Below are 121896 nucleotides of genomic sequence, written 5' to 3' on the forward strand. Positions count from 1 at the left end.
GGGTGACGACGGGCGCGGACGGCGGGAGCGGTTGGCAGGTGCTCGTCAACAAGCCCGGGAAAGAGGAGGAAGACAACCAAGAGGAAGATACTCACCTTTAATCCCGGGAAACAACCAGCAAAACGGCATGGGAAAGCAGCATCGCATTAAAGACTATGAAGGCACTAAACATTTTCAAGCTTTTTCGAAACATCTGCTGTATAAAATGTGATGTCTTTTGGCGTGTATGATGTTTTTCTTTATCTGCATTACTTAATTCAGACGGACTAAACTAACTAAAGTGCTTTAAAATGCGAGTTGTATATGATTATGGGACAATTTTTAGTGCAGGAGCTAATCATTAGTATTTATTCAAATCGAATGTGTCAAACAATCAGTAGGGCATTTTAGGGTTTAAAGTTGTTAGAAAATTGTTTCTTGCACTGTTGAAGCAATAGTTCACCCCAAAAATATGAAATATGTCGTTTTAATCTACCACATGTTGTTCCAAACTTTACTATTTTTCTGTGAGAATTTTTTTTTAAAGGGCACCTATTATGACATTTAAAATGTTCCTAATGTGGTTGTGGGATTCCCCAACAACAGTTTTACATGCATGCAATGACAAAAAACACTTTTGTTTTCGTATAATATGCATTTATTTTTACCTGATTTGCTCACCGACTCCCAAATGATTCGTTCAACGACTCGTTTTTCCAAACCCCTCCTCTGCGCGACGCTAATCTGCGTTGATTGGTCAGATGACCCAGCAGTGTTTACAGAGATAATACTTATTTTTAACACGGAGTACAATGATGCTTTTATCAATTAAATCGTGTTATAATAATGATTATAGTCCACTGCTTTGTAGTTTGTAGTAAAAAAAACTAAAAATAAGATAAAGAATTTAATGTTATGTTAGCGAGCATAGCCCAGAGTTCATATTGTAAAAGCACAATCAGTCTTTGTTTGCGTTAGCCCGATGCATAAACATAACGTTTATACAAAATAAAAATGCAGTTACGTTACTACGAGGTATTATTCTATTCTTTAAGACAACTCCGAAAACAACGACAAACACTTCACATATCTAAATACAATTGCCATTGAAGCAGGGGCGTAGAATTTAGTAGGGACGCTAGGGACGTGTCCCTACCAATATCGAGTGACACTGATATATCCCTAGCAATAATTTCGATCAAAACTAAAAATATATGTCTCCGTCCCCACCAATTTCAAAATCAAACCTATGCCACTGCATTGAAGACCTAGAAGCTAAACGGTGCGTACACAACAAACAAAATAATAATTAAGCATGCTACATAAAACATAAAAGCAATAATTATTAATAACACTTACAGGTTGTGATACGGAGGAGGAAGCTGATGCAAATACACTTCCTTCAATATCATCCGGCTCGCGAATCCAAGTTTGATTGCATTTAAAAAGCAATCTTCTTCAAAATGGCGCGAACAAAGCACAAGGCTCGGACTATACTTCTGTGGTATAGTTGTATATATGAATTGTAACCACTTAGTCTTCAAATGCTCCTCCTTGGGCAGATTAAAAAAGTTGGCTTTTGAGTCGCACTTCAGAACACAGCGTCTCGTCGCCATGATGTTTTCCTTGGCCTTGGAGCGCAATAAGTGGGCGTATCGTATTCAAATAACTTGACAAATTGACGTCATCTAGTCAGAGAAAAAGCTTCGGTCTTCTAACGATTCATAAAAATGACTCAGTCGACTCTTACTTTTGAAAGACAATAACTTTATATACGGTGCACTTTCATATTTCAAACTTTGCAAGATGTTTTTGTTCACTTAGATCTATGTTACACACTACATGAAAGGTACATTTCAAAATTCCATAATAGGTGCCCTTTAATTTAGAAGGAACTTCACAAGTTAATTTCCACACAACAACGGACGTTAAGTTCCAAAAAAAGTAGAATATATTGGCTTGTGTTGTGTGCTGTACAAGACATCTGAAGTAATTCTATTGAACTTCCGTTTTTGTGTTAGCTCTGTATATTTCTATGGTATTTCTATGCTGTCAAAGAGTAATAAGAGTTAATGGTAGAAAGCTGGTAGAGTTAATGAAAGTTATCTTGAGCATTGTAATGTGAAGCAAATGTCTTAAATGTCAGTAGACCGGGAACATTTCATTCATAAATTTGTAAGATCTTACCTTCATGCTGTGGAAATACAAACCGAAGACAAAACAAGCGCGGGGCTACAGAAGGTCAATAGCTTTGTACAAGTTTTTGTAAGGTAGCCTACTCCGATGATGACCAATGGCAATCTCTAAAAGTTTTACGGAAATAACTTCTTAAAGATTCTTCAGAAGTTATTTCGTAGAAAAACGTCACACGCGGGTTTGAAACGACATGAAAGTGATTAAATGATTTTTCATTTTTGGGTGAATTACAGAAAAAAAAAACGTGTACTTGAAGACAGAGAAAGAGATTGTACCAAGGATTTTTGTTGTTTTCTTGAATATGTAGACAGTGTATCTCTAATAATACACTATAATCATTCACTTATTTTAATGCAAGTATCTACAGTTAAGCAGGCTGCATATTGTGTTTCTACATGCTGAATGCTGGATGGACGCCTACCTGCCTTGCTCTTTTATTGCGCATCGATCGGAATGGCTGCTCCGTACTGGATAAATGTCGCTCTTTGTCAAGGTTTTTTATATTGCACCTTTAACGTTGCTCGGCACCAACGGCATCCAAAGCAGAACGAGATTCTTCTTACAAAAGAATCTTTAACATAGAAATGTGTCCAATGGCGCTAGGCAATGATTTCTTTGTTTTCTACATGTTTTTAAAAGCAAAATGGTGATAAGTGTAAAAAGTGTTAAACTAGCTATCTTCATGGTGGTTATATTGTTTATGGTACAGTCTGTTTGTCAAAGAACAATCTTATTTGTCACAATCGATAAAAGTCAATTCTTTACTCATTTTAAGTGCATGAAACATTGTAGTACATAATAGTCTATGCACATGTCAGGGGTCAAACTGATTGTACACAATTTAGCAAACGTGAACAGTTAATGTTAAACAGATTTAAATGGTTAGTACTCCAGAACGCTCTATATATAAAACGTACATGCATTTTTTTGGTTCTTTAATACGCCTTGACGTAGGACAGTTTGACGCCAGTGTTGAACGCTTCTGTTTTGTACCGTTCTGTCCTGGTACGAGAGCTATTAGCAAATTTGCACTTTTTCCATTTTGATTTTGTACCTCAAACTGCTTAATGTATCTGATTGTACGGAGACTCGGATCTCGCTGTTTTCTGGTAATTTTATGTTGTCCCACCTCTTAAAAAGGCAAAAAAATAAATGTTTTGAGAAGGCTTGTCTGGTACTTTGTAAACGCACCAGAAAGTTTGACCAGTCACTGCTGCCCCCTACTGAGTGGTGAAGGACTTGCCATGTAAAATTAGCTTCAGTTGAGTTTGAATACATTTTATTTCCCCTAAAATTTACAAAGCAATACAACATTTTAACATTGCATTGGCATGCTTGTAAAACCCTGTGAAAGATGACAAAGTTTGACTTCAAAACGATGGCACTAGAAGATGCATAGGCCCAATATATATATATATATTTAATATGACTTCTGAATTGGATAAAACTGCTTTGATACATTCCATCATGATGATTCTAGAGCACTTCACGTCTACATCCAGAATCTACAATCAAGAGCGACATTAAAAGCATGAACTTTAAAACATCTCGGCATTCTTAACATCAAGTTTTGGCAAACTGTATGAGAAAAGAAATAATTAAAAAATAAATTTCTTGCCATGATGAATATGAAGAGTAATTACTTAAAACACTTAATCAAAGTAGTAATTTTGTAGGAAGATGCTGTCCAGGCCATTGAAGAAGGGCTGATAGTTGTAAATCAAGGCGTTTTTCTCTTCTATTTGCGATGAAAAATGATGATGGTTTTTCATTGCTGAAACGGACAATAAGCACATCATCAATACATACATTTATGACTCTATGCCGCTTAAAATCTCTTGAATGTTGACGGTTTTTGGAACAAACAAGTTATCACCAAGTTAAGTCCAATTAAAATGGTTAAAAAGAAGGCCAAGATGAGATATTTCCAAATTAATAATATTGCAACTTCCATTTTTATAGATGACCCACCTTCAGACACAAAGAACTGGGCAGTGTAGAAACTGGCTTTGACGGCTGAGGAGGTGTGCACCATGCCGGATTTATCAATCCACTCGAACGGGCTTTTCTCTGGGTGCCACTGCACCGCGTAGAAGGGATAATGAGACGCTACAGGATATAGATGTAGTAAAATTATTCACTAGCTAAAAAAATATCTACATGTATACTTCTAAATATAAAACCAACTAGTTAGGGTTTATGAGTAGAAATCAGTTTAATAAGAATCAGCCGACTGTGAGACTGTTTCTGATGGGTTCACACACACACACACACACACACACACACATTGATGTACAGAGACATTCATACCCTCCATGGTGGAAATGAACTCTATCTTGCCGTCTGTATTTGTGGTCAGGACCCTATAAAAACGCTTCAGCTCGGCATTGGCACTGTAATTCTGGAAGAGCAAACCATTTTTATACAGTGAACACACAGTGACTGATCAGTATGCATAAAGCAGTATGGGAAATGCAGAAGTCAACGTTGCTGGTTTTAATGGCAATGTTGGTTTTATGGTTCCATTTTATGCCTTGTGAAATGACTTCAGACAAAAATCCTCATATGCATTGAACGGCTGGACTGGTACCTGCATGGACAAGCTCCAGCTGTGGAAATTAGACGTGATGTTTTCTTCCGCCAGAGACTGAAGAACATCCTTTGGGAATTTTTTGAACAACCTGCTGGTTTTGGCTCCTGTAAAATCACATTAATGAGCAAATGCATGAAACTGGTAAACCAGACATCACAAACCGTGGTTAGCAATTTCCGTCATTTATATATTCGGCCATGTTTATATACAATAGAAGTATGCATTGTTATGTTTCCACCCATTGATTGTCACTTGTAATCGTTGTAATGTGCAACAGTGGTGAGAATGTGATGCATTTGTTGGATACCAACCCTTGCTGAAGGTCAACGGCAGGGTGACCTCTTTGGTGTCGGTCAGGGTCAACAGGTTCTTGTTGCTGGTCAGAACCGTGAGCTGCTGGAAACCTTGACAAGTTCCCCAGATCGGAAAATGATCCGAATCATTATTCGCCTGTCGTAGATCATAAAGACGACGAATCAAAGTACACAGTTTCACTTTATTTTGGTAGTCCCTTTAACACACTCTGTTGATGCTGCACCTACATGTCTACTAACTCTCATTAGAGTATTAATAGAGTATTAGTAGAGTTTGGGTTAGAATAAGTTGGCATAGTTGTAAAGATACTTCTACTCAGGAAAATGTCTGTTGTTTGAGGAGCATCACAATAAAGAGTTAGCAGATATTTAGCAGACGGTCTACTAATACTCGAGTGAAAGTTAGTTTAGTTTGTTACTTTTCAGTAACTTATGTTCAAAAGAATGTGTTGCAGTAAGAACGAATGATGCAAGAATGTTGCAATAAATGGAAGTTCAAAAGGGACCATCAATTTGTTTCACAACAAAGTTTCCATTTTCACATATTTCACATTTTTTTTAAACATACCTTCACATATGACGATTTTTTTTAAACATACCTTCATTGCAAGGTCATAGAAAATCCTCGACACTTTGGCAAACTGAGACTTTTCAATGTCCACATTTCCTCCAGGTAGCAACAAACTAACCAGGTAAAACACAGTTAACAATCAGCAGAATAAAGGTATAAAAAAAACATCCCTTTTGGAAAAGCCAAAAACATGTTTTTTAAACATGGTGTGTCTGTTCTCTAGTTTCCATGTTACAAACACATCTTTATTTTAATGTATCCATTATTTAACCAAGAACATCTCATTGAGTAGATAACACACTCTTCTTCCAGAGAGTCCTGATTTAAGACGGGCGCACATAAAGTTTTACATAAAAGACAAGTACAGGTTTTCCTTTACCTTTAAAACTTGCTCAAAGGAGGAACTGCATTTATCAATTACATTTTGCAATTCGCTCCATGCCCAGGGAGCATTAAAAAAAAGAAGACATTTTTACCAAATGCTGAATGCCTATGAACTTTAAAGCAAATTGGAGTTGTATATCCGGTGCAATAGCGGTTTATGTGATCGGATAAAAGATTAAAAATGTTAAAGGTAGTTTACCCAAAATAGTTGTGTAAACACACGTAGAACAGATCACCATAATCCAACACGGATAGAAAAGTACTTTGCACTATTGTCTTTCTCCACATGGAAAACACCAGCTTATGTCAAACTATTCAGAAACTCACCCATTTATTGCATTGAATAGTTTTTCATACTCCTCCCGTGTCCGATTTATGCTGCAAACAAACATATTTATCTGTGTGTATTCTTTATTTAAAGCTTTTTATATGTATGGCTTATGTTTAACATACCGGATCGGTACAACCCTGGCACCAGCTGACTCCAAGTATTTCACATATGATGCAGCTATATAAGTTCCATTGGGATGAGGGTCGTCCTCCAATTTTTCCTGGGCTAAAATTCCTGAAACACAATAGAAGAAAGGGGATTTCAGTAGTGAAAACATCAGGCTATAGGGGTTTAGCTTGTCAGTCATGCTGGCATCACAACCACGAGAATCACAACCACGAGAGAAACATCCAACCAGACTAGTTTTAACAAGCTAGAGGACCTTTATGCATTATTATTTTTTTGTCAGCAAGGTTAGCCTACGTGGTCTTCCTACCATATGTTTAAACCCATTTACGTGTGGCAGTGACATTGAGGAGTTAATAAATCATTTAGAAGAAACTAGAACGTTCCACCAACGGAGCCCCAGAAAAAGATGCTCCGATAAAAAAGAAAAAAAGACAAAAAGAAAGAAACGCGTGACATTGCAAAAAATATTAGATGTAATATCATAACAGCAGACATCATACACTACTTTAAACGGAATAGCACATTAAAAAATAGCGAAATCGATTTAAATCTCAAATGTTATTCTTACCGATGATTGGTCTGTAATTTAACGGTAAATTACGAGCGCATGATGCTGGAAACCCGCATTGAATAGCGGCGAAGACCGCGAGCACGAGCACCTGGCGATACATCCACCTCAGGTAACACACCAAAGGACGAAATAAATGAAAGCTCCTTGATGCTATCAATAAAGAAGACAATATGTCAGCTCCACTGGCGATGTCAGGCTTTATAACCAAGCTGCACCCGGATCCGCTAATCAACAGTCGTCAGGTTAACCAAACAGCGTTTGACACGCGCGTGAATTATTGAGGCGTGCGTTCTTTCGCGAGGATCAGCTTTGAAGATGAATGAAAGCGAAAAGTCACGGCTGGCCCCGCCCACTTGATTCATCACAATCGCATTACGTTCCTTCATTTAAAATGTTCCCGTTAGGATAGATTATTCTCAATTATGTTTTGTTGTCTAATGACAGCTAATCTAACGTTGTGTTCTCCTCTGTAGAAGATACTTAGAAAAAATAGCATGTAATTGTAAAAAATTAAAAATTAAACACTTAAAATCTTGCTCACACGCCAACAGCAATATTAATAATTTATGAACAGGGAACTCCCCTTTTATATTTTGCAAGCCTTTAATTGTGTTGAATAAGTCTACAGGAGAAATAATGACACGTGGCATAATAAAATTCAGACAAATATGTATTTTGCGTTTAATTTTTTTAAAGGTAGCCTACACTGACAATTACTTTTGCATTTAAAAAGGTGACACATTAAGAAAAGAATAATGTTAACCATGTTGAATATGTGAAGTGAGGGCCAACCCAGACAGCAAGCCAACATTGAATAAATATTAATTTTCCATCTGAATCATCATTATGGTTGATATTAAAACTTCAATGGAAAACAAATGTTGAATCACCATTAATGTATCGATGAAACCTGACGTTATTAATGTTGATGGCAACAACATTGGAACAACATTGATCTATAGTTATCTTTATGATTGATTAAGCATTGATATTTGTTTTACCGGCCGATTGCCAATGTGTTGAAAAGTCATTGATTTAGAGTTGACCGGGAACCCAGCAAACACATTTACGTTGTGGCAACGTCTCTGGCACGTTGCATTTCTGCTATGGCAACGTCGCTGTCTACGTGCTCACAACATTGTAACAACGTAGAATTGTAAGGCCCTGTCCCAAATGGCACACTCCGGACTTGTGGACTTCCTCAGAGTCCACACTTTGGTGACGTCATGTAGTGCAGACCTATAGGGCCCTTAGTGCGAGTCCACGAGGGCGCATTGAGAGGTATTTTTGGGACAGACTCGATCGCCACGCCGGAAATAGGAAGATGGTCCGGTTGTTGTTTAAATATTATATTTCTACATTTACATATGACTCAGTAAAGCCCTGACATTCGGTTATATTTATTTAATGAATCATAATGCGATCGTAGCCTATTATTCAGTGCGCTATTTATGTTTATATAAAATATAAATATATATTTATATTTATGTTTGAGACATCAACCACTGGTTGATGACCATAATGTTTGTATAAACTGTAGGTAATAACTGGTAAAATGTACACATAGGTTATAAAAATAATGATATTTACACTTAAATATTTTCTTCTCATCCATGTTAACGTGAGCGAAAGCTCCTCCCATTTGTTGTCTGATTGGCCTTTTGCAAATTCGCAAGGATTCCTGGGTAGTTAAAGTGCGTGAAGCCTGCATCCATGTGGGCTTCGCGGAAGACCGCTTCAAGGGTACAAAGGGGGCGCTGCTGAGCACACTTCAGAGCGTTAAAATGATGAATGGGACTCGTAGACTCAGCAAGTACGCGCAATTTAAGTCCACGAGACCGAAAGTCCACATCAAGTGCGCCATTTGGGACAGGGCCTAAGACGCGACAGCAACGTTGTTACGTGACATTCAGCAACTGAGAGACTACGTTCTGACAATTTTTTTATATGCTGCTAATAATTTGCCTATAGATATCCCCCATTTAGCATTTTATTAGATAATTATATACTTTTTAAATATTGTTTTTCCTTATAGAGGGTTTTCAGTTTTCACCAACGTCACGTTCTGGGCGGTAACCCGGATGCGCGGCCATTATGGAGGTACTCGGATGTAAACAATAGCATGGATTGCACTGTGTATGTACGACTGAACACATTGTTGCGTGAAATTTTGACAATTAAACTAAAGTTAATATGTGGTAAAGATCTGACCGAGTTAGCTTCTCTAGCCCTTACTGCAATTCTTCCTTCTATTTCTTATCTTGACATAGGCTACATTCAGATTGTCAGTCCAAAAAAGCACACGAAATCCGTTTCAAGCTACATCCATATACCGGCGCAGACAAGAGCGCGGAAAAAAGCTGTAACTTACATACCAGCCTCCTACAGTTCTGCCGCAGGCTCAAGACGCAGTAGTCCAGCGCGGTGGCTACACATTTCCATGTTGTAAAATTTAAATAAGACAACATCTCTATTGCAAATGCAAACCCCTCCATCAACGCAACGTCATTGCCATATTGCCAAAGAGCTGCATGGACACACAGATCGGCTCTGAACTGTTGGGATACACAGCGTGGACATAATTTTAGATCAGATTCCAATCGTATATATAAAGATAATCGGATTTGGACTGACAGTGTGAATGTAGCCGTTGTCAACGTTGTTTCAATATTAAAACATGGTGCAAAATTATGTAGAATCAACGTCAGAGTTCGATGTTGATTCAATGACTTTACGTTGATAACGGAATGTTGATTTAACATATATTTTTTAATGACTGTTTGCTATCTGGGAAGACAGTATGTATTGTGTTGATCATGTGAGTGTACATCATATTTGGCAGTTGTGGCCTAAAGGGAATCAGACTTGTAACCCGAAAGTTGTGGACTCGTCTATACCGGCAGGAAAGTCGTGAAAAAGTGTGTGTGTGTGTGTTAACTACTCACTGCTTGCCGTTTTTCTCGATTGCTTAAACACATTTCTTGAAACTATGCCTCGTATTCTCAAAACAGTGAACACAAATCCATAACGTCTCACCCAATTCCCCAAACATCCTATTTTCAGGTCAAAATGAAGCTCTACACTCAAAAGCATTCACTCTTGCTGAAAAACAAAACTTTGCCCTCAGACTGGACACACAAGCCATAAAAATCACACACACTACAACATAGTCTTACACACTGGTGCAATAAATTCAAAACAACATTTTAAAAACTGGTAAGTTGCTTGTGGTTCCCCCCTCACAAACCTTTTCACTTGATGAACACAAAAGACACAACCAATGGATACATTGGTACATTTTTATACATTCATATACTACAGAATACAACACACACACACACACACACACACACACACACACACACAAAATTTTTTTCACTGTTTTACTCTTTTTTTTTTTCTTTTTTTTACTCTCTCCTCTAAATTTTTTTTTATATTTACTTACGTAAGATGTGTGTGACCATCCATCATATTACAGTGAAAGAGCACACACAAACCTTATTCTAATATGGAATTGTTTTGGAATGGTAAAGAGTGTTGGTCGTGACAGGAGGGCCTCCACTAAAGGATAAAATATAATGAACAAGTCTAAGAATGTTCCACGTATGGTTGAAATACCATCACTGACCTAGAAAGATAACATTCTGGGAGTCAAGTCTATAAAGGAGGAAGGATCTCCCTTCACTGTCACACTCTGCAGACACTCTGTGTGACTGTACGACTGCTGACCTTTTCTTGCAAGAAAAAATCCTCATCAAAGACAATTGGAAATGTTTGTCTCTTATTCAGTGATAGAGTTTTGTTTGCCAGCACACCTCCCTGAAGCTTCTGATGATGGAGGCGACGGTGAAGTGACTCAAATTTGTCTGTACTCGTTGCCCAGACTCCCTCATAATCATACCATTGACAAAGACATGGTCAACTAAAGTGGTTTGAATTTCATCCGAGACCACTTGTCTTCTTGCCCTTCCTCCTTCTCTTTCTTCTCCTATCCCTCCTCGACCTCTTCCTTCATGACTTTCTGGATCCATTGTTCCAAAACTCAACAAACTGATTCGGGCCCTTTTATCTATCTATTGAAGGATCTGATTGATGTGTATTAAATTTTGACACTTGTGTTTTCACCTGGGCAATTGTGTGCTAACTGAGCTGAAGCTGTGCTGACTTGAGTGAACAATATTGAATACTAGTGCTTTCTAAATGATCACATGGTGTAGGCAATGAGAAATAAAGGGATTTGTCTGTACAGTTTTGCCGTGACAGTTCAACAAATCTGACTCGTGTGTCAAAACCAGGGAATAGTGTTTATAGTTTAGTGAAATGGGTGTGCTTTTTGATAAATGGCATTATGGTTTTGAAATTTTAGTTCAAAAGCCTGGTTATAGTGTTTAAGCAATCGAGAAAAACTGTAAGCTAAATATACCTCACGAATGCTGCTAGCATAGGCTAATTTATAGATTGTTGCAACAGGTCTTATGTAAGATTTACACATTGTGGTGTACTTAAATAACGAGGCAAAGCACGCGTTAAACTGCTTTATATCAAATATCGGGGCATCACATACAAAACTCCACATGTGGGTAACAGGTTCCAAACTCGTTATGACATGCGCAGAATCCACACTAGCCAAACTACGGCAAGCCTTTAGGACAACATTAATGCACATATTAAATAGTACTAAATACACCACACACATGTAATTTTTTTTGTAACTTTTATGAAAGATAAAGGATTCTGTATTGTAATGAGAGAGAGAGAGAGAGAGAGAGAGAGAGAGAGAGAGAGAGAGAGAGAGAGAGAGAGAGAGAGAGAGAGAGAGATTAGGCCTGCTAGCGAACTTAAACAAAACAAAGCAATCATCTTAAAACCTAATACAGCTGACTTTTAAACAAGCTAATAAATAACAGACATGCTTGGAAAACCGGATAATAGACCAGGTAAAAAAGTAAATCCAGCCCTGTCTGCTGGTGTCAGGGAGAGACACGGATTCAGTTGCAGGTTCAACAGAAATATACATTTTAGTCTCAAAAATCATATTTAAATAAAAGAGGGTATTTCAAAGTTACACTTCGTTTGGTTTGCCAACTGCGTCCCATCTTCCTCCCTGTTTAGTTGTATTGTTCGTCTTGTGAAAAACTGTAAATAATGTGTGCGCTTATCTTGTTTTTGCATCACCATTATTACACATTACTTATCTGCACTCATTACATGTACCCGTTTGTCTCGGCGTGTGGTTCTTTGTACAGTACACTTGTATGCATTTCTTTTTAATGTCAATTTTATACCCCTAGATTATGTGTGAGGTCACAACACTGAACTGTACTTCATCTTGTATGGGGAAGTCATAATACATGAGAAAATACAGGGCCAATATTCAAATATTAATTCACTTTGGTAATGACACATTCTGTTATTTTTCTTCTGGCAGTTCTCTTAAGCTTTCACTGCAGCAAAAGTGTTGTTGCTGATATCATGTGTTTAAATTATTTCTGCCATTTGATTATCATCTCCTAATCTTCATCAGAGAAGTATATCGCTCTGCAACTCTTCACGCGTCACACGATTGGCTGCTCACTGCAAACGTCACATTTTGATTGGCAAGTGCTCAAGAATGTATAGCCTGATGATCAAAGCTTGATTGGACCGGGACATTTTAAAGCCTGTGTCGTGGCACCAAGTGTTAATATTTTTTTTCTTAGGCTTTTGATAATTCTTATATAAGATTGCCCTTGTGTAACTTCTTTTTGTTATGTTATGTGCACATCATGGACACACCTAGACAAAACAAGAACTAGGTCTAGACACACTTATACACTCACACGCAAGCGGAAACTCAAGTCATGTACTACATTTGAACATTTAACCGCTCGCTATTATATTTCTTAATATGCTATATATGGTAGGGTTGATCTTTGAGGATGATTGGATGGCCTGGACATCATGGATGATTCTGCTTTATCTTGCTATCTGGGTAGACAGTATGTATTGTGTTGGTCATGTGAGTGTACATCATATTTCGCAGTTGTGGCCTAAAGGTTATCAGACTTGTAACCCGAAAGTTGTGGACTCGTCTATACCGGCAGGAAAGTCGTGAAAGTTTTTCTCGATTGCTTAAACACATTTCTTGAAACTATGCCTCGTATTCTCAGAACAGTGAACACAAATCCATAACGTCTCACCCAATTCCCCAAACATCCTATTTTCAGGTCAAAATGAAGCTCTACACTCAAAAGCATTCACTCTTGCTGAAAAACCAAACTTTGCCCTCAGACTGGACACACAAGCCATAAAAATCACACACACTACAACATAGTCTTACACACTGGTGTAATACATTCAAAACAACATTTCCAAAACGGGTAAGTAATGTTGCTTGTGGATTGTGCGCTAACTGAGCTGAATCTGTGCTGACTTGAGTGAACAATATTGAATACTAGTGCTTTCTAACCACATGGTGTAGGCAATGAGAAATGAAGGGATTTGTGTTTAGTTTAGTTTAGTGAAATGGGTGTGCTTTTTGATAAATGGCATTATGGTTTTGAAATTTTAGTTCAAAAGCCTGGTTATAGTGTTTAAAGGGGGGGTACAATGGTGTTTCATGTATTCAGAGTTGTTTACAGTGTTAAAGAGATGGATTCTCATGCTAATAATGGCCAAAGTTTGAAAAGTTATTTTGAACGAATAACAAAGAATTTCTGTGCTGAAAATCATACTTCCGGGTTGCAACACGTTTCGGCTGGTTTTTTTCATAGACAGTATATAAACTGGACACAGCGACCCCAGAGGTTTCAACGGAGAGAAGTGAAGTCAATTAGAAGCACTTACTTCCTGATCGCAAGGCGAACTGCGCAGGCTCAAACTGAGCTTGACGACGTAGATGTGACGTGAGCAACCTGTAGGTCTTCTAGTAGCTGTGCCGAGAGAAATCTGAATCATTCCCTTCCGAATCTCGCAGAGACGGAGAGCGTGGGTATTTGCTGTCCATGAGCTAGCAACGGGAGCAACTTTATCACTCTCTATGGGCTTCTCCCTTGACTTTATGCCTCCACGTCCTCCCGATTGCTTGCGAGCTTCTCTGCCTGTCCATACGGTAATTTTTCGACTTGTGCGACAGAGTCGCGCGGGTATGACGCAATCGTTAGCCTGTTTTTACAAAAACTGCTTCTACGGGGCCATAACGTAAGATACAAGGTAATGGAGCCTTTTATACATTTTCGTGTTTCTTTAGAAATAAACAATGGACAAACGGTGTCTTTAAACGCCTCAGATGTAAAGTTATTCGCTGTCAAAGTGACGCCAAAATGAATGGGAGTCAATGGAATGCTAACAGCAGGTGGGGGTCCGCTAGCCAATGGCGGCGCCCAGGTCGGCTTCAATATCTTTCGGAAAACTGCCCCCCTGGTTTTTTTCTATCGTAGATCTAATGACGTAGACCAGAGTGGAACTCCTTATATGAGCATTGCTCTCGGAAAAGCGCGTTCACGCACACGTCGACCAGAGGAGAGAAAGACCGCGCTCATCGACGCGCTACTACCGGAAATCATCATCAGCAGCGCTAAATAGGAATGGTTGATGTCAAGAATGTCTCCAAAAAAGTGTGTTTTGGGATGTGAGGGAAAGTTTACCTTGTTCAGCTTCCCAAAGAACCCAGTGTTACTGGAACAGTGGATGCAGTTTGTATGTTGTGGATGCTCCCGCTTGACTCTATAGCTCCGCCCACGCCCAGAATCAAGGACCTCGGCTTTTTCCGGATAGAATCGGAAAGCTGTATTTTTATTTTATAAATATGATGAAACTAAAGACTTTTTGGAGATATGAAGGACGCACTATTACTCTATAGGTACTCAAGATTAACATGAGATTGACTGAAACTAAGTATTTTACCCCCCCTTTAAGCAATCGAGAAAAACTGTAATATGCACTAACTTGGATGGGTTATATGCAGAGGACAAATTCTGAGTATGCGTTACCATACTTCCCAGATAGCAAACAGTCATTGAAACCATATGTTAAATCAACATATCATTGTCATTGAATCAACACCGAACTCTGATGTTGATTCTACATAATTTTGCACCCTGTTTTAATATTGAAACAACGTTGAAATCCCGTCCATAGATCAACGTAATTTCAATGGTATTCAGTTATCAGGAATATTGAAACAATGTTGAAATTTCAACTGAACTAAAGATCAATGTGATTTCAATGGAATTTCAATCGTTATTAAGCCATAAAAAAAAGTATTGCTAGGCATACAAAAATAATGCCCTAAATTAAATAGCCTATAATAAATATCCTGCTTTATCTACAACCAGGATGTTAAAAAGTGATGAAACATTTGAAAGCTGCCCATAGCCTAGCCTATAAAACACTGACCACACCACAACACTTAAGGTAAAAACGAATTAATTTTATTAGCCTTATTTCATTATTTGTCCTCTTTAGCCAATTTACAGGTCATGGTCCTCTGACGTCTGAATGGTGTCGTCCAGTCCCTCCTGCCCGGTCTTGCGCAGCACACACTCTAAAAAATGCTGGGTTGTTTCAACCCAATTTTGGGTAAAATATGGACAAACCCAAATGTTGGGTTAAAAATGTAATGTAACATTTTTTTGGGGTTTGTCCATATTTTACCCAAAATTGGGTTGAAACAACCCAGCATTTTTTAGTGCAGTCACTTTTGCACAGCCAGTAAATTGGGTGATGCCAGCTGTCCCCATATGCCGTAAGAGCGTCTAAAACAGAAAATACAAGCACAATGCAAAAAAAATTCAAGGGGGGGGGGGGGCTGCTTGGTTAGAAATAAAAAAAATCTGATTACTCACGATAAAAACCTTATGTTTTTTATATTTTTTATAATGTCATAATCTCCAAATTAATGTAGAAACAACAAAGACAGTATATTTTAAATATTTGTCTAAAAGGTAGGAAATATACAGAAATTTAATAAAGTTATCACACAGTTTGCACTGCATAAATGTTAAATTGTACATAGATGAATCCGTATTAAAGCTATAAAAATTATTTTGTCAAGAGCAGTGAGTGTTTTTCTCTGTTCCCTATGTTCTTTGATTAACTTTACTGACTGAAAGCTTTTTTTTGGCTACTGTGTCTTTAAGAGCAGCCGCCGCTGAGAGAGACGCGGATCTCACACGCGCCTCATTCTCTCTCACAACTCTTCTGTTCATTTAAAACTATTTAACTCATTTAAGAGTGCTCAGTCTGCTCTTATGAGGATACTCGACAAAACGGAAATTTTTGTCAGAATTCCGTGTTAGTTCGGTGACGGTCAACTTCAAGCCGAAAGAGAAATCGATTTTGGCGCTCAATTTGTCTTTGCGTGAATGGTTTAAAAGCATTTGCAAGAATAAAAGCGCATCATATAATGTAACGCCAGCCAAAGGACGACAGAAAAAACGGATGCTGCGTTAATTACGTGAAATATTTACCACGGAGTCTTCTCCTCCCATTTCTACCAGTGATCGCTTTATTCAATTTCCAACGTCGATCTGCGCACGTCAACTGCACTACTGAGTTGTAGGTTGCCAGGTTGAGCTCACAAATGCGTTGAAATGTATATGATGTGTTGATTGCGCGAGTAGGATGGGTTTCATACAAGATCTGGCAACTGGGCAACCTTGGAATAATATATTGATGTGAGTGATTATTCATATAACGACGTTTGGGAACACAAATTACGGGAGTTTCACGGGAGAAAGGACAAAACGGGAGGGGGGCGGGAGATGGGTGTGAAATACGGGAGACTCCCGGTGAAAACGGGAGTGTTGACAGGTATGAACAGTAGGCCATTTGATTTGGTACAATACCGAACAATAAGCAAGCTTACCTGATCGTATCGGTCCCAAGGGTCCAGAAATGAGCGGTGTCCGGAGCACCCGTTAATCTCCCGGTCAACCAAAAATCGATGGATTTTCAATCATATTTCCCGGTCAACGATATGTCAATGACTTTTCAACACATTGGCAATTGCCCGGTAAACCAAATATCAATGCTTAATCAATCAAAAAGATAACTATAGATCAATGTTGTTCCAATGTTGTTGCCATCAACATTAAAGGTCCTGTTCTTCGTGATCCCATTTTTTAAACTTTAGCTAGTGTGTAATGTTGCTGTTAGAGCATAAATAATACCTGTAAAATTATAAAGCTCAGAGTTCAATGCCAAGCGAGATATTTTATTTAACAGAAGTCCCCTTTCAAGGCCTACAGCGAACGGCCGGTTTGGACTACATCCTCTACTTCCTGCTTTAATGACGTCACTAGAACAGTTTTTTGACTAACCTCCGCACACGGGAATACACAAAAAAGGGGCGTGGTCTTGTTGCGCTCCTACAGAGAAGAGGAAGAGTTGCGTTTGTAGAGTGTGTTTATCGCCATGTCGTCGAGACGCTGTTATTTTCATCCCGGAGTCAAATCACCTTACAATAACACTGAGCGCATGCATCTCCACGGTACGGTAAGAGACGTGACCTTTCCGGGCAACGTGCGCTAAGCTGCTGTCCAATCACAACACAGGAACCGCTGGCACAATCAGAACTCGTTACGTATTTCTGAAGGAGGGACTTCATAGAACAAGGAAGTCATCAGCCCGTTTTTAGGTATACAGATAAGTACATTTTGTGTAAAATACTGTGTTTTTTTACACGTGAAACATGAGCACATGTTATATTGCACACTGTAAACACAATCAAAGCTTCAAAAACACAGGAAAAACGGGACCTTTAATAACGTCAGGTTTCAACTATATATTAATGGTGAATCAACATTTATTTTGCATTGAAATTTCAATATCAACCATTTGGCGCTTTTCCACTGCATGGTACGGTACGGTTCGGCACGCTTTGGCGCTTTTCCACTGCATGGTACAGTACGGCTCGGTTCGGTACGGCTCACTTATGGCGCATTTCCACTGCACGGTACGGTACGGTACGGCTCGCTTCGGCTCGCTTTAAATAGTACCACCTCTGTTGAGGTTCCAAGCGTACCGTTCCGATACTATAATGTGACGTGAAAACACTGCAGATCACTGATTGGTCAGACAGAATCGTCACTTCAGCGTCATTGTATTTGCGACACGAGACACTAAACCCGCTAGATTTAAATAGCCAGACAACAGCCAACGCGGTAGCACCTGTTTTTAGAGTATTTACTTGACAAAAAAAGTAAAAAAATAAAATCACACAAGATTTGCTGAATCGTGGTCAGTGGACGAGGTGCAGACGTTCCTCTCGCTGGTTGCTGAGGAGCGGAAGTAGCACAGCTCTTAGCCGCACACGGCTACCACCGGACCTACAACTATTAACGATCAGTCCCACCCACTTTGAAGCGGTACTAACTGCAGTGGAAAAGCAACCGAGCTAAAGCGAACCGAACCGTGCCGTACCGAGTCGAGTCGTACCACGCAGTGGAAAAGCGAAGTGAGCCGAACCGTTCCGCGCCGAGTCGAACCGTACCGAGCCGAACCGAGCCGTACCATGCAGTGGAAAAGCCCCAATTGTAAAAAAGGCCCCCTGGTGGTCGCTAAGCATCAGACACTTTACTGTGACTTTCTCTCTCCTACTGGATGAGAATATATTACCGATATATTTTTCCTCGGAGGAGCAAGAGATAATCATTCAGAATTACAATAAATTTAAATATGTATTACAAGCTCGAAACAATACGGTCTCTGCTGCCAAAGCAAGAGAAGACTGTTGAAAGATTGCTGATTGCGTTAATGTGTTAGCTAAACAAATACGTTCTATATTAATGTCAAATTATGTATGTAGGCTATGAATGTATGTGTGTGTGAAATAGCCTATAGCCTATATTTTTATAATATATAAAAATGTGCATGTATCAAGCTACTAATAAAGATTAATATTCATTGATTTTTAGATGCAACTCCAAACGTTCTTGGCAGCTGATAAAGACAAAATATTAAAATATAATTCAAAGTAGTAAGTTACACATAACCTTTTATTATTTTTGTAAACATTTGATCACAAACACTTCTAGTTCTGAAAAGAGAAAAAGAGTGAAATTCAGAAAACCAGTGGAGGGCCACTCCTTGACTCACTTGGCTCTGATAGGCATAAGGGACGTCCGATTATAGATGGGATTAAATGTGCTGTACAATCTGACCCTGTGCTGGCTCCTCTAAGCAAGTAACACTGGGTACGTGTGCGAGACATTACTATTTTAAGTTTTAAATATGGCTGACTGTAGAGGGAAATGCAGTGTCCCTGTTGAAGCCAGCACACACACACAGACAAAAAGTGAAATTGAAGATGTTCCTTGGGGGTGTCGAGTGAAGTTTTCTACATGCACTGCATGCTGTATTAAGTCAGGCTTAAAACGGACTATTTGTATTCTTATCAAATCTGTTCATTGCAGAATCTCTGGCTCTCTATCGACATCTAATGGTTAGAGTATAACATTGAAGTTACTGGTGGAGGAACTATTCATTAAAAAAATGGCTCATTGACATTTTTAATCATTGTTAAAAAAGCTTGTTTTTTATAGATTTTGTTTTAAAAAATATATCATGCACAAACAACAAGGTAACAATAATACATCATTGCAATACAATAGTAAGATCAGGTGCAAAAATGGATTACAAGGAAAACTAAAATAAAGAAATAATAATAATAATAAATGAATGAATGCATTAATTAATTGAACTAAAGAGCTAGGGTTTATTTTCCAATAATATTTTTTATTATAGCAAAACTTGCATTTGCATTTTTACTTTTCATAGTTTTAAGGGCATTTGTGTAGAAAAGAAATACAAAAATCTTTGTCGCTGCTCATAACAAGTCCAAGGAAAATGTCCTTTTGAGAGAAGATTCCAAGATGAGGACACTTTGGGTAAAGCCACATATGAGTATGAAGCCATGAAGACTTCCGTAATAAAAGTGAAGTGAAACACCGTTGTTGTGTGATAGATGGCGATATAGGTCATGTCCCATTCCTCTCGTGCGATCGATAAGCGTGTAATCCTATCTCTGAACTACTCGAAGGAACGAAGGATGTTTAAATCACTCTTTTTTGTGTGTGTGGAAACAACTATCGTCAAGAATAGACACCAGTGGACTTCAGTACCAGACCGCTATCATGTTCGTGTCTCTTTTTAAGTCATTTTTAATCCTGTTCAGCAGTAAGTTCTCAATCTGAGCTGTGACGGGACCACTTTTCATGTTATTCTCTCAGATTTTTGGCTAGGCTATTCAACTCTACAGATGGAGAGCAAATGCATGTTTTTATTTGTATTACTGCACATAGACGGTAAGTTGTGGGCTAAACATTGTTTAAAGCACTTTCGGTTTCAATCGGTTACCTGTAGGCTACAGCTTTATTAAACTTTTTTCTTAAATACCACTGCAGGAAAGGCCAAAAAAAAAAAAAAAAAATCGAAGTGTGCATTTTTTCCAATAGGCTAATTGTTTTATTAAACGAATATGCTTTTGACCTTTGTAAGAATGTGTTAAGGCAAACACTTCACCATAAAGCGAAGACAGGGGGGACAACTCAAGAAGCAACTCTATGTTTTCTGACAGCAACACAACTAACCACGCCTCAGATATTTTGTTAAATCTGCTCCTCAGTCGCTACACATTTAGCCTACACGTTTACCAGAAAGCAAAATCAATTTACAATTTAATTAATCAACAATTTACACCGATCTTCCTGTCTAAAAGTTTAAATCCCTCAGGCTCTAATAGTGAATGTTTGCAGCTTGGACTAGCCAGTATTGTGTATGAGGGCGGTTTCTAGTGACGGATGCCTGTGCTCAGAGACTGTCTACTTAAAGGGATAGTTCACCCAAAAATGAAAACGGGCTTTTAATTTTTTATTCTTTAGTAGAAATGTTAAGAATTATAATTTTTTTTTAATCTAAAACCTTGATCCTTGGTGATTCATAGAATGCAAGTTAATGGCTACCGTGACTGAGAGTAAAAAAAAACATAGGCTATATGGCACCTGACGATTCACTAAGTTTGTAATATCATTGCGCTGCTGGTATGGCAGCAGTTCCTTGGTTATTACGCAGGAATGAGAGGATAGTTCCTAGTCATATTGGCCTAGAAAATCACAACTTTTAATTTTCTCTTAGTACAAGATGTAATGAGCCTATTTCCAAAAGCCAGTGTTCCTTTAAAGGAAATTTTCACTCAAAAAATGAACATCCTGTCATCATTTACTTGCCCTCATGTTGTTTCAAACCTGTGTGAGTTTCTTTATTCTGCTGAACACAAAGGAAGATATTTAGAAGAATGTTGGCAACCAGACAATTTACTTCCATAGTATTTCTTTACTATTGAAGTCGATCACCAACATTCTTCGAAATATCTTCTTTTGTGTTCAAGTTTAAGTACGTCAGGCATAATTGGGTTGAAGAAATTGTGCTGTTTGTGTGTTACAGTGTTTTATATCAGACTCTGGTCCAAAAAAAGGCTCTGTCCTTTACTGTTTATTGTGGTTTTCCTAACAAATCTGAATAAACGTTTCTGTTTGTTCTTCAGGTGTGTTTGGTGATAACGTGAAGTCAGTGCCAGTCACTGAGGGAGATTCAGTCTCTCTACACACTGATGAAACACCGAGCGGAGATCTGACAGTGTGGACCTTTGGACCTGACAATGTCGTCATTGTAATGAACTATGAAATTAAGCAATTTAAAGACAGATTGCTGGTGGACCGACAGTCTGTATCTCTTACCATCAAGAACATCACAGCTAATTTCTCTGGAATATATAAATGTAATATTTTCAGCAGGAGCTTCTACAAGACTTTTAATGTTACTGTCTATGGTGAGTAGCTCAAGTCTTTCAGTGCTATTATCTCTATCGAAAGTTTTGATGTGAAGAAATTAACACAAGTTTGCATTAAAATAAATATTACTTTATCTAAAATTTGGCAAAGGAATAGGAACTTATTGAAGGTCTATGATGTTACTCGAGTCATTGGCCCATGAACTGTTGTACACTAAGCAAACATTCTAGACAACTTTACAACTCAAATAAGGTATAATTAGTTAAGTAATTCATATTGCTTTAACTTAACAAATTGCTATAAGTGCATTATTTCAAAGGTTAAATAAACACTTAATAAACTGAGTGACGAGTCAATTCTTTTCTGCTATAGACAATATTGATGGAACTTAAGAATTTAAGGAATAACTTTTATTATAGAATACATTTTATCTAAATCAGTTTTATAACTTTTCTAAGCAATTCTAGATAATAAAAACTAAATAAAGCACCTACAACCCAGAGAAAAAGTTCTATATAAAATTCAACAAAATTGATTAAAAAAAATGTGGCGCCAATAGATTTCCCACATCAAATGCCAATATATTTGTGAACATGTCAAACTACTGCTTTAAGGTGTCTTTCAGATCTAATTCCTTCCAGATGAACGTGGTGATTTACCAATAAAGGTTGATTTATCTGTAAATAATCTTCTGCCTTTATTATTCTGTCATGTTTTCCAGCCCATCTGCCCGTTCCTGTCATCGGCACAAACTGTTCTTCATCATCATCTTCATCATGTTCATTACTGTGTTCAGTGGTGAATGTGAGTCATGTGACTCTCTCCTGGTACGCAGGAATCAGTGTATTGTCCAGCATCAGTGTGTGTGATCTCAGCATCAGTCTCTCTCTACCTCTGGAGGTGGAATATCAGGATAAAAACACCTACAGCTGTGTGCTGAACAATCCCATCAGCAACCAGACCACACATCTGGACATCCACACACTCTGCCACACATGTGCAGGTATATCTTTAACCAGGCTAACATAACCATGTATACATACACTATTTGGTTTTAAAAGTGAAAACAAAAAACAAGGTGGTGCTAAATAGTCTCGCAGCTTCAACAGATCACGAACAGGTGTTGTTAGATACATTAGATCAGTGGTTCCCAACCTTTTTTTGTCTGAGACCCCCTTTTTCCCAAGAAAATATTTTAGGGCCCCCCTTCACATTTAATGATATTATCGCTCTTGTAAGCTTGCAGCAAGGATGACAAAATATGTTGTTTTCAAACAAATGGTATATGTTTACTATAACCAGATATGTTTATGCACAAATAATAGCCTATAATATTGAAAATACAATAACAAAAACATCAGTAGGCCCTTTGTCGTTTAAAAACGTAAGTTGTAGCTTGTAAATTGGCCCTATTTGAAATGGTAAAAAAAAAGAAAGAGGTTATTAGGCTATCACTAAATGACTTCTGTCTGGGGTCTCAATACTTGCATGTTATTTGTGAGGCTTTATTTTTTATGCTTTTGGCGCTATAGCGAGCGATAATAAACTTGCGTTTATTAAAGTCGGCATGAAATCAAAATTGACCCTATTTACTTTGTTAGCGGATATTACTAGTCTTGTGGTGAACAATTAATCCGTGCAAGTTAATAAACGGAAAAAAATTGTTTGCCGAAGTTATCTTTAATCAAAGTCTGAAAAGTTACTTCCGGGTCTGGAATGGTTCTTTTTTCTGATGACGTAGGCATGAGAACTTGGGTTGTTTAAACGCTTAGCCACTCCCTCAAACTGTTACTCTGCTATGGGCGAGAGATGGAGAGGAGGAGCGCTGAAGTAAAACCCTGCCCTCTGTTCAATATTCCCTTTCACTCGGAAATGCGTCACAACACTTGAGAAAAGTTCTTTGCAACTTCCGGTTCACGCGGACTTTAACAGAATAATGCGTCTTTCGGAAGAACATTGTAGCCGGAACTACTTCTCTCTGTGTACGTCTATGACGAGTCACGCAGGTCCTGGGCTACTCCGCAGCGGCAGCGATCCGAACCAGTGTAAAATAGTCCAAATATTACTTATTATAGGAGTACCATAGTGGTTCAGAATAAGATAAAAACACGGATTGGAAATGGATTCATGATGAACTCGCTCATTATATACATTTTGTACATTTTGAACAGAAAAAAGTTAAGGACTTTTATTTAATGCTCATTGCTCAAAATATGACGCGACCCCCCACAGAGCTCGCTGAGGCCCCCTTGTGGGCTGCGACCCCCCTGTTGGGAACCGATGCATTAGATAGTTACTGGTCGTATACCTTCTCTATTACAGCAGAAGGACTGTCTGTTGGCGCTATAGTGGGCATATGTGTTGGTGTCCTCCTGCTGGCAGCTGTGCTGGCTGTTGCTGCTGTTTACTTTTACAAGAAATCTGCAAAAGCAAAAGAAACGGGTAAGTGTTACATACAGCTGATACAATGAGAAAAATGTGTAACCACAAAACTTTGTAACCAAAATAAAAAAAAATGTGTAACCACAAAACTTTGTAACCAAAATAAAAAAAAATCTGCTAGATTGTGGTAGAAATTGATTGTTATGCTACTTGCTTCACTGTATAAATTATTTTATTATTTTAACAGAGCAGACTACTGAGGAACCGGAGGAAGCTATTCCTCTAAACAGTAGTAAGATATTACTTTATATGTATAACTGTATGTACTGCCAAGTTCTTTTAAAGACATAAATGTCTTTAGACTGTTGATATTTTGAGATTTTCCTCAAAATTGACCTCGCTGATCATTTTAAAGATTTTTTTTAGTAAAGAATGTGAAAAGAACAATAACTAATTTTTGAAAATTTGCTCATTGTGACTCATTTTGATCATCCCCACATAAAATCCCCACATAAAATAGTTATCCCCACATAACTATTTTCTAGTAAACATTAAACAGTAACAGTAAACAGTAACAGTAAACATTAAACAGTAACATTAAACAGTAACATTAAACAGTAACATTAAACAGTAACAGTAAACAGTAACATTAAACAGTAACATTAAACAGTAACAGTAAACAGTAACAGTAAACAGTAACAGTAAACATCAAACAGTAACATTAAACAGTAACATTAAACAGTAACATTAAACAGTAACAGTAAACAGTAACGTTAAACAGTAACGTTAAACAGTAACATTAAACAGTAACAGTAAACAGTAACAGTAAACAGTAACAGTAAACATTAAACAGTAACATTAAACAGTAACATTAAACAGTAACATTAAACAGTAACAGTAACAGTAAACATTAAACAGTAACATTAAACAGTAACATTAAACAGTAACATTAAACAGTAACATTAAACAGTAACAGTAAACAGTAACGTTAAACAGTAACAGTAAACAGTAACAGTAAACATTAAACAGTAACATTAAACAGTAACATTAAACAGTAACGTTAAACAGTAACATTAAACAGTAACAGTAACAGTAAACATTAAACAGTAACATTAAACAGTAACATTAAACAGTAACAGTAAACAGTAACGTTAAACAGTAACAGTAAACAGTAACAGTAAACATTAAACAGTAACATTAAACAGTAACATTAAACAGTAACGTTAAACAGTAACATTAAACAGTAACAGTAACAGTAAACATTAAACAGTAACATTAAACAGTAACATTAAACAGTAACATTAAACAGTAACAGTAAACAGTAACGTTAAACAGTAACGTTAAACAGTAACATTAAACAGTAACAGTAAACAGTAACAGTAAACAGTAACAGTAAACAGTAACAGTAAACATTAAACAGTAACATTAAACAGTAACATTAAACAGTAACATTAAACGGTAACAGTAAACAGTAACAGTAAACAGTAACAGTAAACAGTAACAGTAAACAGTAACAGTAACAGTAACAGTAACAGTAAACAGTAACAGTAAACAGTAACAGTAAACAGTAACATTAAACAGTAACAGTAAACAGTAACAGTAAACATTAAACAGTAACATTAAACAGTAACATTAAACAGTAACATTAAACGGTAACAGTAAACAGTAACAGTAACAGTAAACAGTAACAGTAACAGTAAACAGTAACAGTAAACAGTAACAGTAAACAGTAACATTAAACAGTAACATTAAACAGTAACAGTAACATTAAACAGTAACAGTAAACATTAAACAGTAACATTAAACAGTAACATTAAACAGTAACATTAAACAGTAACATTAAACAGTAAACATTAAACAGTAACATTAAACAGTAACATTAAACAGTAACATTAAACAGTAACATTAAACAGTAACAGTAAACAGTAACGTTAAACAGTAACATTAAACAGTAACATTAAACAGTAACAGTAAACAGTAACGTTAAACAGTAACAGTAAACAGTAACAGTAAACATTAAACAGTAACATTAAACAGTAACATTAAACAGTAACGTTAAACAGTAACATTAAACAGTAACAGTAACAGTAAACAGTAACAGTAAACAGTAACAGTAAACAGTAACATTAAACAGTAACATTAAACAGTAACAGTAACATTAAACAGTAACAGTAAACATTAAACAGTAACATTAAACAGTAACATTAAACAGTAACATTAAACAGTAACATTAAACAGTAACAGTAAACAGTAACGTTAAACAGTAACATTAAACAGTAACATTAAACAGTAACAGTAAACAGTAACGTTAAACAGTAACAGTAAACAGTAACAGTAAACATTAAACAGTAACATTAAACAGTAACATTAAACAGTAACGTTAAACAGTAACATTAAACAGTAACAGTAACAGTAAACATTAAACAGTAACATTAAACAGTAACATTAAACAGTAACAGTAAACAGTAACGTTAAACAGTAACGTTAAACAGTAACATTAAACAGTAACAGTAAACAGTAACAGTAAACAGTAACAGTAAACAGTAACAGTAAACATTAAACAGTAACATTAAACAGTAACAGTAAACAGTAACGTTAAACAGTAACATTAAACAGTAACAGTAAACAGTAACAGTAAACAGTAACAGTAAACAGTAACAGTAAACATTAAACAGTAACATTAAACAGTAACAGTAAACAGTAACGTTAAACAGTAACAGTAAACAGTAACAGTAAACATTAAACAGTAACATTAAACAGTAACATTAAACAGTAACGTTAAACAGTAACATTAAACAGTAACAGTAACAGTAAACATTAAACAGTAACATTAAACAGTAACATTAAACAGTAACAGTAAACAGTAACGTTAAACAGTAACGTTAAACAGTAACATTAAACAGTAACAGTAAACAGTAACAGTAAACAGTAACAGTAAACAGTAACAGTAAACATTAAACAGTAACATTAAACAGTAACAGTAAACAGTAACGTTAAACAGTAACATTAAACAGTAACAGTAAACAGTAACAGTAAACAGTAACAGTAAACAGTAACAGTAAACATTAAACAGTAACATTAAACAGTAACAGTAAACAGTAACGTTAAACAGTAACAGTAAACAGTAACAGTAAACATTAAACAGTAACATTAAACAGTAACATTAAACAGTAACGTTAAACAGTAACATTAAACAGTAACAGTAAACATTAAACAGTAACATTAAACAGTAACATTAAACAGTAACAGTAAACAGTAACGTTAAACAGTAACGTTAAACAGTAACATTAAACAGTAACAGTAAACAGTAAACAGTAAACAGTAACAGTAAACAGTAACAGTAAACAGTAACAGTAAACAGTAACAGTAAACATTAAACAGTAACATTAAACAGTAACATTAAACGGTAACAGTAAACATTAAACAGTAACATTAAACAGTAACATTAAACAGTAACATTAAACGGTAACAGTAAACAGTAACAGTAAACAGTAACAGTAAACAGTAACAGTAACATTAAACAGTAACATTAAACAGTAACAGTAACAGTAAACAGTAACATTAAACAGTAACAGTAACATTAAACAGTAACAGTAACAGTAACATTAAACAGTAACAGTAACATTAAACAGTAACAGTAACAGTAAACAGTAACAGTAAACAGTAACAGTAAACAGTAACATTAAACAGTAACATTAAACAGTAACAGTAACAGTAACATTAAACAGTAACAGTAAACAGTAACAGTAAACAGTAACAGTAAACAGTAAACAGTAAACAGTAACAGTAAACAGTAAACAGTAACAGTAACAGTAAACAGTAACAGTAACAGTAAACAGTAACAGTAAACAGTAACAGTAAACAGTAACAGTAACAGTAACAGTAAACAGTAACAGTAACAGTAAACAGTAACAGTAAACAGTAACAGTAAACAGTAACATTAAACAGTAACAGTAAACAGTAACATTAAACAGTAACATTAAACAGTAACAGTAACAGTAAACAGTAACAGTAACATTAAACAGTAACAGTAACATTAAACAGTAACAGTAACAGTAAACAGTAACAGTAAACAGTAACATTAAACAGTAACATTAAACAGTAACAGTAACAGTTACATTAAACAGTAACAGTAAACAGTAACAGTAAACAGTAACAGTAAACAGTAACAGTAACAGTAACAGTAAACAGTAACAGTAACAGTAAACAGTAACAGTAAACAGTAACAGTAAACAGTAACAGTAAACAGTAACAGTAACAGTAACAGTAAACAGTAACAGTAACAGTAAACAGTAACAGTAAACAGTAAACAGTAACAGTAAACAGTAACATTAAACAGTAACATTAAACAGTAACAGTAACATTAAACAGTAACAGTAAACATTAAACAGTAACATTAAACAGTAACAGTAAACAGTAACAGTAACAGTAACAGTAACAGTAAACAGTAACAGTAAACAGTAACATTAAACAGTAACATTAAACAGTAACAGTAACAGTTACATTAAACAGTAACAGTAAACAGTAACAGTAAACAGTAACAGTAAACAGTAACAGTAACAGTAACAGTAACAGTAAACAGTAACAGTAAACAGTAACAGTAAACAGTAACAGTAAACAGTAACAGTAAACAGTAACAGTAAACAGTAACAGTAACAGTAAACAGTAACAGTAAACAGTAAACAGTAACAGTAAACAGTAACATTAAACAGTAACAGTAAACAGTAACATTAAACAGTAACATTAAACAGTAACAGTAACATTAAACAGTAACAGTAAACATTAAACAGTAACATTAAACAGTAACAGTAAACAGTAACAGTAACAGTAAACAGTAACAGTAAACAGTAACAGTAACAGTAACATTAAACAGTAACATTAAACAGTAACAGTAAACAGTAACAGTAAACAGTAACATTAAACAGTAACATTAAACAGTAACAGTAAACAGTAACAGGAACAGTAAACAGTAACAGTAAACAGTAACAGTAAACAGTAAACAGTAACAGTAACAGTAAACCGTAACATTAAACAGTAACAGTAAACAGTAACAGTAAACAGTAACATTAAACAGTAACAGTAACAGTAAACAGTAAACAGTAACAGTAACAGTAAACAGTAACAGTAAACAGTAACAGTAAACAGTAACAGTAACAGTAAACAGTAACAGTAAACAGTAACAGTAACAGTAAACAGTAACAGTAAACAGTAACAGTAACATTAAACTGTAACAGTAAACAGTAACAGTAAACAGTAACGTTAAACAGTAACAGTAACAGTAACAGTAACAGTAAACAGTAACAGTAACAGTAAACAGTAAACAGTAACAGTAAACCGTAACAGTAACATTAAACTGTAACAGTAAACAGTAACAGTAAACAGTAACGTTAAACAGTAACAGTAACATTAAACAGTAACAGTAAACAGTAACAGTAAACAGTAACATTAAACAGTAACAGTAACAGTAAACAGTAACAGTAACAGTAACAGTAACAGTAAACAGTAAACAGTAACAGTAACAGTAAACAGTAACAGTAAACAGTAACAGTAAACAGTAACGTTAAACAGTAACATTAAACAGTAACATTAAACAGTAACATTAAACAGTAACAGTAACATTAAACAGTAACATTAAACAGTAACAGTAAACAGTAACGTTAAACAGTAACAGTAACAGTAAACAATACCTACAACACTGCAAAAAGTGATTTTCTCACTGAAATGACATAAGATATCATGTCTTGTTTTATCATAAATTGATCAAACTTTTCATGCAAGTTTATTTTTCGGACCCCATGGCAGATTTTTTGTATCTGAGTAAATGTATCTTTATTTAAAAATGTTTTCATATAAAATGTTTTTTTGAGCAGTGAACTAAATTAATTTCACTTGGAGGACAACATGAATGAAAAACAACAACACACTACTCTGAAACCACAATCAAGAAGTTAACTATCAATTATTGTTTAAACAGATCCAGCTCTTGGAAATGATGTTGTTGGAGATGATGATGTTGACCATCCAAATAACGGTAAGATATTGAATTACTGTGAGCACCAACTGAATCTCTCTGTGTGTTGTCTGTCTGCAATTAGTCTGTAATGGCAATCTCAGCCATTTTCCCTTCTTCGCTATTTCCAAAAGAGTTTTGCACAAAGGATTTGATGCATTGATCTATAACTTGTCTTGAAAAGCTTTACTTTTTCTTTGTCTTGTTACATTATAAGGGAAATCAACTCAAAACTACTTTGCACGTATTCACGTTCCAAAGACAGCCTTTTTTTCTAGCCTTTTTCAAAAGACTGTCTAGCACCAACAAACCTTCTTCCTTCTTTTCCATGTGATACAGTACACATAACACAAGATATACATTTATCAAAAAACTTAATTTGATATAAGGGTAAATATTACACAATTATGAATGCAGTTATGGCTCTAACAGGCCCAAATCGGATTAAGATCTTTTGTCTTTAGCAGATGGGGAAATGCCTTATCAGCGGAGAGATTTACCAAACCGTAAGTTACTTTAAAACAATGTGCGCTTTCATTGTCCATTACAAGTAATCATCATTTTTTTAAATCCTGTGATTATTGTTTGAACAGGTCAGGAAGAATATGATCCACTTCATGGTAAGATCCCATGATAATTTCCAATATTGCAGAAACCTAAGGTTTGTTGAACAAGATATTAGTTGTACACCACCTCTACATGTTTAATTCCTGTTTTGAATTTTTTTCTTTCTCCAGATATGTATCCTGTTGTGATAGATCAAGTGAAGAAAAGAAAAGTGAAGCATGGAGAAACTATCACTCTAAACTCTGGTGTTGCTGACGTACAGGCAGATGATCTACTTCGTTGGAAATACGCTGATTCCAGAGTCTCTGACTCCACAACCTTATTTACTGTCATAGCTGTGTGCCATAATAGGAACCACAGGTTCACAGTGAAGGATGGTCCTGGTGGGAAATTTAAAGACAGACTGACACTGGATCATAAAACTGGAAATCTCACTATCAAGAACATGAGAGTCAAAGACACCGGGCATTTTAAACTTGAGATCGTCAACAACACAAATCGCTTTACCAAAACAATCAAAGTCCACGTCCGTGGTGAGAAACTTAAGCCAACCTCTATTTTCACTTTTTTTTTTTTTTTAACCCATGCAGTCAATTATTACATCATGTTATTAGTAATAATAATAATAATAATATGTTTCTGTCCACACTTCACAATAGTAGTGTTTTTAATAGCTTTCATTCTTAGTTTTTTTCTCCTAATAAATAATAAAAGGACCATATCTAAATGCATGTGTTACTGTGTTTAGAATCATAATTATACACTGTAAAAAATGACAACACAAGTTTTTACGTTGCTTTAACTCATCAAAATAAGTTAAGCAATTTGCATCTTTTTTTATAAGTTACACAAGATTCAACTATTTTCTTTAAGTCGGTTTAATGTAATTTATGTCGAAATTACTTAAACATTCAAGTTGATTGTACTTCTATTTAAATCAGCAACTTTTTTACAGTTGCAATCAGTTTAAGATAGTGTAAATCTGTGTTTACAGTCACATGATGCATTTTTTCTTATGACATCTATTTTAAAATGAATATTTAATTTGCTATACAGTGCAGTTGAACTCTGCGGCTTTCTCTCTTTTTACCTTCTGTGTTTCTTTGTTTTCTTACAGCTGCCACACACATATGTGGGGATGATCTAAATGAGACAAATTTGTCCTTGATTCCAGAAGAGGACCCCAACAACACTAGTACATATACTGTTGAGCCGACGGACACGTTATCCAATGAGGATGAGGAGGAGTCAGGTGGGGAACGGTGACACAGTTTCACATGACAATGCCAGTCGGCAGATGTAGTCTATACGGATTTACACACACGCATACTAATTTTTTTAGTGGTTAAGAAGTGATTCATGAAGTGCATGTAATGTGACTATGCAAAAACAGGTGCTTGTTATGTGTTGATAACTATATTTGATGAGAATATTTTTCTAAATATAGTGCTAAAGACATGCTTTTAATACACTAACATTTTCAATATGCTAATCTCTGGATTGTAAACATAAACAGTATCAGGGTATTTTGTATCTCATATAATAAATTGAGTGGCATATTTCCATTAACGTTTGTGTAAATATTTGTGAGCATATTGAGTTTTTAATATTCAGGCCAGTGTTTATTTACATACGGTACTGTGATATTTGAGATGCTCTTTGTAAATTTACTGTGAAAACATACACTCCGTATAAAATGTATAGACTAATACTCTGTATAGACAAATAAAACTTTATTGTAAAAATGCCAATTAATATATATATATTATATTTTAAAATGCTTATATTCTTGCTTAGGCTTATAAGAAAACATATTCTGCAAAAATATATTTGAAAAACCCCCAACAACATTAAATTATGGGTGATTGAATGGCTAATGTTGACTGGACTAATAAACACAAATCCAGCCAATATTTGATAGATAAATTTTTAAAAATGAACATAACTGCTTCAAAATGGGTGTGTAATTTACATATTAGAACAAAACGTCAAAGTATCGTCAAGTTATGTTTACCACAGGCTTTATTTTACTCATAAATAAAAAAATAAAAAAAATGGATCTACAAAAGTCCAGTTTTAGGTTTACACTATTTTCAGTTTGAAATAGTTCTAATGGTTACAAGAGCTTGTTTATTCAACAAACGTGTTTAAAATGTATTTTGCAGTTCTATTGCAAATGTAATGTTTGTCAACTGGAGCACATTATGCATGGGTTGTGATGAAATAAAGGCTAATGTGTGTTTTCATTTGTGTGTTTTTTTATGTGATTGTTAGACACCAGTTAATCATTTTGTGAACCTCAGTATAAAATGAATTATAAATAATATAATAACTAATGTTGCAGCAATTAGTTATGATTCCCAAATAATACATTTTGCACGAAAGAAGATATTTTGAAGAATGTTGGTAACTCCTCCCATTTTTTTCCTACTATGGAGGTCAATGGGGTCCATCAACTGTCTGGTTACCAAAATGCTTCAAAATATATTCTTTTGTGTTCAACAGAAGAAAGAAACTCATTCAGGTTTGGAACAACTTGAGGGTGATTAAAGGATCATTTTTTTTTTTTTTTTTTTTTTTGATGAACTGTTCCTTTAAGGGTTTCTTTAAAAACATAAAACGTCTTCCGTTTTAAATTTCCCTAAAATAGGTCGATATATTTTTTATTATGAGGGTTATCAGACATCATAATCTATATTCAACTTTGCAACGTCAATATGCAACGTCTTATGACGTCCTGGGGTCAGTCCATTATTCATCACACAACGTTGCAAGAAGAGAAACCATACTAACGCTTATCGATGTGATGATGAGTTGTGAGTTTGTATTCTTAACATCCCATTTTCCAGATATAATTTACTAGCCACTGATTTGATCCATAACTTTAGCTTGTTAACTGTTAAAAAAAGGCTTGCATATCTCTTGTAATTTGGCATCGTTTCGTCTGTGGATTGATTTAGCCATCATCACTGAAAGCTTTTTGAGTTGATTTGTTGATTTATTTAGTTTGCTCTTGAAAATGCTAGTTGTGAATTTAAGGTAAAATTGAACTAATGAAATGATCCGCAGCACATACTTACATAATATTATTTAAAAAAATAATAATTAATAAATAAGTCACCAGAACTGAACACTGTAAAAAAAAATTGCTGCGATTATTTATCACAACTTAAAATCCAACATTGTTTCAACTTTAAAAAGTAGTGACTTAAAATATTAAGTTCAGTTAACTTTAGTTTAGTTAAGTTGGATATTTAAGTTATCTCAACAAATTTTAAGTTGTTATAACTAATCGCAGCCACATTTTTTACAGTGAATGTTTTTGGTGTTTTTGCAAAAAATAAATAAATAATAATAATTCCCAGAGCCCCCAAGACATTTTAAGGTACTTTATTAAAATTTATGTTGGGCCTGTGCGCCTGTGATGATCAAACGCCCCTGATTCAAACAAAGGTGTGTGATGTGCACCAAAAGTTCAAAGGTTTAACACACTGAAGCTCAACTGAGAACACTTTCTGAACACTGTGGGTAACAACATTAAAGAGGCAATATCCTGACACTAAAGGGCAGGTTCTTCAGAAGTCACAAGTTTGCAAATCGAAACACTTCCCGCCAACGCTTACATGCTGACAGGCCACAAACAGGTCCGCTACCTACATTACCAGACCACAAACACACAAGAAGATGTTTACTAAGCACAGCGTAGATGAAAGAAAAGACCAATTTGTGTCAGAAATGGACATTAAGTAAAAATATTATGAGCTGCATGCCATGTGGTTTTAGAGTGCATTTATATAATTTTTAAAACTTTCCCCTCCCAATATTATGCTAAAATAAACACAAACAAGAGATTTTTTTGGTATTCTTGATATTCTTTTAAAATTCTTGTTATATTAGGCTAAATCAGTTTGAGGTTGATTTCTGAGCTCTTCTTTTCTGCTCAGCTCTTCTGGATGTGATGTCATAAACCAGAACAGCGACAGTAGCCACGCCCACCAGAGCAGAGAGGACCAATTGGATCACAGCTTTATTAGAATCACAACAGCAGACACATTCTGAAGGGGAAAAAAACAACAGAAAATATCAATATATACAATTACTTGATCGTATGCTGCTGATGTGCTGTTGAAGTGATGGTTTAATGCTACCTGCACATGTGTGGCAGAGTGTGTGGATGTCCAGATGTGTGGTCTGGTTGCTGATGGGATTGTTCAGCACACAGCTGTAGGTGTTTTTATCCTGATATTCCACCTCCAGAGGTAGAGAGAGACTGATGCTGAGATCACACACACTGATGCTGGACAATACACTGAGTCCTTTGTACCAGGAGAGAGTCGCATCACACACATTCACCACTGAACACAGCAGCACACATTTGGACACTGATGATCCTGATGATGATGATGGATTTTGAGGACAGTAACTAGCGATGACAGGAATGGGAAGATGAGCTGGAAAACATGAGAGAAATATAAATTAAGAGTTTGTTTCCTTTTTTTGAGAACCTCTACCTAATAAGTACTCACCGATGACAGTAACATTGAAAGTTTTCTTCGAAACTTTATGTCCAATCATCTGTGCTTTATAAAGCCCAGATTCTGTGGTTCTGATGTTCGTGATGGTCAGAGATCCAGTCTGATTATCCAGCTTCAGTCTGTCTCTGAATCTGTCATTATTTTCAGAGATGATTTGGGAAGATATGTTGAGTTTAGCGATGCAATAGTCTCCGCACATCCACATTACCAGATCGTCTTCTTGTATTTTATTCACACCAGTCTGTAGGGTGAGAGAATCTCCCTCCATCACTGACACCGACTCGATTTCTTCTGCCTCAACACCAAACACACCTGAAACATACAAGGGCACTTTCTCAATCAAAGTAACATACAAGGGCACTTTCTCAATCAAAGTAACTTTCTGTTAGATCCTTAGTTTCAGTTAAAATGCCTGAAATTAATAAAAGTCATTCTATTTTTTATGTAAGCTTGTTTTAGCCACAGAATTAAAATAAATAAAAAGTTAATTGCGACTTTATCTTTATAATACTTTATTTCTTGCAATTGTGAGTTCATAGCTTGCAATTCCGATCAAAACTCATCCAAATGCAGTTTTATTTAAGCAAACAACAATCCAAGCGCAGGGAGCAGAAGCCAGGGATCACAGGAGCATAACTGAGGACACCAACGACACATCCAACAACGGACAAGATCCGACCAAGAACACAGGAAACACTGGGGTTTATATTCACAAGGGGTGATAGATAAACAAGACTGTGGTCACACACACAAGATCGTGGTAGCCATCAACGGCAGTACAGGTGAGAGTGGTAGGACCTCCAGGACCACTGGACTTGGGACCACTGGACTTGGAAGAGCTGAGACCACTAGACTTGAAAGAGTTGAGACCACTGAACTTGGGACTGCCAGACTTGAGACTACTGGACTTGGAAGCACCGGACTTGAGACCACCGGATTCAGGACCACCTGACTCGTAAGTGCTGAAACTACTGGACTTGGGACCGCCAAACTTGAGGCCACCGGACTTGGAAGTGCTGAGACCACTGGACTTGGGACTGCCAGACTTGAGACTACTGGACTTGGGACTGCCAGACTTGAGACTACTGGACTTGGGACTGCCAGACTTGAGACTACTGGACTTGGAAGCACTGGACTTGAGACCACCGGATTCAGGACCACCTGACTCGTAAGTGCTGAAACTACTGGACTTGGGACCGCCAAACTTGAGGCCACTGGACTTGGAAGTGCTGAGACCACTGGACTTGGGACTGCCAGACTTGAGACTACTGGACTTGGAAGCACTGGACTTGAGACCACCTGATTCAGGACCACCTGACTCGTAAGTGCTGAGACTACTGGACTTGGGACCGCCAAACTTGAGACCAATGGACTTGGAAGTGCTGAGACCACTAGACTTGAAAGAGTTGAGACCACTGGACTTGGGACTGCCAGACTTGAGACTACTGGACTTGGAAGCACTGGACTTGAGACCACCTGATTCAGGACCACCTGACTCGTAAGTGCTGAGACTACTGGACTTGGGACCGCCAAACTTGAGACCAATGGACTCGTAAGTGCTGAAACTACTGGACTTGGGACCGCCAAACTTGAGACCAATGGACTCGTAAGTGCTGAAACTACTGGACTTGGGACCGCCAAACTTGAAGCCACCGGACTTGGAAGTGCTGAGACCACTGGACTTGAGAGCTGAGGCCATTGAACTCGGGACACTGGGCTTAGCTGGGCTTGGTAGCGGGCTTGTGTGCTTGTAGATTCATCCTGGAGGAGTTGAATTTAGGGGCTCATTTATCCCAAAATTAAAGCGGTCTTGAAAGCGGTTTCCTCTCAGTTCAGACAGTTAGCCAGTGCACAAAACTGAACTGTATATTCCTTTATAGCATGCTTACCTTGCCAGAGGAACAGACGTTTCTCTGCTGGAGCCATTGTGATTTATTCAGAGAGTATGATCCAAATGCAGTTTTATTTAAGCAAACAACAATCCAAGCACAAGGAGCAGAAACCAGGAATCACAGGAGCAGAACTGAGGACACCAACAACACATCCAACAACGGACAAGATCCGATCAAGAACACAGGAAACACTGGGGTTTATATTCACACAAGGGGTGATAGATAAACAAGACACGCTTGGGAACAGTCAGGGAACTAATAAACAAGAAAACTACAGACTGACTACAAAATGGCACTAGAAACAGAAAACAGGAAAATAACCGGGATACAACCTAAAAATCCAAGTAACAGAAAAACAAAACGGAGACCATGTAACATCCAGGTTTACTCGCAATTCTGACTTTATTTCTCATAATTAGTTTAGATATGAAGTCAGTATTCTGATAAATTCAGAATTGCCAGTTTTTTTATTCTGTGGCAGAAACAAGCTTCCATGAATTTGACACTAATTTAAAAGTTAAAAGATTTGAATTCAAGTCATTTGGATTGTACAGAAAGAGAAGTCAAAACCAAAAAAATTAATACAAAGCAACATTACACAAAGGAAGCAAAATGGACCTGATGTTTTAAAGTGTGTAGTTATGGAAGATGTTATAAATGGAAAGTTTAATAAAAATTTACTTATTTTCCTGGCAAAATTGTACTTATGTACTGGCAATGCTTTAAGTGGGGGAAAAGTGCTGGTACCCTCGCTTTGACTCTGATTGGCAAAGTACCGGTCTATGACCCACCAAATTATGTGACCCATATAGGCACTGTAGTGACAGTAGGGTTGTGATTATAGGATTGGGATCAGGTTGGATTAGCTCAATACAACGCCTAGGGTCACAGAATTCGGCACATCACCGACAAAATGTGAGAAGTGGCGTTACGCCAGAAAAAGTAAAGGTACGCTAAAGATTAAAATCTAGAAGTGCTGATACGGCATACCAACTTCGAGCATTGTCCCAAATCTCAAATGCAAATAAAGTCTCAAATACACACATACTGTAAATCACTGCACTGGTTTTAAACTGTCCCAGTAATACCACAGATTGATAAGATTGTAATTTAGGACAAAGCTAGAACTACTACCAAAAGCAAGAGCATCGCTAAAAACAACTAAGATGTTAATTTACATTCAGAAATAACATTTTGAAAACTTTAAGGGAAAGTTTTAGAGCATATTTTTTGTTAGCTGGGTAGCTGTGACGTAGCTGAATACCTTTAGACAAATGTTGTAAGGAAATACAAACCCTTTAGTAATTTTCAACAGTAGGCATTTTACACCATTACAAAACTGCATGAAGTGAAAAGCTAAAAACACATTTTAACTTACCAACGAGACGCCAGTAGCACAAACAAAAGAAAGCAAACCCGTGAAGCATTTTTATCAGCAGTTGGCTGTCTGTTCTGAGAAAACAACATTTGAGATGAGACCAAGTGTGAATCCACCCCCTTAACACTTTTCCACCTCCCTCCCCGTGCTCATGCACCCACTGTGATTGTGTTTGTTCTACTTGCATATGTTTAACTTATTCTATACTTATTAGGTATTTAGCTGTTGGTAAAAAATATGTAATTTTTCTTGATTAGTTATGATTAGTTGATTCCTGTAACTCAAACAGTAGAGCATTGGCGCTTGCAACGCCAAGGTCATGGGTTCGATTCCCAGGGAAAGCAAGAATTGATAAGTATGTAAATGTGTAGCTTGAAATGCAATGCTTTGGATAAAAGCGTTTGCCAAATATGTAAATGCATATGTCAAACTTGCTGATATTTCTATAGAAAGAAGAGACATTTCGCTATATTTTACATTATAAACTGTGACTAAATTGCAAGTTCTCATAACGGTTACATTTGTTTGTACAATAGTAAATGATCATTGGTAAATGGTGCTGATCATTTTAAATAGCCTATTATTGTTGATGGATTCACTACTTTAACAGTTAACCTGTATTGTGTAACAGGAAAACAGTCTGTGATGTTAGTTATCAGGACAGGAAGAAGCCCGTTCAACCACACAGGACATTCAATAGACACATGCACAACATATTTGTCCGCTCAACATAACAAAACCACATATCTCTTTGTTGATCCAAATAAATGAGACCACAGCAGGTTTCAATTTGACTCGCAGGTCAATAAAACACACAGGTCTTCTGTGAATCTTTTTATCTTCTAATGTGTTAAACTAAAACTACCGATACTATTTTTGTTGTTATTATAGCTACCATCAACAAATTCCAAAATAACACCTTATTTTTATTGGAACATGTCAGTTTGATTTGGGGTCAATTTGATTTCATGGTGCCAGTATGCAAGAACAAGTCTTAGTAACGCCACTGTTTCCCCAAGTGGTCACCAGGTGGAACTGCAGTACAGTAAAATAAATAAATCAAGGAGAGTCCAAACTCGGTCCTGCAGAGTTCAGCTCTAACTTGCATTAAACCCCTGCCTGGAAGTTTAGTAAGACCTTGATTAGCTGGTTCGGGTGTGTTTAATTGGGGTTGGAGCTGAACTCTGCAGGACAGTGGCCCTCCACGACTGGACACCCCTGTCCTATGCCTTTTGCTTTCTAAAGAAAATTACAGAAGAAATGTTGTTAATCTACATGTTTCTTTTGTTCTTATGTCAAAAGAACTTCTTATGCGCCTGTAGAAAAAATGACAGACGTTAGCTTCAGTAAAGTTACATTAATTGAGAGAAAAGGTATGGTAAGGTAAGGTAAGGACGTCACATGTTTGCCTTTTGGGTTTGTAGTCTTTGTAATTACGTATTTTCAGTCTTATACCTCAACAGTTTTACATCAAACTGCGACTTTCTTGACTTTAAAATGTATCTTTTATATTGACAAACATCATATGTGTAATTCAGGACACAATTCAAACGAGATCAAAACATTTGTTGTCTCTCGCCATTGACTACCATACAATATTTTTCCAAAATAAGGTCCCATGGTGGTCCACCAGAAGGGGAGGGACTTAGGCTCTCTATAGAGTGCAACAGTGACAGCAATTTTCCCCATTCATTTTCTCCATAAGGACTTCAGAAAAATCGCAGAGTTCTAAACCAGTTCCAAGATGAACCACAACATGTTTGAGATTCATCCGCTGGTCCTTTTTTTTGTGAACAATGTGTTACTAAAATCCTTCATATTATCTGATATTATCATTAATCATTGTTGTTTTTCTCTTTGTTTTATTATGTATTTGTGTGTAATTCCGTGACAATGTTCTTATGTTATTGAGCAAAAAAAAAAAAAAAAAATATTACTACGTTTACAAACTGTCAATATTCGGGCTATGGTCGGGTTAAGGTCACTATTTGGGTTTCTGAAACTTTCGGAATAACCCGTTTACATGCGTGAGCAGAGAGAGTTACTCCTGTAATCAATTGGCATCCCGATGTAAACGGCGACGCACGGTTAGCGTCTGGACGTACGGACAACCGACGCAATATGCGTAATTTCCGATTCTTCTTCCTGTATCCAAAGACAACAACAACAGCAGCAGCAGCACGTGGATAATGAATAGTTTGGGGCAGATAGAGATCGCCTTTGTTTGCGCTTTGGTGCTGGTACTGACCCACCAGCACTTGACACTACTGTGCTGCGTCTCATCCATAGGTCTCATCATGTTTACCTCTACTTCTTGTTTACTTCCGGTATACTGCACGCGGGTTTTTGTATGCCAGACGGCGCATAGGCCTACAAGAAGTTCCTCTAGCTACTCAAAAGACCAAGATTCCTTGCGAATAGAACATGCGCAGAACACAAATCAATGTTCCTTTTGATGAGGATATGCCGATGCGTGTTTACATGACCAAATATTCGTGTTAGAAAATTAACCCAGGGATCACATTCGTGTTTTTAAGAACCGGAATATGAGCATATTCGGGTTTTTGCCGGTGTTTACATGACCGTGCGCGACCGGGTTATTGCTAATATTCCGGTTTTAAACGGGCTATTGGCTGCTTGTAAACGTAGATGCACACAGACATACACAACACAGCATTTGAGACAGGGTTTCAAGAGTGACATAGTGTGTGGTTGGAGAAAGGGGGCGTCAGGAGGAAGTTAGCAAATAGTTAAGATTGTTAACAGCTTGTTCTCTACACAGACGCTCACAAGTTTTCGGACTCCACTGAAACTATTGAAGAAAATGTATCACACATTTGCTTTTTGCTGTTTGTGTTGTTGCTGTCTGGCTGGTAAGTTTGTTGCTTGTGCGACTGATAAACTGTGTTCTCCAGTGTTTGCTGATTCAGACGCAGTGAAGTCAGTGTCAGTGATGGAGGGAGATTCAGTCACTCTAGAATCTACTGTTCCTGAAATACAGAAAGAAGATATCATAATATGGAGGTTTGAACATCAAAAGTCTCCAATAGCTCGATTCGATAAAAATACTGAATTCTTCTCCACATCTGATGTTCTTGATGGGAGATTCAGAGACAGACTGAAGCTGGATCCTCAGACTGGATCTCTGACCATCACACACACCAGAACCACAGACTCTGGACTTTATGAAGTGATCATCATCAGCAGCAGAAGAGTGACCGCATACAGATTCACTGTTACTGTCTATGGTGAGTGGAGAATTACAGCTCACTCTGTTATATATTAGGTATTTTGTCATAATTATCCCTAATACTGTAAACTTGAAAACATTATTATTACAATTATATTATATTAATCCAAAGACATTGAAAACTGACCATGAGAAAAGCCCCTATCTTCTAGTGCATGAATAATTTGTCCCTGTCACACTTGTCATGTGAATATGTCATGCAAGCAATGGCCAGGTGCAGATATGAAACTTTTTATTTTTGCTTACTGAGAGTAGCCTACGTTTACATGACAACGATGTACTAAAAACGGAAACGTTTTTGCAACAAAAACTGGTTCTCTACTACCTCCACGTTAGTATTTTTCACACTTAACCCAGGTTATCTCGTGATATGTGAAGTAACAACATTTGAGCAGTAAAATTTTTAATTAATTTACATTAATTTTCATTATAACTTTACAAATATGTTTGTCCAGCCTCAGGCTGTTGGTGTCTCGTCAAAGGGTTTGGAGTAATTAAGATGTTTTTATGTTTCTGAAAGAGTCTCTTCTGCTCACCAAAGCTGCATAAAAAATACAGTGAAAATAGTGAAATATTATTTGAATTTAAAACAGCTGTTTTCTATGTAAATATAGTAAAGTATAATTTATTCCTGTGATCAAAGCTGAATTTTCAGCATCATTACTCCAGTCTTCAGTGTCACATGATCCTTCAGAAATCAGTATCTGGTAAAAACTGTTGCTGCTTCAGATTTTTGCTGAACCTGTCATGCATTTTATTTCTCTGAATTATTTGATGAATAGAAAGCATTTTTTTGTAAAAAAAAAAAAAAAAACTTTGCAAGATAATTTATGAATATTATGATTATGTAATGCATCCTTAATGAATAAAAGTACTAAAAAAATGAATGACCGCAATCTTTTGAATGGTAATGTATCACAGTTTCCACAAAAATATTAGGAAGTAAAAAGTTTAGGAAGTGAAAACGGTAGTGTGTGTGTGTGTGTGTGTGTGTGTGTGTGTTTGTGTGTGTGTGTGTGTGTGTGTGTGTGTGTGTGTGTGTGTGTGTGTGTGTCAAGGTTATATTTTAGGTTTGCATTTTTAAATTAGTTTTTATTTTAATATCATTTTCAAATTTCCTATAAATTTCAGTTTAGTTTTAGTTAGTTTCATTAATAGTTTTCTTATTTTTAGTTTAGTTTTTATTTTGTGAACACATTTCTATTTAGTTTTTATATATTTAGTTTGAGTTTTAGTAATTGTAGTTTAGCAGAATTAACAGAACACTTCCAGTTAAAGACATTTCACGAGTTCACACTTACAAATAAGTTAGATAGAATAAATGGTATGCATATTTGGCGTGCTGTCCAGGGAGAGGGCTCCGAGCTCGGATATTGGGCCCGAACCCAGAGTACTCCCTCCATATTGTAGCCTGGTTCTACCCATAGACAGTAAAATAAATGGACACAGCGACCCCATAGACTTCAACGGAGAAAAGTGAAGCCAATTTGAAGCACTCACTTCCTGATCTCCAGGCGAACTGCGCAGACTCAAACTGAGCTTGACGACATAGATGTGACGTGAGTCTGACAGCTGTCAGTCTTCTAGTAGCTGTGCCGACAGAAATCTGAATCATTCCCTTCCGAATCTCTCAGAGACGGAGAGCGTGAGCATTAGCTGTCCATGAGCTAGCAGCGGGAGCAACTTCATCACTCTCTATGGGCTTCTCCCTTCACTTTATCAGACTTTATACCTCCACGTCCCCCCGATTGCTTGCGAGCTTCTCCGCCGGTCTATACGGTAATTTCTCGACTGTGCGACAGAGAGTCGCGTGGTTATAACGCAATCGTTAGCCTATTTTTACAAAAACTGCTTCTACGGGGCCATAACGTAAGATACAAGGTAATGGAGCCTTTTATACACTGTCGTGTTTCTTTAGAAATAAATACTGGACAAACGACAAACGCCTCAGATGTAAAGTTATTCGCTGTCAAAGTGACGCCAAAACGAATGGGAGTCAATGTAATGCTAACAGCAGGAGATGCTCTGCTACAATGGCGGCTCCCGGGGAAGCTTTGGTTTCCGGCGGATGCTTGGTTCTACCAGACTCTACATTTCATTTGTACAGAGAGTCTGGCCTCTCTCCATTGACACGCGTTAACTTCCTTGTAGGTGGGTCCTCTGTTGAAGTTTAACACTATTGGATCTGCCCAGAGCTGCTCTGGATCTGCCGTAACCAATCGCTAAAGTTTGGTTAGGCTTGTTTGAGATGAGCAAAATCTGCGCACAACCGATTACCGGTGATCAGCGCGAGATGCATGCCGGTTAGAGATGTGTCCGAGTGCGGTCCGCCTTGCTCTGATATCATGCCGACGTATGTCAAAAAACTCTCGCGAGCGCAAGCCGCACGTGTCGGATTTTGCAGTTGCGCAGTTGCTCTCCACCGACTGCGCGGATCAAAAGCACAATGGGAAACGACTGGCTGACGACGACACAGCTTAATGCTCATTGGTTTAAACAATCGTGATGTTTGTTCTCTTTTAAAATGTTTGATTTTAAAACTGTGTTTTTATTTGTATAAATTATGAGTGAATATTCCCAAACTTTCTGACAGTGTGATCTTTATATGGGTTATGTGATGTCATTTTATTATATATATATATTATATATAAACATATGTCTGTATTAAAAGGAGCTGTATGTAAGAAATGTATTGAAATTAATCATAAAATGGCCCAGTAGACATTAAGCAATCATGTTAATTTCAAACACTTATATCACTGACAACAGTCCGGCCAGGATATTGTCATTTAAAAGTGAAGTTGCTGTCCTCAACTGATGTTGATGTTGTCATGTTGTGTTTTGGCCTGAAGCGCCACCCTCCACCTATCCACCAATCACGAAGTCAGTAGTGTTTCGGCATCCGGGTTGCCAGCTCTGCTCTAGTCTGATATAAAATGACTAACGTTAACGCCTATCTGGCAACCTCGAGTCAGGGGGGAGGGGGAGGGGATACACCGCTCTACAGTAATTTGAAAGTGATTGCAGTACCAGTTTTGGCCACAATCTTACATACGGTTCCTTTAAGTAAAAATGATTGATACACGTATTTGGAATGGAATTAAATAACAAGTTTGGGTGTTCATTTTATTTATTTTCATAAAAGCAACAGAACTTAAATTACATCCAGTTTTAGCAACACTGTGCACCAGCGTGAATCCCGCGTTATCCGTCTTTGGTCTCACACAGGTGTCTGATCCACTGCGAGAAGAGAGATCTGTCCGTCTTGCCTGCGCTTTTTTTCACTCCTCCCCTCACTGCAGCCGCCTAGTCTCGCATACACTTCAGGCGAGGCAAGGCCTTATTCTTTAAGGTTATTTATATGATTAATCCTTTCAAACATTATTCTTGTATTGATCCATTTATGCTTTTTGTCTATTGCATCGTTTAAAATCTACTCATAGTTATACTCATATTCAAATGTTCTATTCAGACCAGACATTTATACTTCTACTCTGACATTTATACTTCTACTCTGACAAATGTAGACTTTGTTTTTTCCGTTTTCTGCTCAGTGTGGTATCTTGTCTAATATCTGTGGTAGGCCTAACTTGTTTAGGCTAGCTTCACATGACATGAGATGGTTATCTTACTTGGAATTAAGGTACAGCTGAATTTGCACAAGGTATAGACATGATGGAAATACTTATTTAGCCATTTCTGCAGGATGAGAGCTTATTAATTAAGAAACCGATAATTTATTTTTGCTAATTATTATTTAGTTTTAGTTAGTTTTTCAGTAACTGTAGTTAGTTTCGTTTAATTTTAGTTTTTCAAAATGTTTAAATTTCTATTTTACGAAAATGTTTTTTGACCAATAGTTTTAGTCTTAGTTTCAGTTTTCGTTTACGAAAATTACCTTGGTGTGTGTGTGTATTTGTACAACTATCTTTGTGAGGACCAGTTTGAGTTTTAAACCATTGGAGTGAGGACAAAGAGAGTAAAGTGAGGACATTTTGGCCAGTCCTCACTTTCTGAGACCCCTTTAAAGGCCTGTTTGAGGGTCAAGACTTGGTTTTAGGGATAAGGTTATAATGAGGTTAAGGGGAGGTTTAGGGTAAGGGTTCGGGTTAGGCACTTAGTTGTGATGGGTAAGGTTAGGATAAACTGCTAGAGATTGCATTGTGTCAATGAATGTCCTCATAAAGATAGATGTACAAGACAAGAGTGTGTGAGTGAAGTGAGTGAGTGAGTGAATGTGTACGTGTGTGTGTTAGTTTGTCTTATATAGAGGTGTGTGAGTCTGATGTTTGTGCAGTGTTAAATGTAAACTCACTATATTTAATCAAGTGTGTGTGTGTTTCACAGTGTTGGTCACTTCTTCGGTCATGACTGTGACTATCCCACAGAAACAATATAAGATTGCCAGAGGTGATAATGTGACGATACCCTGCAGATTTACACCCCAGCCAGCGGGTCAGAACGTCAACATCAGGTGGAGAGCAGCTCCAGATGTGCCGGGAGATCCAGCGGTACTGAAACACACATCAGCTTTAACCAGCATCACTTATACTAGAGCTCATATTCATGTGTGTTCATGTACTGTTTTTTTCACAGATCAAAATCATCACTTACAACAATCCCACTTCAATTAAGGTGCAGACGGAATATAAAGGCAGGGCTTATCTATTACAAGATATCGCGGGTGGAAAAGCAGATCTGCAGCTCTTGAAAGTCACTAGCGCAGACACACGCGTTTACGAGTGTGCAGTTGAGAATCTGGATAATGATAAGGATGGTGTGTCTGCCATGACCAGTCTCGTAGTCTTGGGTAAGAAACACACACACACACACACACACACACACACACACACACACACACACACACACACACACACACACACACACACACACACACACACACACACACACACACACACACACACACACACACACACACACACACACACACACACACACAGGACACTTCAGAGATATGCTATATTTTGCTGTTTTAGCAAAACAGACTCTGACAGAGTGATCAGGACTCGACTATTTGCCACATAATAAATACCCAGAAAGCAATACTGCTTTTAAAAGACGTCTAATAGCGTCCAAACACAGCCCAGATGTCTAAACCAAGGCAAAATTTGGGCTGTCAGTGAAAGTTTAATAGACGTCTAATCGCCTCCGGAGATGACTACTCTATTCTTGGGCGATGGTTTAGACGTCTGGGCTGTGTTTGGACGCTATTAGATGTCTTTTAAAAAGCAGAATTGCTTGCTGGGATAAAAATTTATTTGAGTTTAAATATTTTATTAGCTTATTAAACGCAAAGCTTCCACGGAGAAAAACAGTTCCTTGGATTTGAGCCTAGACAAACAAACAAGTTCAAACAAGACCGACATTTATCAAGCGTAGCGTCAGTTCTGGCAGGTCACGTTAGTCAAGCTCGCATCAGCTGAGTAGACCAATCACAACAGACTGAGCCATCTGACCAATCAGAGCAGAGCAGACCAATCACAACAGACTGAACCATCTGACCAATCACAGCAGAGTAGACCAATCACAACAGACTGAACCATCTGACCAATCACAGCAGAGTAGACCAATCACAACAGACTGAGCTGTCTGACCAATCAGAGCAGAGTAGACCAATCACAACAGTCTAAGCCATCTGACCAATCAGAGCAGAGTTGGCTCACGGTAAGGGGTGGTTAAAGAGACAAACCGTTTCAAACCGTCAGTTTTTGAACAAACTGTTTTCCGCCTCTTTGAGAAATTATAATGTTCAATGTATATTATGAGAAAATTAAAGTGTTTTTGACATTGGATGCATGCAAATCTATTGTAGGAGACTCCAAAACTAAATTAGGAACCTTTAAAATAGCACTATAGGAGTATTTGTTAAATAAACAAATTTGTTGAGTATTTGTTTACTTATTTAAGCAACAAAATCTGCAGAATGACAGCACATTTAATTTCATGACATTTTTTATGTATTTTTACAGTATTGTGTTCTACAGCTCAAACTACAGAAGGCCTCATTTTCAGATATGGAATATGAATGTAGTTTCATCTGTTGGATGCGTGTGTGTGAGAAAGTGATTTACCACTGGACGTTTGTGGTTAATGTGCTTTTGTGTCTTGAGGCCTGAATAGCGTGAGTGTGTTCTTGTGAATCTTGTAGGGTTGAAAGGACTTCCACTCACGTTCATCACCCCTGCTGGGCACTATGAGTACAGGGTCATGCCCTTCAGTTTGTCCAACGCTCCCGTCATCTTTCAAGGTTTTATGAACGAGATTTTCAGAGATTACCTCCAGCGGTTCATCATCGTCTACATCTACGACATACTACTCGTCCAGTCTGTCTGAACACGTCCGCCATGTGAAGATGGTTCTTCAACTGCTACGCGATCATCAGTTGTTCCTCAAACTGGAGAAATGTGAATTTCATCAAGAGTCCATCCACTTCCTGGGGTATGAGATACATCAATACGGAATCTCCATGGACCAGAGGAAGGTGGAAGCCATTTCCAACTTGCCACTACCTACGAACATCAAAGAGCTTCAACGTTTCCTGGGGTTCGCCAACTTCTACAGAAGGTTTATTCAAGGTTTCAGCGAAATCAGCGCACCCATCACTTCTCTGTTAAAAAAAGGGGCCAAGTCTCTGTCCTGGACCACTGAAGCCACCAATGTTTTCGAAAAGCTCAAAGATTCCTTCTGCTTCGCTCCTACCGTCAGTCATCCTGATCCGGATCTTCCATTACTCATCAAGGTGGACACTTCTACCACGGGGATAGGAGACTGTTCTTTTGCAGCGGCAGGGGAAGCCTCCCAAAGCCTCCCATGTGCTTTCTCCAAAAAGCTGTCCCCAGCGGAGCAGAATTATGACATTGGCAACCGGGAACTACTGGCTATAAAACTGGCCTTGGAAGAATGGAGACACTGGCTGGAGGGAGCGTAACACCCATTTGAAGTCATCATAGATCATCGTAATCTGGAGTACATCCGAGATGCTAAGCGACTCAACACCCATCAAGCCCGCTGGTCACTTTTCTTCACTCGATTCAACTTCACAGTTTCCTATCGGTTGTATCAACCAGAATCCACCTCTTCGAATCCGGGACCTATCCTCCCTCCAGGCGTGATAGTTAGTCCCATTCTGTGGAGCCTGGATGACCATATCGCCGAAGCCACTCAAGCCGAACCTGCTCCGCCCGGAGGTCCTGAGGGACGGACCTATGTTCCATCTCGTCTGCGTCTGTCCCTCATGGACTCAGTACACACATCTCCGGGCTCTGGACACCCAGATAGCCAACAAACCCTCTCGCTCTTACAACAACGCTACTGGTGGCCCAATATGACCCAGGATACCTCCCGATACATGAGAAGCTGTCTGTGCCATGGCCAAAGTCCCTCGACGTCTTCCTGAAGGTAAACTGGTTCCACCCCCAATACTCACCAGACCTTGGTCAAACCTCGGGGTGGACTTCATTACCGATTTTCCTTCCTCAGACTCCCACACATGTAAAATCTGTAAGCTGATTCCTCTGCCTGGTTTACCCACAGCCTTTGAGACCGCTGAAACCCTCTTCAATCAAATCTTCAGACATTTCGGGATTCCCAAAGACATGGTTTCAGATCGAGGACCTCAATTAATTTCTCGTGTCTGGAAGTCCTTCTTCAATCTCCTTGGTGTTACTGTGAGTCTTATGTCGGGATATCATCCCCAGTCCAATGGCCAGACTGAAAGGAAAATTCAGGAAATCGGGAGGTACCTGCAGTCATATTGTCACGACCTACAGGACTGCTGGAGCCGATACCTACCCTGGGCAGAGTATGCACAAAACTCTCTCTGACAATCCACTACAGGTCTAACTCCGTTTCAGTGCATACTCGGGTATCAACCGCCCCTGTTTCCCTGGTTAGGTGAACCTTCTGATGTCCCAGCAGTCCATCACTGGTTCCAAGAGAGCAAGAGGGTCTGGGATTCAGCACACGTCCATCTACAGAGGGCTGTGCGGAGACACAAGGGCCAGGCCGACGCTCGAAGATCTGCGAATCCCACCTACCAACCTGGTCAAATGGTCTGGCTCTCTATCAGGGACATCCGTCTCCGACAGCCATGTCGCAAGCTGAGTCCCAGATACATTGGTCCGTTCGCAATACAGAGGCAGATCAACGAAGTCACCTACCGGTTATCACTCCCTGCACACTACCGCATTTCACCTTCTCTTCACGTATCCTTCCTTAAACTGTACATTAATCCTCTGGTTCCTTCTTCCTTCCCCAGGATCTGGTGCTGACGACGTACCTCCTCCCGTGGATCCGTCTGAAGACAACATTTATCAAGTCCAAGACATCCTTGACTCTCGACGACGGGGCGGCCGCCTGGAATACCTGGTCGGCTGGGAAGGCTTTGGCCCAGAAGAAAGGTGCTGGGTTCACCACGATGACATTCTAGACCCTCTCTCTCTTCTGCTCTTCTGCAAGACTTCTGCAAGACTTCCATGCGGGTCGTCCCAACCGTCCAGCACCGAGAGGTCGTGGTCGTCCCCATCGTCTGTCATTTCCACCCTCAGGAGCTGGTCGTGGAGGGGGGGATTATTCTGGTGAAGGCATTACACCTGGCTTCACCACCTGTTTGCACTCTGCACCCATGATCACAAGCACTACTTACGTTCAGCACTCCCTTCAGTTCACTCTCCGGTCTCGTCGATACCACACCGACTTACCCGACTCTCTAACCGCTACCTGAACCGAACACTACCAGCTTGTCTACCTACCTGCTCATCGTCTGATCCCCATCCAGTCTCTCCGGTTCCTCGTCTCGCCTGGTTCATCATCCTGTCTGGTCTTCACTCTGTCTCTCCAGTCCGCTGTCCTGTCTCTGCGGTTCATCATTCATTCTTGTCTTCAGATAAGAGACTCAGTCAGAATTCTATTTACCATCCGTTTTCAACCTATCTGCAATTCAGCTATTCACCTGCCATTGTCGATCCCATACTCTTTAATAAACCTTTGTGTATCTGTCTGTGTCCTGCCATTTCATGACACTAATCAGGGAATAAACAAAAGTGTGCAAACGGTCAAGTACACAGTAAAGTCAAGGGCTTTAAAGCTTAAGGCTGCAGTTTCCATCTGTGTGAAATCTGTTCTGTTTTAAATGTGTCATGAAACTCTCATGTTTTCCAGCTCGCCTGCCCGTTCCTGTCATCAGCAGAGACTGTTCTTCATCATCTTCATCTTCATCATCATGTTCATTGGTGTGTTCATCAGTGGTGAATGTGAGTCATATGACTCTCTCCTGGTACAAAGGACTCAGTGTATTGTCCAGCATCAGTGTGTCTGATCTCAGCATCAGTCTCTCTCTACCTCTGGAGGTGGAATATCAGGATAAACACAGCTACAGCTGTGTGCTGAACAATCCCATCAGCAACCAGACCACACATCTGGACATCCACACACTCTGCCACACATGTGCAGGTACGGCAGCGCTGATGATATTATCCACATTCATTCAACAATGGTTTAATTTTATTGAGACTTAGAAGCTCATTCATCATGTCTGGCATCTTAAGTTATGTCATCTCATGTTTTTAAAGGAGAACTTGGTAACTTTTTTAACTTAATAAAACTGTCTAGAAATCATTTGGATGGTTAAACCACCTGTTCTGGTGATATTGGTGACTTTCCCAGCTCCCCCCAGTGTTCCCAGGCGGAAAAACCAACCTTGCAACACAAAAACAAAATGTACATGTCAATGTTCTATGATAATGTGTATGATGTATTACCCACCTCGGTAGACATGCTCCACACGATAAAGTTGGCTTGCTCCGATCATAACAAATGCACATGAGCAGCGGTTGAAAGGGGGAGGAGGGTGCCGCAAGCGAGTTTTTTCACGACAGTGTTGTGAAATATACGCCCCACAGCTGTAGGGGGAGCTCGTGGGGAAAACATGCGACAACAAAAGTGAAAATCAGCGAAGAAATTACTAGAGTTGCCGAGTTCTGCTTTAAAACTGTTTTTAATTTTTATTTCTGAGCAGAACATTAGATATTTTTAAATTCATGAAAGACTTAAGTCAACTTGTTGAAAATCTTAATTTAATTTATCATTCGTTTCAATTAGGTTCCCCAGAAGGTCACGCCCCCTTTTGTGATTCAGTTGAAGCTGTGCTGCGATTGGTCGTCACTGCGCTGATGGGCGTGGCTTCTGCGGCTGCTGCTGTTCTTCTGGTCAATGACGTCAGAGCTACAAGAGCTAAAACGGAGAAAACAGAAGAGATATCATAAATATTGTGGCATATATTTTTAATTGTAAAGATTTGTGGTCTAATTGTTTAGTGATGGCAAAACGAAGCTTTGCTTACCTATTCTCTCAATCTGAGGCTAAAACTATGAATATAATTTAATATTTCATTTTATTCTTTAATGCTACTAATTTAAATTTTTTTGTTAATTACATTGTTTTATTTATTTCCTAATGTATGTTATGTTGCTATTTTAAATTTCCTTTCATACATGTATGCAGCAACTCCACAAATATTTGTCATACCAATAAATCACTGTAGAGTTTAACTGAATATTACCTACCGAACTGATATACAGCTATGATCATAAATATGCCTGTATTATAACTGAAGGGGAGTCATTGTAAGAATAAACTATGAATTCAGATTCAGGTTGAATGATGGTTGAATAAAAGCACATTTACAGCATTAAACAGTTTATTTTAAAAACACACAGTATAAAAGTACACATCGTAACACATGAGAGGAAATACAGAGTAAGAGACCATGTTTTCAGCAGACTTAATTCTGGATGTTTTTTTTGCTTCTTCTTTTTTCTTTCTCCATAAGGATTTCACTAAAATAGTTACCCATTAACCATCCAGTAACCATCAATATGAATCACAGCAGTACAGGTTTGGTCTAAAGCAAAAAAGAAAAAGAAATGTCACGACTGCTTGACGTATTTTTTCAATATTTACAGAGTATAATATTAGTAAATATCTCCGTGTCCCACATTGTCCTGCAAAATCACATCTACATGCAACAGAGCGATAACTAGAATTTTCATCAATGTTTCATTTAATTGCCATCCATTTTATATTTATTTGACAGTTACACAGTTTCTTATTTTCCGTTTCGTCGGTTTGCACATTGTAGCAATTCATAATGTAATAACTGCACATAATGTAGAATATACACATAATATAATAATTACATTATTATTGTAATAAAATGCTCATTATGTAATAATATTCTTAAAACGTAATAAAAATGTATTTAATGATTTAGTCTGACATGTCTATTGATATAGTTTTAATATCAAACATTTAAGGCAATTGTTAGGGTTGTTTGATTGTTATTGTTGTGTTTTCTTAATTTTTTGCTTAATTGTTTACTAAATCTCTTTAGTAACTTTATATATAGAGATAGAATGTAAAAATAAACCTGTTAAACATTTTTTTTTTTTTTTTTGCATTTGGAATATTTATTTTTTACCCCTTAACAGATCTTGTATTATAGATTTGATTAAAATGGGCAGTTCTTTTAAAATAACTATTTACATCACTATACTATTTACAACATCAGCTTTTTGCTCATTTTAGAAAACTGTTACAAACTAAACTAAAAAAAAATATTATCTGAAATGTTGTTTTTCCGCCATTTTTGTCCGACAAAGCAGTCAGGAGAGTTAGTATACTCTAAAAAATGCTGGGTTGTTTCAACCCAATGTTGGGTAAAATATGGACAAACCCAAACTTTGGGTTAAAAATGTAATGTAAAAATGTAACCCAACGGCTGGGTTTGTCCGTATTTTACCCAACATTGGGTTGAAACAACCCAGCATTTTTTAGAGTGTAGATTAACGTTAGAGGATTTGAACTTGAAAAGCAGAGTGACGTCTTTCCGAGGTTAAAACAACATTCCTTCTTATGTTCATTCATGTTTATTTGATGCTATAAACAGGGCTGGGACAAAAAATTGGCCCTGGCATTTTGACTCAGACTACATATGATCATAAACACCACCCATCTTTGCACGCCCCCTTGAATAGGTTTTTGTTCAACTCCTATTCATTAAAACTATTAATGCCATGTAATGAGTGAGTAGGAACGAGTGAAAGTTAACAGAAGAAATAAGTACAAAATTGTCATTTATTAATCCAATTGAACTATACTCCACAGTGATGCATCCAAAAAACAAGCTATACGCTGCATTGGCATGGCAATTTGGTAAAACTGTGGTGGGTGGACCTCTGTCCCTCTAGGGGGGATCGGGGGCCATTGGCTATCAAGCCATCACCTGCTGTTAGCATTCCATTGACTCCCATTCATTTTGGCGTCACTTTTGTCAGCGAACAACTTTACATCTGAGGCGTTTAGTCCATTGTTTATTTATAAAGAAACACGACAATATATAAAAGGCTCCATTACCTTGTATCTTACGTTATGGCCCCGTAGAAGTAGTTTTTGTAAAAATAGGCTAACGATTAACCACGCGACTGACCACGCGACTCTCTGTCGCACAGTGGAGAAATTACCGTATAGACCGGCGGTGCAATTGGGGGGACGTGGAGGCATAAAGTCTGATAAAGTCAAGGGAGAAGCCCATAGAGAGTGATAAAGTTGCTCCCGCTGCTAGCTCATGGACAGATAATGCTCACGCTCTCCGTCTCTGCGAGATTCAGAAGGGAATTATTCAGATTTCTCTCGGCACAGCGACTAGAAGACTGACAGCTGTCAGTCAGGCTCACGTCACATCTACGTCATCAAGCTCAGTTTGAGTATGTACATTATATCCATATAAGGCTCGATGTTTTAAGGCGGAGTCTCGAACGGCATCACCGGCGGCCATCTTGAGACAGGGAAGCTTTCTGGTGAGCTCTGTGGTATCTGATGTAAGATGAGTTATCTGCACGAACACAAATCCTCTTATCTTGCTGAAATCTTGACGGATTTACAAAAGTTTTTTTTCCCTTACAAACGTTATTAACGTGGCTATAATTCTGGATGCCTGAACATGTTGAAATCTATAATATTATAATTATTCATAAGTATTCAGTGTCATAACTACATCTCTGACGTTTATAACAAACCAACCCGTTTGAAAATCGGTAGATAATTTTGCAAGTTATGGTTCTTTAAAAAGGACATGCACCATTAAAACACAATGTTACGAGTGAGCGAGCTGACTGTGGCAAGATGGCCGCCGTGTGCGGACGTCGACCTCCATTGGCCAGCAGCGCGGACGAGACTTCGAGGCTGCGTTCCAGTCCAAAATTGGCATGCCCTTCACTCGCTAACTTCCCTCCGTCTCATTCACTCGGATGTACGTCATTGCTTACGTTGCATGAACTTCTGCACTTCTGGCGAAAACTGCAATGGGCCGAACTGGAACGTCCTAAGCCCTTGATCACTTGGAATCAGCTGGAGTTGATGTATAATGTATAAAGGTGCGTTTGGGTTGTTTTAAATAAAAAAATATATAATTAATATATCATAGATTTGTTTGTTGTGGTGGTGATTAGACGCGATCTGTGGTAACATCACAATCTGCATTGTGGGACATATAGGTGCCTGAAGTGTACATATGAAGTAGACTCGCTCCCTCTGTCAAAATTGAGGGAACAATGGTCTGTCTATATAAACTTCCCTCGTCCACTTCACGAAGTGGAACGCACTTCAAAATGGCGGCAGGGATTACCCGAGGGGAAGTGCTTAGGGAAGTTCGCAAGTGCGTGTCTAAACGTGGACTGGGACGCAGCCCTAGCCTTTATTATATGATATCTATGGGGAAAACGATCCAATTGGTTTCCATTGACTTTGCATGGCGAGAGAGGCTGCCTCCTCGTCATTTCTTGCTTCTAACAAAAGACAGAAAAATGCCTAAAAGCTGCTGTGTGCCAAGGTGTACAGAAAACAAGCTAAAAAACCCAGAAATAAGTTTTTATTAGTTGTCGACCCCAAAAAACGAGTGTTTAAGGACTTAAAAGTGGATACAGGCAGAGCATAACGCATCTCATTACTCTGAGAACTAACGGCCGCTGGAGGAGAACATAATCGGCAACACAGGATAGCTTATCTTACAGAAATATAATATATAAAACTTACATTTGGATATTTGACTCACCAGTGACCAAATGTTTATCTTACTGCACACGTAACTGTATATTTAGTGCATACTGAGAGTGTCAGGATCCCACAATTACCCATTCGTTTAAGCCTGTATCCACTTTTAAGTCCTTAAACGATAGTTTTTTTGGGGTCGCCAGCTTATAAAAACTTATTTCTGGGTTTCTTAGCTTGTTTGCTGTACTGTCACACAGCAGCTTTTAGGCATTTTTCTGTCTTTTGTTAGAAGCAAGAAATGACAAGGAGGCAGCCTCTCGCAATGCAAAGTCATTGGAGACGGTTGGATTGTTCCCAAGTATGAGGTCATGGGGCGTGGCGTGAGAGCGGAGATTGAATATCGCACCAATTTTTTGATTGGCTGTTATGTGGTGTGGGGCCAGGGTGGGCCAAGCTTCTGATTGGGTGGACCAGGGGCTGGGCCTGAGATCCATAGTAACTCCATACGTCATTGCAAAACGTCTACCATTAGTTGGATGAGGTATATCCCACGGGAGGAGGAACCCTATCATGTAATGTCTTACTTTACTCGAAGGCGGTAATACTGGATTCAGGGCGTCAGCATGATTCCCAAAGAGAATATAATCCTGTAATGATTCTTACTTAGTATAAAGTCTCTTTATTGTTGTTAAGTCGGTTAGATATAAAAATAAGGGTAACGTTAGGCTAACCGTAAACAAACTCAAGAACGCAAGAAGTCTTTATTAAATCGTGTTTGACTCACATAAACAACAAAATGAAGATCGCTGGTTTATTTTTATGCTTTATACTGAAAGGTAAGTCTTTAGCTTCGAGACTTTCACTTCCCTACGTCACGATTAAGTGTAGGCTAATGAAATAGCGATAATGTAATGAAACTCTCATTAAGTTAAGCCTATACTCAGTACCTTATTTGGATTTGTTCAACGTAATAAAAATCTTAGAAACTGGTTATGTCTGCTCTCCAGGTGTGTTTGGTGATGATAAGTCAGTATTGGAGGGAGATTCTGTCACTTTATACACTGATGTCACTGAAATACAGAAAGATGATCTGATACTGTGGACGTTTGGACCTGACAGCACTCGTATAGCTCAGATCAACAACGGTGCCAATAAGGTCACATTATTTACCGGTAATGATGTTTATAATGGGACATTCAAAGACAGACTGCAGCTGGATCATCAGACCGGATCTCTGACCATCACAAACACCACAACTGAAGACTCTGGACTTTATCAGTTACAGGTCTTTGGTGGAAAGGTCCAACCAAAGAAATTCAGTATTATTGTTTTTGGTGAGTAGTTTTGAAGTTGCATTGCAGCACTGAACCATACTCAACATACAGTATTGTACTAGTAACCCGAGACACAAATTTAGCTGAATGTGCAGTATCTGGTTTCTATTGTGAAGGGTAAAATGAGACCTAAGTCCATATAATTTGGTGAGTGACCCAAAAAGACAGTGTTAGTGGAAATTTTTCATTGCCATTTTACATGGGTGATGTTTAGGACTTTTACAACTACATTTTGGTCTTATTATCAACATTACAGTTCCTTTTATAGAGACTGAGATAATGACATGAATAATGATAAATGGATATGTTTAATGTTATTATAGCGTACTGTGGACGTTTGCTCAACAGTCAACCACAAGTTTTAACGATATATATATAGATCCTTCAATGTAAGTCTATTTTAACTTCATCAAGGTGTCTTGATCTTTTGCCTGTTTATTCTCTCATGTTTTCCAGCTCCACTGCCCATTCCTGTCATCATCAGTAACTCTTCACACTGTTCTTCATCATCATGTTCATTGGTGTGTTCATCAGTGGTGAATGTGAGTCATGCGACTCTCTCCTGGTACGCAGGAATCAGTGTATTGTCCAGCATCAGTGTGTGTGATCTCAGCATCAGTCTCTCTCTACCTCTGGAGGTGGAATATCAGGATAAAAACACCTACAGCTGTGTGCTGAACAATCCCATCAGCAACCAGACCACACATCTGGACATCCACACACTCTGCCACACATGTGCAGGTACCACAGTAGTATTGTTAACTGATTTGTTCTGTTCTCTTCTTGCATGTCAAAGGTATTATGTGTTAATACCTTTGATCTACTGTTTCGTAGTGGGTGCATCGAGTTTCAATGCAAAGTTGAGCTTACCTTTCAGTCATGTGGTGATGATCTTTGTTGGTATAGTGGTTACTCTACTAGTCTTGGCTGTAGCTGGGATGTTAAGTATCTACTGGAAATATAGAACATATAAACTGGGTAGGTATTACTCACAGTTAATAGAGCAAGAATATCTACATTGTGGAAAAGTGTAAAAAAGAAACTTGATATTAAAGTCTGTGGTTTGTGTTTAAACAGGCCAGACTCATAATCAAAGATACACTGAGCTGACGAATGGTAAGATTCTTTTAACGATAATATTAATGTCCAATATGTTTGGCATTTCTTTGGCAGTTCTTTGGCAGTTAGGTCTGTTCGAGGTCGGATCACGTTCTCACCACAAACGAACCGCTCCAGAGTTCGTTTGAAAGCGTACCGAGACCTCCTCGGCGCTTGTTTGGTCCGCTTTTGGTGCGCAGCCGAGTGCGATTGCTGCATTCAATAATAGGCCTGACAGGAATTCAATTAATGAAAGTAAAGAACATGAAATAAGTTGATGTTTACTGTAGAGCAAATGTACTGAACTAAACTTTTTATTTTATACAAAATAATTTGGACTCCATTACTATAAAATCAAAGCAATATGTTTAACCAAGTTGTGTTCCAAATTTGAATTTGATATCACCAAAAAAAAAAACGTGAAGGATTTAAAGTATTTAAAACAATGTCCGATACGCTCCACGCACGAACGCTGCTGACGTATTTCCGGTAGAATCTCAGCCAGCGTCTTTACTTCCGCATAGCACGATCTATAGCGAAGCGTACTAGCAAAACTTTAATAAAATTAATTTTCTCAGAAACGGAGACAACGATTTTAGAAACGGATTCTCTAGCCGGATTTCGCATGATATATGGAATACTCACCCTCAAAGTTGTCGATGTAGCTCGAAATATATAATTTAAAGCCCTTCTCTTTCTTACTCTGAGGTGTGACAGCTAACTGCCTCCCAATAATGTTAACATCATTCACGTTAACCGCTGGAAGTTCTTGTAAACAGCGAGTGTAATTTGCCATTATCTCCACCGAATGGATAAACGGCTTCAGACGCAGCACCGGATCTAACTGGGCGGCTGAGACAAAACGTGGAAGCGATCGTGCAGAGCCTATTTCAAAACGCTTTTCACAGGATGAATTATGAGTGTTTAAGCTTTCAAATGATACCAAAAAAGTCAATAAAGTGTGCCAAGTGTCCAGCTACCTGTTATATCATGCTTATACTGAGTGTTTAATCTCTCTCTGTGTTCCTGTTGTCCAGGTGAAGTTGTGGATAAAACAGACGTAATAAAGACCGTGTCAGTGACGTTGGGAGAGTCCGTCACTCTAAACACTGGCCTCACTGAAATACAACGCTTCGATGTGCTACAGTGGAGGTTTGGAGAACTAGGCACAGATCAAACAAATCCATTTTTAGTCATCAACAGATCGAATAAACTGAACAATAGCGGTTGTAGTGATTATGATCAGAGATTCAAAGACAGAATACGGCTGGATCAACAAACTGGATATCTCACAGTCAATGACATCAGACCGACAGACTTTGGCATTTATAAACTAATTATCTCTGGGATTGGACAAAATATGATCTCCAAGACATTTATTGTCATAAGTGAGTACCTCAAATCTGTCAGTGTAATAAATATACATCCAAGTGTGAACAAGTTAGATGCTCTGAAATTAAAGGAACACTCTTTTTTGTAAATAGGCTAATTTTCCAAGTCCCCTAGAGTTAAACAGTTTTACCGTTTTCTAATCCATTCAGCCGATCTCCGGGTCTGGCGGTAGCACTTTTAGCATAGCTTAGCATAGATCATTGAATCTGATTAGACCGTTAGAATCTCTCTCAAAAAAATGACCAAAGAGTTTTGATATTTTTCCTATTTAAAACTTGACTCTACTGTAGTTACATCGTGTACTAAGACTGACAGAAAATTAAAAGTTGTGATTTTCTAGGCCAATATGACTAGGAACTATCCTCTCATTCCTGCGTAATAATCAAGGAACTGCAGCCGTACAGCAGCGCTTTTTTTGAGAGAGATGCTAACGGTCTAATCAGATTCAATGATCTATGCTAAGCTATGCTAAAAGTGCTACCGCCAGACCCGGAGATCGGCTGAATGGATTCGAAAACAGTAAAACTGTTTAACTCTAGGGGAGCTGGAAGATGAGTCTATTTCCAAAAGAAGTGGACATTTCTAAGTTTTACTGGGTTGTTTGACTGAATTTTCCTAATGCATTACAAATAAATATGATTTAATAATCAAGTGTAGGATACAGTAATGCAGTTCAGTGATTGTTGTTTATACTTCATTGATCATATCAGTATCTTATGGCATGTGAAAATGTATAAAAACAAAAGAAATCCAGAATCAACCAAATAATATTTCAACCAAAAATCTTTCTTTGTTTTCTTTCAGATTCCTCTGAAAATGGAGAGACTGCATCAAACAGATCAAACTCGCTGCTAATAAATGGAGATGTCTCTGACACCAGTTTTTAGCGACTTTTACATTATCCTTATTTAAAATAAAAATGTTCTGCATTTATGAGCCTTTACAACTGGAAACGTGTTTAAAATGAATGGTGTTTACCTGTGAAAAGTAGCATTACAAAGTGTTATGATGTCAATATTATGTTTACTGCATGTCTGTTACATTTTATGGTGTCAGTTTTTGAACTTTTTTCTGCCGTCTAGTGGGCAATCTAAGTTAAAAGTTGTGCTGTTTCAAACAGTTGTATAATGTGAATGAGAGACTGCAGACAATTTGTCTGATAACTCAATTTTAGCCTCAACAACGAAATACAAATTTATTTATTTATTTTTGTAACTTTTTAAGAATAATAAATGTGTCTCGTTAATGTCAAATAAGAGCTACTTAAAATGACAGAAAGAAATAAAAGAAAAAAAATAATATTTGTAGTATAATTTGATATATTTTGGATCAGCTGGGTATGGTAGGCTAGGCTAAATGACGGCTGTCATAGCCTGCATGGTCGCCCAGTAAGTTAAAAAAAATAAATTAAGATATGAATCAATATAATTAGTAGTAAATGAAATATTTTAAACTCTAATACAATAAGGAAATAATAATGCATTGACTCGGGTATATAATATGCCTAACGTTCACGCATGAACTGTCATTCAGACTGACTATCAGAAATATTAAATTACATAATCTTCTGAGTTTTATGATGTAGGCCTTGTGTTTTATTTTTATTCAAATTTGTTATAATTTATACCTCAAAAGGATGTGCGTTGTGCATTCTCTGACATTAAATTTATTTATTTCATTAATATTGAGTATCAATTGATGTCAAGCAAAACTATGTATAATAATAATAAAAAATAAAATAAAAATCTTCCAAAGCAAAGCCATTGTGTGTTCTTTCCTTTTCCACACAGATTTTGAGAATTGGCTAAACAAACTTGGCTAGACTTTTAGACTTGATTAAAACTAGACTAATGGCTAGTGTCCGGGAGATACATTCATATTTATGAAATAAACATTTATAATAGCCAGCTTATATTTCTCTTACATGAGTTAGCCATAAGTGAATTTGTCTACACCAAAATACATTTCCAAAGACCCCCCAATAATAACAGTGATTAAGCCCAAAATGTGGGTGGGGGCAATGAACACATTATTATTATTATTTTTTGCTCAATTATTTCACAGGCCAACTGCTGGTCTACACAGAAGAAAGCCCTGTCTAGGCTCTTCTGTTGTGTAAGCCATTCTTTAGTCTAGTTGTTTGATGAGAAAATGAAATGTAGCCTATAGTTGCAATAAACGCGTTAAGTTTCATAAGCTAAGCTCTGTGCAACTGCAGCAGCGGAGGACTGTTAGAAATCTAATAGTCCTACTCAAGCTGTTTTCTCATTTTTCTACTCTTATTAAATAAAAAAACGACTGATCGAAAGATACACGGATTCTCTTGAACCACCACCACGTTTGCGACAGAAAACTGCAGTGCAGCCAAAATGCTCTGTTCGACTTTTCTGAGATCCTTTACTCTTCCCTGTGGATGACCTGTGACCTACTTTCTGTACAATCAGAATTTTCCGCAAATTTTTCTTCTTCATCTTGAAAACTTGAATCTGTGAATTCATAACAAAAAAACAGCTGTTTGAAAATACATGTCTATAATATTCAGCCATAAAAACATTTCAATTCTTTAAATTTCAAATGTTCAATAATCGTTTAAAGAAATCAGATTCAGAACTATTCAAAATTCCACACAATATTCAACTTGGTTAGATTACACTTGTCAATAATTCACATTTACACAATTCAAATCATTTTGTTATATTATAAGCTCCATACCCTTCAGCCACATGAGACATAAACACATGCACAACTTGTTTGTCCACTCAACAGAACTAAACTCACATATCTTTGTTGATTTTAAGAAATCAGACCACACAAGTTTCAGTTTGACTCAATAATTGAGCTGGTGGCAGCAGTGCATTGAAAAGGTCTTCTGTTGGTCTGCTGTAGCCTACTAGAATGTGTTAAAAATAAAAACTTAAACCAACTAATACCATCTTTTTTATAAGAACATAGTGTGATTTTGATTTCATGTTAGCCAGCATGGACTGGGAGCAAGTCACATCCACCATTATCCTCAAGTGGTCAATAGGTTGAACAGCAGATTAAAACACACATAGATCACAGGATGAGCACCCCCTGTCGGCCAATGTAGCATTCCATAAATGTACGTGAACAAGAAGATAGTAAATATAGGATGTGGAAAACTAATTTAAGTCTTATATTTTCTTACTAATTTAACGTATAGGCTACGTTTAGTTTTACCGAGTTACGTTGACAGAGCAACATTTGAAACATAATCTAATCGAAACATTTTAAGTTCACGTGGTGACACGCATTAACACGGACGACGAGAGTAATTCAGTAAAACTAGCAACAATTAAAGTTTTTTTTTCGAGTGAGAATAAATGCGTCACATTGGAGTGGTCATGTGAGCCGGCATCCTTCATTCCTATATAAGGAACTTCCTGACATTTACTTCCTAACTTTTCCTCGCAATTAGGATACGCAGATTTACTAGTTCACCAGCGAAGATTAAGAATATAATTCACCAATGAAGTCTATCTGTTGTTGTTGTTGTTAGATATTGGCTAATTCGATAGAAAATTATGTTAATCGTCGATGTCAGCACGAAACGGAGCGCTACCTGAAGGATAAACCGTGAACGCAACTGACCCGATGACCAAATACACTACATCTTTATTTTAAACCACATTTCACTCTGATCTACATCAGTATGATGATCTGTGTTTTATTTGTCTGCCTTTTACTCTTTAAAGGTGAGTACAGAATTTAAGTGAGTACCGATACTTTCGCTTTCATTTTGCTATATCGTTCTGTCCATTTGCAAAACATTTAAATGTTTTGATTATTGAAAGATACTTTAATTACTTAATTTAACTACCGTAATTAAACTAGGTGGTTTAACTGTCCCCAGGCAACATGTCTCATTAAAATGCTATTGTTGGCATAACCATTATTATTGTTTCTTTAAACCTTTCTTATTTGAAAACATTTGATTTTTTATCTGTAAAGCTGAAATAGAATAATTAGGCAAAAAAAAAAAAAAAAACCTTAAAGGAATAGTTCACAAATTAATGAAAATTCTGTCATGATTTACTCACCGTCAAATCACTGTATATGACCATATCATTTTCTGTGGAAAACAAAAGATGTTAGCAGAACATCCATGTTGTTCTTTTTCATTCGTGGCTTGAGGGTGAGTAAATCATGGGATAATTTTCATTTTTGGGTGAACTATCCCTTAATGTCTCATGAAGTTGTAAAACAGAAATGATCTCCATTTGAGATTCTGTTTGTTTGTTCTTCAGGTGTGTTTGGTGTTGATCCAGTGAAGTCTGTGTTGGAGGGAGATTCAGTCACTCTACATGCAGGTGACACTGAAACACAGAGGATTGATCTGATACTGTGGACGTTTGACAGCACTCGTATAGCTCAGATCAACAAAATGACCAATAAGTTATCAGTATATAATAATGCTTCTGATGGGAGATTCAGAGACAGACTGGAGTTAGATGATCAGACTGGAGATCTCACCATCATGAACATCAGAACTGAACACAATGGACTTTATGAACTACAGATAATTGGCGAAAAAGAGGTCCCACCCAAACAATTCAGTATTATGGTTTATGGTGAGTAGTTCAAATATAGTTTTGCAGTCGGTTTGACTTCATTGCAGTATTGTTCCATACTGGACATATTGTCAGTAGCCGATGACAGTCCGCAGTAAAACTGAGAAGTTACCTTGGTAACCTTTCCACTGAGCCCATCATCCAATTATCCTAAATGCAATCTGCAGTATTTGGTTTCTATTGTAAAGGGTAAAATGAGACCTGAGTGACAGTCATGTGTTGGTTAATTTGAGACAAGCAACTTAAAGAGACAGCCCCTTACACACAGCGTGTTGATCCCGGGAAATTGACGTAAAATTGGATAGTGAAAACCCCCGGGATCGTTTGATTTTGGTTCCACTGCCAGTGATTTTCCGGGATCTGTGAGTGCGTTCACACACATCCCAGTAAGATCCCGTAAAGACACGTGACGTCAGGATGAGACTTGTAACGTACGCGTCAAAAACATGTACATTAACCCCTAATTTCCACCAACTGCGGAACGGCTGCGGATCCGCTCCGAAACGGCGGCGGAGTCAATAGGTTTCCATTAAAGTCAATGTGTGTATTTTCACCAACTGCGGAACGGCTGCGGATCCGCTCCGAAACGGCGGCGGAGTCAATAGGTTTCCATTAAAGTCAATGTGTGTATTTTCACTGACTGCGGAACGGCTGCATTCCGACTCCGGCGATCCGCAGCCCTCCGGAGCTGATACGCAGAGCTCTATTTTTGCCGGATGCCGGAGAGCTCCGCAGCACTACAGGGCAGAGTGCGCAGGACAGGAAGACGAGCAAAAAACAGAACAAACCAAAACAAAATAAAAGATCCGTTTAATTTTCTAAATAAAATACACCGTGATCATGGCGGATAATATTTGGCGGAAAATATGATGATCGTGGCGGAAAACTGTTCCTGGTTTGGTGGTTCTGTTTATCGAAACTACATATCGCGCGATCACACGTGAATTAGCGAGATCTCGTGGGTCCTCGGCCGCAGCCGTTCCGCAACAAATCCGGACCTGGTGGGTATTGACGGACAGCGGAGCACGGAGCCGACACGCAGCGGAGCCGATCCGCGGCCGGTGGAAATCCGGGGTAACGGTACGGATCCACTTGTGCGACACGACTGTTGCGTGGTGTCTCGATGCCTCCCCACATTTGTACTTTGATGGGCGTTCCTTAAGTAAACCGCTATGGACGTGGTTTTGAGCCAGCGGCGAATGTTGAACAAAGGACCCGTGAGAGACTTCCCCCCCGTCTCCATGTGCTCTACTTCTATTGGATAGTCGTGACGCGTTCAACTGATTCATTTGCATAAAGATGGGCATCGGCCAGCTTTTTTGATGCACAGCAGTTTTTCAAATGCTGCGCCGCCTTCCCGGAATGCTTTGCGAGAAGCTTCGCATGACGTCATAGGAATAAAGTGGAGTGCGGCGCGACAGAAGTGTCGCACGGACAAGTGGATCTGCACCGTAACGCACCGCGTACTGTTCCACAAAGCTGGTGAACGCTCTCGGCTTCAGCGCGGATAATGAGGAGCTCCTGGTCTCTGCTTCGTTCCAGTTTGCAGACATTTTTCATTCTTTCTTTGTAGATGACGAACACAAACTTTCTTCTAAGAGCAACAGAGTCGCGCGATGGCACGTGCGTCATCACTACGACACACCCCTTACGGCATTGATCCTGGCTTTTGTTCACACGGGGCGCGTTCCGGGATTGATCCCGGCAATGTTACTAGGTCCTCAACCCGGGATCCCGGGATCCCGGCATCTGCGTTCACACAGAAGGCACTGTGGTAATTTCGCGGCAATTTCCCGGGATCAACGCGCTGTGTGAAAGGGGCTCTTCTGTGTGAACGCAAACAAATCCCGGGAAGGGGGCCTAGTAACATTGCCGGGATCAGTCCCGGAACGCGCTCTGTTGAACAAAATCCGTAATCAATGCCGTAAGGGGTGTGTCGTAGTGATGGCGCTGAAGCTGGGATTGTCCGCCAGCTAGTGAAACGGTGATGCGCTAGTTTATGATCGAATAAGAAAGAAAATGCACAAGCATTGTTTCTCGAAAGAGAAATCGCAGCACATAAGCAAACTAAAGACGCTGCTGAGACATTACATGTCACATCGATGTCACGTGTCTTTACGGGATGTGTGTTAACGCACGCACAGATTCCGGAAAATCACTGGCAGTGGAACCAAAATCAAACTATCCCGGGACATATTATCCGTGTATTTTCCGGAATCTCTGTGTGAAAAGCGAGTCTGAGATAGTGTAAATCACTTAAAACCGTGGAAGCCCATTTCTGTAACATATGAAAAAAATCAGGTTAGGAAGTACATTTTGGTTTAACTCACTGAATGCCAATAACTCCCTCAATTGCTACATTATCCTTGTCATTGAATATCTTGTTTCAGTCAAAAATACATCACATGATTGGAGTAAAACGTGTTTGCCAATAATGTTAAATTTCACAGTAGTGACCTTCCCTTGATTTCCCCTTTCTGCAGTTGTCTGATTAGTGCCTCTATTTAGATACATATTTATATTAGGTTGATTCACCTGTAGAAGATCATTGTCTGTTTATCCTCTCATGTTTTCAGCTCGTCTGCCTGTTCCTGTCATCACCAGTAACTCTTCACACTGTTCTTCATCATCATCTTCATGTTCATTGGTGTGTTCGTCAGTGTTGAAAGTGTGTGATGCAACTCTCTCCTGGTACAAAGGAATCAGTGTATTGTCCAGCATCAGTGTGTGTGATCTCAGCATCAGTCTCTCTCTACCTCTGGAGGTGGAATATCAGGATAAAAACACCTACAGCTGTGTGCTGAACAATCCCATCAGCAACCAGACCACACATCTGGACATCCACACACTCTGCCACACATGTGCAGGTAAGGCAGTGCTAATTTGTTCTGCTCCACATTATTAATACCTCTCAAATTAATCTCCAGTTCTCAGGTTTCCCATAATTACAGCATCAGCATTTTTAGTACACAAGTTTTGTGTGTTAACTCTCTGATCTACCGTTTTACAGTGGACGAGTCGACGATCAAAACAGAAGGAGGTTTATCGTCCGGTCATATAGTGCTGATCTGTTTTTTTGTTGGAGTAATTGTCCTAGCCGTGGCTGTTGTTGGGATATTCATCATCCACAGGAAACGTAGAAATACAGATCATGCGGGTAAGTTTGATCTACAGTTAGATAATAGAAAATGTGAGATTTATTCTGAGAAAAGAGTATCTAGTAAGTTTAAGTCATGGGCGATTTCGAAACACTGATTCATGAAGTTTCGAAACCTTTACGAATCTTTTGTTTTGAATCAATGGATTGAGCGTGTATCAAACTGTCAAAGTCACGTGATTTCAGGAAACGAGGCTTCGTAACTTTTTCTAAATGTTTTAGATTTCAATGATTCGCCGCTGTGAGGCGTTGATCTCTGTCATGCAGATTCAATGAGATTACCCGCTAGTGGCGAACCAATGAACAAGTGTCTGCATTTTTTACCCGATCCCTGATCAGTTTTATACATGTGTAGATGTTTAATGGGACATTTGTATTATTAAAGGAATAATAGTAGTTAATAGTCTCTTATTGGCCTGTTTCTCTGAACCATCGATGGAAAAAACAAAACAACCCATAAAAATTGATAAAAGATAAAAAAACACGTATTATACGGACACTTAATATTTAATAATATTTGATGATTAGTTAATTGCATTTGATGGATTGTTTTTTTCTTCTTCAATAAAACATTTGCAATGGGTTTGTAAAAAGCTGTTTTTATGCATGTTTAGCCTGAGTTTTTGTTGCATTTCCACTGAACGCTTCGAAATATGAATAATTTTGCAAAGCAATTTGCAAAGCCATTGATTCAAAGCTTTGAAAAGCTTTGTTTCTCCCATCACTAGTTCAGTCATGTTTTGGCCGAGATAATTCAGATGATTGGCCCCTGTGCTGAACCTGCAGCCAATGAGATTGCTTGATCAACATTTAAATATTATGGCTCAGTGTTTGCTGTAGGGTAGCTCTGCATTGGTTCCTCTGAAACCCTCCACCTTCCCCAGCTCCACCTGCCTGGATCTGCTATCTATTTATAGATCTGCTGTCTATTTTTGCAGCAGCATATCTTAGCAGTGTATCTATTAGCATTAGCAAGTCCATACATACACTGCAGCATTATCTGCAATAATCAACAGCAGCAGTATCAGCACAAGACCAAATACATTAACATATTCAATAACATGCTAAAACTAGTTCGAGAGTTGTCATAATTTAAATGTGGGTGTGTGTATATATACATAAACATATTTTTTTTCGTACCTTTTGTTTAAACAGGCCAAACTCGTGGGCACGACACTGAGATGAGCAATGGTAAGATACTGTTGCTGAGTCTATTCTGATATTAAACACCACTACAATGTTTAATCTCTATCTCTATTCCAGTTTGTTCAGCTGACGGGGTCGTTGCTGAGAAAATGAAGACCATGTCAGTGATGTTGGGAGAGTCCGTCACTCTAAACACTGGCATCACTGAAATACAACGCTGTGATGTGTTACAGTGGAGGTTTGCTAAATCAGGCACAGATCTCACAAATCCTTTTGAAGTCATCGCCAGACTGAATGAACTGAACAATAGCGGTTGTCGCGATCATGATGGCCGACTTCACCTGGATCACAAAACTGGATATCTCACTCTCAATGGCATCAGACCTACAGACTTTGGCATTTATAAACTAAATTTCATCAGGAATGGGAGTAATATGACCTCCAAGATATTTCTTGTTCAAGGTGAGTAGCTCGAACCTGTCAGTGTAATAAAGTTAGAACAAATAATACATTTTACTGGATTGATTGGATAAATTTGGCCCTCTTGTATATTTGAAACATATTTGAGTATTTGTAACTGTAACATCAACACTTTTTGACACTATCTTACAGAGTCCTCAGAAAGAGAAGACGCGTCAGAGGAGACAAACTCACTGTTGAAGAATGGACAGATCTCCAGAAGTCTATAGCGAGCCTTCAAGTCGATCACCTGGAAAATGTGTTTGAAATGATTCTGCATGCCTGTGAAAAGTATAATGACAAACGGTTTCTTCTAACTCCACACTAACATGTTTTTTTTGTTATTTTAAGGTTGATGGAATGTGTTACCATTAACCGTGATTGTGTCTGTTATGCAGATATTAATGTCATGTATGTTTCATGTCTGTTACATTATATAGTTACAGTTGAACTGTTTTGATCAGTGTTATATGAACAGAACAAAACGGGAGTTTGAATGTTTTCTGTCCTCTAGTGGACAATCCGGGCCCTGTCCCAAATGGCACACTTCATATACACTTTCGGCCTTGTGGACTTGAGTCCATGAGACCGTAGGGTGTCCCATTTGTCACTTGTTTAGGGTGCCATTTGGGACAGGGCCCAATGTGTTGGGAATGTGGGTTTCATTACAGTTTTATAATGTGAATGAGACACTGAATTTTTTACATGTGCATTTAAAAAACGAATTTAAGCCTCAATAAAAAAAAAAGGTTTATTTTTATAACTTTTAATATTAATAATAAAAAAAACCTATCCTGAGTAATGATGTCAAGTCTCATTAATTGTCTTGGTAAGTATAATATATTAAAGAATGTACTATTGCACATAATGTATAATATTTTATACTTTGCAGTGGAATTACTCATTTCATGTTAAAAATTATAAGCCTGCATTTTTCTGTTAAAGACATTGGAAAAAACACTAGTTTGACTTTGAATTTACACTTTCACATCCGTTTACTGCGCCAACTTCCGGTGCGGAGATTTGAATCGGATCCATTTACAAATCCCAATGAACTTACTTCCTCACTTTTTCCCAGCAGTGAAATGATCAAAAACAGTTTTCATTCAGATAAACTCGTATAAATCTATCGATCTGAAGTCAGTTATATATAATAACTCGCTTAGAAAATTGAAATAATTACTTTAATCGTCGCTGTCAGCTCGTTTAAAAACGGCTCTATGAGAGATTAGACTCTTAATGATTATTATGTTCAAACATAACCATCACCACCTGATCACTCTTTGCTTGTCTGGCTGTTACAACTCAGCTACAACAGCCCAAACTAAATCTAATATTAAAAAGTCAAGGGAAAAGCCCAACTCAGGGGCTGTTTACACAACACCGTTTTCAACTAAAAGCGTAAAACTTTATTCGTTTTGGTCGTTCATTAACACGACAACGACATTGTGGGTGCCTGAAAACGGAGCAAGTATGACACAAAAACGTGAATCTCTGAAGAGAATGATCTCGTATGTGTATTACGTGTTTAGTGTTTCATTACCATCTAATGGCCTGGCACCAGAATACAGCGTTTTTAGTAGTTTTTGCGAATCCCTGTGAATAGGGATCGTTTTGACACAGGTGTCCTGTGTATATATGCGGAAAACTCAAAAGAATAAACTCAATTTTAAGCATATCATTATCATGTAAACGTACCTTAAAGCAAACACTGATCACTGTAATGGCGACTTACAGTCCTTTGGTGATTCTCCTTGAATCAGGTATCTTCAATAATGGTCAATCATCATGCCTGGACCAGGACTTTAATGACAATATGAAAGGAATTAAATAAATGTTATAGTTGTTAAAATGAATCCAGTGCTGTAACTGTTTACAACAGGATGCTGACTGCTAAAATATCTCCCTTGTTTGCTTTTCACACATACATGACTGATTTCAGCGTTTCCCAGAATATCTCCAGGACATGAGCACAACATGTTGCCCCAGGAATGTCTCTAACTGCAAAATCAGGAAGTGCTGTCGAGCAGATCTCTGGTGTGCAAATGTGCAAATCTTCTAGTTGCACTTTATTTCACAGTACATGCACTTACAGTGTACTTGCCTAAGAAAGTACTGGTTAATACAAGGTAATGGGTTAAAGTTAGGTTTAGGGTTACCTAGTTATAATCCAGTTATTGCAATTATAATAAGTACATCATACAGTATGTACATTGGGAACAGGACTATAAAATAAAATGCTACCAATACTCCAGCAGGGGTTCAATCTTCAGCTGGCCGGCAGGAGCCACCGCTGGCATGTCATGTTACCTGTCAGTGGCAGCTCCTGTCAGCCAGCTGAAGATTGAACCCCGACTCCAATTTTCTTTCTAATTCACCTTTGAAATATCTAGCTGGACCATAGCCTATATAATACTTTACCCAAAAATAAATTTCCCGAAAACAGGAGACTGTTCTGCACAATGCTGTTACTTTAGCTTGTTATGCCTTATGTTTTCGTCATCACTGACTGATAAGATCTGCATTGAAGTTTATGCATTTTGTTCATGTTTCAATCTAGGAACCCTAACGTTTATCCCAAGGACTCTTTGCCACTCTATCAGGGCTATTACATTATCTGATGTGCAAAACCTAAATATGATTCTCAGACAAACATATTTGTTGCTTTCTTTGCATAAAATCAGTAATTTATTGAGAGAGCAATAGAAGAAGAAGCAAAACAAAATGGCAAGAGATTCAATTTAAACAATAGTTATTATTTTAAGTAATGTTCTACTGTGATATACTTCAAAGCTTACTTGTATTTTTTTGCACTTGCTTAGAAATAGTGATAGTTACTGTGTAAATTACAGTTTATTATAATTAGCTCTAATATCTTGAAATTTCAACTTCAACTTTAGCTCGGCGAGTAAAGCTCTCCCAGAAGGCTCTGCGCATGTAGCGTTCTAGAACTCCATCAGGCACGATGATCTGAGAAATAGTGGTGCTTTCATTAGGCCCCCTGTGTATGTTATTTATCTGGATCTGCAGGTTGTAGTATCGCTGATTGTTGCGGTTGATGGGTCTCTGCATGTCGATACGGAGATGTTCAGATGTGATCAGATTTGATCGTTGCTGATCCACAAGATGTGTATTGTCCCAGCGACTGATTAAGTTTTGCGCCTCATTTCTCCAGTGATTGCCGTCAGCGATAGGAGCTGGCACTGCATAAAAGGTTGTTTTTATACGGTTACCCTGGTCATCCTCAGTGGCTATCACTTCTCGGTCTCTCTTGTTGCGATGGCGAGAGGTGATGATAGTGCCTTCTCCAGATTCAATGAACTTGTCGTCCTTCACCAGCCCACAGTATCCCCAACTAAAGATATTGATTCTGCACCAGCAGAAGTCTTCTCCATGCCTTCCACACACACTGTCATCTCTGCACTGCCTACCCCAGTAGTCCATGTTTTCCTGAGGTGAACAGTACATAGTTTGGCTCCTTCCATCTTTATCAATCGTCTTGCACTTGTACTCACCGCCGTCGGGCTTGCAGTCTTCTAGACACTGCGTTTCGAGATGGGTCAAGAAAGCTGTCCCAGCACTCGGCCACGGGGAACAGAAGAGGACGAGCAGAATGGTACAGGCGTGTAGATGATCCATTATTTCTGTGTAGAGGAGAATGAAGTGAAGAGTAAGAGGCAGCAGTAAACAGACATGCTGTAATAACATCATAAGTGCATGGCATAAGTATACATACCCTTAAATGTTTGGCCTGATAATATTCACTCACGGTCACGCATCGGTTGAAATGGCTACGGAGGGAATGTATCCACTGCACACTTTGTTTGATTGCATTTGTGGCCGTCAGTGTTACATTATATTCAGTTTCACTGGGCGTGGCATTATTTACATTTACATTTACATTTACATTTATGCATTTGGCAGACACTTTTATCCAAAGCAACTTTTTACATTCTTATCAGTTCTTGCTTTCCCTCAACCTGGACCCATGACCTGGCGCTGCAAGCACCAACGCTCTACTGTTTGAGCTGGAAAGCGTTATAAGTAAAACTCATATCTTATGAAAGTTTTATAACGTACCCTTTAGATAATGCGCAAATGAATTAAACAGAAGTTTCATTGTCGAGGATTAAGCTGATAAACTACAGCTATTTCAGTAACTCTTAGTTACTTAGTTAATTATTTTTCACAAGTTATAGTTTGGTCATGTTCAGTTATTTAGTTTTCATGGACTTGTATTTTATTCATCACATGTATTCACTTGGTTGAGTTCCCGCCTGTCATCCATCTCGTCACACATCATTATGAGTTTTTCTGGTTCAGATGTGTTTGATTATCACCTTGTTATCTACACTTAAGTTCCGGCTTGTCTTATGGTCATTGGGCTGCATTCTTTAAACACAAGCAGAATGAATATTCGTGTATATCTGTTCTGACTTAAATTTTCAGATTCACCAAAATGTTAGTTGGTACGAAATTTACTCCTGTAAATGGTGTGTAAAACATATGAACGTTCTGTGTTCTAATTTTGTCACGGTTCATGAATTCACTGTCTCTCTCGTGTGTGTGTGTGTGTGTGTGTGTGTGTGTGTGTGTGTGTGTGTGTGTGTGTGTGTGTGCGTGTGCGTGCTCACTGATCACTGCTGATCAGCAGCGCCAGCTGGTACCAATTGTTGATCCATTTATATGTTCAGTAACTAGTGTCTCATGTTGTCAGATCGTTGTAGTTCCCCGGTTTCCTGTTCTCGTGCTGTTCTGTTGGATTGCGGATACCTTTTGTTCTTCGTCGTGTCGTTCATCTGGAATTTTTGCACTTCCGCACTGGATCACCGAGCACCTTCACCAGTTGCCCACCGAGGTCCCTGCGCCACCTACCATCAGCGCTGGTGTCCGTCTGACCTACCATCTGTGTTGTGTACCATCTGTGTTGTGTACCATCTGTGTTGTGTACCATCTGTGTTATGTTGTGTACCATCTGTGTTGTGTACCATCTGTGTTGTGTTGTGTACCATCTGTGTTGTGTACCATCTGTGTTGTGTTGTGTACCATCTGTGTTGTGTTGTGTACCATCTATGTTGTGTTGTGTACCATCTGTGTTGTGTACCATCTGTGTTGTGTTGTGTACCATCTGTGTTGTGTTGTGTACCATCTGTGTTGTGTTGTGTACCATCTGTGTTGTGTTGTGTACCATCTGTGTTGTGTTGTGTACCATCTGTGTTGTGTTGTGTACCATCTGTGTTGTGTTGTGTACCATCTGTGTTGTGTTGTGTACCATCTGTGTTGTGTACCATCTGTGTTGTGTACCATCTGTGTTGTGTTGTGTACCATCTGTGTTGTGTTGTGTACCATCTGTGTTGTGTACCATCTGTGTTGTGTACCATCTGTGTTGTGTTGTGTACCATCTGTGTTGTGTACCATCTGTGTTGTGTACCATCTGTGTTGTGTTGTGTACCATCTGTGTTGTGTTGTGTACCATCTGTGTTGTGTACCATCTGTGTTGTGTACCATCTGTGTTGTGTACCATCTGTGTTGTGTACCATCTGTGTTGTGTTGTGTACCATCTGTGTTGTGTACCATCTGTGTTGTGTACCATCTGTGTTGTGTTTCGCCTGACTGACCATTGTATTCACCTACTCTATTAAAGCGTTATTTGCAATTGCATGTTTCCTGTCTCTGTCAAAAATTTAGGCAAACTGATGACATTGCATTTTGATACACTATGCACCATAATAATATTGCAGAAGGTGATTTACTCTGTTTTTGTTTTGTTTTGTTTTTTTACTGTTCAACTTTGGGTAATAGGCAGTGCTCGTCACTGTCTTTTTACCCAGCCAGACAAATACTACACTGACCAATCATCCTACTTGTACAACGCCTGAACAACAATGGAGAAGTCGATATTGCTGGTTTTGCTGTATTTTGTTGTAGCCTTGCGTGACAGACGGTGTTTGGTTGTTATGCTGCTTACTGCAAATGTTAATGCACATATCCTATACACATCAATGTTTCTCCACCTGTTGTAAATCAATATATTATATTCTAAAACATCATATGATATTGGAGTGTATTTGACCGTTAAAGCGTGCATCCGAATGCAGTCTACTGAGCATGTGTGTGGATTTTTGCACCCATTTAAAGTTGTCCATCAGACAGTGTATGGTGCTGGTGAGTTTATACTTGTTACTGGTATCTTCACATCTCTTTCATTTAAGAATGGACTTAATTATTGTGAATTTAAAAGCTAAATTTAACGCTTAACAACAATAGTCAACGACATTACATGTGTAATGAAGTCCATGAAGTTTAACACTTGCTTGCTGTCAGGGGGCACTTTATGCAAAATTAAAATACTCTCATGAATTCCTGACAGTTAAAGAGTAATATATCAGTCAAATGTAATGCTTTTATAGACTGATAAAGCCAAACTGTCACTGACACAATGTTATAATCTGATTTTGAAGGCTCATGATTGGATGTGGCTGGCCATGAATGACAATGCTCTCCTGATAGCCTGTGAAGGTGCTCTGCCAGAGGTCTTTCCATAGATTTGCACAGACTTTAATGTGGCAGTTGTGTTGGAGGAGACCATTGCAGCTCAATATTAATATAGGGGGAGATCTGTTAGTTTAATGATCTATTATTTGGCAATTTAAAAGATTTTCTGGTATGTCTGAGTTTTTGGGGTCATTGTACTGAAGAGTAGAACCTGTGGTTAGGTTGACGATTGGCCAAAGTATATAATTATAATTATTATACTATTACTAACTATAATTACTATATTTTATAAGTAATGGCTGTTCACTCCTCAATACAGTGTTAGTCTCTTGGCTTAATGCTTCAGTACATGCAGGTGTGCTTGTGCTTTTAACAACTAGCTTGAAAATTTGAAACATTGATAATGTAGATAATTTAAAAAATATAAGAAATATATTACTTTATATAGAGTAAATATATCTGCAATACACATGCAGTACCATATCTGATCACATATACAACTATATTTTATGAAGTGTATTATTGAAAATGACATATGATATATTAGTAAATATATTGTCACATATTTTTCAATATATGAAAAGCGGCAATTCCTTATGTATTAGTAAATATATTGTAATATATTAACACAATATATTATTCTGTATAGTATATTTTCAAATATACTGCTAAACCATTTAATATATTGAGCATTCATGGAACATATATTTTCGTTTCAACCCAGAAAATTGGGTTATTCTTTTTAACCCAGGGTTAAAAACCTGACCCAAATTTTGGGTAAAAAAACCCCAACATTGTAGTTAAAGGGCACCTATTATTACATTTAAAATGTACCTAATGTTGTTTTGGGAGTCCCCAACAACAGTTTTACATGCATGCAATGACAAAAAACACTTTTGTTGTCGTATAATATGCATTTATTTTTACCTGATTTGCTCACCGACTCCCAAATGATTCGTTCAACGACTCGTTTTTCAAACCCCTCCTTTGCGCGACGCTAATCTGCGTTGATTGGTCAGATGACCCAGCAGTGTTTACAGAGATAATACTTATTGTTTAACACGGAGTACAATGATGCTTTTATCAATTAAATTGTGTTATAATAATGATTATAGTCCACTGCTTTGTAGTTTGTAGTAAAAAAAACTAAAAATAAGATAAACAATGTAATGTTATGTTAGCGAGCATAGCCCAGAGTTCATATTGTAAAAGCACAATCAGTCTTTGTTTGCGTTAGCCCGATGCATAAACATAACGTTTTTACAAAAAAAAAAAAAAAAAAATGCAGTTACGAGGTATTACAACGCTATCTCACGACCAATTTGTACGAATTTGTACGAGTGATTAAAAGGTGGCTAATTTGTACGAATTTGTACGATTTGTCTAAACCCACGTGATGGGTAGGTTTAGGGGCGGGGTCAGGGGTAGGTCATTCGTATGAATTCATACGATTTTGGCAAATCGTAAAATATGTACGATTTAGCTAAAAACTTACAAATTCGTACGAGTGAGGTCGTATGAATTGGTACGAATTAGCCACCTCGTAAAATTTGTAAGAATTGCCGTGAGATCGGGCTGGGTATTACTCTATTCTTTAAGACAACTCCGAAAACAACGACAAACACTTCACAAATCTCAATACAATTGTCATTGAAGACCTAGAAGCTAAACGGTGCTTAGCCTACACAACAAACAAAATAATTATGCATGCTACATAAAACATAAAAGCAACAATTATTAATAACACTTACAGGTTGTGATACGGAGGAGGAAGCTGATGCAAATACACTTGGAACTGAACCTTCCTTCAATATCAGCCGGCTCCCGAAACCAAGTTTGATTGCATTTAAAAAGCAATCTTCTTCAAAATGGCGCGAACAAAGCACAAGGCTCGGACTATACTTCTGTGGTATAGTTATATGAATTGTAACCACTTAGTCTTCAAATGCTCCTCCTTGGGCAGATTAAAAAAGTTGGCTTTTGAGCCGCACTTCAGAACACAGCGTCTCGTCGCCATGATATTTTCCCTGGCCTTGGAGCGCAATAAGTGGGCGTATCGTATTCAAATAACTTGACAAGTTGACGTCATCTAGTGAGAGAAAAAGCTTCGGCCTTCTAACGATTCATAAAAATGACTCTGAGTCGACTCTTACTTTTGAAAGACAATAACTTTATATACGGTGCACTTTCATATTTCAAACTTTGCAGGATGTTTTTGTTCACTTAGATCTATGTTACACACTACATGAAAGGTACATTTCAAAATTCCATAATAGGTGCCCTTTAACTCTAGGGGAGCTGGAAAATTAGCCTATTTACAAAATAAGTGCATGGAATGTTCCTTTAACCATTTATAAGTTTTACTGGGTTGTTTGACTGAATGCATTAAAAATAAATGTTTTTTTTTTTAATAATCAAGTGTAGGAGACAGTAATGCAGTTCAGTGATTGTTGTTTATACTTCATTAATCATATCAGTATCTTATGGCATGTGAAAATGTCAGATTTGGTTTACAAGAAAAAAACAAAACATTACTGTATAAAAACAAAAGCAATCTAAGTTAAAAGTTGTGCTGTTTCAAACAGTTGTATAATATGGATAGACTTTTTATTTTTTATTTTAGCCTCACTAACAACGAAATATAAACTTTATTTGTAACTTTTTAATAATAAAAAAAATTGTCTCATGAAGTTAATTTTGTTGTATCTATGTCAAATTAGAACTAACAAAAATGACAGAAACAATCATGGGGGGGGGGGGGGGGGAATCATCATCATCAGGGGATGATTTGATGAGAGGGCGGGGTTTAAGGCCTACACTGCAGCCAGACACCAGGGGGCGATAGAAATGTGTTGGCTTCACTTTTCAGGACGTGCAGGGGACACTTGTCAGTCATCATGACTCATGAACAAAAAGTTTGACCTGTTGGTGGCACTAGCACTTTCATCACTGAATGCAGATCGAAAGTCAAAACAATAGTCTAAGATATATGCTTCCGGAATTTATGGAAAGTTATTCATTCAAGTTCCCATTGGGAAATTCTTTTACTGTCTATGGGGAATTCTAATGAACTTCCTTCCCCTTATTTCTTCTACGAAAATCGGATTTACAGATTTACCGTGCATTGACATCAAGAAGAGTCTCGTGATTGTCACTCGGAGGTGGCTATTAATACAAAAAGATTTATAAAAGGAATAATAATTCTCGCTGTTAGAATTAAGTAGAAACGGTTCCACGTCGAACGGAGTTTAATATCTATAATGGACAACTTTGTTCACCCACAAATTGCTCAGATGTACAGAAATATGAAGATATTTGTTTTATTTTTCGTCCCGTTACTCGTGGATGAGGGTGAGTAGATTTACGTTTCCGAGACGTTTATTCTTTCACTTTGCTAACTTTCATTAAATATTAAATATAAGAAATGATTATGATAATGATGATGATGATTAATGATGATTATTAATATGTTTTAAATTGCTGTAGGCCTATTAATGTTCATTTAGATCCGTTTTGGAAGCTTATGGTGGTATAGTCTGGAGAAAGAAAAACGCCCAGATTAACGTTTTGATTTTTAGTGCTCGTATGAAACCAACAAAAATGCAAAGATTGTATATCTAATAACAAACATGTTTTATGTTTGAATCTGTCTGTATGAAATACAAATGCACATTTCTGTGCTGATGTCACTATTGCATTATAACGTCACTCATAATTCAGTAAATTTGCCAGATATCAGCATTTTGTTGTTTCTGTTCTCGTAAAATACATGTAAAATTAATTTAATCATCATTTACTTACTCTCATGTCTTTCCAACTCAAAAAGCGAATGTTATACAAAATCCACACCAATATTTTCCATAAAAGAAATAAAATAGAAAAGGTCCATGATGAAATATTCAGCTTATATCTGCATTTAAGAAACTGTCTCGGTTTGTTCTTCAGGAGTGTTTGGTGATGATACAGTGAAGTCAGTGTTCGTGACGGAGGGAGATTCTGTGACTTTATACACTGATGTTACAGAAATACAGAAAGCTGATCGAATACTGTGGACGTTTGGACCCGACAGCACTCGTATAGCTCAGATCAACAGACTGATTAATAAAATCTCATATTATGATGTTCTTGATGGGAGATTCAGAGACAGACTGAAGCTGGACAATCAAACTGGATCTCTGACCGTCACACACACCACAAATGAACATACTGGAGTTTATGGGTTTTTACAGATCATTGATGGAAATGAGCCCAAGAAATACAATATTATTGTTTTCGGTGAGTCATTCTGTATTTGCGAAACTTTTAATTCCACTGCATTGCAGTATTGAGCTATTTTGTGTTTGTCAAATTTATATTTATGAACATATCAAACTGGTGCATTAGAGTGTTGTTTGAGATCTACATTCATTTTTTATAATATTCTCTCATGTTTTCAGCTCGTCTGCCAGTTCCTGTCATCACCAGTAACTCTTCACACTGTTCTTCATCATCTTCATCGTGTTCATTGCTGTGTTCATCAGTGTTGAAAGTGTGTGATGCGACTCTCTCCTGGTACGCAGGAATCAGTGTGTTGTCCAGCATCAGTGTGTCTGATCTCAGCATCAGTCTCTCTCTACCTCTGGAGGTGGAATATCAGGATAAAAACACCTACAGCTGTGTGCTGAACAATCCCATCAGCAACCAGACCACACATCTGGACATCCACACACTCTGCCACACATGTGCAGGTACGACAGCGCTGATATTTCACTGAGCTAATCAAGAAAGTTTTAGCAGTTCTAATACTGATATGGTTTCTCTCTTTCCATCATAGCAGCAGGTTTGTCTGCAGGTCATATAGCGCTGGTGTGTGTTTGTGTGTGTGCTCTGGCTGTGGCTGTGTGTTTGTGTGGTATTTACTGTTACCATCGACACAAGATATCTAAACAAGCAGATCCAGAGGGTATGTGTTACCAACAGCTAATTTCACAAAATAGACATTCAAGTTTTATTAAAAGGTTAGATTTACTTCTACTTCATTCTTTAAATCAAGTCATTGTTTTTATACAGGCCGACCAAACGGAGCTGAACTTACTGCTACTCTATCTAATGGTAAGATACAGTTTAAATAGTGATGCTCTGAAATTTTGCCAGCCAAAAAGTTTCAGATGAAACGACAAAAAACATAATTTTTTGACATTTTTTGGTTTCGGCCAGAATGGTTTTATAGGGCCGAAAAGACTGACCGAAATAGTGACATTAAATGTTTTTTCAATATTTTCCTTATAATGTTAGTAAAGTTCTAGCACACAAATAAACAAATATATATGCGGAAAAATAGTTTTCTACCCTCATTCTGACTCTCTGCCTGAAATGATCGGTTACACTTTAGTTTAGGGTCCAATTGTCACTATTAACTAGTAGCTTATTAACATTCATATTACTAGGATATTGGCTGTTTATTAATACTTATAAAGCACATATTAATGCCTTATTCTGCATAACCATATTCTACATCCTTTAATCCTAACCAATGCCTGAACTTAACAACTACCTTACTAACTATTAGTAAGCAGAAATTAGGAGTTTGAGGCAAAAGTAAACACCCCCAAATCTTTTTTTTTATGTAATTCATTTGTTAAAGAAGAAATAACATTTCATTTTGTTACATCATCAGCCATGTTTTAAAAACATATTTTTTAAAGTATATGGCTGCTCTTTTTAAGGCATACTTCTGATTCGATGTACTTTGCGTCATTCTCTTAGGATCTCCCTCTTGCGCGTGGATCGCTGTTCGTTTTCTCTCTATACCTCCGTGTCCTCTCCCACTCATTCTTCTCTCAAAAACAAAGTACAAATTGTCCGCAAAACATCAGTTTTTTTTTCAATGCAATTATTGCATTTTAGAACACATTGTTTAAAATGCTTCTTAAATGAAGCTACAATACGTTAAAAAAAAATGCTGCTAGGGGTCGCTAACCTCTTACAGTAACACAGGCGTAGGTTGATGACGCAGTGACGAGCTGAATGCTGGTACTTGCTGTCAAGCTGATGGATCTAATAATGTTAATGGATGAGTGAAAACATTTGTTGTGGCAAAAATTCATCAAACAAACATCACCGCGTAAGGGACACTCAGAGTCAAATTATAAAAATTAGAAGTATTTATTCTTGCAAGAAGGAGCAGTCTAATACACAGCTGTTACCCTGTGCAGAAGAGTGACACACCCCCAGACAGACTGAACCAGCTTTTATCTAAGATTCAAGGTCTTCTTCTTCAGAGCCCTCCTCCCACAGTAGTTTTCCATCCAGTGGTTTTCCATAGACAAGGAAGCCATAACACTAGTTTAGATTCGTCACTAAGCCCCCCCCTACATCAAATGGCCTTCTGACATCTAGGTCAGAGGTTGTTCGTCTGTTCTCTGGAGTGTCTCTCCCTTCTGCCTTCCCAGGTACATAAACAGAATCTTCTCACACTAACAAGTGAGAGTCACACATGTGACATAATTTGAATCATCTATATTTTACTAAAGATCAATGAATATCATAAAACCGCCACCACACTCCTCACTTTTTATCATTATTAATCAAACATAATAATAATAACAACAATAATAATAAATGCAAGTTCAAGTCATTACATCACATCATAAAAATCAGTCTCCTTGAACCTGTGAAGAAAAAGTTTAGAATGAAGAAGCATAAGGCTGTTTTTGTGGGGAAAGTCCCCAAAATATTTTAGCAAGCACGTAAATAGGTTTACTAATGCCGGGCTCACTACCGCAGTCACACTAGTAAGGAAAAAGATTATAGCACAGTAGGAAAACAAACATATAAAATTCAAATCATAAAATCCCTTAGTTTCAAAACATATCCATCGTTCTCAGAAAGAAAAGAAAACATCAACACATTTAACTGTAATCTCTACTTGAATCATCTGCATAATTTTGTTCATCATCATCATCATCCAGATAGACTGTCATTTTCAATTGAACAGACATTCCAATTTTCTCACATTCACCCATGAATAACAAAATGATCAGAATAACACATACAATCATAACTCCTACACATTCAACATTTTCCCCATATCCATTCACCTAACCATATTTTGTTCTTTTACTTTTAATTCAATCAGGCAGTGGTTCTACTTAATAAGCTTCAACAATAATCCCTATAATTTACATTAATTAATGGATCTTCTCTTCCTCAAAACATTTGCCTTAAATATTTTCTAATTAATCAGTAACCAATCAAATCATTTGTCATATACCAATATCAATACTAAGCTCAAATAAAGTCCTCAAAATCATCCCAAAACCACATTCTTAATTCATTAGTTGGTCCACATCCTCCTCCAGGCGTGTTGGTGTAGGCCTGTGGAATTTTCAAAAATCATTATTTTCCATTTCATTTTCAATTATCATTAGACATTTCTTGCTTAATAAAGTCGGAGTCCTTTTCCCCTGAAAAACACATATCGTTCACAAGTCAGTATTCATACATTTGGAAACAGATTCAGTTCAGCTTGATGCAATCCTCCTGACATTCTGCAAACGGAAAATTTTAAAGTTATGCTCTGTACAAGGTGTAGCACCTTTCTGCCACAATAATAACAATCAGGCCAGGACAGTTAGCAAAATTCATCCATAGCCATTATTCAACATTTTGCCCTGTCTCCCAATTCTGCATGCTCTCTGTAAAGAAAAACAAATTTCGAGGTTATCATCAGATAGTAAAGTACGTATTTTCTTTTGTCTACTATTCTGCCACGGCCTTCGATGCCCTTGGAAACGTCCTGTTGAAACAATTTTGTTAGGCAGAAGAATGGCTTCTTTCAGGGCTTTTACCCAATTACCCTATAGTGTTCTCCCAACATTTATTCCATAAAGAATATAAAACATAAAGCATCCCCCTTTTGATGGTCGACACAACTCGATCATCAATTTAACATAACATTTAACATAGTGTCTTCGATAAAGTCTGCCATCAACACTAACCCAAACGTTGTCCCTCAGACAAACTTCCTCCAGGCATCTTTCTCTGCCTCTGAAACAAAATATTACATTCTTCACTTAAAAGTCACAATCTCATTTTCTTATCAAAGTATTTGAAGGGCAACGGCCCATCTCACAGCTTATCCTGCTTTTTCAGGTCTGTTGTTTTGTCTCGCAACCATTTTTAAAAGTCATCAGTAGTTTCATCTCGTCAGGTCGTGCTGTACAGACTTGGTCAATGTCAGTCAACAAAAACATTCAATAATCATAAATGGGCTCTCTGCATAATTTGATATTGACTTTGTTGTTGCCGTCAAATCTATAACCCACGATGGACGACGAAATACTGTACAACTCCACAATTCCAATTTATATAAATACCTAAACTTATCCAAAAGTAATTCAAATCCACTACCATAAATGACAAAAGTAATTACTACCAGACGGAGCGTGATCTTAAAGCTCGTCCCATGTTCTCTATCATCTTCTCATCAGATTCACTCAGCATTTGCCTTCTTTACAATTTGTCACTTGCCTTAACACATCTGTAATGAAAAAACACTCTCCAGAGGTTAAAGACACAACATACTCACTATTCAGGCGGAATAGCTGCCCTAAACTAACACAAGACATAAAGTGCTGTCCCCATCACACACACTTATGCTAGACACACATACAGCATGTTAACTGCTCATTTACAATGTTCGCTTTTTTTTATATTAACTCTAAAAGTATAATATTTAAGGTTTAAATAAGATTTAACCTTCACATCTTTCTGTAGCTTTTATATAATTTTACATGGCCTTTCAAATGTTCTATCTGTTCATTATTCATTTTGTCCCTTTAGAAAAGTCAGCTGCTTTGTTTTGGTTCATTATCATTATTTTGTTTAAGCTTGCCTTACCATGCCTGATAACAGAAAAACAAACAGAGTACCAAATCCCTTCCTCCACTCAGCAGTCTCTCTCACTATACACAAATAATCTTTTCACACAGCCTCCTAAGACTGAAACTTAGTTAATCAGTCTAGAACCCTTAATAGTTCACAAATGTTAATATACAAATGTTTAACTCAAATTAGAACCATTACATTAATCTAAAATACATTATGCTCTGAGTATTTATAAGGTTATCTTTAGTTTGAATACTTGTATAAATTCTCAATTCACCTAACCTTTGTTATCCAAACTCTTACAAAAACTGTCTTAATCTTTAACCAGCACCATGTCTAACCTTCAGGAGTTAAAACCATCCTATAGACATATTAGTTCAAAATCAACTTCTTTAATTTTCCTTGCCCATAAGGCAACATGTTCCTGATATAAATTAATAAGTTATGTTACTGTCTCCCCAACAAATAATGACAATCAGATGGTCTCAGCCGGCTCTTGAAAACACATTTCCCATCAGCTCTTTATCTATAATTTCCATCAGACTTGTCACAGTTGAAAACAAGCCATACAGTGAATTGCGAGGGGGGGTTTTCTCTGGTGAGTGGTATAGAGGAACAATGCTCTGCTGACCCCAGTGGCCTCTGGTAATCAGCGCTCAACTCTCATACCTTCTCACATATAACACCTCCATCCGGAGATGCAGTGTCCGGGACCCCCTGCGTTAGAATGTCTCCTGGCCAGGAAAATCATCCCGTCTTTGAGTAGCCACGTACCCACTGGTGACCCGCTCGCATCACACAATCAGTTTCTTCAACAGAACTCAGCTGTTTTTCTGGAGCTTAGGAAAGACACATTCAAGAGCCACCTCAACTCCATCTGGACTGCCTAATATTGTTAAGGCAGACAGGTTAACAACAACAGTATTCAATCTTACTATATGGAAATACATTCTACATCGATTCCGTTCTCTTTTATCTGCTTCAAGCCAACAACTCATTGTCTTTTCACACTTTTACACACGTTGAACGCAGACACAACAACCTTTGTTTCTCACTGCCCTGTTCAACTGATTCCCGCACCGTCTTTAATCTTGTGGTGCTCAATATCATACATTTCTGCCCTTAATTTTATCTCATTTGACAAAACACCGGTGTACCAAGTTTCGCAAGCTTGCTTTTGAGACTTCCCCATATTGGCTGCTCTCTGTTCTCTGTGGATTTCTCTTTGCGCGCGTTCTCTTTATTTGTCAGACGTCTCTGAAACAAACCCGATCTTTTCTTTTAACCCAAGTCGGTTGGGTTTGCACTATTAGTGTCACTATTAGTGCTCTCCTAATTATGGTTTACCAAAAAATCTGTTACGATTTTCTTGGCTCCCCCAATTAGTCTCAGCACCCAAAAATAACTTGCTCCGTGGTGGAACAATTCATTTTCAGGTACCTATCTGTATGAAATGTCTTGGTCTGTCACAGTTCTCAATTAATTCCAGATTATTTATCTGCTTGAAATATCTTGTTCTGTCACAGACCTCAATTAATTTCAGATCCTTACCACAGAAAACAGTTCCCAGCCAATATGGTTCAATTTCACTCTTCCCCCAATTAAACTGAATTTAATTACCTTACTCAGAGATGTTGTTCTGTGCCACCTTGAGTTCTTTTGATTTCCAGTGGTCGATCCTCCCGGGGCTCTGACATCGGCCGGCCTCTCTCTCTCAAGTTTACGAGGTAGAGCTGGAACTTACTCAGTCCAGGTGGCCAAACACCGTCCGATCTCAGGTCCAGGAGGCATCGTCCAAGGAATCTCACTTCTGACACCAAATTGTTGTGGCAAAAATTCATCAAACAAACATCACCGCGTAAGGGACACTCAGAGTCAAATTATAAAAATTAGAAGTATTTATTCTTGCAAGAAGGAGCAGTCTAATACACAGCTGTTACCCTGTGCAGAAGAGTGACACACCCCCAGACAGACTGAACCAGCTTTTATCTAAGATTCAAGGTCTTCTTCTTCAGAGCCCTCCTCCCACAGTAGTTTTCCATCCAGTGGTTTTCCATAGACAAGGAAGCCATAACACTAGTTTAGATTCGTCACTAAGCCCCCCCCTACATCAAATGGCCTTCTGACATCTAGGTCAGAGGTTGTTCGTCTGTTCTCTGGAGTGTCTCTCCCTTCTGCCTTCCCAGGTACATAAACAGAATCTTCTCACACTAACAAGTGAGAGTCACACATGTGACATAATTTGAATCATCTATATTTTACTAAAGATCAATGAATATCATAAAACCGCCACCACACATTCATGTTTTTTAACATTACTGTGGTGTGAAGCAGGTCGCGATTGCTAATAATAGACAGATATCACACGCGAGTCCTGCGGATATAAAGAAAAAAGGATTAATTCTACCGAACTACCCGCAACTGCTGAATTACTACTCGCACAGGTCAGTTTGTTTGACGAATTAAACTTGTGAGATAACGCAGCGCTGTTTCACTCGCTCTAACGTTACACTATCATACTAAACAGCATGTGTTGAAAGTTATAATGTTATTCTATGTGTTAGTTCGTTTGCTTTATGTACATTTGCTCACCTGTCTAATAAAGTATGTGCAAGAGCGGTGCCGCTGTCAAGTCGTGACTCGTGAAGCTCTGTCAAGTCCAAGTTTGTCACGGACGCTAGCTCTCGGCATCTCGAAAACGCCACGCTGATATCGATCCTCGGTTTAGTTCTCCTTTTTTGTCCCAAAGTCTGCTTGCCATGGTCCATAATGTTTGAACGAAATAAGAACAGCGTGCCGCTAAACGTTACGCACTACGCAGTTGTCCACGTCTATCGCCATGGTTACATCATGGCTATGGCAGTACGAGCGGAAACCGAGGATAGCGCGGATATTGCGTCATTGACAGGCAACATTTTTTTTCAGGGTTTGGGCCATTATTTAAAATGGCAATTTCTTTGGAGACTTTTGGGATATTGTACACAACTGCAGGAAATATATCACACTGTGCAAGTGATTTTTGATTACAAAATTCTTACATATTGTACCTTTAAATAAACATTGTCTGTCACACTAAAGGACGTTTCAGCCTTTTGAGTCAGTTAATGACCTTGCTATTCGTAGCTAATCTGTCATTAGCAGAGAGGTGGACAAAGTACACAACTTCCTTATTTGAGTAAAAGTACAGATACTACTGGTCAAATATTACTCTGTTACAAGTAAAAGTTGTAAAGACCAATTTTTACTTAAGTAAAAGTACAGAAGTACTCATTTTTAAAAGTACTTAAGTATAAAAGTAAATGTCAATCCATTGTTTTATTGTTGCATGTAATAGCCAATTTACAGTACCTTATGCCTCTGAATCTCTGCCTGCCTACCCTCATATCAATAGCACATTGATTTCTAGAACACAGTTCCAGTCGTGGGATTGAATAACTCTCAATAACGTCCACAATGGTTTCGGACACACAAATGGCTGTTCCCATTTTTTTGGCTTTTAGTATGAATATGTTAGCCTTACTGTTATCTATAAGCTAGTGTGCTCCAAAACAATGACAAAATTCACATTTAGAAGACCAAACCCAACGTTGAAAATTAAAATCATGTTGATGTCAGAATCCAATGTCAGATTGACTTTAATCTCCAACGTTGGACAGACGTTGTATTGTGGTTGAAAATCGGTTGGCGTCAGAAACCAACATCAGTCGAGTTCTGACGTCAACCTGACTTTCATTTCCAACCAAAATGCAACCGAAATCATCCCTGACGTTACTACTCTCTACTCAAAGCCCTTGACAGAAATGCAGCGGAGTAAAAAGTACGATATTTGTCTTTCAAATGTAGTGAAGTTAAAGTAAAAGTTTCCAGAAAAAATAATACTCAAGTAAAGTACAGATACTCAAAAAGTGTACTTAAGTACAGTACTCAAGTAAATGTACTTTGTTACTGTCCACCTCTAGCAAGGCACATTTGCATAATTTTCCATGATTATATAGTTTAAACAAAAACAACAAAACGTAACACTTTCACAGTGGTTCCAAGAAATTTAAATATTTGAACAATTCTGAGACAAAAACTTGCCATGTGCACACGTCATGGGCTTCACAAGAGGACCTTGTATGGGGTCCTTCAACTAATTAAATTTGTACCTGGAATTGCCCGATTTAATATCAGGCTGTGGTGGCACACCGGAGGACATGGTTTCCAGTGACAAAATATATCAGGATCCTACGCTTTTAGAAATGTATGGATAATTAAAATGATCGCCATTTACTAAAATAGACACTTTTTTCCCCACAGGTATTTAATAATATTTTTCTGCTTCTATTTTTTATTTATAAAAGTTGTAATTTATTGAACCCTGCTTGATACAATCACACCATAGGACAATTTTGAGATTTGGCTAATGTAACGTTTTAAAAAAAAATATCATAATGGGCGGCATTGGCTCAGTGGTTCATGTACATTGTCTACAAACCGGAAGGTTGGTGGTTCAATCCCCGGTTCCACCTGACCAAGTGTCGAGGTGTCCTTGAGCAAGACACCTAACCCCAGCTGCTCCCGACGAGCTGGATCGCCTTGCATGGCTGACACCGCCGTCGGTGAGTGAATGGGTGAATGTGAGGCAATATTGTAAAGCGCTTTGGAGGCCATTGGGTCTGTGAAAGCGCTATATAAATGCAGTCCATTTACCATTTACCATCATACAAAGCAATTTTTCATAACAGCACGTCCATGTAAGACAAATACATTTTGAATCATTTACTGCACACAAGTTTGATCCCTGTCTGAGAAACTCTTTCTGTTTGTTCTCCAGGTCCAGTTGTTGAGAAAGATGAAATCAAGACATTATTAGTGATGGTGGGAGATCCTGTGACGCTGCAAACAGATATCACTGAAATCCAGGACAATCAGCTGATACGCTGGAAGTTTGCGGACTCCAAAAAACACAATCACGTCAAATTTACTGTCATCGCTAAATGGGATAAAACACGCAATGAGGAATACTTACACAATGAAGAAAGATTCAAAGAGTGTTTGAAACTGGATCACAACACCGGCTCTCTCACCATCACGAACATCACACCTAAACTCTATGGACATTATAAACTCCACATCACCAGCGGGGGACAGAAGACCTCAATCACGTTCAATGTCGTTTCTCATGTGAGTTGCTTGAGTCTTTTAAAGTCTTACTGAAGTCTGTAACTGATCAACTATTATTTATGGCAAGTGAATATGAGGAAGAAACCATCTTTGTGGATCTTTTTGAAATCAAGAGATGATTGATGATTCGATTAATGAGAACATCAGTTCAAACACTTTCCCTGTTTTTACCTTCTTTGCTTCTTTGTTTTCTAGCTCAAAACCCAGAGGAGACAAACCTGCCCTTTATAATGCAGGAGGACCGTAAACACTGGAATATTATCCACATTTGAGACGTATTTCTACTTTTTTACAACCATGCAAAATACGAAAGTGAGTTGAGCTTGCAACACAAGCCAACTTAAGAAACAGTGTTGTCTTTGTCAGCAGACAGTTGAACTATAATCACAACAGTGTTATAAACCGCTGAACTATCATCACACTAGTGTGAAAAGACAAGATGAAGTGCTTTCATGAGTCATTGCCATATTTGTTCTACTGTGTGTAACAACAAAAAAAGGGACGCTCCAATTCTCCATAATTATTTACATTTTATGCATTTTTTCCCCCTGTATACTCAAGGTGCCTTGGAAGGACAACATACACAAAAATATTTGTGCTTTTCACTATATGATTACAGTAGCAAATAGCAGAGGTGAGACCAAGTCATTGTTTTGCAAGTCTACAAGTAAGTCTCGAGTCTTTGCATTCAAGTCGGGTCAAGACAGACAAATCCCAAGTCAAATCCCGAGTCAAGACAGGCAAGTCCAAGTCAAGTTGCAAGTCCTCGATTATAAGCTTCAAGTCTTAATCAAATCATTAGTGCTTTTTTCACAAATTAGTGTCTCAGTGTTAGTACATGAAATGTATACTCATTTATCTCAGGAAGGCAATGCAGATTTAAAAATAAAAGTAACTGTTCATTGGGGAAATAAAATGTGATTTGATACACATTAAGTTAAAATATTGAGTCCCTGGTTAAATACGTTTTTTTAACGCGACTGTAATTGTAGGACATTCCTATTTCCATGGCGACGTATCATGCGTCACGTGAAACTTTTTGGAGCTTCGTGCCATATAAAAAACGTAAATCCATCCATTTCTCCCGAAAGAAAGAAAGTGAGTGGCTGGTGAACAGGGAGAATACTTTATAGTTAAAATGTGCGTTTGATGTGGGGGAAAAAAATTCTCAAAATGATATTCGAAAGGTTTATTATTTCCGCTTAGGCTACTTAGACACTGCAGTGTTTTTTAGTTTGCCAGTAGGCCTACTTGTGTATTTAAATGCCTGAAACAAAACAAAAAACAACATTATTTGGTTGAAAACTGTCTGAACGTGTGATAAATGACAACTGAAGAGCGCTGCTGAACGCACTCTATCAAGCGCTCTCTGGCTCAGTGCCAAAAGTGCGAAAGCCGCGCATGCGTCAATGATACAGTGCTATACTACAGTGATTATAACTCTGATCTGTGGTTTTAGAAGGTAGCTCAAGGCTTTCCAAGTCACAGGGCTCAAGTCTGAGTCAAGTCGCAAGTCATTGTTGTCAAAGTCTAAGTCGAGTCGCAAGTCATCTTTGATCATGTCGAGTCCAAGTCAAGTCCAAGTCATGCGACTCTGGCAAATAGTAGGCGGTTTAGTTTTTATTAAAACATATTTTTTTCCTAAGAAGAATATTTTGGGACCATAAATAAAAAGAAAGTACATTACCAAGATGTAATATTTACAGGTTCGGGCTGGGGAAAAGGGTTTTTGTCTGCATGTCATTTATGGATAAAAAATGTTTAACACAAGATAAATGTTTAACAAGTGTAATATCATACAGGAACAAACTAGTGAAGTTAAAACAAGTTTTGCATCTACAAGATTGTTACAACTTGCTGCTGAAAAAAAAAATGTTTTCATCCTTTTATATATTTGTAAAAAAAAAAAATAGCCTAATATATATACATTTTAAACTTTTTTGTGTTTTATTTTCATTCTACCTATATATATTTTTTAAATATAGCGATAAAACATTTATTTATACAAAGTGGTGAACATTTCTTTCCAATTTTTCATTAAATATATTTGTTTGGTCATTCTTATGTGCAAACATCACACATTTTTAAAGAAATATGTGCTGGTTGTTTCTATAATAAGTACGGAGCCCCTAAAATGGTGGTGGGAAAATGATGTGTTGATGCTTTTGCGTTCTTCTGCGTTCCCCTGAGAAACACACATATTTGATAATGCTGAACTGCAAATCAAATTGATTTGTCCTTTGAAAGTTACATTTCACATATTGAAAGAAAAAAGATGCAGTCTGCCATTTTTGGCAAATAAAGAAAATGTGTGTCTGAAAACAATTAAGGTTTTTATTTGATGTGCCCTGTATGGAACATTAATGTCCTTTGTCTGACACATGCCCTGTTTAAGCGATGAACTGCACTACTCGTGGTTGTTTTCAGTCGTGCTTTTTAATGCAAGTGTGTGGCCTACTACAATACTTAAGCCAGCATGGACTCTGGGAACAGGTCATATCACCATTCCCCTCATGTGGTCATTAGGTTGAACTGCAGCAGATTAAAATAGATCACAGGACATTTCCATCAAATGTAATATCTACTGACGAGATTCATCCCTGCTTATAGCTCCCATAAACGTGCATGAATAAACTAATATTAGCCTACTGTCTTTTACTGTTGTTATCCTTCAGTCGCTTCTAACAATGGATAAAGACACAGCCAGCGTTGTGTTTATTAGTAGGCCTATATGCATTTTAATCATACCACAGAACAACTTGAAACAGTTTCATTGGAACAGTTTCATTAAAACAGGTAATTCAAGTTTACGGGGTTCACTGACATTCTCCATTAAATATCTTATCCGAGGAAGAACTTCCTGATAACTTTCCCTCGAGACGCAGATTCAGCCTAGGCTACTTACAGCAAGGCAGCAACCGTTGAGTATTTAAAAATATAGTCTCTATTGTTGTGAAGTCGGTTAGATATATAAATATTAGTTAGATGATAAATTAGTTACAGATAATTATATAAAATGATGTTAATCGTCGCTGTCTGTCTGAAACGGAGCGCTGAAGGATAAACACTCCGAGAACGCAACAACTGAACGATGAGCTACACTACATCTTTGTTTTAAACCACATTTCAGTCTGATCTACATAAGCATGTTGATCTCTGTTTTATTTGTCTGTTTTTTATTCCTGAAAGGTGAGTAGCCAAGAGAATTTCGCTTTCATTTTGTTATCTCGGGTTGATGTGTACCTATAGGCTATAGGCTACAGTCGCAATTAAACGAAATATTTAAAAATGCTTTGATTATTGAGAGATAGGCTACATAGCCTACTTTACCTAATTAACTACAGCAATTACAATATAAATGTATAGTTTAACTGGCCAAAGGCAAAGTCTCCTTAAAATGAAGGATTTGGGCATTAGGTTTTTTATATTATAGGCGATCACTGTAAAACTAAATGTTGGTTTAACTTAAAAAAGCATTTACCTTGTTGCCTTAAAATTTTGAGTTCGTTGTAATAAAAAAAATTGAGTTAATACAATGAGGAAGAATGCTAATAAACAGAAACTCAAAATAGTAGGCTATGTTATCTTCACACATTAGTTATCGAAGTTGATTTGACAAAAGATAAGTGCAACATTTATAATCTCAAGAGTAGGCTATACAATTCTTATTTCCCGACGTCGATCTGGGATTTAATGTAGGCCTACCGATTTTGGACGGAACTATAAAACATATAAACAAAAAAACATCTGTGTTTATGACAGATGTGTGCGTGCGTGTTTTTTTATATTTTTATGTGGGCGTTTGAAGTCATCAACTGTGCTGTATACGCTATTTTTTAATATAAATGAGGCTACTTATTGACATGACTTTCATTTATTATTAAAAACCCCATTAAAACTTCACATTATGGCTGTTTATAATAAACCCCATGTGAGCAGAGAAGATAGCCTATCTTACGTGACATTGATATTAAAATGTGCAGTTTTCGCAGTTTCCGCGATTTTGGCTCTATTTATTAATTCTATAATTTTATTTTTCGTCTGACCATACTGAAATAGAGCATGCGAAAGATTGATGCTCAAACGGTAGCTCGGGTAGGAAAGTTAGGAGGATAATGCATGCAAGCAATGCTAACGACTAACCATTTGAATTTTATTATGTCTCTGTCTGTCACGAGAGGGAACAACGACGTTATTTAACAACAACTATGCGTTTATTGAACATATTGCGTGACCTGAAGTCCCTGCCAATACAGATTTGATTGGCCAACATGATAAGGCTTTTTCCACACTGTCTCATGAAGTTATTTAGACAGAAATGACATTAAATCTCCATTTGATATTCTGTGTGTTTGTTCTTCAGGTGTGTTTGGTGTTGATGCAGTGAAGAAGTCAGTGTTGGAGGGAGATTCAGTCACTCTACATGCAGGTGTCACTGAAACACAGAAAGCTGAGCTGATACTGTGGACGTTTGGACCGGACAGCACTCGTATAGCTCAGATCAACAGACTGGCCAATAAGGTCTCATTATATGAGGATGTTCTTGATGGGAGATTCAGAGACAGACTGGAGTTGGATGATCAGACTGGAGATCTCACCATCATGAACATCAGAACTGAACACAATGGACTTTATGAACTTTTACATATCTTTGGCGATAAAGATTCGGAATCCAAAAAAATCAGTATTATCGTGTTTGGTGAGTAGTTAAAACATAGTTTCCATTTGGTTTGATTTCATTGCTTTGTAATACAAATATAAAAGCAGTCTTTAAGTATCTCAGTATGGTAGTGTTATTCTATGTAGGGTATATTGCAATAGAGATATTATATTGTCTCTTAATTTTAATTGGACAGCAATACTTGACAAAAGGGTTTTCTGTATCATTAGGATATGTAGGTCATGTGGAGATCACAGATTTATTTGCAAACTGAAATGACTTTAATTAGAGTAGACATATTTAAACTTTAAACATTTTATGCATAGTCAATGTATTTTACACAGATTTTAAACTATTTGTGATATATATGGACACCCCGAGCATCAGAAATTCATGAAACTGCATGTTTGCTCAGAATGTCCCGTTGACTGTGCGTATCAAGTTTAGACATTGCATTCAACTGAAATAGATCAATTTGAGAACAAAATATATCAAATATAGATATGAATGGGCATCACCAGACCCATAAATGAACTGATACATTTGCATTGCTTTAACAAATCAAAATTCTTTTGATAAGTTTTTGTTGTGAGGGTCTGGGATCAGCTATCTCGCTATCAGATACCCAGTTATAAAAAAAACCAAGGCTCTATTTATTTGATCAGGGCCACAGACTTTTTACAATCAAGGCTTAACAGAGCTTTACGGACCTGAGATGGGGTGTTAGGAAATTAGCCCTCAGTCGCCTATGATTCATTATTCGTCTCTTCAATGTTTTATGGTTGTGTTCTCCTTAGTATTCTTCTTGGTTGTATTATTAAATTCAGTTTATTTGACCGAATCTCCAATGTTGTGCGCTTCCTTGCAGCCTAACAGGTTAATTCACATGTCTGGTTATTCTCTGATGTTTTCCAGGTCCTTTGCCTGTTCCCATCATCAGTAATCCCTCACAATGTTCATCATCTTCATCATGTTCATTGGTGTGTTCGTCAGTGTTGAATGTGTGTGACGCGACTCTCTCCTGGTACAAAGGAATCAGTGTATTGTCCAGCATCAGTGTGTGTGATCTCAGCATCAGTCTCTCTCTACCTCTGGAGGTGGAATATCAGGATAAAAACACCTACAGCTGTGTGCTGAACAATCCCATCAGCAACCAGACCACACATCTGGACATCCACACACTCTGCCACACATGTGCAGGTACGCCAGCACTGACTTGTTCTGCTCCACATTATTAATTAGCCTGGTTCTACCAGACTCTTGTATATTTCATTTGAGAGTCTGGCCTCTCTCCATTGACAAGCGTTAACTTCCTTGAAGGCGGGTCCTCTATTGAAATTTAAAACTTTTGGATCTGCCCAGAGCCACTCTGGATCTGCCATAACCAATCGCTAACGTTTGGTCGTGACGTATGACGACTCAAACTAGCGCACGACCTCAACGTCATCGTTCTCAGACACTCCCTCTGTTCGCTGGTTGGACAGGTAAAAAATTGACTGGAGAAAACCCAAGAATACACCACAATCCCAGACGTAGTTCTGAAGGAAAATGAAAATTGAACGGAAGTACGTAGGAGGGCGGAGCCAGGCTAATTATTAATTAATTATAATTAATAAAACTTTATTTTCAGTTCTCGGGTTACCCATGAATACAGCATCAGCATTTTTAGTAATATGACCCATTTCAGATCTCAGTTATTGTATATACTCACACGTTTTGTGTGTTAACTCTCTCTGATCTACCGTTTTACAGTGGTCGAGTCGACGATCAAAACAGAAAGAGGTTTATCGTCCAGTCATATAGTGCTGATCTGTTTATTTGTTGGATTAATATTCCTAGCCGTGGCTGCTGTTGGGATATTCATCAGAAATACATATCAAGGGGGTAAGTATGACCTCCAGTTACAAAGTAGAAAAAGTTTGAGCTTATTGTGGATTTACACAATTGATTTACACGTTAATTTACTTAATTGCTTATGGAAGAAATGAATATGTTAAAATGATGAACGCACCCGCCCCAGACCTATGTAGTTCATCTTACATTTCTTACAGTTTTTATCTCTCATTTATGTCATATGATGTAGTTAAGCAATATCACACGAGTGCTGTTTCTGTCCTAATAATAGCACGAGTGCAAACGTGATATTGATTTTATACTTTAGACACAATATTGTCTGTTTTTGCTAAATTTTGCCAACAAAAATATAAAGTCAGAGCAGAACTGTTCAGAGCAACACACAGCAGTGTTTCTTTTATGAATGACTCCGTGTTTGAGCGAATCAATCCAGTGAACCAATGATTCAATGGTGCATTCATAAAGAGAGTCATTTACTTCATTCCTGAATGATTCAATGACTTACTCAATTAGACATTTACCGCCACTAGGTTTAGTTTATTATTTAGAGGATCATGTCATTGAAAAAATGTCATATTTCCATAAAAAAACAATTAATACCCATTTAAAACCCATCCATTTCATGACATGCAATTGTTATTGTAGTGTAAATTCATTCATGCCACCACTGAGCTGCGATAAATAGTCAGTAAATATATCTAAATACCAATTCAGATGTAGCTCCTGAAAAAAGTCATGGCCGCTGTAGCCTAAAAGTTTATGTGTAACATATTCCGTCAAATCGAATAAAATGAGATTTCAATCAATATTTGATTGATTTTATTTAATCAAATCAATATTTTGCATTCTAAAAATCGAAATAAATCGTGATAAATAATTAATCACCATATTTTAAAGTGCTCACGATAACAATACTGTGCATGTTCATTATCACGATATATCGTATTACCGTATACATCGGCACATCTACAAGACACTGAGCTGAGTACAGGAAAGATACTGTTTTACTGTGTCTATTTTGTCATCAAAAACCATTACAAAGTGATTAAACAATCTCTATTCCTGTTCAGCTGACGGGGTCGTTGCTGAGAAAATGAAGACCGTGTCAGTGACGGTGGGAAAGTCCGTCACTCTAAACACCGGCATCTCTAAAATACAAAGCTGTGACGTGTTACAGTGGAGGTTTGCTAAATCAGGCGCAGATCAAACAACTCCTTTTGATGTCATCGCCAGACTGAATGAACAGAAGAATAGCGGATCTCATGATCAAAATGGCCGACTTCACCTGGATCACAAAACTGGATATCTCACTATCAATGACATCAGACCTGCAGATTTTGGCATTTATAAAGTAAAAATCAAGAATGGGAGAAATAAGATCTCCAAGACATTTCTTGTCCACGGTGAGTAGCTCAAATCTGTCAGTGTAATAGTTCTTAAAGTCACTATGAAATCCAAATTGAAGTTTTTTTGTCTTTTAGAGTGAATATGTTAGCCATACTGTTATCTATAAGCGAGTGTGCTCTGAAACAATGACAAAATTCGCATTTCGAAGAAATAAGCTTTCAAAACTTAGTCTCTCACTTCCACCAATATATGGATTGGTGATTTTAATGACACTCTGCACTTCATCTTCTCATCAGATTTTCCATCCAATCAAACGCTCTCTAGAATCTGAAGCTGCGCCCCTACATTGTAACGCTGAAATCGGTCACTTGTTCACACAATCACTATTTTCTACATGATGAACGGCACATAGTGCACTATATAGGGGACAGGGAACGATTCAGACAGTGTAAAAATGCTTTCCATTGGGATGAAAGACGTCTGGTTTCACGTTAGTGTCACACATACCGCCACAGCTCCGGTCCAGAGACACGACAACACATAGCAGATCGAGTCGCCACAGAAAACGTATCGAACCCATTTGAATTCTGCACAGAATGCTGTATTTTAAAGCAATAAATTACACACATCCTCAGCATGATTATGATCATTACTTTGCTTTAGTAACGGTTTCATTTTAAATCTAAAAGGGGAATCTATGTCATAAGCTGTCAAATGCGGCTTTACCAAGCTCAACAGCTCTGGCCGAGTCGTGATATAAACGACATGCTATTGGCTATTTAAAAAAAGGGGAGGAGCTGTTTCGATAAGTCCCGCCCTGTCTTCCTGTTATAATGGGAATTACGTCAACACAATGAATAATGCTGCGCGTTTCAAGGCTTGAAGTGCATATGTTAGAACAAGAAATACATTTTTCTGGTTTTATTGCCTAAATTTGGCATACAGTTCATATTGCATTAAAATATTATTTAACAATCTAGTGTTGGAGACGACAATGCAGTGCTTTTTTATTTTAATTTTTTATTAATCCTTTCAATAGCTAATGACAGAATCAATTGCCAAATAGCTAAACATTTAAAAGCACCGGATGCAGTGGTAAATGATTTTTTGTTCTGTATTTCTCCCTTCTACCGTATATTTTAGGGTATATATTTGGAGTAACGGTCACATCCACACTAGATGTAGATGAAACCAACACTTTATTTTCACTGAACCTTTCTATGCTGTCTTACAGATTCCTCAGAAAGAGAAGATGCGTCAGAGAACTCACTGTTGAAGAATGGACAGATCTCTGAAAGCTCTCCTCTATAAAATCTGTTTGAAATTATTCATGCCTGTGAAAAACATAATGACAAAGGGTTTCTTTAAACTTCAAACTAACATTTTTTGTTTGTGGTTATTTTAAAGTTGATGGAACATGTTCCCATTAACTGTGATTGTCTATTATGCAGATATTAATGTCATGTATTTTTCATGTCTGTTACATTATATATGTCAGTGTCGCTGTTTTGATCAGTGTCAGAACAAAACAGGGCTGTTTGAATGTTTTCTGTCCTCTAGTGGACAATCAATATGTTACAGTTTTATAATGTGAATGAGAAACTGCAGTTTTGGTCTGAAACTAAGACTAATTTTTTTATTTTTTTACATTTTTTTTTAGGCTATAACTTTTTAATATTAATAAAAAAACGTGTCTTAAGTAATGATGTGTCTACTGTCTAATGAATTGCAGGATATTTTCATACTATAATTTTCAGCATGATTGTGCTGCTACTCATATGATATAAATGTTACAATTAACAGGATTTACTGTAGCCTATTTAATTATTTTCCGTTAAATTATTAGCTTGCATTTTTGACAGTGTTGAAGACATGTGACTTTGAACTTTGATTTATTGGTGGCGCTTACATTTTCTCACACACCCATTCACTGCGTCAAATGTCAAAACGTCTGATAGTTGGCGTTGTGTCTACTTCCGGTGTGGGGAATCGAATCTGATCCATTTAAATCCCAATGAATGAACTTGCTTCCTCATTTTTACGAAACGCGTATTTATTGTTTTCCCAGCAGTGAAATAATCAAAAACAGTCGCAAATAATTTTTTCATTCGTGTTCTCGTATAAATCTATCGACCTGAAGTCGGTTAAATATAATAATCTCGTTTAGAAAAGTGGAATAATGACGTTAATCGTCGCTGTCAGCTAGTTTAAACCGGCTCTATGACATCGAACAATCTGACATTCAATGGAAAACTTTCATAACTACAATTGGACTTTGTTTACTCATTTTTTACCCAAACGTACAGAAACATGATGCTTATTTTAATCTTCGTCGGGTTACTCGTGGACGGTGAGTAGATTGAAATGGTTTCGCACTTCACTTTACAAACTTTAAATAAAAAATTATATTAATTTAGGGGGAATCAAAGTAAAAAATGTATTTGTGGTCTAGAGGAATTGAAACTGTCTGGAGATTGTGAAAGAAAAACGTCCAATTTTTGTATTAGTAGCCTATTAAAAACCCTTACGAAATTAAATCATGGTTTTGCTACACTAGTTTACCATGGTATTTATTTGTATATTTATCTTCCAAGAAACCATGGTTACTAACCTTTTACCATGGTTAATTTTATTATACGGTATGAAAACCAACATGATGCTTTGTTTCTGTGTTGATGTCTTCTTCACTATTGCATTAACATTACTCAGGATTCAGGGAACTTACCTGAGAACTCATTGCGTATTCACCATTTTGTTGTTCCTGTATAAAATATCCTGCGGGACTTGACATCTGGCCTTGGATCTGTAAAGACTTGAACAGGATTGCTGGAGGAATAAGACCAAAACATTAAATTCTGTCATCATTTACTCACCAAATCCAACAACATCCAAATCAATCCTACTTTATTTCTTTTGTTGAACACAAAACTGTATTCTCTGCCTGAGAAACTGTCTCTTTTGTTCAGGTGTGTTTGGTGATGATACAGTGAAGTCAGTGTTCGTGAGGGAGGGAGATTCTGTCACTTTATACACTGATGTTACAGAAATACAGAAAGCTGAGCTGATACTGTGGACGTTTGGACCGGACAGCACTCGTATAGCTCAGATCAACAGACTGGTCAATAAGGTCTCATTATATGATGATGTTCTTGATGGGAGATTCAAAGATAGTCTGCATCTGGACAAGACTGTATCTCTGACCATCACAAACACCACAACTGAACACAGTGGCGTTTATGAACTACAGACCTTTGGTGGAAATGAGGTCCAGCCGAAGAAATTCAGCATTATTGTTTCTGGTGAGTCGTTCTCTGGATGCATTTGGTTTGATTTCATTGCATTGCCAATCCATTGTAGAGTGAAACATGTTATTATCTGATGTTTTCCAGGTCCTCTGCCGGTTCCTGTCATCAGCAGTAACTCTTCACACTGTTCTTCATCATCATCATCATGTTCATTGGTGTGTTCATCAGTGATGAATGTGAGTCATGTGACTCTCTCCTGGTACGCAGGACTCAGTGTATTGTCCAGCATCAGTGTGTGTGATCTCAGCATCAGTCTCTCTCTACCTCTGGAGGTGGAATATCAGGATAAAAACACCTACAGCTGTGTGCTGAACAATCCCATCAGCAACCAGACCACACATCTGGACATCCACACACTCTGCCACACATGTGCAGGTACCACAGCGCTGATATTTCACTGAGCTAATCAAGACAGTTTTAGCAGTTCTAATACTGATATGGTTTCTCTCTTTACATGATAGCAGCAGGTTTGTCTGCAGGTCATATAGCGCTGGTGTGTGTGTGTGCTCTGGCTCTGGCTCTGGCTCTGGCTGCATGTTTTTGTGGTATTTACTGTTACCACCGACACAAGAAGATGCTTAAACGGGCAGATCAAGGTGGTACGTGTTACCTAGAGCTGATTTCACAAAAGAACGCTTTATTGTGCAAGATACAGTTTTGTACACAGCAAAATCCCCAGAGTTAAATGAACTCTGCTCTGCGTATAAAAAGTCAAGAGTCAAACTCAAACCCTGATCACCATTTTCATTAAAACATCAACATTTAAACCTCTGTTAATTCTCAAAAAGAATATCTGTAGACGCATGACAGAAATAAAGTCAATCTGCTTAGTAATAAGGAAATGTGGTAATGCTGTCTGTGGAGTTGTTTAATCCTCCTCTGCTGAGATCTATAGAGATTTAGGCCCTGTCCACACGGAGACGCGTTTATTTTGTTTTGTATACATTTTATCTTAATTTTAATCAATGTTTCATCAACCAATTGCCTGGATTTAATAAATAAGAAGCAAATAAAGCAGACAATATAATCAGGACATGGACGCGCCGGCGCAATATAACTTGCATTTATTGTATCTCTATGGCAGAATTACAGCGCCACATACTGGTCTGGGATGTGTACTACATCGTTTTGAGTCGGTTTCAGTGGTTTCGTGTGTACGCAGATATTTCTTGAGACAACGCCGTGTTTACAGAATTCTTTTTTGGAACGAGGCAAAAAAACATTGGATAGGGAAAGCTCTGGCTTCGTGTGGATGTGGCCTTAATGTCTTTTATATTCAGTTGATTTCATCTAAGGCTGTGTAGTGGTTCTTGTGTTTCTCTTTCCTTCTGTGATTCTGCTAGTTAACAGCAGGTGTTCATCAATATTGCTTAATTAATCACCTAATTAACTTTAACTCTGATTCAGAGTTACTTTAACACTCTTTTAGAGTGGGACCATGTACTCTGAGCAGAGTTCATTTGAGTGATTTTGCTGTGTAAGAAAGCTTACATTTACTTCTGTGTTCTTGTTTGTATACATTCACATATAAGACTTATTATCTGTGTTTGTTTTCCACAGGCGGAGAAACATATAATAAGGACATGTGTTTACAAAATGGTATGTTACTGTACAACTGTGTGTAACTTGGTTGAAAGTTATTGTGTCAAAAGTTGGCATTTAATGAAGTCTGTGATTTTGGTTAAAACAGGTGCAGGTCCTTTGTTAGCTGTGGAGACAGACGGTAAGATATCATGTGCTTCCATTACAGGATATTGTGTCTTTGTTCAGCATATGGTTCATGTTGCCGATTATCTTAGAAACAGCCTACAATAGATCGTATATCCCAGCTAACAAAAAGTGTATTCAACATTTTACTAACGTTCACATTAAGTTGGTTATGTTTTGTTGGTAATCCGAACGTTAGAGAATTCTATTCTATTCTATTTTAGAATTTTGCAAACAGTTTTAGAATGTTACTTTTAAATTTTCTCTGAAACATGATACTAAATTGCTATTTCTGAATGTTGAGAGAATCTTTCCCGAACGTTAGCTAAACTTGTGAAAATGTTCACTGTTAGCGGGTGTATACCTATTATAAGGTGAGGTTGAACAGAAAACTGGAGGATCAGGTTCATAGATTATCCTCAGGTGAAGGGTGTGACTGAGAGGATGACGGCGTGGGTTGTAGGAAAGCACTTGGGAACTCCAAATAAGTGGGATAATGTACATCCAGCCGGCTGTTATCGCATAATTAATTTGTTTAACCCAAACGCTGGGTGACTGTTGGGTAAAGACGCTGGGTTGATTTAACCCAATTTGGATTGAAAGTCGTTCGTTTATTATATAAAAATAAATGGTCGTGTGAACCAGTGTTAAAGAGTTATTAAAATTCCTATAATATAGCTCCAGATATTTTAGTCAAACAGAGTAGAGTCTATAGTTTAGGTTAGTAAACAATCCAAGATTATGGATTTATAGTTAAGAGTTTAAAGTTGAGTGAACTTAAATTATTACCTTTGTTTGCTTGAATAAGTTGGTGCAATATTCCAATTCGTTAAAGTCGAAACCAATAAATAATTTTATAGTTTAGTGTTTTCCTTGGTGGCGGATAATATATATATATATAGAAAAAAAATCTAATTTCAGGTTTTAAATGCAAATTTTATTTGTCTATGTTCATTGAACTGTTAAAAACAATTAGTTTAACTGTATAAACTGTGTAGCTGTTGATTTGCCATTCTTTTCTTCTCACATGCACATTGTTTCTTTTGACTATGTCAGCCCTTGTTCTCGTTTGTAACACATTTTCCCCTTTTGATAGTCATTCTGTGTGTGTAAAAGTGATTTTTATAATGTCCAAGATTTTTGGCTTTAATTTTAAACCCATTTTGTACAATGGAGTTATTTAATCAACTTGCTGGGTCAAAACAACTACTACTTTAACTACTACAATGCTGGGTTAAAAACAACCCAATTTGGGTTAATTTGGCAACTTATTTTCCAGAAAATGTGTTAGTACAGCTGTGCAAACTGAAGCTCTGTGTGCCTGTGTTTGTGCAAATCGACATTTACACCAGATTAACATTTGTGTGTTTTCACCAGGCGGGGACACGTCTAATCGGGAGAGAGATTTACAAAATAGTAAGTTACTATATGACTGTGAGAGGATTCATTTAGCTGTTCCTTTCAGACATCAAACACCATTACAAAGAACATTTAAATATATATAATACTTAGCATGCATCATTCCCAGACCCTCATAACAATGACTTGGATGTTTGAACTATCTGAAAGTGGGATAAATCTCATTATGACTAATCCCAAAGTAAAGTGAGTTACAGTAATCCATTCAGTAAAATATATTTTTTCTTGACGGAATAGGTTTTACTTTTGCTAGTAGTCGAAGCTGAAAGAAGCAGGATTTGACCACTGTATTTGTGTTTGTCAAATTTCGTGAAAGAAATTTCACATTTTAGGATTTCTTTCTTGTCTAGAGAGTCATTTCCAGAAACTTTAGAGTTTGAATAACGCTGAAATGATCGCCAGTGTGTGAAAGAGAAACTAAAACACGAGTAAACGGTGATGGTGAGCCGTTCAATCTTGCTTGTTTGACCACACACTGACCACAGCTACAACACGGATTTGTGCAGGGAGTTATCACAGAGAGGAGAGATGTGTATTTTGCAGATATTACAAATAATCAAACCTGTTTGCTGGGAGTTGTGGGAGAAAGGGTGTTGCTGTGTCCTCTGGGCAAGTCCAGGTTTCAAGCCCAGGATGTTGAGCTTTATTGACTGGCATTTCCACTGTCCCAAACACAAAGAGTGATGAGTAGGAGCAGAGAGACCGCAGGCTTGTTGGATCATGTTGTACAGCGCTTCTCTGTTCCTCTGAAACCGGGGCGGTGAAAGGGCGGTGGAATTTGTCCGCCCTTTTGAATTTAAAAAAAATATATATTTATTTTAACTCCTCCTAGGCTGTTGGTACAATTCTAATGAAATATGCATGATCTGGAGACCCTCATGACAAAAAGTGGTCTAAAAAAATTGTTTGATTGTTACCAATATAAGCCAAATATTTTGGGACAAGTTTGTCCTTTGATAAATAATTGGCTTTTATCTTCAGTCTGCCAAGTCCAAACTATAACCAGCAGCATCTGAAGGATTTATCATATTTAGTGGCAATGACTTATGAAATTAAGTAGAAATGATTGCTACTTATGATGGAGCCACTAAAGGGACATGGTGAAGGAAAAAAAAAGGAGATTGAGGAAAAAAACATTTGTCAATGTTTTTGCGTTCCCCATGAGAAACCTTGCAAAGTTCCTCTGGGAAGCGCACGCAAAGTTCCTCTGGCAAGCGCACGCAAAGTTCCTCTGGCAAGCGCACGCAAAGTTCCTCTGGGAAGCGCACGCAAAGTTCCTCTGGGAAGCGCACGCAAAGTTCCTCTGGGAAGCGCACGCAAAGTTCCTCTGGGAAGCGCACGCAAAGTTCCTCTGGGAAGCGCGCGCAAAGTTCCTCTGGAGAGCATTGATTTATTATTTTTCCTCCCAACTCATATTTTTCCCCACCACCATGTCCCTTTAGGGGCTCCGTAGTTATACAGTCACAAGGTTAGTTGTTTCCATCCAAAGTTGTGAATTAAATTAGAATGTCACATAAAAACATTTGCTCATTAACGCACCATCCCATGTGTTTCCATAATCACTTCTTGGGAAACTGGCTCAAATTGTCAGTAAATAAAAATTGCCTGTTTGAAATTATTTTATTTTTTCCATTAAAAAAACGAAGTAAACGTTCTGACGGCTGGTGTTTGGCAACACAAATGTGGTTGGATCACATCTGAAAAACTGTTTGTTCTCCAGGTGTGTTTGTTAAGGAAGATAAAATCACGTCAGTGTCCGTGATGGAGGGACAACCGGTCACGCTACACACTGCTGATCCTGAAATACAGGGAATGGAGGAGATGTGCTGGAAGTTTGCGGATTCCAAAAAACACAATGCTAAATTTGCTGTCATAGCGACACTGAATAAAACACACAATGAGGAACTTCCATGTAATAGAACAATTCAAAAATTCAAAGACCGTTTGAAACTGGACCTCAACACCGGATCTCTGACCATCACGAACGTCACACCTAAACTCTGTGGACATTATAAACTCCACATCACCAGCGGCGGACAGATGATCATTCATACTTTCATTGTTGCTCATGTGAGTAGATCTTTCAAAGCTTTTAAATGTCTTACTAAGATGAAAACTATTAATAAAGACAGATTATAAAAGAAAGGAATACATGTTGTTTCCATCTTTTTTGAAACACACAAATACATCATGTAGTTTTTCTGTCTTTATCAGAGCGTCATGTTTCATTGTGAATCGTTTAAAATCACTGTGGTGGGAAGACTAAGTTAATTTGTAGATTGATGGGAACATTCAAACACTTTCTCTAATTTTCTCTATTTAATTTTTTTTCTCTATTTTCTTACAGGTTCCATTGAATAGAGAGCGGACCCTAAGCCGGAGACAAACCTGCCCTTGATTACAGTATATACACACGGGAATATCATCCACATTTACATTCCCCTGACAAAAACAAGAAACATTTAGCTCTTTTTTTTAACCATCTAACATCAATAATGACAATAGAGTTCTGTAAAGCTGACACAAAACGTATGTATGTTTTGTCACACTACACCTATATGTCTGGAGAAATGCGCTATTAACTGTAAATACACAACAGTTCATTTGTGTATATTATTTTAAAACTTTTATTATTATTATTATAGTTTTTTATTATTAAATCTTTCCCTACCAGTGTTTTTTTTTTTTTTTTTTTGCCAGCCACTGCCCCCGTTTTAATCATTTTCACAAGTTTAAAGGCCCCCAGAATATTTTGTTGTACGAATATCTGAACATATTCAACACTTGGGTATGTGGGTGTTTCAAAAAAAAGAAGCAACATTTTAAGGAAAAAAGCTGAGAAAATCACGTTTTTGTCAAAGACTACACCCAGATCAGATTCAGAACGATGTTTGGAGTACCGGTATAGATCGAGTCCATCAACACCCCTAAAGCTTCAGAGTCCTGTAGCTCGTCCTTGGTCGACATTTCATTCAGTAACATTAGGTAGTTTTGATTTAAATGCTGTTTAATGTTGATGATCGCGTTATTGCATATATTTGCATATGATTACATATGAGATCTCTTGTTTCTGCATCATCTGCTCATGTGTTCTCATCAGGAGATTACTCTTTCAGAGGATGTGTAATAGCGCCGTATACCATATGCCCTACCGTATAACAGTGAAAGCCGGAAAATTCCCTCAATGGCAGGGAAAGAGTTAATAGTATAAAATTTATTTTCCAACATTTTCTGCATTTTTTTCCTCTTTTTTTATTTTATTTTATATATAAAGTATTTAAATAAGTCATGACATGAGAAATCAAATGTGCCTTGATCTTTTGACATAAGAAGTCTTTGTACCATTAAAACAACATGCAGGTTTATTATAGACAAAGTGTTTATTTAATCAAGCAAAAAGTGATAAATCCAATAAACTGCACTTGTTACATATTTTCATGCTACTTATGGATGTACCTATTATATAAATATAGGCTACAACCTTTTATTTGTACAGCTTTGTAAATTGTATTTTAATATATGCTATATTATTGAACTCATTGGCAATATATATATTTGAATCAAAAGTGTTTGGTCCTTGTTCAAAATATCACACAGCTGTGTTTGTAGATTATGTGCTGAACTGCAGTCGAATCATTCATTATTTAAAATTTATTATTTTTATGCATTGAAATTCGTTTTTTAAAAAATGATTATGAAAAAAAACCGAAATTCAGAAACTTTTGAGGATAGCAAATCAACTTTCAAACACATTTACGACGATTTATGAAATGATTTAATGCAAATAGTGTTAATTAGGGGGGCTATAGGTTTGATTGAGTATATTAGGATGCGTGTTATTTAGTTGATGTTTACCTATTCAGTTTGCTTTAACTTGTCTATGTATGTTTGTTTAGGCTCAACCGCTGAATAACCGTTATCGTTGGCCATAAATGGAAACTGATCATGTATGTTCATGTAACTCCTTTATTGTTTTGGATTGGCAAACACATCGAAATTTTAAACACAATACAACGAACGTTACACAAATATGCCGCAAGTTGTGCCGCCTGGCCGTCAAGTGTTTCATCGCATGCGCGGTACCGATAGTGTAGGAAAACCGTGACGTTTTCTACTACGTAACTACGCGCATGCGTGAAACGGATCGTGCAGGTGGAACGGATCGTGTACCGACACCGCCCACTCAAGGTAACCAGGGGGCGGGGCTATGGCATCATCACTATACGGTGCAACCTATGGGTGCAGCGAACATTCACGACTTTCGCTTTTACAGAGAGGGCGCCTTTTTTAAAATTATTTAAATTATTTTTTGAACCAGAGAGGCAGTATCAGTATGAGTCTGTTATTACCGGCTAATTCTGAGAATATTCCTCACACACAGTACAACACATAGGCTACCGACGGTAAGACGGCTTTCTCAATTTAAACTGCACGATGTAGTTAAATATATTCATTCCTTTTCAGTGTAATGTACTCGTGAGATTTGGAAAGGTTTTTAGGTGTGTGACATTGAACTAATGTTTCAGTTAGTCAAGTAGCCTGCCATGTTTTAAAGCGCAATGTGTGATAGAATGACCCTTATTTGTGTAACGTTAGGCTACATACAGTGTGCAATAGAATGTTTTTTAAACAAACAACTAGGACATGTTTGAATGAAATAAGTCAAAATTCTGTTTCATTGTCTGTTTCAATTCAACACTCATTGAAAAAAACCTTAACGAACCATGCATAAACGCCGTGAACTGTAAACAGTCTTTGAAAGACGTTACCATAGCTGCACAAGCTCATAAATCGCTGTGAGCCAGTAACAGCCTATCAAGTTTACCCCAAGATAGGCGGTATTTATTTTTACATTTTTTGCTAGTGTTGCCAGATTGGGCGGGTTTCGGTTTTCGCCGCCCAGGCTTCCGGTTTCCAGCCCAGGCTTCAATCTTTTGATCGGGTCGGATCGGACAAAAAATGCATTGGCCCTCTCCTATAGTATCCAACTGCAGACTCGCAGCACCACCAGTTTCAGAACCCCAGCGCCAGAACCGGAAGAAAGGGGCGGAGCTTACGTTCTAACACCAGCGCCAGAACCGGAAGTGAGGGGCGGAGCTTACGTTCTAAACTGAGTAACGCCACCTAACGTTTTAGAGCGTAATTTGCTTAGACACAAAATGGTATGCTTTTATTACACACGAAACGTCATACTTTATACGTATGTTATAATGATACATTAAGATACTGAAACATTGGGCTTCATATTTTTAATATCGTGGTCCGTTGTATGCATTTATATTTACTAGGCTGGTTCTTTTTTTTTTATAATTTTGACAATGTATTTCTATTTACCTACATATTGTAAATACAGTTGTTATGATAACACATTTATTTCTATTTGTATATAGGACAGTTAAGCTGTCATTTGTAACTATACAAGAATATAGAAACTATTTCGCTATTTTAGTAAAATGTTCTTATTAAAGTGGTACTACTTACAAGCAGGAGTATGTTGTTTGTGCACCACAAATTGACACTTACCAATCACGTATTTCAAATAATTGTAAACTAGCATGAGAGAAAATGCCACAAACTATTGTAAAGTGACACATACCATTGTTAAAGTAATTATGAAAACTGCCACCAATCATTCAGAAGTGTGCTGGACCTTGACACTGGCTTTTCACAATGCAGAGTATTGTAGGGGAGAGGCAGGACTGTTGAAACACTTTTCAGATAAACGTCATTTTCTACGATAAGGTTACAGATAGATTTTTTGTGTGTGTGTGATCAACAACTCACATATGTGTTCTCTTAGTATCATGTGTTATTCGGTACAAATATAGAATGATTTAAGTAAAAATTTACTTTGATCGGTAGTTGTGCTTTGTTGCAACACAGGGGTGGGACGGATGAAACATAACAGTTTAAACGGCAACTATTCATCTAATGCTTGTTTTTATGAACAACACCTGACAAGTAACTTGTGTACATATTGTTACAAACATATTTTGTCATTTATTTTAATTTAAAGGCTCATTTTAACCATTTTGTTCTATCACCCATTAAACATAGGCGATAAGCCTATGCGCATTTTGTGTAATCTTTCTAATAGGCTATTTTGACGAAGACAGACAAATCCGTTTACAATTAATTATCTTATACTTCTTCCTTGAGTCATATCGAGTGTTTACTAGTTGAATAGCCTTAACAGCGGTTTTCCTATGACAGGTTTAACTGGAAGGAGGCGCTGTTTCATCCGTCCCGACAGCGCATCCCGACAGTTAAACCTGTTTTTCCCTTAAACTAAAAAACTTTGATATTGCACACTTAAGGGTGTGTTACAGTACTAATACACCCTATAGGGTAAGCGTACCCATTAAGCCCACCAAAATCTAAGTCTAGGTTTTTTTCATAGATATTGACATGGTTTATAAGAAAAATTATTTGTTAAAATGCAAGATTAATCTCACATTTGAAAATTTATTTATTAGTTGATGTACATTTTAGAATATAAAATTAAGATATTTTATTAATAAAGTCAGAAGTCTGGCATGGGCTTAATTGGTACTTTGGCACCATTTAAGCCCGCATGTGTTCCAAATAAGCCCACATCATGATTGATTTATACAATATAATTTGTTCAATTTTTTTAAAATAAGTAAAACATTGATATATTTATTCAGTGACAGGGAAGCATTAAAAAAAATAATTTTGCTAATGTTTGATTAGAGCCCTGGGTGTGATTGGTAGGTGTTAGTGGCTGGGGGTCCAGGCCGGTGGTCTGGAGCCTTCAGTCGGCTTGACTCTGGAGCATCTCAGGAGCCTAGCCGAGTTGCGGATCCATACTCTTGGCTTTCAGGGGGTATTCTAGTGGGCCCCCCACGCCGGGAGTATGGAGCCTTAAGTTGGCTTGATTCTGGAGTTATGCCTGGTCAAAGCTGGAACTTTGACCGAGTGTATCCTGGGAAGGAACCCAAGTTGGGATTCCAGACTCAGGGGTTAGGGGGGGGGTCCACTAGTGGTCCTCCCATGTCCTAAGTATGGAGCCTTGAGTCGGCTTGGTTCCACATGAAGTCAAAATTCCACATGAAGTATCCAATTAAATAGGTCATTAAACAATTTCTCTCACAAAGTTGATTAAACTTTGTAATTTGAGGGATTCCTCATTGAAACACATAAGGTGGGCTTAAATGGTTCCACAGTCAGTAAAGGTGAAAAAAAGACAGTTTTCCTTTAAAAAATATAATATATGTTTACACAGACATACAAGTAGCTTAAATATACTGTGGACAAAGCATCATAGTAATTTCCATTGTGCCCAAATTGAGAAATGTTATGTTTTTTTCATTCAAGGTTAGCTTGTGTTGACTCTAGTTTGCATGCGTTTTATGGCGCTGTACCATTTAAGCCCATCTTTAAAAAAAGTTAATTTTTGAAAATAATCTTCCCAACAAAACAATTTATGATGTATTTATTTGTAAATTAATGTAAAATAAATCACAAAATATGAAGTGTTTGTAGTTCACATGCTTAATTCTTCAGCAGTCTATCTTCCAGTAAGGCTAATGGTTTGACCTTGAGATTAGCTTTGAGCGCAAACTAATAAAATTCATCTTTCCATTTAAAGGAAAATTATATAAAATTATGAATTATTATTTGTTCATACACAAAAAACAATACATTTATCTCTTATTTGACATAATATCAATGTAGTTACCAAAAGAATGGCTGAAAATTGCAGAAATGTGTTGATTTCTGAAGGGTCCAGAAACACCAAAGTTTTTGGGTGTCTTTGTTTGAGGTCCCCTGAGACCGCATGCACAGGAGTGGGGCTAACTTAACATTGCCAAATGTGTTTAACATGCAATAAAAAATGTCAGGTAAGTTACAAATCACTGGATTGGTTAAAATAAGGAGCAGCAAAAAATAAGATTTTCTCTTTTTTATATTAGACTTCAAAGTTGAAAGTGGGCTTAAAGGGTACATGGGCTTAATAGGTACACTTAGCCTAGTATCCAGCTGCAGACCCGCAGCACCACCAGTTTCAGAACCCCAGCGCCAGAACCGGAAGAAAGGGGCGGAGCTTACGTTCTAACACCAGCGCCAGAACCGGAAGTGAGGGGCGGAGCTTACGTTCTAAACTGAGTAACGCCACCTAACGTTTTAGAGCGTAATTTGCTTAGACACAAAATGGTATGCTTTTATTACACACGAAACGTCATACTTTATACGTATGTTATAATGATACATTAAGATACTGAAACATTGGGCTTCATATTTTTAATATCGTGGTCCGTTGTATGCATTTATATTTACTAGGCTGGTTCTTTTTTTTTTTATAATTTTGACAATGTATTTCTATTTACCTACATATTGTAAATACAGTTGTTATGATAACACATTTATTTCTATTTGTATATAGGACAGTTAAGCTGTCATTTGTAACTATACAAGAATATAGAAACTATTTCGCTATTTTAGTAAAATGTTCTTATTAAAGTGGTACTACTTACAAGCAGGAGTATGTTGTTTGTGCACCACAAATTGACACTTACCAATCAGGTATTTCAAATAATTGTAAACTAGCATGAGAGAAAATGCCACAAACTATTGTAAAGTGACACATACCATTGTTAAAGTAATTATGAAAACTGTCACCAATCATTCAGAAGTGTGCTGGACCTTGACACTGGCTTTTCACAATGCAGAGTATTGTAGGGGAGAGGCAGGACTGTTGAAACACTTTTCAGATAAACGTCATTTTCTACGATAAGGTTACAGATAGATTTTTTGTGTGTGTGTGATCAACAACTCACATATGTGTTCTCTTAGTATCATGTGTTATTCGGTACAAATATAGAATGATTTAAGTAAAAATTTACTTTGATCGGTAGTTGTGCTTTGTTGCAACACAGGGGTGGGACGGATGAAACATAACAGTTTAAACGGCAACTATTCATCTAATGCTTGTTTTTATGAACAACACCTGACAAGTAACTTGTGTACATATTGTTACAAACATATTTTGTCATTTATTTTAATTTAAAGGCTCATTTTAACCATTTTGTTCTATCACCCATTAAACATAGGCGATAAGCCTATGCGCATTTTGTGTAATCTTTCTAATAGGCTATTTTGACGAAGACAGACAAATCCGTTTACAATTAATTATCTTATACTTCTTCCTTGAGTCATATCGAGTGTTTACTAGTTGAATAGCCTTAACAGCGGTTTTCCTATGACAGGTTTAACTGGAAGGAGGCGCTGTTTCATCCGTCCCGACAGCGCATCCCGCCAGTTAAACCTGTTTTTCCCTTAAACTAAAAAACTTTGATATTGCACACTAAGGGTGTGTTACAGTACTAATACACCCTATAGTATCCAGCTGCAGACCCGCAGCACCACCAGTTTCAGAACCCCAGCGCCAGAACCGGAAGTAAGGGGCGGAGCTTACGTTCTAAGGCCAGAACCGGAAGTGAGGGGCGGAGCTTACGTTCTAACACCAGCGCCAGAACCGGAAGTAAGGGGCGGAGCTTACGTTCTAACACCAGCGCCAGAACCGGAAGTGAGGTGCGGAGCTTACGTTCTAAACCGAGTAACGCGTTTTGGAGCGTAATTTGCTTAGACACGAAACGGTATACTTTTATTACACACGAAACGTCATACTTTATACGTATGTTATAATGATACATTAAGATACAGAAACATTGGGCTTCACCATATTTTTAATATCGTGGTCCGTTGTATGCATTTATATTTACTATGGTTCTTTTTTTATAATAATTTTTACAATGTATTTACCTACATATTGTAAATACAGTTGTTATGATAACACATTTATTTCTATTTGTATATAGGACAGTTAAGCTGTCATTTGTAACTATACAAGAATATAGAAACTATTTAGCTATTTTAGTAAAATGTTCTTATTAAAGTGGTACTACTTACAAGCAGGAGTATGTTGTTTGTGCACCACAAATTGACACTTACCAATCACGTATTTCAAATAATTGTAAACTAGCATGAGAGAAAATGCCACAAACTATTGTAAAGTGACACATACCATTGTTAAAGTAATTATGAAAACTGCCACCAATCATTCAGAAGTGTGCTGGACCTTGACACTGGCTTTTCACAATGCAGAGTAGTGTACATCTGTAGATCCTATATCTATTATAATGTGGATACAGCAAGTCAAATATTTGAACAAAACATTCGGGAATCTCCAGAAGGAATACTGTTTTAAATTAATTTGTAGTTATTGTAGACTAATCCCCAATGTTTAGTCAATGGTAGCTTATACAATGTATACACCTTTTTCAGTAAGCAGAGACAGAAAAGAGACTCAACAAATATGTAAGTTAAAGTAATGAATATTTAGAATAAAAAAGGAAAAATGACATAAAAGCAGATCATCATTCATTCAGCGCTGTGTTGTGGTTGCGCTGTGTCACGTGACAAGCAGTGACGCGTCACCATGGAAACCATAAAGTGACAGATTCGAAATAACGGTCGTCTTGAAAAACTCACGCTGGGGGGGTCAATTAGAATATTTTAAACTTACGTGTGAAAGGGTTAACATTCTTCAAATTAGTGAAAATTCTGTCATCGTTTACATGCTTGTCTCATTGTAAATAACTCCGCCCCTCACTTCCGGTTCTGGCGCTGGGGTTCTGAAACTGGTGGTGCTGCGGGTCTGCAGCTGGATATATCTCAATACACCTGCCGTATTATCATTACAATGGCACATGAAACAATAAATACAACTTGTCAGTCAAAAAAAAGTAGCCTACCGCACGAAAGAATTCACTTACTGCACTCAAAAACAGCTTTCCGGCTTTAAATCCAAAACGGCATGACGTAAAGAAGAAATGTTTTTGCGGGTCTGGTAGGCATTGCGTGTTATACGTGCTGAAGAAATATGACGTACATGACGTGAGTGGTTTTCAAGAAAATCGCAATGTTTCATCCATCCCGCGTTTCAATCGTCCCGGCCCTCCCCTACATCTGTAGATCCTATATCTATTATATAATGTGGATACAGCAAGTCAAATATTTGAACAAAACATTCGGGCATCTCCAGAAGGAATATATGAATATATATTAAATTAATTTGTAGTTATTGTAGACTTGTATTGCTTGTCTCATTGTCAATAACTCCCTCACTTCCGGTTCTGGCGCTGGGGTTCTGAAACTGGTGGTGCTGCGGGTCTGCAGCTGGATATATCTCGCCCAAGCAGCTGTTTTTTTCTCTCTCTCGCTTTTATGTTTTTAGTCATGTAGGCTACTTTAATAGATAGCCTACGGACACGTGTAAATAAAGTATCAGAAAAAAACAATGTGTGCAATGCAGACATCTACACAGTTTCCCTATCAACACGCCTTATTGGTTCAGTTTTAGTGTGTAAGCTAGCGTTACACACTGATGATGAGTGGGAGACATGACCAACTATCTAAATGCTAATTACACCTGCGGTGAGAAATGATGCGAAGGATCTTAGTAAAAATTATTATAACTGAAATCAAGCACAATTTAATTATTTAATCAAAATCGTTTTGATCCGTTTTTCTGGTGTATTTTTTTTTCATTATTATTTTGCTATAAGGAGAAAATAATTGCCCCTATCGCCCCTTGATTGTCATGTCAATAAAATTCTATCACATTATTTTGTCAGTTACATTTTTTGGGAGGGGTTTTTGTGAGTTTTGGGCTGGAGCTCGCCCATCCAATCTGGCAACAATCATATCGTTGATTTTTGGACTTGAGATTGCTCAGCATAATTGTTATTAAAATGTTCCCTCTTGATTTTCAGATGTTGTTTCATCTATCTGTTGGTTCTGTTGATAGATACAGGTAAGAACAGAGCAAATACTGTAAGCCTATTTGCCCATTTCTAAAAAAAAAAAGAAGAAAAAAAGATAAACTAAGTTATTTGTGGATCTTTATTTATAAATTTGAGTGATTTGTAAAAGTGAATCTCTTTACATTTTATTTGTGAATCTCAATCTACTTATTCAGAACAATGCAACAATTAGAACCTCAGAATATATGTGTGTCAGATTAACGATTCAAGATTTCTCCAATCTTTGGGTAAAATAAAAAGTAATTTTAGTAATAGATTAGGAATTTAAGATAGAACAGATTAGGATAGACAGGCAGATGATAGATGAGAAAGACAGATGCCATAAAGATGGATGACAAAGGTGACAAAATATATGACAGATAAGATAGACGACGTGATGTATATAGAGGAGAAATGTAGATGACAAAAGATAGATATTGCACTGGGTTTTTATAGAAGGTGTCTGCATGTTTGGCATAGTTTTGTTGCATTTACACTGTTCTGACCAGCAGAGGTCGCCAGAAACATTTAATATTTTGCGCAGCAGTTTTGCAAAACAGCAAAACATTTCCAGCATGATTTAAGAAGTTCCAAATAATATTTTGCATTTCAATGAATAAAATCTGACAGTACAAAGTCACGGATCAATGTAATTTAAGCAACACTTGATTTCGGACCTAGAAAGTCAGAAATAATCATTCAATATTTGAGAAAACAACAACAACAGATTTTCAATGTGGTTTCAGACTTTTGGACCTCACTGTATAATAATAGTGAACGATTAAATGTATGTAAAACTAAAAAAAAGTTGTGTTTTCTAGCCTCTCTGCATCCGGTAGTTAAAGGCGTTGAAGGAGGCTCTGTTGTTTTGTCGTGCAGTCCCAGAAGCATTGCATTTGAAGAAAAACACCTGACAGTCTACTGGAGACACAACGACAACAGGAATGTATACGATATTATCCATGGAAAAGTTTCAGTTAAGGAACAAGACTCAGCGTACAAGAACAGAGCAGAAGTGTTACCTGAAGAGCTCAAGAAGGGCCAGATCGTTCTCAAACTCACCGATCTTCAGCTCTCCGATGGAGGAACATACATCTGTTTCGTTCCAGATGTGGGATTAGATCACAGTACACAACTGCTGGTCAAAGGTGTGTTGTAATGCCGGCTAATTTAATACATTTGCAGTTTCTTTGTGATTGCAATCTAAAAAGAGTTGGTATAAATAGTCAAACATGTTGAACAAGATTGTTTTGCATGCCAAATATTTTGCTCTTTTAGCAAAATATCTAATAGTTTTCAAAGAGTTTAATTTTACTCCTAATTTTTGCCTTCACAGAACAGCCAGTAATTGAACACAGAGCAGCTCAAGTAAGAAGCCATGGTACAGAAACAAGCCTGGGAACAACTCTACAACTCCTGCTTTTACCTGCATTCATTCTGATATTGATTTGATTCTGCCCGTTCTATTGTTCCATTGATGTATATATTTGACTTGTTTAAATGTTGTTTATAGATGTGCTGTCCTACTTTTTTTTACACTACACAATGCAAATGAATAGTGCATTCAAAATGGCAACTACAATAAATATATATATATATATATATATATATATTTTTACATTTACTCAGACGACAGTTTAAACCCCTTTCTGGCTAGCACAATTTGTAAATAAAATATTTTTTAATCAAAGCTATTTTTTTAAATGTTCAAAATATCACACATTTAAATGTGCAGATGTGTTATGTGCTTAACTGCAATTGAATGATTCATTAATTAAAAATCACATTTCATGCATTGAAATTAGAAGAAAAAAAAGGCTACATAAGCAAAAAATAAAACAAAATTCATAAACTTCATTGAGAAGAGCAAATCAACTTTCAAACACATTTACGATGGTGGCGTCACATTCTTACATTATTCTTATATTTTATTTCATGCAAATAGTGTTCATTATAGGTTTGATTGAGTATATTAGGATGCATGTTATTTAGTTGTATTCAGTTTGCTTTAACTTGTCTGTGTATGTTTGTTTGGGCTCAGCCGCTGAAGAACCGTTATCGTTGGCCATAAATATATAGCAGTATATCACAACCATAGACAGTATATAAACGATCACAACAGCTTTAAAATTACTCGTACACCCACTCGAGGTAATCAGGGGGCGGGGACTCTGCCGTCATCACTGCATCTGTACGAATCGCCTTCTAGGAGAGGCGGAGCAACATTCACGACTTTCACTCTTTACAGAAGAGCTGCCTTTTTAAATAGTTGTAACCAGAAATGCAGTATGACTCTGTTGACAGTTAATTCTGAGAATATCCCTCACACGCAGTACAACACGTACCGACGGTAAGACGGCTTTCTCAATTTAAACTGCACGATGTAGAGTTAAATTTAAGTCTATCATCATTTATTTTCAGTGTAAAATGTAGCCTACTCGTGAGATTCGGAAGGGTTTTTTGGCGTGTGATATTGAATTAATGTTTAGTCATTATGTAGGCTACCATGGTTTACAGCACAGTGTGTGATATGATATTTATGTTGGCTATACATGTGCAATAGATTTTATTTTATTAAAGAAACAACATGGACATGTATGAAAGCAATGCCTTACATAAAGTCGTATTTTGATTAGAAACCACATACCATTTTCCTGAGATGTTAATTTATAACAATTTGAAAATTAGTCTTATTTAAATGATAATTACAATATTAGGCTATCATATTTCCCGGTTTGGACTTTAGTTTGCAGTAGTTAAAGACAGACTCCTCCTACAGAGGGGGAGAAACAGTCCTCGCAGATTCTCGCGGGAATTTAAATCCCCTCGTGTTATCAAACAAACAGCTGCTTTAGAGTGCGTGCGTGTGTCTCTCTCTCTCTCTCTCTCACACACACACACACACACACACACACACACACACACACACACACACACACACACACACACACACACACACACACACACACACACACACACACACACACACACACACAGAGAGAGAGCTGTCAAAGCGTGATCAGGTGTTCAAGGTGCTCATTCAAGTTTATTGTGCAGGAATGACGCGTTATTGGAAAACAAATTTTGCATATGCTGTGCCTTTTTTTTTTGACATGGAAAAATATTTTAGACTCACTTTATGGATTTAATAGCAGCATGTTCTACTCATGGTTTGCAGATGCGGTTCCATCTGTGTGTTGATGTTGTTCATAGATACAGGTAAGAACACCCTGGTGAAAAAAAAATATGTGGAGTATACTTGCACCCAGACTAACTATCAGTATACTTTAAGTGTGTTAATGATTAGTTAACTTGAAGTGTGCTATTTTGAAACAACTAATTTTGTACTAAGTATATTTTAGTTACAATTAAATTACATGGTCTACTTTTGTGTGCTAAATTGGAACTTCAAATTTCAAGTATATGCCTGTGTAGGGACTAATTACATGCTTGATTAGTGACATTAAAGTGTACTTTATTTGAGTTACAAGTACATTACAAGTGTGTCTTCGAAACATTCAAGCAGTATATCATAAGTGTATTGATATTAGAGTAAAACGTATATGCTCAGTAATAACATTGGCTTATTCCAAATTCAACAAATTGCACACTTTGTCTTCAATAAGAAATGCACATTAATAATATTAGGCTACTTAATAATATAATATATTACTTAGGTAAAGTTTTTTTTTAAATAGGCTTAAATAGTTTTTCAATGCATTTATCATATGCTTTAATACTTTCTAAAAGTAATGAAGTGAATTTCAAGCATGAGGAAGAAAACTAATTTTTTTTTGTAAAATTTAACTTAAAATTGGCTATACTACAACTTCAGGATATTTAATAATGTATTTTGAAAGTATACTTTCAATGCATTGTTACAATAATCATTTTCAGCACATAATATAAATTTTTTTTTAAGTAAAGTGCAAATAAATACACTTTTAAAAAATAAAAAAATTTCCCTTCAACTATATTTTTCTAAAATATACTAATGTTCACTTATTTTAAAGTCCGTTAAAAGTTGTATTGTGAAAATAGGTAAAAGCATGATGCTAATATAATTTTCATATATTTAAAGATAGTAAAACATTTTGTTATATTTGCAATGCACTATTGAAAAAAGGAATCTATTTCAAATACAATAATATTATACTCTTTTTTTTTTTCATAGGGCAGAACAAACAGGCTAGTGTCACTGGGGTCCAAAAGTTGGTGGCCACTAATAAAAATGTTTTTACTTTGCATTTTTATGATGTAACACTTATTTCATTACATACTGTATTATCAGCTAAACAATTTGAGTTCAACGTTAGTCTGTTAAAATACATTAATCTGAGAACGTCTTACCCTTTGCCTCAGTGACACTGGAGTTACATGAACAAAACATGATTATGTTCTGAATGATTTGAGATGTCACATGATCAATGGCTCTCTCTTAGATTTTTTGAAGTAAAAATTTGCCTCAAACTTTTTCGACAGCACTAATTAATGATCAAAAATTAAAGATATAACATACTGTTTTCTAGCCTCTCTGCAGAGTTTGGTTGAAGGCGTTGAAGGAGGCTCTGTTGTTTTGTCGTGCAGTCCCAGAAGCATTGCATTTGAAGAAAACCAACTGACAGTCTACTGGAGACGCAGCGACAACAGGAATGTATACGATATTATCCATGGAAAAGTTTCAGTTAAGGAACAAGACCCAGTGTACAAGAACAGAGCAGAAGTTTTACCTGAAGAGCTCAAGAAGGGCCAGATCGTTCTCAAACTCACCGATCTTCAGCTCTCCGATGGAGGAACATACATCTGTTTAGTTCCAGATGTGGGATTAGATCACAGTACACAACTGCTGGTCAAAGGTGTGTTGTAATAACTATACTTTTGGTCATTTTAACTTCCATATGTTCATAATCAGAGTCATCTAAGCTGTGCACTTATTTTGCTCAACGCATAATAACTTGTTTTATAGCCCTACTGTTAGTTTTTACTCTCCCTAATACTGTTTTGTTTTTGCTTGTTGGTTTTCCTCAGAAAGATCATTCACAAAACGCACAACTGCTCAAAGAAGCCATGGAACAAAAGCAAGGCTGGGAAGGACACTGCTCCTCATGATTTCTTCTGGATTCATCCTGCACTTTATTTAAATATGAATTTTGACCGTTCAATGTATATAGTATAGTTTAAAACTGTTTATTTAATCTGTGGAGTTTAGCCTAATATTTAAAAACTGTTTTTGGGTGATTCCTTGTATAATGTGCTGCTCTAATCTTGTTCACACCATTGAAATGAGAACTGAAAATTAATATATTATAACATTTACTTAAATGTTTTTTAATAAAACATAATTTATGAAAGCTAGGATGGTTCAACCTATTAATGATGTTCTGATGGTTACATAAGTAGCCTAATTAATGGGTGATGGAAATGAACACTTCATTTCACATCCATTTAAAACGCGCTGCCTTTTGCCCATTTCTAACTTTTGAAACGGTTTACTGAGTGTAATATTCAATAGACCACAATAAAGGCTTCCTGTGCTGGCGTGGCGTCTTATTATTTACAAGTGGGCATATTGTTCATATTGTTCTGAACATATTCAACACTTGGGTATGTGGGTGTTTAATAAAAAAGGTAACACTTTGAGCAAATGTAGTACTCCTGTAAGTAAAAAGACAATGAAGAGAAGAACGCATTTGTGATGACTTCTCGTCTCTGCATTTACTACGAATGAAGCATCACTAACTCAGTCACGGGTTACTATGCGATGCGTGCGATGACGTCATCACGCTGGTATGCCAAGCGAAAATAATTAAATGAATTAATGTGCATAACACACTCCTTTTTAAACATAAAGCACAAATAAGATATTTAGCAGTATTTAAAGTAATAGAAAAAAAATAACATTTTACTATTATATATAGAATCGAAGAAATAAACATAAACAGCTTAAACTCACTATATTACACAAAAAGCTGAGAAAATCAAATTCAAAGACTACATCCAGATCAGATTCAGAAGATGTTTAAACCCCGTTTGGAGTAGATCAAGTCCATCAACACTCAAAGCTTCACAGTCCTGTAGCTCGACATTTCATTCAGTAACATTAGGCAGTTTTGATTTATATACTGATTAATGTTTATGATCACGTTATT

At 37.4% G+C, this 121896-nt stretch overlaps 11 protein-coding genes across 21 annotated transcripts in view; 9 read left to right on the forward strand and 2 right to left on the reverse strand.

Annotated features, from left to right (window-relative positions):
- podxl2 (podocalyxin-like 2) overlaps positions 1 to 2828 on the forward strand; it is a 26487-nt gene extending 23659 nt beyond the window's left edge. For 5 of the 6 annotated variants that reach the window (XM_079592658.1, XM_079592661.1, XM_079592660.1 and 2 more), the window contains exon 8: positions 1 to 516. This exon is cut by the window's left edge and continues 112 nt beyond it. In XM_079592658.1, coding sequence (XP_079448784.1) covers positions 1 to 101 — 101 coding nt within the window. In that variant the 3' untranslated portion in view covers positions 102 to 516. The other variant, XM_079592657.1, reaches the window with a different exon arrangement.
- Positions 2829 to 3184: 356 nt separating this feature from the next.
- On the reverse strand, positions 3185 to 7431 carry LOC306987997 (gamma-glutamyl hydrolase). The gene is made up of 9 exons (XM_079592691.1): positions 7066 to 7431; positions 6491 to 6602; positions 6365 to 6415; positions 5682 to 5766; positions 5080 to 5218; positions 4766 to 4872; positions 4486 to 4576; positions 4147 to 4284; positions 3185 to 3949 (listed from the first exon to the last, which is right to left on the reverse strand). The coding sequence occupies exons 1-9, from the start codon at positions 7166 to 7168 to the stop codon at positions 3828 to 3830; spliced, it is 948 nt and encodes a 315-aa protein (XP_079448817.1). The 5' UTR covers positions 7169 to 7431; the 3' UTR covers positions 3185 to 3827.
- Positions 7432 to 19986: 12555 nt separating this feature from the next.
- On the forward strand, positions 19987 to 33038 carry LOC306987984 (uncharacterized protein). 4 transcript variants are annotated; one of them, XM_079592665.1, is made up of 10 exons: positions 19987 to 20354; positions 21593 to 21877; positions 22561 to 22842; positions 24162 to 24281; positions 24469 to 24513; positions 30196 to 30252; positions 30696 to 30737; positions 30825 to 30851; positions 30969 to 31331; positions 31916 to 33038. In XM_079592665.1, the coding sequence occupies exons 1-10, from the start codon at positions 20309 to 20311 to the stop codon at positions 32062 to 32064; spliced, it is 1416 nt and encodes a 471-aa protein (XP_079448791.1). In that variant the 5' UTR covers positions 19987 to 20308; the 3' UTR covers positions 32065 to 33038. The 4 variants fall into 4 exon arrangements, with proteins under 4 accessions (XP_079448791.1, XP_079448792.1, XP_079448793.1 ...); XM_079592666.1 differs by having other exon boundaries at positions 30699 to 30737; XM_079592667.1 differs by having other exon boundaries at positions 24165 to 24281.
- Positions 33039 to 34172: 1134 nt separating this feature from the next.
- LOC306988003 (uncharacterized protein) lies at positions 34173 to 38724 on the reverse strand. Its single transcript, XM_079592699.1, has 4 exons — positions 38604 to 38724; positions 35325 to 35645; positions 34947 to 35249; positions 34173 to 34853 (listed from the first exon to the last, which is right to left on the reverse strand). The coding sequence occupies exons 1-4, from the start codon at positions 38650 to 38652 to the stop codon at positions 34702 to 34704; spliced, it is 825 nt and encodes a 274-aa protein (XP_079448825.1). The 5' UTR covers positions 38653 to 38724; the 3' UTR covers positions 34173 to 34701.
- A 2590-nt stretch (positions 38725 to 41314) lies between these two features.
- Positions 41315 to 52519, forward strand: LOC306987992 (uncharacterized protein). The gene is made up of 5 exons (XM_079592682.1): positions 41315 to 41851; positions 46201 to 46364; positions 46450 to 46663; positions 51034 to 51324; positions 51973 to 52519. Exons 1-5 carry the CDS (start codon positions 41428 to 41430, stop codon positions 52134 to 52136), a joined length of 1257 nt encoding a protein of 418 aa, XP_079448808.1. The 5' UTR covers positions 41315 to 41427; the 3' UTR covers positions 52137 to 52519.
- Positions 52520 to 56288: 3769 nt separating this feature from the next.
- Positions 56289 to 60774, forward strand: LOC306988237 (uncharacterized protein; the record flags this gene model as incomplete). Its single annotated transcript, XM_079593044.1, has 7 exons — positions 56289 to 56364; positions 56928 to 57254; positions 57711 to 57995; positions 58089 to 58232; positions 58332 to 58370; positions 59390 to 59740; positions 60549 to 60774. The coding sequence occupies 7 exons, from the start codon at positions 56289 to 56291 to the stop codon at positions 60629 to 60631; spliced, it is 1305 nt and encodes a 434-aa protein (XP_079449170.1). The 3' UTR covers positions 60632 to 60774.
- A 2321-nt stretch (positions 60775 to 63095) lies between these two features.
- On the forward strand, positions 63096 to 69895 carry LOC306987990 (SLAM family member 7-like). 2 transcript variants are annotated; one of them, XM_079592679.1, is made up of 8 exons: positions 63096 to 63460; positions 64013 to 64336; positions 66913 to 67203; positions 67347 to 67493; positions 68649 to 68684; positions 68757 to 69101; positions 69252 to 69588; positions 69735 to 69895. In XM_079592679.1, the coding sequence occupies exons 1-7, from the start codon at positions 63418 to 63420 to the stop codon at positions 69326 to 69328; spliced, it is 1263 nt and encodes a 420-aa protein (XP_079448805.1). In that variant the 5' UTR covers positions 63096 to 63417; the 3' UTR covers positions 69329 to 69588; positions 69735 to 69895. The 2 variants fall into 2 exon arrangements, with proteins under 2 accessions (XP_079448805.1, XP_079448806.1); XM_079592680.1 differs by having other exon boundaries at positions 63102 to 63460; positions 68766 to 69101.
- An 8817-nt stretch (positions 69896 to 78712) lies between these two features.
- Positions 78713 to 106743, forward strand: LOC306987985 (uncharacterized protein). Of its 2 annotated transcripts, none has more exons than XM_079592669.1 (9): positions 78713 to 78944; positions 100455 to 100787; positions 100878 to 101168; positions 101255 to 101389; positions 102354 to 102392; positions 102484 to 102516; positions 103878 to 103916; positions 105640 to 105989; positions 106267 to 106743. In XM_079592669.1, exons 1-9 carry the CDS (start codon positions 78854 to 78856, stop codon positions 106315 to 106317), a joined length of 1362 nt encoding a protein of 453 aa, XP_079448795.1. In that variant the 5' UTR covers positions 78713 to 78853; the 3' UTR covers positions 106318 to 106743. The 2 variants fall into 2 exon arrangements, with proteins under 2 accessions (XP_079448795.1, XP_079448796.1); XM_079592670.1 differs by lacking the exon at positions 78713 to 78944 and adding an exon at positions 99641 to 99838.
- Positions 80020 to 90112, forward strand: LOC306988769 (uncharacterized protein; the record flags this gene model as incomplete). Its single annotated transcript, XM_079593918.1, has 5 exons — positions 80020 to 80320; positions 80407 to 80535; positions 80643 to 80684; positions 89278 to 89627; positions 89823 to 90112. 5 exons carry the CDS (start codon positions 80020 to 80022, stop codon positions 89856 to 89858), a joined length of 858 nt encoding a protein of 285 aa, XP_079450044.1. The 3' UTR covers positions 89859 to 90112.
- LOC306987993 (uncharacterized protein) lies at positions 92439 to 99292 on the forward strand. The gene is made up of 6 exons (XM_079592683.1): positions 92439 to 92816; positions 93991 to 94326; positions 95203 to 95487; positions 96040 to 96171; positions 97212 to 97544; positions 98723 to 99292. Exons 1-6 carry the CDS (start codon positions 92774 to 92776, stop codon positions 98797 to 98799), a joined length of 1206 nt encoding a protein of 401 aa, XP_079448809.1. The 5' UTR covers positions 92439 to 92773; the 3' UTR covers positions 98800 to 99292.
- Positions 106744 to 117960: 11217 nt separating the features above from the next.
- On the forward strand, positions 117961 to 121459 carry LOC306988011 (programmed cell death 1 ligand 1-like). The gene is made up of 4 exons (XM_079592709.1): positions 117961 to 118097; positions 118926 to 118966; positions 120277 to 120603; positions 120776 to 121459. Exons 1-4 carry the CDS (start codon positions 118036 to 118038, stop codon positions 120886 to 120888), a joined length of 543 nt encoding a protein of 180 aa, XP_079448835.1. The 5' UTR covers positions 117961 to 118035; the 3' UTR covers positions 120889 to 121459.
- Positions 121460 to 121896: the final 437 nt, after the last annotated feature.

The sequence above is a fragment of the Phoxinus phoxinus genome (genome assembly GCF_949152265.1).
Source record: "Phoxinus phoxinus genome assembly, chromosome: 20".
In the NCBI taxonomy this organism is placed as follows: domain Eukaryota; kingdom Metazoa; phylum Chordata; class Actinopteri; order Cypriniformes; family Leuciscidae; genus Phoxinus; species Phoxinus phoxinus.

What these genes read in the sequence shown, in the direction of transcription:
- LOC306987997 (XM_079592691.1), bottom strand. Translation starts at nt 7,168, where the DNA reads ATGTATCGCCAGGTGCTCGTGCTCGCGGTCTTCGCCGCTATTCAATGC. An exon ending in TCTATGACCTTGCAATGAAG is followed by an intron (nt 5,219 to 5,681) that starts GTATGTTTAAAA and finishes GATCTACGACAG; the next exon opens with GCGAATAATGATTCGGATCA. An exon ending in GTTCATTTCCACCATGGAGG is followed by an intron (nt 4,285 to 4,485) that starts GTATGAATGTCT and finishes TATATCCTGTAG; the next exon opens with CGTCTCATTATCCCTTCTAC.
- LOC306987984 (XM_079592665.1), top strand. Translation starts at nt 20,309, where the DNA reads ATGGAGAGCAAATGCATGTTTTTATTTGTATTACTGCACATAGACG. An exon ending in TGTATTACTGCACATAGACG is followed by an intron (nt 20,355 to 21,592) that starts GTAAGTTGTGGG and finishes TTTGTTCTTCAG; the next exon opens with GTGTGTTTGGTGATAACGTG. An exon ending in AGAATATGATCCACTTCATG is followed by an intron (nt 30,852 to 30,968) that starts GTAAGATCCCAT and finishes TTCTTTCTCCAG; the next exon opens with ATATGTATCCTGTTGTGATA.
- LOC306988003 (XM_079592699.1), bottom strand. Translation starts at nt 38,652, where the DNA reads ATGCTTCACGGGTTTGCTTTCTTTTGTTTGTGCTACTGGCGTCTCGTT. An exon ending in TTTCAATGTTACTGTCATCG is followed by an intron (nt 35,250 to 35,324) that starts GTGAGTACTTAT and finishes CATGTTTTCCAG; the next exon opens with CTCATCTTCCCATTCCTGTC. An exon ending in ACTCTGCCACACATGTGCAG is followed by an intron (nt 34,854 to 34,946) that starts GTAGCATTAAAC and finishes TTTCCCCTTCAG; the next exon opens with AATGTGTCTGCTGTTGTGAT.
- LOC306987992 (XM_079592682.1), top strand. Translation starts at nt 41,428, where the DNA reads ATGTATCACACATTTGCTTTTTGCTGTTTGTGTTGTTGCTGTCTGGCT. An exon ending in ATTCACTGTTACTGTCTATG is followed by an intron (nt 41,852 to 46,200) that starts GTGAGTGGAGAA and finishes TGTGTTTCACAG; the next exon opens with TGTTGGTCACTTCTTCGGTC. An exon ending in GACCAGTCTCGTAGTCTTGG is followed by an intron (nt 46,664 to 51,033) that starts GTAAGAAACACA and finishes CATGTTTTCCAG; the next exon opens with CTCGCCTGCCCGTTCCTGTC.
- LOC306987990 (XM_079592679.1), top strand. Translation starts at nt 63,418, where the DNA reads ATGATGATCTGTGTTTTATTTGTCTGCCTTTTACTCTTTAAAG. An exon ending in ACTCTGCCACACATGTGCAG is followed by an intron (nt 67,204 to 67,346) that starts GTAAGGCAGTGC and finishes ACCGTTTTACAG; the next exon opens with TGGACGAGTCGACGATCAAA. An exon ending in CGACACTGAGATGAGCAATG is followed by an intron (nt 68,685 to 68,756) that starts GTAAGATACTGT and finishes TCTCTATTCCAG; the next exon opens with TTTGTTCAGCTGACGGGGTC.
- LOC306987985 (XM_079592669.1), top strand. Translation starts at nt 78,854, where the DNA reads ATGGACAACTTTGTTCACCCACAAATTGCTCAGATGTACAGAAATATG. An exon ending in ACTCTGCCACACATGTGCAG is followed by an intron (nt 101,169 to 101,254) that starts GTACCACAGCGC and finishes TTTACATGATAG; the next exon opens with CAGCAGGTTTGTCTGCAGGT. An exon ending in GGACATGTGTTTACAAAATG is followed by an intron (nt 102,393 to 102,483) that starts GTATGTTACTGT and finishes TGGTTAAAACAG; the next exon opens with GTGCAGGTCCTTTGTTAGCT.
- LOC306987993 (XM_079592683.1), top strand. Translation starts at nt 92,774, where the DNA reads ATGTTGATCTCTGTTTTATTTGTCTGTTTTTTATTCCTGAAAG. An exon ending in CTGTTTTTTATTCCTGAAAG is followed by an intron (nt 92,817 to 93,990) that starts GTGAGTAGCCAA and finishes TTTGTTCTTCAG; the next exon opens with GTGTGTTTGGTGTTGATGCA. An exon ending in CAAGACATTTCTTGTCCACG is followed by an intron (nt 97,545 to 98,722) that starts GTGAGTAGCTCA and finishes GCTGTCTTACAG; the next exon opens with ATTCCTCAGAAAGAGAAGAT.
- LOC306988011 (XM_079592709.1), top strand. Translation starts at nt 118,036, where the DNA reads ATGACTCTGTTGACAGTTAATTCTGAGAATATCCCTCACACGCAGTAC. An exon ending in CAGTACAACACGTACCGACG is followed by an intron (nt 118,098 to 118,925) that starts GTAAGACGGCTT and finishes CATGGTTTGCAG; the next exon opens with ATGCGGTTCCATCTGTGTGT. An exon ending in TACACAACTGCTGGTCAAAG is followed by an intron (nt 120,604 to 120,775) that starts GTGTGTTGTAAT and finishes GGTTTTCCTCAG; the next exon opens with AAAGATCATTCACAAAACGC.